This window comes from Oncorhynchus kisutch, linkage group LG15 (assembly GCF_002021735.2).
Source record: "Oncorhynchus kisutch isolate 150728-3 linkage group LG15, Okis_V2, whole genome shotgun sequence".
In the NCBI taxonomy this organism is placed as follows: Eukaryota; Metazoa; Chordata; class Actinopteri; order Salmoniformes; family Salmonidae; genus Oncorhynchus; species Oncorhynchus kisutch.
In genome coordinates, this window is record NC_034188.2 from 63306545 (window position 1) to 63450723 (window position 144179).

A 144179-nucleotide genomic window follows, 5' to 3' on the forward strand; every position below is an offset into this window, starting at 1 on the left:
CCTGCTCAGGGATCAATTGTCTATACTTGTATTAACCATTTTTTCTCTCTACTAGTATATTTTCTCAGCAGTTCTCAGTAGTCCCATCTCCTTGAACAAACACTTTCAACCCTTGGATATAATAAATATAGGAAACATAAATATTAAGTGTCTACTAAGTGTACCTTGATACCAAAAGCAAACAATATTACACCCTATAGCACACAAATATAAACCCCAGAAATCTAAACAATTTTAGCAATAATGCAAAATAAAATAAAAAGCTTCAATCATGAGTGAAATACTTTGTGTAAAGTAAAATGTTTAAATTTAACCCAGCTTTATTGAGACATCGTGAATCTGTTTATCCAACACTGCCTCTCTCAGGCAACACTAAAAACACCAGTCTGTCTCAATTCAGTACCATTTTCCATCTGAAATATTGACTATTATAGGACAAATCGTGCCTAAATGCTTGCTATCGCTCAGGTTTATCCAATGCAATTGGGTAGCTAATAGCCAATACTGCATGAGAAACATGTTGGGAAATTGAGACTAAGGAAATATTGAGACAACAATGGGAATTTACAACCTGCCAAGTTGAATAAATATTTATACAAGGCATTGCACTTACATTTTTATTTTATTTGGTATATTACAATACCGACTAATATTGACAGATATCAACGTATAGAACTAAAATACACTATAGTACTGTACTCGAAATGATATATTCTGCAAACCACCTTAAAAAGAGGCTCCTCCTCAAGGAGAGTGACGTCAAACCAAAGCACCGCCCCTTTGAAAGCTTAACGGGATGTTGGATGCATCCAGTCTGGGTTAGCTAGCTAGCAATGTTCACCTTTTCATTTCACAAGAGTGGATGTTCAAGAGGTAAGAGAGTCGGAAACATGGCAACATATTTGCGGGAGCATCGACATACAGCGCCGAAACTGTGTGCCTCACTTTTCGTCTTCCTCCTTTTTGTTGTTGTCCCCATCACGGCTCTGAGCGTCGGCGAGGCGAGGCTTGTCAGAAGCAACACCGCAGCGAAAGAGGTAGAAGACCATACAAAATACTACAATTATGTGCAAATGACCCGGCTACTGAAGTTCATGGCCTTGAAATACTCTCACATCGCCAACCTGTCCAGTATAGGCCAGTCCGTGCAGGGCAGGGAGTTGTGGGTTATGCGAATCACAAAGGACCCCAACGCTGACGTACCGGGAAAACCCAAATGTAAATACGTGGGGAACATGCACGGGGACGAAACTATCTCGAGGCAAGTATTGGTTTACCTTGTGGAATACCTATTGACGAGGTATGGAGAAGACCCGCGTATCACGGAGTTGGTGACGAGCACGGATATTTACGTTATGCCCAGTATGAACCCAGACGGGTTCGAAAGGTCGAGAGAGGGTGACTGCAGTGGCGACGCAGGGGGTCGTTCCAACGCCAGGAACGTGGACCTCAACCGAAGTTTTCCTGACCAGTTTGACCAAATCAACGTCCAGCAAGAGGATATTCCCGAGGTTACAGCTGTCATTAAATGGATTCTGGAGAAAAAGTAAGTATTTATTTCTCTTTTCTATTTACATAGACCTACATACACCATGGTTTGTTTAGTTTACATTGTTTATAATCAAATTCAAATGGTGAGATGGGGCTCAACTTTATGGGCTACACCAGGGGTAGGCAACCTGTTTCCTGGAGTGGCCCAGGTACTACAGAATTTTGTTCTGACACCTGACCAACTGAGATAATTGATCACTTCACAAATAGCCTAAATTCAACACATCACACACCTGATCCTCCAGGTCAGTTAAATATGAAGTGGCTGCGGCACTCCAGGACCCTGGGCTACACAGACATCCCTTACTGCAAATCAAATTATAACTGTAAAACCAAGGACTTAACTGGCAGCCTGCATCCATCATTGTTCCTATTGTTTTGAAGCACCTCCTCATGGACCCTAAATACCCCCTCCCTCCCCCTTTATTTATTTGATTTGTTATTTAACTAGGCAAGTCAGAAGGACCCCTGAAGGATCTATCCATTCACCTAGGGGCCCACTGTTGCCAGCTAACAGTTGTGAATGCCCTCGATCAACATCAGACTCCAATAGGCCAACATAAGTAATCTGCCATACAACTTTAGTTCGGCCACCTTTGTTTAAGGACCTGTCAAAACAAACTATACCTCCTCTTCCAGCTGTCACTGAACAAACAGCTGTTGAAAAACATCTAATGATGTCATGTTATTGCATATAGCTGATTTTATTAAAGCACATAGGGTTTGTCTATATATGGAAAAATACATGTTTTAAATTGGTCTGAAAAACTGACGACTTTCGGTCGACCAAGATTTTTTTTAGTCGGCGACAGCCCTATTTGTTATAAACCCGTATTGCAGCTCAGCACTTTAGCTTTACAGTCAGGACTATGCTATCTTATGTGTTGGTAATGTTTTTGGCACTACTGCAGGATATGTTGCTGTTACCGTTATAGTCCCATCTGGTGTGTAGAAACTCCTGCGCGGACAGGAAGTAGAACACAATAGACCAACTCAAATTATTTGTCACATGCGCCAATTACAACAGGTGTAGACTTTTTACTGTGAAATGCTTACTTACGAACCCCCAACTATTATTAATAAAATAAAATAAATAAGTTAAATAAAGAAATGTATTCATTATTAATCAAAAAAATATATATGATTTTTTATTTAACTAGGCAAGACAGTTAAGAACAAATTCTTATTTTCAATGACGGCCTAGGAATAGTGGGTTAACTGCCTGTTCAGGAGCAGAACGGCAGATTTTTTCCCCCCTTGTCAGCTTGGGGATTCAATCTTACAACCTTTCTGTTACTAGTCCAACACTCTAACCCCTAGGCTACCTGTCGCCCCATAAGTTAAATAAAGACAAAATAGTAACACAATAGTGAGGTTATATACAAGGGGTACTGGTACTGAGTCAATGTGCAGGGGGTATGGGGTAGTTGAGGTAATATGTACATGTAGGTAGGGGAAAAGTGACTATGCATAGATAATAAACAGAGCGTAGCAGCAACGTGTGTGAAGGAATTCTAATGTGTGTGTGTGTGTTGGAGTGTCAGTGTGAATGTGTGGTTAGAGTCCAGCGAGGAGTGTACATCGAGCCTGTGCAAAAAAAATATAATAAGGGGTCAATGCAATTAGTCTGTGTGGCCATTTGATTAACTGTTCAGCAGTCTTATGGCTTAGGGGTAGAAGCTGTTTAGGAGCCTTTTGGTCCCAGACTTAGCACTCCGGTACCGCTTGCCGTGCGGTAGCAGAGAGAACAGTCTATGACTGGGATGGCTGGAGTCTTTGACAATTTTTAGGGACTTCCTCTGACACCGCCTGGTATAGAGGTCCTAGATGGTGGGGAGATCGGTCCCATTGATGTACTGGGCCGTATACACCACCCTCTGTAGCGCCTAGCGGTCGGATGCCGAGCAGTTTCCATACCAAGTGGTGACGCAACCCATCAGGATGCTCTTGATGGTGCAGCTGTAGAACTTTTTGAGGATTTGAGGACCCATGCCAAATCTTTTCAGCCTCCTGAGGGGGAATAGGCGTTGTCGTGCCCTCTTCACGACTGTCATGGTGTGTTTGGACCTTAGCGATGTGGACACCAAGGAACTTGAAGCTATCAACCTGCTCCACTATAGCCCCCTCGATGTGAATGTGGGCGTGCTTGTGTGTGGACTTCAGCTCAGCCTCGGATAGTTAAAGGTTTCCCCCCTTTCCCTTCCCCCTGCTGCAGACAGTAGATACTAGGTTTGCTATATATCCCCTGCCTCCTGATAACATTGTGTTGTTGTTATGTCCCTCCAGGTTTGTCCTGTCAGGGAACCTGCATGGTGGCACTGTGGTGGCCAGCTACCCGTTTGATGACTCGGCCTCCCATGTAATGCAGGGTTACTACAGCCGCTCTGTGGACGACAACCTGTTTAAACACCTGGCACTGACCTACGCCAAGAACCACCCCGTCATGAGGACCGGGGAGCCCAAGTGCCCAGATACCCCTGACGAGACTTTTGAGGATGGCATCGTCAACGGGGCAAAGTGGTATGATGTACCCGGTAAGACTTTTTCCTCCTCACCTATCAGACCACGGATTTATGCTCTTTGGGGAGCAAAGGTCATGTTCTTTTTCCTTATTAGTTTATTAGTTTGTTGAAAAATAGTTTATCTTTCACACACAAAGTAGCCTAGACCAGCTCCAGTATCTTGACATTTTTTTTGACAAAATATCTTCACCTGCTTTTAAAAAAAGAATTTTTAACCTCATTATCCCACCTCACCTCTCTCAGAACAACAACACATTATTGTTGAAACAGAGAGCGGAGTCCTGCATTGCCATGACGATTAAGTCAATTGGGGGTCTATTTTAAAATGTTCTCTTCTCAGAGACTGATGACATCATGTGGTATATTTACCTTTCAGGCATTCATAATCAGCTGGATATCAGGTTTTACTCAGCTCAGTGTTGTATGAGTTCATGGAGACACCTTGAAATGAATATTCAATGACATGTAGGCCTATAGTAAGGGAATAAAGGATATATGATAACCTGTAAAGTGTGGGCTTTCACTGCCATGGTACAGGCTTACTTTTTGTCATTGGGACAAAGCCCAATGTGTGATGTCTAGGCTATGGGTTGCCATGAAAAGGGGTTAATTAATTAGTGTGGTGGTTTCCTCTGTCTTGGCTACTGTACATTTTCCATGGCCCAATTTTCACTGAATATATTTCCCTCGACTCATTTTGGATCTATTTAAGAACCAAACCAGCAGAGCCACAGCTGTAATTGTCTGTCTAGTCTTGATTTAAAACCCCACTAATTAGGCTATTGAATCAGAGTATGACTTTGAACATACAGGTGTTCCATTGCGCTGACTTCACTATCTTGCAGAGCAGCTGTGGCAGAGGACAACAGACCCAGCTAGCTAGTATTGTATTATTCACCCCTGCAGGACAGACCTGCTCTCTGTTCTCTCTTCACAGAAAGCCTGACTGGTCTCAGGTTATCCTATCCGTCTTTTACGAGCTGTGTGTGTGTGTGTGTCACCACCTGTCCATGCAGCTTGCTGTCCCCCCACTACCCTCCTTCATGTTCAGGAATACCAGTGTCTGTGTTCACCAGGCAGTAACCGGACCCCCAGTCTCTGTTGTGCTGTGTGGCTGCTGTCAGGTCAGGGGTTTGGAAAGAGAGCCAGACGAGGGGTGATGAGATGATACTCTAATCTGAGTCTGAAGGTTTCAGGTGACCGTCAAGGCCTTTCCTGTGTGTATTTCTGTGTAGGGGATGTATATTCTCAGCCATTCCTCAATAATCCCAGAATCTGCTCTAACAGACTGCCTCTGCTTCAGTTGTAAATTATGACTCTGCAGAAGACTAATTCAGTTTTTTTCATTACTCACCTGAATCTAAATTGACCGCCTCTGTGGTTAATGGAGACTGCAGGAGGTCTGTGCATCAGAGGAAATCTGTCTTCTATAAGCACAGCCAAAGGAACAGCAGAGGTGTCATTTAAAGGTGAACTTAGGAGGTGTAAAGTTTAGGTGTCTTAACAAGTAATGAAATATGCCTCAATTCTCTGATGGAATTTGAGAATAGACTTACACAATGCTCAATGAGGAAAAGACAGGAGTGAAATGTACCCAATGATATTGTAGGATCTTATTAGAACATTACAAATGTGAGTTTAGAATCTAGATCATTGTCATTATGACCTTCCAAGAGGTGACTGTTGAGAGAGCGAATGATAGGGGGGAGGGAAAGTTTGAGTCGACTTGGATAATTGCAATAGTGACTGATATCCTTTTGACAAACTTTTTTTTTGTAGACCTATTTTGTAGCTAGTTGATCTTTTTCCTCTATGCCAGAGGTGTCAAATTCATTCCATGAAGGGCCTAGTGCAGCGTTTCCCAAACTCGGGCCTTGGGACCCCAAGGGGTGCACGTTTTGGTTTTTGCCCTAACACTATTCAGCTCATTCAGATGATCAACACTTGATAATTAGTTGATTATTTGAGTAAGCTGTGTAGTACTAGGGCAAAAACCAAATCGTGCACCCCTTTGGGTCCCAAGGCCCAAGTTTGGGAAACCCTGGCCTAGTGTTTGCTGGCGAGGGGAGTTAATCAGTGATAATAATCAGTGACCTTAATTCATCAATCAAGTATAAGGGAGGAGCAAAACCTGCAGACACTTGGCCTTCCGTGGAATGAGTTTGACACATGCTCTATGCTATTGTCTACTGTATTTGACATACCCATAGTTTACACAGGGATATAGGCTTTGATGTCACTTGTTAAGAATTTTAAGCCTTGAGACAATTGAGACATGGATTGTGTGTGTGCCATTCAGATGGAGAATGGGCAAGACAATATTTAAGTGCCTTTGAACAGTGTATGGTAGTAGGTGCCAGGCGCACTGGTTTGTGCCAAGAACTGCAACGCTGCTGTGTTTTTCACACTCAACAGTTTCCTGTCTGTACCAATAATGGTCCACCACCCAAAGGACATCCAGCCAACTTCACACAACAGTGGCAAACATGGGCCAGCATCCCTGTGGAATTCTTTCGACACCTTGTAGAATCCATGCCCCGCAAATTGATGAACTGATAATTCATGCAGTTTATAAACTAACTAGTCTTTTTATAGCCTAAATAATTTGAACTAGCCTAGTCCTTTTACTCACTAGCAATACCCAGTGCTCTGTTTCTGAATGTTCAAACTTGGATGACAACAGTCAGTTCTGTTGTTCTTGGTACCCTGTGGTATCTTTTATGTCCCGGTTTAGTGTTTGTTATTTAACATGAGGCTGAAATGAGAACCACTGGACCTACTATTAGGGATGTAAGGATTCACCTGTACGCATCGGTCACACATTCAAATAGTTAAGATAGGAGTGGATCGGTCCACGGGACCCCAAACCGATCCAAATGTAGATACTCGGTCAGAAAAGCGTTACAAATTATTGGTTCACAAACATTTGCGCATATTACTTTCTTTCTACCTTCTTTCTACCTAATCTTTTATGACAACTGTGTTGATCTACAAGTCATGTTGCATTCCGAACAACCCCAGGCCATATCAGTAGCCTGGTCAAACTTCCCACTGTGCCCTGCTTCATGTGTTGAGCAAAGAGAGGTATGGGGCTTATTCCTGATCTTGCACATCTGCGTAGCACCTTCATCATTCAAATGCCTGTAAAATGGCTTGCGCAATATTAGGCCTTATTATTGATTTGATAAGTTATCAAATGCGCTGTTACCGGAATATAAGTAAGCCACCAGAGAGACAACTCATGTGGCTATAGCCTACCTGCTGAACATGGCTTACATTAGATTTGATTTTGATCAGGTTCACCATCAGCTATAGTTTTGGTAGTTTTGCTTTATACGATCAGTGTATATGGTCATTTTTAGATATCCAGGGTAAAGATGATCATTTCAAAAATGATGATGGCCATCACTATTGCGAGCAAAGCAGCACTGCATGTTCAAAAAAGGGAGGAGCTTACTCCATAACTTCCGAACGGTCAAAACCATTTCAGTTTGAGACTGGGTGAAATCCAAAGTTGTGCTATATATTCATTGGTTATGTCATGGCTAATTGTATAAAGATAAATATTGATACATCACAAGCTCAAACAATTTTAATCTGGAAAAATGAGAAATGGGTGATCAAAACTGGGGTTAAAAACAAACATACATTGCCTCCCTCTAATCTAATAGTGGGGTGGTAGATGCCCACTAGGATCCCTTATGGCTCAGGTGACTACAAACACCATAGACACATCAGACCCCCCCAGTTTTATCATTGGAATGTGATACAAAACGAGGCAACAGTGTGCTTTAGGACCACATGGACGCCTCAGAGTGTCGGGTAGGCTGTTTGTAGTGTTTATCCGACTGGATAAAAAACAAAAGTTATGTCCTCCCTACTTCTAAAACCAAAGTTGCGCCCCTGCATTAGACAGACCAGACAGCAGCGCAGACAGATCCAGCTCAGAGAGGCCCAGCTCATGAGTTCTATCAGCAGCAGATTTAAATTTAGTATACACAAAAATCGCTGAAGTTGGAGACTTTTATCTCCCTCACAAACAAGCAATTAACGACTCCGTACAACAGTGGTGTGCATAACGGCATCTCGGAACGCACAACTTGTCGGTCCTTGTCACAGATGGGCTATTGCAGCAGGTGACCACGTCTGGTTCCACTCCTATCAGCTAAAAACAATAAGAAGCGGCCCCAGTGGGCATGTGATCTCCCACACTGGACATTCGAGGCGTGGAAAAACATTGCATGGTCTGACGAATCCCGGTTCCTGTTGCGTCACGCTGATGGCAGAGTCAGGATTTGGCGTAAGCAGCATGAGCCCATGGCCTCATCCTGCCTGTTGTCAACTGTACAGGCTGGTGGTGTAATGGCGTAGGGAATGATTTTTTTTCCTGACACGCTAGGTCCCTTGATACCAATTGGGCAATGTTTCCATGCCCTGAAGAATTCAGGAAGTTCTGGAGGCAAAAGGGGTCCGATCTGGTACTAGCAATTTATCTACAGATAAATTATGAACATATTAAATCAAGAGGTTGAATACCTACTATTCCTGCAGTGAGGAGTGGTGAGAGAGCCTCATTCTGGTCCAAAATATGATAGAGATGAAAGGTTATAAAAAGGTTATAAAATCTAATGATGCCTAGTATTATTAAAGATATTGATATAGGCCTACTGATTTAATCAACGTGTCAAATGGAGTAGTCAACTGTTGCTTTCTGTATAGCAAAGCCCATGTTTTAACACGTGCTTCATTCTTCAGTCATACCTTCATTCTTCAGTCATACCTTCATTCTTCAGTCATACCTTTGTGCACCCCCACTTTTATACAATCTGATGGGGGGTTTGGGGGTCATCCCACTGAATGTTTGCATTTTTAAAATCCTTTTCTTGCATTTCTATACTGTTTCTCAAACTGTAAATATTACTTTATTCTCAAGAGAAGACAAGTTTAATGTTAAAGATGATCTTACTTAAAAAAATGTCCTGATCTTATAGGGCTAGGCCATATCCAAAACAACTAAATGGTCCTGATCATATAGGGCTAGGCCATATCCAAAACAACTAAATGGTCCTGATCTTATAGGGCTAGGCCATATCCAAAACAACTAAATGGTCCTGATCTTATAGGGCTAGGCCATATCCAAAACAACTAAATGGTCCTGATCTTATAGGGCTAGGCCATATCCAAAACGACTAAATGGTCCTGATCTTATAGGGCTAGGCCATATCCAAAACGACGAAATGGTCCTGATCATATAGGGCTAGGCCATATCCAAAACGACGAAATGGTCCTGATCATATAGGGCTAGGCCATATCCAAAACAACGAAATGGTCCTGATCATATAGGGCTAGGCCATATCCAAACCAACGAAATGGTCCTGATCATATAGGGCTAGGCCATATCCAAAACAACGAAATGGTCCTGATCATATAGGGCTAGGCCATATCCAAAACAACTAAATGGTCCTGATCATATAGGGCTAGGCCATATCCAAAACAACTAAATGGTCCTGATCTTATAGGGCTAGGCCATATCCAAAACAACTAAATGGTCCTGATTATATAGGGCTAGGCCATATCCAAAACAACTAAATGGTCCTGATCTTATAGGGCTAGGCCATATCCAAAACAACTAAATGGTCCTGATCATATAGGGCTAGGCCATATCCAAAACAACTAAATGGTCCTGATCATATAGGGCTAGGCCATATCCAAAACAACTAAATGGTCCTGATCATATAGGGCTAGGCCATATCCAAAACAACTAAATGGTCCTGATCTTATAGGGCTAGGCCATATCCAAAACAACTAACACACTGAATTCATACATTTTAATTTTTATTGTGAAGTCATGTATTTCTACTCCAACTAATTTGACTAATCTGGGAGGTGAAGTCGTTAAAGTATTAAATAATTTGGTCTATTTCTGATGGAATCAAGGCATTAGAATGTACCAGAGGCCACCAAAATAGAGCTCGTTCTGCAAAGTAGCCAGCCAAAACTCCCTGGCTGGCTACTTGTTCTATTTGGCTGGCTACTCCATGTAGTTAGGGAAAAAACACTGGATGAGGGTGTGTCACTCACTGTGTATAGCCTATCCCAGGGGAGAATGACTGCCCCCTCTCATTGAAGCCACAGAAGTTCCAGGCTGACCAGGGTACTGCAGGTATTGTTAGCAGAAAACAGGATCCCCCATTATAGTGAATGGAAAAAGGGCAATCTTCGTGGTTATTTTTGTGTAAATTGAAAAATGTTTAGAAGACAATCATGACATCAATAATAGCTTCTAATACACCAGATGTATGTACTTGAACCAATTTATTTTAAATAGCACACAGTAGAAATAATAAGGATAATTGAGTTACTAATGGAAGCGTACAGTACACAGGTCGGCCTACAACTCAAGTTCTTCAATGAGAGGGGTCAGCCTGCAACTTCATTTCCTGGAGTAGCTCAGACGGCACATGTTATGTCAACATGTGACGTCATCTTAACCAACTTCATTTGGCTTGAATGCGCTATTGAGTCTGCACATAGGAATGAATGGTGTCACATGACGAATAGCTTTGTCCAGTCATACTGTGTGTATATACAGTCATTGGTGTATCCTGCCTGGAGGAAGGATGTGGAGGGTGGGACTGAGGCTAGAGGTCCTGTCATGAGCTCTATCTCTGGAGGATGTTTGCTCTCTGATATTGTCTAATATGACATGTCCTATTATACACACATCACAGGTGCTGCCGGGCAAATCATTAAACACGAAAAAGTATCTGAGATTACTCTTATTTGGAGCATTGTTACAATGCACACTGTACAGTCTTTTTCATGCTAAGGTTATTAGCCAGTGTCCATAGAGGCACTGTCAGAGACAGCCTAGGCCTGTTGCACCCTGCTGGTGTCACCATATGGGACTAAGCCCCTGAGAACCATCCTGAACTAACATCCTTAAAGTACTCTGTAAAACAGGCTCACATAGGGCACTGCCCTGTTGATCTGTTTCACCACAGCTGTCAGCTGCGCACAACTAGACTGGGGCTTACACACACACTGCCATTTAACAGTCATGCTACATGTTTAGTAATGTTTCCACTACCATGACTCAAGCAAAATACTATGAATACTCTATGAAACATAACAGAAATACAGTGGGGCAAAAAAAGTATTTAGTCAGCCACCAATTGTGCAAGTTCTCCCACTTAAAAAGATGAGAGAGGCCTGTAATTTTCATCATAGGTACACTTCAACTATGACAGACAAAATGAGAAAAAAAATCCTGAAAATCACATTGTAGGATTTTTTAAATGAATTTATTTGCAAATTATGGTGGAAAATAAACTTTTGTTATTGACCAAATACTTATCTCAATACTTTGTTATATACCCTTTGTTGGCAATGACAGAGGTCAAAGGTTTTGTGTAAGTCTTCACAAGGTTTTCACACACTGTTGCTGGTATTTTGGCCCATTCCTCCATGCAGATCTCCTCAAGAGCAGTGATGTTTTGGGGCTGTTGCTGGGCAACATGGACTTTCAACTCCCTCCAAAGATTTTCTATGGGGTTGAGATCTGGAGACTGGCTAGGCCACTCCAGGACCTTGAAATGCTTCTTACGAAGCCACTCCTTCGTTGCCCGGGCGGTGTGTTTGGGATCGTTGTCATGCTGAAAGACCCAGCCACATTTCATCTTCAATGCCCTTGCTGATGGAAGGAGGTTTTCACTCAAAATCTCACGATACATGGCCCCATTCATTCTTTCTTTTACACGGATCAGTCATCCTGGTCCCTTTGCAAAAAAACAGCCCCAAAGCATGATGTTTCCACCCCCATGCCTCACAGTAGGTATGGTGTTCTTTGGATGCAACTCAGCATTCTTTGTCCTCCAAACACGACGAGTTGAGTTTTTTCCAAAAAGTTATATTTTGGTTTCATCTGACCATATGACATTCTCCCAATCTTCTTCTGGATCATCCAAATGCTCTCTAGCAAACTTCAGACGGGCCTGGACATGTACTGGCTTAAGCAAGGGGACACGTCTGGCACTGCAGGATTTGAGTCCCTGGCGGCGTAGTGTGTTACTGATGATAGGCTTTGTTACTTTGGTCCCAGCTCTCTGCAGGTCATTCACTAGGTCCCCCCGTGTGGTTCTGGGATTTTTGCTCACCGTTCTTGTGATAATTTTGACCCCACGGGGTGAGATCTTGCGTGGAGCCCCAGATCGAGGGAGATTATCAGTGGTCTTGTATGTCTTCCATTTCCTAATAATTGCTCCCACAGTTGATTTCTTCAAACCAAGCTGCTTACCTATTGCAGATTCAGTCTTCCCAGCCTGGTGCAGGTCTACAATTTTGTTTCTGGTGTCCTTTGACAGCTCTTTGGTCTTGGCCATAGTGGAGTTTGGAGTGGGACTGTTTGAGGTTGTGGACAGGTGTCTTTTATACTGATAACAAGTTCAAACGGGTGCCATTAATACAGGTAACGAGTGGAGGACAGAGGAGCCTCTTAAAGAAGAATTTACAGGTTTGTGAGAGCCAGAAATCTTGCTTGTTTGTAGGTGACCAAATACTTATTTTCCACCATAATTTGCAAATAAATTCATAAAAAAATCCTACAATGTGATTTTCTGGATTTTGTTTTCATTTTGTCTGTCATAGTTGAAGTATTATGAAAATTATCATATTTTTAAGTGGAAGAACTTGCACAATTGGTGGCTGACTAAATACTTTTTTGCCCCACTGTATATGTAATGCTGCTGCCATAAAGCCTGGCATCAAATATATTTAAAATAACCCACCAACTGTCTTGTGGTTTTATATCTAAACTCTTTACCAGTCAACCAAAACCACAACCCAGAATCAATCTGCAGACCAGGCTGTCACAGTGATGCAGCCATTTGAGATGATGTACAACAGCTGCATGTACCACTCTGGCTTGTATTCTGGCTTGTCCTAAGCTTACTCAGTACTGTGTTAGTAAGGGCTTACTCTGTGCTTTCTGATACCTTTCGTCTCTGTGTGAACTGGCCTAGCACGCACACATTCAACAGCCTTACTGCAGATTGCTTTTTTACTGGTGCCTGTTAAGTTAGTCACTCACTGATGATGGATGGAGACTCGCTTCCGTTTCTCCCCCTCCTCTTCATGTCTGTGTCAAATACCTTCTGAAGATTCCTGTACTAGAGCCACGTCCTGTAGTTGGCTAAATCACTACCAGCCACCCTAGCCGTCTCTGCTGTGTGTGTGTCGTTTTGATTATGAAAATTCTGGATCTGCTGTGTTGTCTTTCCCACACATGCTGTCAATCATATGCACAGAACAGCATTTCTAACCTGAGGCTGGTAGGCTCTTTTCAGATGAAAGAGCTGGCCTTGTTGTTTGTCTCGTGGGTGTTTGCATGCGTGCGCGTGGTTATGCACACTAGCATGAATTTGCAAGCTGGATTGTGTCTGTGTAGAGGCGGGAAAGTGACTTGGCCTTGTTTTGTTTGTGTGTCAGGAAGGGGGAAGGAAAAGGAAGAGTTTCCTACTTTTATGGGGTTCCGTTAGCCAATAATAGTCAGCTTTTGGACATTTTTTAAATTTTTTATAAAATGATATATACAGTGCATTCGGAAAGTATTCAGACTCTGAATTTTTTTTCTCATCAATCTACACACAATAACCCATAATGACAAAGTGAAAACAGGATTCCAGGAATTTTTGCAAATCTATTAAAAATAAGACCGAAATACCTTGGTGCATTCAGAAAGTATTCCGATGCATAATACCCCATAATGACCAAGCGAAAACAGGGTTTTTGAAATGTCAGAAAATGTATAAAAAAAGAAAACGTATTTACATAATTATTCAGACCCTTTGCTATCAGAGTCGAAGTTGAGCTCGGGTGCGTCCTGTTTCCATTGATCATCCTTGAGATGTTTATACAACTTCATCGTAGTCCCCTTGGTAAATTAAATTGATTGGCCATGATTTGAAAAGGCAACGATATGTCTATATAAGGTCCCACAGTTGACAGTGCATGTCGGAATAAAAACCAAGCCATGAGGTTGAAGGAATTGTCCTTAGAGCTCTGAGACAGGATTGTGTCGAGGCACAGATCTGGGGAATGATACCAAAAAATGTCTGCGGTATTCAAGGTCCCCAAGAACACAGTGGCCTCCATCATTCTTAAATGGAGGAAGTTTGGAACCAAGACTCTTCCTAGAGCTGGTCGCCCGGCCAAACTGAGCAATCGGGGGAGAAGGGCCTTGGTCAGAGAGGTGATCAAGAACCCGATTGTCAGTCTGACAGAGCTCTACAGTTCCTCTGTGGAGATGGGAAAACCTTCCAGAAGGACAACCATCTCTGCAGATCTCTCCCATCAGGCGTTAATGTTTGTTTCCAGACGGAAGCCACTCTTCAGTAAAAGGCACATGACAGCCCACTTGTTTGCCAAAAGGCACCTGAAGACTCTCAAACCATGAGAAACAAGATTCTTTGGTCTGATGAAACCAAAATGAACTCTTTTGCCTGAATGCCAAGTGTCATGTCTGGAGGAAACATGGCTCCATCCCTACAGTGAAGCATGGCGGTCATGCTGTGGGGATGTTTTTCAGCGGCAGGGACTGGGAGACTAGTCAGGATCGAGGGGAAAGATGAACAGAGAAAAATACAAGAGCGATCCTTGATGAAAACCTGTTCCAGAGCGCTCAGGACCTCAGACTAATGCCAAGGTTCACCTTCCAACAGGACAATGACCCTAAGCACACAGTCAAAACAACAGGAGTGGCTTCGGGACAAGTCTCTGATTCTCTTTTGAGTGGCCCAACTAGAGCCGGACTTGAACCCAATCGAACATCTCTGGAGAGACCTGAAAATAGCTGTGCAACAATGCTCACCATCGTACCTGACAGAGCTTGAGAGAATCTGCAGAGAAGAATGGGAGAAACTCCCCAAATGCAGGTGTGCCAAACTTGTAGCATCATACCCAAGAAGAATCAAGGCTCTAATCGCTGCCAAAGGTGCTTCAACAAAGTATTGAGTAAAGGGTCTGAATACTTATGTAAATGTTTTTGATTTTTAATACATTAGCAAATGTTTTTGCTTTGTCATATGGGGTATTATGTGTCGATTGAGGCATTTTTAGAATAAGGCTGTAACAATGTGTGAAACGAGTCTGAATACTTTCCTTATGCATTGTATGTAAACAATTATTTTTAAATCGAAAAGCCAATTTCAAATAAAATTGGTGCCGGTCAATTGTCTGGGAGAAGACAAAATCACATTGCGAAATAATGCTTTTTAGCTTATTCATTGATTGAAATATCAGTCAATGGAAATACATTTGATGGTCATGCTTATCGGTCTATAGGTTACTTTGCATAATTTTGTGGAATTAAATTGGCACGTGTGTACAGTATATTCGCTATGTACAGTGCATTCGGAAAGTATTCAGACCCCTTGACTTTTTCCACATTTTGTTTTGATACAGCTTTTCTAAAATGTATTAAATTGTTTTTAAAATACATTTTAGAATAAGGCTGTAACAAAATGTGGAAAAAGTCCAGGGGTCTGAATACTTTACAAATGCGCTGTATCTTATTTAGCACACGTGCAAAGCATAGAGAGATACAAAGCCTTTGAGTAGAAAATCTGTCAGATATCGCGAGAGCTGCTTATACAGCATCTCAAACAGCAAAAGCGTAGGAAACGGGAGGCAGGCTTCATCAGCGCGTCACACACCTATGCATTTTGACAACATATTTTTAATTGATTAAAACCTGAAAGTTTACCACATATGAGAGGTATGTTTTACCTTGCTTCAAAGTGAGCTATCCACAATCTGACCATGTCCGTGGAGGCAATTATTCTACATCAACGTTCTTTCGTTGTCCAGTAGCCAAAGGCGCACAACCGTAGTCATATTATTAACACATGCTAACGTTAGTTGTTGCATATTAGATCTCCCCTCTTTCTAAATTTCGAACGGATATTCTCATCTCTGTCACATGAAAGCGCTCACATGTGCGGTTCACTTTTGACAACAGTTTTCCCGCTAATTGCACTATGGTTCGAACATTTTCACTACTGCCTTGTGCGCATTGCTGTGCTTATAATGTGAAGAAATAGTTAAATAGCTAAATGTTCTTATCTGTTGCATCAGACTCCATGCTTTTTAATTGGTTTTTATGTAGCCTATTGTTAGAAATTAGATATGTAGATGGGCGAGCCGGTCAAGGATCGATTCAGACAAGGTGGTAAATTGTATGACAAGCGACAGTTTATTCAGAGTGAAGATATCTAGTACAGCGTAATTACGGCTCCTCCGTTAGTTCGTACGGAACGGCAGGCAAAGAGACCGTTACAATCAGTACACCACTTATATATAGAACAGAAAGTAGGTTGATTCTGGAAGATCGGATCTTTGGATTGGTTCAGCTGGGGTGTAGTCTGTAGTCTTCCGCCATTGGCTCAGTTGTCTGTCCATCATCGTAGAATCCTCTTCGGGCACACAATGTTCAGCTACAAAGGAGATTATGTGTGTGCGCTGGTTTTGGCAGTTAGTGTAATGCGGGAGCTATCCTGTAGGGGACCCCACAGGCTTTACTTTGAGTTGTAGCCCTGTATTAGCAATAGGTTGGTCACCTGCATAAGAAATAGCATTTCTCTACACTATGCGTAAGCATCTTTACTCATCTGGTTGTATGAATTTGCGATCAATTGTCCCAGAGTCTGTTTGGAGTGGGCTATTTTTTTCTCGACAAGCTGACCAGTAGAATATGCCTAGGTACATTTTTCTACGATGGGGATTATGGTAGATTGACAGGCTAATGATTTTGCTGTCTTTACTCATCTTGCTGGCTGAGGAAAAGTCCATGTGGACAGTTATTGTAACATCTTCAAAGTGTGCATCATATTTCAATAAGTTGTACCACACATTGTTGCATCCAGGTCTTGCATGGTCGAGTACATTTCTCAAATGTCAGGTAAATTTCAAAAGCTGCCGGTCAAATTTCCAGCACCACATTTTCCAAATGGAAACCCTTATTGGGTGACAGGAGCCCAGTCATGGCAACCCCCCAGAGGCCTACTGCCTGTAACGCTGCCTGGGCAGCAGGTGGCACTAGGCCTCAGCAAAAACATTCCCTCCACCAGGCAGCCCTGGACTGGAGGAAAGGCTGGTGCTGGCCGCAGCCACTTTGGATGTATCAACACCTTTTAGCCTACTTTTTATGAAACTCTTATTTTACCAGGTTAGTTGACTGAGAACACAGTCTAATTTACAGCAATGACCTGGGGAATAGTTACAGGGGAGAGGGGATGATTAGCTGACCATGATGGTATGAGTGCCAGATTGGGAATTTAGCCAGGACACCAGGGTTAACACCTCTACTCTTACAATAAGTGTCATGAGATCTTTAGTGACCACAGAGAGTCAGGACACCCGTTTAACGTCCCAACCCGAAAGACGGCACCCTACACAGGGCAATGTCCCCAATCACTGCCCTGGGGCATTGGGAAAAATATTTATATTTTTTTTTAGACCAGAGGAAAGGGTGCCTCCTACTGGCTCTCCAACACCACTTCCAGCAGCATCTGGTCTCCTATCCAGGGATTGACCAGGACCAACCCTGCTTCGCTTCAGAAGCAAGCCAGCAATGGGATGCAGGGTGGATTGGTGTAGATTTAAGGACATACCTGATTCAAAGCGTTAGGTCTGTGCTCATGCTATTGCTTTCATGTCCTAAACAGACATTGTTTTGACAGTTTATTTTGTATGCTTGCCCACGTTCTTTAGTTTGTGCTCCCAAACATGATATTGATGTCTTCATGAGTAGTTTTGAAGCAGAGACATTTAAAATGTTTGCAGGAAAAATTATTGAAATAAACTCCAATTTGTAATCCCTGTTCAGGAGGCATGCAGGACTATAACTACCTGAATGGGAACTGCCTGGAGATCACCATGGAACTGAGCTGCTGTAAATTTCCCCCGGCCTCCGAGTTAAAGAAAGAGTGGGACTACAACAGGGAGTCACTCATTGCCTACCTGGAGCAGGTAGGCTTTCACAAGACACAGTGTCACACTCCAACTTTCAAATGATCATACACATAATTTCATTGCACATATGAATATCTGTAGTATTACTCTCTGGTTCTTACTACTGTACTCTATTTATTTTAATTGAAGAGATTTTTCTGTCTTGACATCCGTTTGCAGTAGTTACTTAGTTCTGGGCAGCACTTAGTTATTTGAGATTCTTTTGTTCCCAGCTACTGAGGCAATAGAAACAGCGTTTGAGATCTCTTCTAACGTTATCCTGTTTTCTCCCAGGTTCACATTGGAGTAAGAGGCTATGTGAAGGAAGCTACCAATGGGACAGCTCTGCCTGATGTCAGGATCATGGTGGCAGGCATCAACCATAACCTGACCACGGCCCAGTTTGGTGACTACTACCGTCTGCTGCTCCCTGGGACATACAATGTCTCAGCTATAGCTACGGGGTAAGTACAGCTGGAGGAATGAGCTCTATAGTTTCTACAGTAACTTTGCAGGCACAAGTTACTGTAGTCTTTAACAAAATAAGCATACTCTACTCCTGACTTTAGTTCCTGTCTGTTTTCCTTAGAACTGATTTGGGTATGGTGTTTTCTTACAGGAAGTAAATGTATGACTTCGAGCTTGTTACTGGTACTTAACCATGTTACCTGACACTTCCTGGTGAAATACATTTCAAATCACCTGGATGTAGATACACTGCTGTGCAGAGGGGTTTTACTTTGTTTTTAGCATTACTAAATGTTTATTTTAACTGCAACAAAATAAACATTCAATGTCTGTCTTCATAGGTACATGTCCATGACAGTAGTTGGGGTTCAAGTGGTGGAGGGCAAGGCCACCGAGCTCAATTTCACCCTGGCACCCCTGGGAAATGAACCCACAGGTGGCATAACCGTACCCTTTACCCCCACCACCACCGGCCCTACCACAACCTCTGACCCTGACTCCACCAGCATCGAGACCTCCAGCACCACCTCTGAGATGGTGACCTCTGGGGCCAACGAGAGCTCCACTCCCCAGGAGGCTCGGCCCCCAGCCCAGCCTGAGCACCAGCCCATCCAGCCACAGGACTTCCGCCATCACCATTACAATGACATGGAGCTGTTCCTACGCAGGTACTGTTATGTTTGCTTTATAGCCTTTGCAGTGAAGCATTTAAAATGTTATGCTAGCAAGTATAGGCTACCTGGGGCGGCAGGTAGCCTAGTGGTTAGAGCGTTGGGCCAGTAACCGAAAGGTTGCTAGATCGAATCCCCGAGCTGACAAGGTGAAAATATGTTGTTCTACCCCTGAACAAGGCAGTTAACCCACTGTACCTAGCCCGTCAATGTAAATAAGAATTTGTTCTTAACGGACTTGCCTGTTAAATAAAAAAAGTAATATTAGGATGTTGGAGCTTGAATTAAATGTGAAAAAGCCTTGTTCTTTCAACACAACAGGTACAGCAATGGGTTCCGTTCCATCGCTCATCTCTACTCCATTGGGAAGTCAGCAGAGGACCGTGAGCTATACGTCATGGTGATATCAGACAACCCCACTGTCCATGAGCCAGGTATGGATGTGATTTGGTGTAGCTCCAGAAGAGACTATTGGCTCTAAAGCGAGGCCTTCAATCAATGGCTGTTTGGTTTATGATGATCTAACTTCTTACAGTAACTGGATTGTGTTCATACACTGAAATTCATAGCAGTTCTGCTGTTTTCTTCCTTAAGATGATCCTGATATTATTGCTTCGGCCCAATTATCTAGTAGCTTCATAACAAGATGGCGATGACAGACATGGCAGTTCTGCTTCTAGCTCCTAAGCAACTTTGCAGTATTTTATTTTTTGTGTGTTATTTTCTTACACTATTAGCCCAGAACGATTATTGTGTTATTACATAAAGCTGGAAATAGCTTTTGGATATCAGAGCTGCGGTAACTTACCAGCACTACGACCAGGAATACATCTTTCCCGAATTTGATTATTTGTTCGCAACCCTGAGGACAATTGAACTTCTCCCATAGGCTGCTCCAAGACTCCACCGCCGGAGAAGAGGTATTCGGAGTGGACTTCTAGTCCGACTCAGGAGGCGGGCACACCATCCACCGCTTCCAATTATATTACTCACTAATGTTCGGTCTGTGGAAAATAAAGTAGACAAGCTCAGGACAAAGATCTCCTTCCAGAGAGACATCAGGGACTGTAACATTCTCTGTTTCACGGAATCATGGCTCTCCGGATATACTGTCCCCGTCCATACAGCCAGCTGGGTTCTCAGTACATAGCGCAGACAGGAATAAAGAACTCTCAGGGAAGAAGGTCGGTGGTGTATGTTTCTTGATTAACCACTCATGGTGTGATTGGGATAACGTACAGAAACTCAAGTCCTTCGTTCACCTGCCCTAGAATACCTCACAATCAAATACAGACCGTATTACCTCCCAGAGAATTATCTTCGGTTAGTCACAGCCGTGTATATTCCCCATCAAGCCGATACCAGAACGGCCCTCAAGGAACTACACTGGACATTATGCAAACTGGAAACCACATATCCTGAGGCCGCATTTATTGTGGCTTGGGATTTTAACATAAGATTCAGGAGCATTTTCCTAAAATTTTCTATCAACACATTGACTGTAGTACTCGCTCTGGGAAAATACTCAACCACTGCTATTCTCTCTCCCGGGATGCCTACATGGCCCTCCCGCCCTCCCTTCAGCAAACCAGATCACAACTTTATTTTGCTCTTCCCTTCCTATAGGCAGGAACTCAAACAGGAAGTAACTGTGCTATGGTCTATTCAACACTGGTCTGACCAATCAGAATCCATGCTTCAAGATTGTTTTGATCATACGGACTGGGATATGTTCTGGGTAGCCTTGTATAATAACATTGATGTATATACAGATACAGTTGTTCCCACGGACTATTAAAACCTACCCAAACCATAAACTGTGGATAGATGGCAGCATTCGCGCTAAACTGAAAGCGTGAACCGTCGCATTTAACCATGGCAAGGTGACTGGGAATATAGTCGATACAAACAGTGAAGTTATTCCCTCCATAAGGCAATCAAACAGAGAAAACGCCAGAACAAATACAAAGTGGAGTCGCAATTCAACGGCTCAAACACGACGTGTGGGTCTACAGACAATCACGGATTACAAAGGGAAAACCAGTCACATCTCGCTTTGAGAATAACACAGTGCCATCGACGCGGCCCGCACCTAAGGACTGTGGGCTCTCCTTCTCTGTGGCCGACATGAGTAAGACATTTAAGCGTGTTAACCCTCGCAAGGCTGCCGGCCCAGACGGCATCCCTAGCCTCATCCTCAGAGCATGCGGAGACCAGCTGGCTGGAGTGTTTACGGACGTATTCAATCTCTCCCTATCCCAGTCTGCTGTCTCCACTTGCTTCAAGATGTCCACCATGGTTCCTGTACCCAAGAAAGCAAAGTAACTGAACAAAATGACTATCGCTCCGTAGCACTCGCTTCTGTCATCCTGAAGTGCTTTGAGAGGCTAGTTAAGGATCATATCACCTCTACCTTACCTGACACTCTAGACCCACTATGATTTGCTTACCGCCCCAATAGATCCACAGAGATGTAATCGCCACTACACTGCCCTACAACTCCTGGACAAGAGGAATACCTATGTAAGAATGCTGTTCATTGGCTATAGCTCAGTCTTCAACACCATAGTACCCTCCAAGGTCGTCATCAAGCTTGAAGCCCTGGGTCTGAACCCGCCCTGTGCAAATGGGTCCTGGACTTCCTGACTGGCCACCCCCAGGTGGTGAACGTAGGAAACAACACCTCCACTTCACTGATCCTCAACACAGGGGCCCCACAAGGGTGTGTACTCAGCCCCCTCCTGTACAGCCTGTTCACCCATGACACACGCCTCAACTCCAATCATCAAGTTTGCAGACGACACAACCATAGTAGGCCTGATTTACCAACAATAACAAGACAGCCTACAGGGAGGAGGTGAGGTCCCTGGTGGAGTGGTGCCAGGAAATTAACCTCTCCCTCAACGTTAACAAAACAAAGGAGCTGATCGTGGACTTCAGGAAAAAGCAGTGGGCGCACGCCCTTGTCCACATTGACGGGATCACAGTGGAGAAGGTGGAAAGCTTCAAGTTGATTGGCGTACACAGCACTGAAGATCTGTCTGTGGTGGACCATTTCAGTGTGGTGAAGAAGGTGTAACAGATCCTCTTCAACCTCAGGAGGCTGAAGAAATTTGGCTTGGCCCCTCATACCCTCAAACTTTTACAGATGCACAATTGAGAGCATCCTGTCAGGCTGTATCACCGCTTGGTATGGCAACTGCACCGCCCACAACCACAGGGCTCTCCAGAGGGTGGTGTGGTCTGCCCAACGCATCAACGGGGGCACACTGTCTGCCCCCCAGTACACCTACAGCACCTGATGTCACAGGAAGGCCAAAATGATGATCAAGGACATCAACACCCGCGCCACTGCCTGTTCACCCCGCTACCATCCAGAATGCGAGGTCAGTACAGGTGCATCAAAGCTGGGACTGAGAGACTGAAAAACAAGCCCATCCGACTGTTAAATAGCCACCACTAGTTGGCTGACACCCGGTTGCTCAAGCCTGGACCTTAGAGTTTGCTGCCCTATGTATGTAGACATGGAATCACTGGTCACTTTAATAATGTTTACATACTCCTTAACTCATCTCATATGTACAGTTGAAGTCAGAAGTTTACATACACCTTAGCCAAATACATTTAAACTCAGTTTTTCACAATTCCTGACATTTAATCCTAGTAAAAATTCCCTGTTTTAGGTCAGTTAGGATCACCACTTTATTCTAAGAATGTGAAATGTCAGAATAATAGTAGAGAGAATGATTTATTTCAGCTTTTATTTCTTTCATCACATTCCCAGTGGGTCAGAAGTTTACTTTCACTCAATTAGTATTTGGTAGCATTGCCTTTAAATGGTTTAACTTGGGTCAAATGTTTCGGGTAGCCTTTGACAAGCTTCCCACAATAAGTAGGGTACATTTTGGACCATTCCTCCTGACAGAGCTGGTGTAACGGAGTCAGGTTTGTAGGCCTCCTTTCTCGCACATGCCTTTGCAGTTCTGCCCACAAATTGGCTATAGGATTGAGGTCAGGGTTTTGTGATGGCCACTCCAATACCTTGACTTTTGTTGTCCTTAAGCCATTTTTCCACAACTTTGGAAATATGCTTGGGGTCATTGTTCATTTGGAAGACCCATTTACGACCAAGCTTTAACTTCCTGCCTGACTGATGTCTTGAGATGTTGCTTCAATATATCCGCATAATTATCCTCCCTCATGATGCCATCTATTTTGTGAAGTGCACCAGTCCCTCCTGCAGCAAAGCACCCCCACAACATGATGCTGCCACCCCCGTGCTTCATGGCGGTTTTGGAGCAGTGACTTCTTCCTTGCCGAGCTGCCTTTCAGGTTATGTCGATACTGTGGATATAAATACGTTTTACTGTGGATATAGATACTTTGTACCCGTTTCCTCCAGCATCTTCACAAGGTCTTTTGCTGTTCTGGGATTGATTTGCACATTTTTCCCACCAAAGTACGTTCATCTCTAGGAGACAACGCATCTCCTTCCTGAGTGGTATGACGGCTGCGTGGTCCCATGGTGTTTATACTTGCGTACTATTGTTTGTACAGATGAACGTGGTACCTTCAGGCGTTTGGAAATTGCTCCCAAGGATGAACCATACTTGTGGAGGTCTACAATTTTTTTTTCTGAGGTCTTGGCTGATTTCTTTTGATTTTGCCATGATGTCAAGCAAAGAGGCACTGAGTTTGAAGGTAGGCCTTGAAATGCATCCACAGGTACACCTCCAATTTACTCAAATGATGTCAATTAGCCTTTCAGAAGCTTCTAAAGCCATGACATCCTTTTCTGGAATTTTCCAAGCTGTTTAAAGGCACAGTCAACTTAGTGTATGTAAACTTCTGACCCACTACAATTGTGATAAGTGAAATAATCTGTCTGTAAACAATTGTTGGAAAAATTACTTGTGTCATGCAGAAAGTAGATGTCCTAACCAACTTGCCAAAACAATAGTTTGTTAACAAGAAATGTGTGGATTGGTTGAAAAAGGAGTTTTAATGACGCCAACCTAAGTGTCTGTAAACTTCCAACTTCAACTATATACTGCATTCTATTCTTCAGTATTTTAGTCAATGCCACTCTGACATTTCTTGTCCTAATATTTATATTTTTTCAATTTGATTATTTTACTTTTAGATGTGTGTATTGTTGTGAATTGTTAGATATTACTGCACCAACAATAACATGTGCTAAATATGTGTATGTGACCAATAAAATTTGATTTGATATCCTTTTGAATGTGGTGTACTCACTCATATCAGCAGGCCCTTTAAAGCATTGTGTTTTTTCAATATTTGGTGGCACTGCAAGGATAAGGAGGGTTTTAAAATCATTGGTGTGCTTTAGTTTAATTGAGTGTGAATTTGTTCAGGAGACCTCCGCCCTTATTCTCTCTCAGCCGACTTTGCCCTACTTCTCTTTTAATAGCACTCTAACACTTTTTGTATTGATTTTTCCCGCTCTTTTCTCCCCTCTGCTTCAGGTGAACCAGAGTTCAAGTACATAGCTAACATGCACGGAAATGAGGTGGTGGGACGCGAGCTACTCCTCAACCTTATTGAGTACCTGTGCCATAACTATGGCAGCGACCCTGAGGTCACCCAGTTGGTCAACACGACTCGGATACACATTATGCCTTCCATGAACCCGGATGGTTATGAGATCGCCAGGGAGGGTAAGAGAGGAACGTGTGTGTGTGTGGGGGGGGGGGGTCTATTTGTGAAAATGTTGCCCGTACGCATGCCAGATGAAGAAAAATGCAGTGTCGCTCTAAAAGAAGGTATTTAACATGATCAGCGGTAGCATGAAGTCAGTGGTCCACAAACTGTGCCTCCCCCAAGTTTTATTTTTCTTAAGGAACTCGGTCCGGCTTTCAACTTATTCTTGAGAGTTGTAATAGTAGAATGCACCAGGTGCAATTTTGAGGTTGGGTAGTGCATCATCAGTTCCTCTTGTCATGTCAGTCATTGCATACCTTAGAGAGCCATTTATAACTTGTAATAAATGTCCTGATCAACTAGCGCATATCTGCAAAAACATTTTAGGTAGGTTTTTTACCCCATAGATTTTGTTGCAGTCACTAAAATATCACAGGAATACACATTACACATGGTGAATTTGTATAGAATTTTAAGAACTTTCTGTCTGTGAACAAAAAGTGTTCATACCCAAATAGCTTGAATATGCTAACAGAAACTATCTGTACGTCAAGTGTCAGACTGAGACCTTGAAATACTTCTGAATGGAATTTCTTGCTGCCTAGCTTCCTTATTTGCCCTGTAGATCTTCTCACATTTCCTCTAACATAGGTCTAGTTTTAGCTCAGCTACTTGTGCTGCTGTTTTCCCCAGCACTTTATAAACAGGAAGTTGATCACCGGGGAAATATTTAAGGTGAAACTACCCTATTATTAAAAGAAGCCATGGAAATATTTGTTTTGGTACATGGGTACTTTGACATGAGAATGATCCGTTTCTGTTGTCTCTGTATAATGGATTGAGATATAGGTATCATGTGTTTTGTATTGTTTTCTGTTCATTTTCTCTCGCAGGTGATGTAAGAGGGTACACGGGACGCAACAACAGTAACAACTTTGACCTGAACCGTAACTTTCCTGACCAATTCACTACCATCACTGAACCCAGGCAGCCAGAGACCATCGCTGTGATGAACTGGCTCAAGAGTAATCCCTTTGTGCTCTCAGCCAACCTACATGGAGGTAATCCCTAAGCTCCCCCATTTTTCAATGTTTCTAAAAATTGTATGTTGGCCTGCCACCAACATATTGTCCCACTTTGGAGGACAGCTTTATAATTTTAGTAATATACTGTATTCTCATTGAATATTTACTCTCTGCCCACCACAGGGTCATTGGTGGTCAACTACCCATATGATGATGACAAGCAGGGACGTACGGAGTACAGCAAGTGTCCTGATGACAAGGTCTTTAAACAAGTGGCCAGAGCCTACTCTCAGGTCAGTGGACTTCAACACACAATTTTGGTCCTTATATCAGTCCATTTAATGTAACTTTTTAATTAATACATTTATGCAGTTGTAAACTATTTGAATTCTGTTAATAAAACCACTGGACAGAAGATACGTTTACTGTTTCAATTCTGCTGTTTTTATTGCATTGCATTTGCCCTGTGTGTGTGTGTGTGTGTCCAGGAAAACGCTCTCATGCACAAAGGACACCCTTGTGAGGACCTTTACCGATCAGAGTTCTTTGAGGACGGCATCACCAACGGCGCCAACTGGTACAATGTTCCCGGTACGTGCCCTCTCATTCCAATTCACACACTGTGAGGAACAATTTGTATGTCTGCGCACCTGTGCGTGTGTATCTGACTTCTCTTTGTGTTCTCTCACCAGGTGGGATGCAGGACTGGAACTACCTGAACACTAACTGTTTTGAGGTGACCATAGAGTTGGGCTGTGTGAAGTACCCTAAGGCCCAGCACCTGCCTTTGTACTGGGACCAGAACCACAGAGCCTTACTGCAGTACATCCACCAGGTCAGCATACTTACATGCAGTCCTTCACACTCTCTCTCTCTCAATTTTTATTATTTAAAAAATTGTATGTGTATTTTCTCTCTCTCCCTCTGTCTTACCTACTTATTTTGTCTCAAATGCACCAACTTGTATTTGAGGTATTCATTGTGTGTGTGCCTCTGTAGGTCCACAGAGGCGTGAAGGGCATGGTGATAGACATTAAAGATGGTACAGGCATCCCTAATGCCACCATCACGGTGGAGGAGATCGATCATCAAATCACAACCCACCTAGCTGGAGACTACTGGAGACTTCTGGTCCCTGGAACGTACCACCTCACCGCCTCCGCACAGGGGTGAGAGACAGGACCGTAGTAGTAACTGAGATAAATTTGAGGGTTTGTTTAAAATGTAGACCCAAGACCGGTCCAAAAAACCCTGTTTATCTGCAGGGTAACCACACACTAACCCATAGAAACAGAACAACTAGAATGAACGACCTCTGTGGCCTAACCCTCCCTCCCCGTCTTCTCAGGTATAACTCAGTAAAGATCTATGCCACAGTGCCAGAGGAGGGGGTGGAGCTGGTAGACTTCCGGCTGACACGGATGCGTTCTGATCCCAACGGCCAGGCCCCAATGGACCCCAGGGCCACCCAGGACCCTGCAGAGGAGGTGTTTCAGAGCTTCATTAAGGACCTGTCTCTGGGCCAGGGGCTGGAGCAGCTGGTTCAGAGTACCGTCACAGAGAGCAGCTTCAGATACAGACGCTACAAAGAGCTGTCAGAGTTCCTGAGGGGTTTGACGTTCAACTTCCCCAAGATCACCTCCCTGCATAGGTAAGCCTGAGTTAGGACCTCTAAACCCTAACCTGATAACTAACCTCTAAACGTCTACTTTCCCAAGAGGAACTCCCTGCACAAGTAGACCTGAGTTATGACCACTGACCTCCTAGCTAAACGCATCAAATGTCACCTCCCTGCATAGGTAAACTCTGACCTCTAACCCCTAGTGTAACTGCACTTAATCAAAATAATTTGTCTTGTAAAAATTTAAAATTTTTAAAAAATGTATATGTATTGTCACATGCACTAGATAGGTGCTATGAAATGTATTGTTTTACAGAGTCTGCCATAGTAGTACGGCGCCCATGGAGCAAATTAGTGTTAAGTGCCTTGCTCAAGGGTACAGATTTTTCACTTGTTGGATTGGGTATTCGAACCAGCGACCTTTCGGTTACTAGCCCAAGGCTAGTAACCAGCTCCCCTGTACTTCTAATGGCTAACCCCAAAACCTCTCCAAATGGTTTGAATTATTTATTGAAGAAGAGTCTGCTAGGTGACCATATTCCATATTATCTACAGTGAAACTGATAATAACATGCATTTTTCTGTGTAGTTTGGGCCAGAGTGTGGAGTACAGGACCATCTGGGCCTTGGAGATCTCCAACAAACCAGATGAGCCTGAAACGGCCGAGCCCAAGATCCGCTTGGTGGGAGGTATCCATGGCAATGCCCCCGTGGGCACAGAGCTGCTGCTGGAGTTCGCTGCCTTCCTCTGCATCAACTACGGCAAGAACCCCACCATCACCAGGGTGAGATGTTTTAACTGAGATGGTTTTACTACACCAATCATAGCTAGGTTACCTAGTGAAATTATTCACACCCTTGCACAGTTGTGTTGCCTTGAAATGGCTAAATATTCATCATGTGGATTTCTTGATCTACCACACTTTCTAAAGTTTAGAGATGTTGTAAAATACAAAAGCTCTCATTAAATATCACTGATGTCCTGTTCTACCCATCATTCCTCTTTATCCTTTTCCCTCTTCTCCTCTCCACAGCTGATAAACGAGACGCGGATCGTCATCCTTCCCTCCATCAACCCAGATGGACGAGAGCTGGCCAGAGAGAAACAGTGCACCTCTACTGTGGGCATGACCAACACACACGGGAAAGATCTGGACACTGACTTCTTCGGTCAGTACCTGCTGTTTTTGTATAGACAGATGTTTTGTGTGTGTATACTTGCATGCCCTTACATGTCTAATGGTGTCCTGTCTGTGTGTGCTGCTGTTGTAGGTAATGCCTCCCAGCGCGTGGTGGAGGCTCAGCCAGAGACCAGGGCAGTGATGGACCTGATCTTAGAGAGGGGCTTCACACTCTCTGTAGCCCTGGATGGAGGCTCCCTGTTGGCCACTTACCCCTACGACAAGCCTGTACAGCCAGGTAGGAGCATAGGGCTCCAAATAGAATACTTTAGTGGGAAAACTATTAAATAAATAGTTAACTAATAGTGTACTTTTTTTCAGTTGAAAATGAGGAAACTCTGAAGTACCTGGCCAATGTTTATGCCAGAAACCATCCCAAGATGCACCTGGGGGATACAGGATGTTCAAGCAATGACCAAAGTATGTACCAACAGCACCACAAATAGACCACTGTGACCTATAGACTGTATAGTGAATTAAAAGGAAGTGGTGAATTAAAAAAGAAGATAGCTACTATATATCTATTGTTTCAGCCTCCTCTTCTCCTCCTCTCTACTCAGTGGGTAACATCCCAGATGGAGTACTCAGGGCAGCAGAGAGACAAAGTCACATGGGCAGCATGAAGGTATGTTCCATCAACCCCTGCTTCTTAATGCTATCTAATGCTATACCTGTCTCAGGAGGAGGGTTGTTCTGACACCCTGGGCCCAAAGAGGCATCTGCTGGTTGAGTCCTGGAACGACAGGACTATATTTATTGGTCACCAAAATGCCTCTTCTGATCTGTGTGTGTGTCTGTGTTCCAGGACTTCAGTGTGGACTTTGGCCACTGTCCAGAGATCACGGTGTATACAGGCTGCTGTCTGTTCCCCCCGGCCGTGCAGCTGGCCACGCTGTGGGCTGAGAACAGGAAGGCACTGCTTAGCATGCTGGTGGAGGTCAGTAATACCCTTGACCTCTGACCTGGTGCCATGTGATACAAATGTATTAAATAAGTTCACAAATGTGTTGATAAGAGTTATTGAGTGTGTTTGATAATAATTAATTAAAGCATTTTGGCACTCCGATTTGGTTACTTATCAAACGCATTTGTCAAACGCAGTTAGGGTGGTAGGTAGCTTAGTGGTTAGAGCATTGGGCCAGTAACTGAAAGGTTGCTGGATCGAATCCCCATGCTGACAAGGTAAAAATCTGTCTGTCTTCCTTGCGATAGACTAGCGTCACAGATATTGAGACAGATCTTTGAACCACTATGACTAATTTGTTCCCATTTGAAACGACGGGCTGTGGTCCGTCTTGGTTTACTTATAAAATCTTTGCTAGAGTGTGTGCTTCTGTTCTGTTATAATCTCCACCCGGCACAGCCAGAAGAGGACTGGCCACCCCTCATAGCCTGGTTCCTCTCTAGGTTTCTTCCTAAGTTTTGGCCTTTCTAGGGAGTTTTTCCTAGCCACCGTGCTTCTACACCTGCATTTCTTGCTGTTTGGGGTTTTAGGCTGGGTTTCTGTACAGCACTTTGAGATATCAGCTGATGTAAGAAGGGCTATATAAATACATTTGATTTGTACTTGCACATCAAGCTGTCTTACGCTACAGTAACAGGATATAAGCTCCTGCCCTATCGGCCGTTCTGGCTCGGACATGGCTACTTACTTTCTGTTCTGTGTACTTTACATTCAATCTGTGTTTCCTCTCTCTCCCAGGTCCATAAAGGTGTGCGTGGCGTGGTAAAGGATAAGAGTGGGAAGCCCATCGTGGGGGCCATGATCGTGTTGAACGGGGGTGTGAGGGTGTTCACTGCAGAGGGAGGCTACTTCCATGCTCTTCTGGCACCAGGAAACCACAACATAGAGGCTGTGGCTGATGGCTACCAGCAACAACGGCAGGAGGTGGTTGTGTCGTCATATGAAGCCGCCAGCTCCATCATCATTGAGTTTGACATGGACAACCGCATTTTTGGCCTGCCCCGGGAGTTTGTTGTGGCTACTGCAGGTAAGCATGAGGAGAAATGGGTTTTCGTGGAGATGTTACCTTTATGTAATGTTGCCAGATGATTGCAGACAATTACATTTAAAAAAACATTTTTGTCATTTAGCAGACACTGTTATTATAGGAGCAATTAGGGTAAAGTGCTTTTCTCAACGGCACATCCACAGATTTTTCACCTAGTCGGCCCGGGGACTATTGTAGGGAGTATAACAAGATGAATAAGTTAAATGCTGTAGGTTTTCAGGACACGTTTGTTTTGTGCCATGGTCTGAGAGTCCTTTAGGTGCCTTTTGGCAAACTCCAAGTGGGCTGTCATACTCACTGTCATGAGTATTCAGAGCCTTTGGTATGAGACTCAAACTTGACCTCTGATGCATCCTGTTTCCATTGATCATCCTTGAGATGTTACTACAACTTGATTGGAGTCCACCTGGTAGTAAATTCAATTGATTGGACATGATTTGGAAAGACACATACCTGTATATATAAGTTCCCACAGTTGACAGTGCATGTCAGAGCATAAACTAAGCCTTGAGGTCAAAGGAATAGGCCGTAGAGCTCCGAGACAGGATTGTGTCCAGGTACAGATCTCAGGAAGGGTACCCCAACATTTCTGCAGCATTAAATGTCCCAGCATTAAATGCCCCCAAGAACACAGTGGCCTCCATTCTTAAATGGAAGATGTTTTGAACCAACAAGACTCTTCCTAGAGCTGGTTGCCCGGCCAAACTGAGCAATCGGGGAGAAGGGCCTTGGTCAGGGAGGTGACCAAGAACCTGATGGTCACTCTGACAGAGTTCCTCTGTGGAGATGGGAGAATCTTCCAAAAGGACAACCATCTCTGGAGCACTCCACCAATTAGGCCTTTATGGTAGAATGGCCAGACAGAAGCCACTCCTCAGTAAAAGGCACATGACCGCATGTTTGGAGTTTAGCAAAGGCACCTAAAGACTCTCAGACCATGAGCAACAAGATTCTCTGTTCTGATGATGCCAAGATTGAACTCTTTGGCCTGAATGCTAAGCGTCATGTCTGGAGGAAACCAGGCACCATCCCTACGGTGAAGCATGGTGGTGGCAGCATCATGCGGTGGCGAAGGTTCACCTTCCAATAGGACAACAACCCTAAGCACACAGCCAAGACAACGCAGGAGAGTGGCTACAGGACACGTCTTTGAATGTCCTTGAGTGGCCCGGACTTGAACCCGATCAACATCTCTGGAGAGACCTGAAAATAGTTGTACAGCGACGCTCCCCATCCAACCTAACAGAGCTTGAGAGGTGTGCCAAGCAGGTGTGCCAAGCTTGTAGCATCATACCCAAGAAGATCGAGGCTGTAATCTCTGCCAAATATGATTCAACAAAGTACTGAGTAAAGGGTCTGAATAGTTATGTAAATGTAATATATTTTTTTTCTTCCCTAATACATATTTTTGCTTTGTCATTTTGGGGTATTGTGTGTAGATTGATTATTTTTTATTTTATTTATTTTTTTACCTTTATTTAACTAGGCAAGTCAAGAACAAATTCTTATTTTCAATGACGGCCTAGGAACAGTGGGTTAACTGCCTGTTCAGGGGCAGAACGACAGGGGCAGAACGGTTACTAGTCCAACGCTCTAACCACTAGGCTACCCTGCCGCCCCAAAACAATCATTTTAGAATAAGGCTGTAACGTAACAATGTGGGAAAAGTCACGGGGTCTGAATACTTTCCGAATAAACTTCATGCTCGTCTCTCCTTCCCTACAGCGGCCTCCATGACGGCCCTGGTGGTGACAGCCTGTATCATCTGGTGCGTGTGTTCTGCTAAGTCCAACCAGCAGAAGGATGGTTTCCACCGGCTGCGGCAGCACCGTGACGATTACGAGGATGAGATACGCCTCACGTCCATGGGCTCCAAGAAATCCCTGCTCTCCAATGAGTTCCAGGATGAGAGCGAGAGTGATGAAGATGCACTCTACGCCAACAAACTCTGAGATCCCACATACATACACGGCCAACCTGGTTCGTATTCGTTAGGCAGCAAACAGACGGAAGCAGGGAAGTGACAACAAGAAACGCTTGTTTTTGCTATCTGTTGTTCAAAAACATTTTGCTACGGTGTGCCCTAATGAATACGATCCTGTTAGTACTGGGCAATTCCACATTAACAGAGTGACGCACTACTTATGCACTACTTTTAACAATTTCCATAGAACATTTTACAAAAACACATTTACTTGAAGAACAATGCTGATGCAAAGTTTAGTAACAGAATGATGGTTTGTGCAGTTGGTGCCGTCATTCTGTTACCAAAATTTGCATCTGCACTGTTCATGTAAATGTGTTTTTGTAAAATGTTCAGTGGAAATTGTAATAGTTAAGAGTGAATAGTGTTGTAAGGTTTTTGTTTGACATACATTTTAAACATGAGAAATCGTTAGTCTCAGCATCACTCTGTTACTGTTGAATTGCTCTACTGCCCATCCCTGTGACTGTTGAGTTGGCTGGTATTGTGCTCTGTGGCTCTGCTTTACTGGAGGGAAAGGGAGGAAGAGGTGCAGCAGGGAGGGCTTGTTCTTGTCCTTTCCTATAAGATTCCCCAGGTCCTATTTGCTGTTCTCCTCCAGCCCACCAGAGAGAGGTGTTTCAGAGTCTACAACTGTCCTCTATGGCTGGTGTCCAAGATGACTCGTCCAAATCAGCACCTGCTTGGCTCTGTTCATGGATGCACACTAAAGGCCTAGTGGAGCTGGGAAACCTTTTTTTTCTTTCATGCACTCAACACACACATGCACACTTTTGCAGCTAATCACTCATCAACCTGTCCATATGTATTTGATACTTATACTTTGAACTAGTACCAAGGAATACACTAACTACAGTAATTTGAAATTATTCAAGAAGTGTCCGTTTCTCCTGGTTTTTGTCAATGTTGTCCCAGTCCAGTTAGCCAATCTTTCAGAGGGAGCATCAAACACAGTGCCTTGGATGCTGTAGAGTTAGATACCCCACTCTCTTGTAGGGCTATAGTACAGAAGCGTGGTGGTGTGGGTACTAGAAGCATAGTAAATATACTAGAATCTCGTCCAGATTATGGCCTAGTACAGATTATAATCTGATCCATCAGATACTCGGGTGGTATGGAAGACCTAATAGTCATCCAGGATTCTTGAGTATTTTAAATGATGCACTCTCAGTGCAGAAGCCTTGCAATGGGCCTGGGTTCACAGGCTGCATGTGTTTTCACTTCTATTGCCCTCTGCTTATTCATGTGCCCTCTTGGACATACAGCACAAGGCCCTCTATGCATTGTACTACAAGCACTGTATGTTAAATACAAATACATGATTCCCCATTTAATTGTTCAGGGAAAGCACTTTGAAATAGATGCAAATACTGTAGATTACAAATGGATGGTTTTCTTTAAAAAAAAAGTTTTTTAAAGAATATGTATGCTTTGTTTCTTTCTACGCACAGACCAGCTTGTTTAAAATGTTTCATATCTTAAAATGACCTTTTTAAGATGGCAAATGACTTACCCATGCTTTAATAATCAGCAGCAACATAGATGTATATTTAGTTGTAATTTACTTTTATTTCTCTTTTTGCTGTTAATTTTTTTCATGCATTCATTCATGATTTATTTGTACATCTGATATAATACAATTCTATCAAATCCTTATGGTAGATGGCAGCCCTACATTAGTGAAAAGGTGCAACATGTCTACTCTAGAATCATCCAGCAGTGGCGGGAGTGTTTAGAGAGGAGGGCATCTTCTTCTACAACAGTGGTCACCAACCCTGGTCATGAGGAGTATGAGGTGTGCAGACTTGTTCTAGGCCAACACTGACCCTCCCAATTCTACTCTCATCAATGTCTTATTGAGTAACTGGTTAGTTGAATCAGGTGTGTTAGTGCTGGGCTAGAACAAAACCCTGTACACCATGTAGTTATTCAGGACCAGGGAGGAGGACCACTAGTCTACAGGAGTGACTGACTCCTAGCTTACATCTCTGTTGCACATAATCAATATTGTAGCGAAGCCAGCTAATATTAGGGAAGAAATTAAGTTATTTTTGTTTTACTTTCTGTGTGTGTGTGTGTGTGTGTGTGTGAGAGAAAGATGGAGAGCGTGTGTTTTCTGAATGGATGTTGGTGTTTTGATATAAATGGTTATTTTTGTTTCTTTTTATATGAAACTGAATTGATTGTAGATAATGAACTGTTGCCAAGTGTATTTGAGTGAGAAAAATAAGTGCAATTCAAGTTAACCCTGACAATACAACACACATTTCATAACAAACCAACCTGTTACTTTGTGGTGATTATTTTTATTTTAACCTTTTATTTTACTAGGCAAGTCAGTTAAGAACAAATTCTTATTTACAATGGCAGCCAACCCCGGCCAAACAATAACCTGGACGACGCTGGGCCAATTGTGCGCTACCCTATGGGACTCTCAGTCATGGCCTGTTGTGATACAGCCTGGAATCAAACCAGGGTCTGTAGTGAAGCCCTGAGTTGCATTGCCTTAAACCGCTGCGCCATTCGGGAGCCCCATATGACAGACCATGCTGACATGAACATTCTTCAAGACACATTGATGAAATAAATAATTTTCTTTCAATATGGTTTTATGTCCTAATTTGTTGTATTGGTTTGACTCTACACTAATCTCTTCTCAGAGATGTCATTCAGCAGCAACATTGCAGCAAAATGTTAATGCAGATTCTCCATTTTAGCATCTTCTATTGACCCACTACTGCCACTAGTGGACAGCCAATGAATTAATGTTTTGAATGAAGACAACTTGCATGGTGGCTGCTGTGAAAGGTTAAATGTGTTACTGCATATTTTGTTTAGTCAGTTTAATAGGCTGGATTTTTAGATGTTAATGCAGTTGTTTGTGTAGCAGACTACTAGCATTTACCATTTTATTTCTATGGGGAGGGGAAGAATGTAGAGCAAGAATAGGACCAGTTTCACAACATTCCTCATTGCTTCTGTCGACACAGCTTATGAAAAGAAGTCTATAACGGCAACATTCTCTTCTGCTGGCAGGTGTGGTCTGTAGCTGTCTTTCTCATAAAATCATTCCTCTTTCAATTACTGTTTGAGGCTATACATACACTGCTTTTTTTGTTCCCAAGGTTCTGACCAGTTTGTCAATGGATGCTGCACATGACTAGTTTACAGCGCGGGGAGGCGCTGTTGTAGTGTACAGTTGTAGGAGTTTTCAAGTACAGTCCGTGGGCCGTGCGTCAGCTGATGACGTTGGACAAAAATGGCAGGAGGAAGCAGCAACTACTGGGAAGGTGAGGTGGCAAACTGGCACAACTAGGGTGCGATCAGACAGAGCCATTGGATACATTTACAACGATGTTTGGTAAATTATAACGGGGTTTACAAAAGTGTTGTCAAATTTGGAGCAAATCGTCACTGTTGGTTTGGGTGGCCTGTCTAAGAGCTCAGTTAGCTAGCAAAACAAGCTTTTGCTAGCAAGTGAAACGTTCACCGATGTAATGTTAACTTCGTCAGCTAGCTAGCTAATGTTTGTTAGCATAGCCAGCTAGTTTCACATAGCAAACTTTAGGTTGTAGCTAGCTATTTTAGATTAGTTGTATACAATAGTTAGTATACTAGCTAGGATGCTGTCGAGTTGATTAACTAGCTATGTGATTTCAGTTTCACCTCGCTAGCTAACAGTAGTTATTTAGCTAAATGATAAGCCAACCTAAGCAAAATTGTTTTTGTGCTAGCTAACTAAAGTAGTTGGTTAGCCAGCAAAGTTGTATTGTCAACAGCAGCAGGGTGATTAGAGTGCTGCCTGGTTGTTTTTTTTGTCTCCACTTAGCGAACCTTAGCTACCTACCACTATTATATAGATAACTAACTTTAACATACATTCAGATGTTTAACTTTCGATACGAAAAAGACAGCAAGACATCTGATTTAATGACTGATTTCAGCTATTTGGATTACAATCTTTCTGTAGACGTACGTTGCTGTTGACGCCAACCCTGTTTCTCAATTCCAAACGGTGTGTGTGTGTGTATGTATGTATGTATGTTGCACATCCCAGATTTGCGAAAGCAGGCCAGGCAGCTGGAGAATGAGCTGGATCTGAAGCTGGTGTCCTTCAGTAAACTGTGTACCAGCTACAGCAGCTCCAGAGATGGCCGTCGAGGAGACAGGTAAGACCCGTTCCTTTTTTTATCCCTAACCCCTTCCCCTATGGCCTAGGTCCTACATTACAGGTGAGACTAGTGGTTGCCACTACAACTTTGGGGACAGTTTCCCAGAACCGAGATGAACCCTTCTGGACTAAAAAGTCCTTTCAATGGAGATTCTCCTTTAAACATGCTTCTTCTTGGTGTTTATGGATCTAAAAGAACTGATAGGTGTTATAAATATGGTGATACAGTACCTCCACCAAGCTCACATGTTGCTAGTCCTAATGGTCTTTCTCTCCCTCCTTTTCTTCCTTTCTGCCCTATAGCAACTCGGATACTACTCCCCTCCTCAACAACTCGACACAGGATAGAATGTTTGAGACCATGTCTGTGGAGATTGAACAGCTGCTGGCCAAAGTAAGACTTCCCAGCAAGTAATTATCATTGTATGCAGTTTGTATGAAATTTCAGAATGGATTTTGGTCCTCAAGTAGTATTCAGCATTGTTGTGTGTATGTGTACTGACAGTGCTGTGTCTCTTAGCTCACGGGTGTGAACGACAAGATGGCGGAGTACACCAGCACCCCAGGTGTGACGTCCCTCAACGCAGCCCTGATGCACACGCTCCAGAGACACAGAGACATTCTGCAGGTCCGTCTGTCTTCTCTTACTTTCAATTTTTTTCTCTTTATCCCTCCCTCTCCCGCTCTTTCTTTGTTTCACTCCCCATCTCTCTCGCCTATTCCTCTCTCAGAACTTAGTCCTACCTTGAGCTCTGCATGCATCATTTTCATTTCCATAGTTAATGGTTTTTCATTCCCTTAATTAACTCCTGTTTTTTTTTTTTTGCTATACCCTAGGACTACACTCACGAATCCCACAAAACCAAAGCCAACTTCCTTGCCATCCGGGAGAGAGAAGATTTGCTGGGGTCTGTCCGGAAAGACATTGAGTGAGTATCTCTCCCTCCAGCCAGCCATCCCTCCATAGATCCTGTCTTACCATAAAACTTTGTACTGACTTGAAACAAGTACTAACTTGAAACAACAGATTGTGTCAACTATTTCAACTGTAAAGGGCGATTTGATAAAGCATATGATTATATTGATTATTATGGTTCTATGTAAGAACACACCCTCATGTGCATCTCAAATCCCTGATCATGTAACAGTGAAAAATAAAATACCAGTCATGTACGCTGTTTAGATGTTGAAGTTAAATAAAAAATGTTTTAGTGACAGTTCATCCACTTCGGGCAGGGTGACGAAGGCATATACAATGAAAGGGTAAAACGCTGCATTGAAACTTTCTTTATAGGCACTTTCACACTCGCCACATACGCTGCTGCTACTGTCAATCTATCCTGTTGCCTAGTCACTTTACCCCAACCCATGTACGTAGCTACCTCAATTACCTCGTACCCATGCATACAAATTATGATATCACTGTAGTTTTCACATTTTTGATGGTATTTGATGTTTCTGATTAAAAATGGTTCTAAATAGGCTTAGCGGTAGTGCATGGCAACAAATGTATTCTTAGTCGTTTTAATGAACTTTCTCCATTCTGATTGCTTTATACTGTTCAAATAAACTTCAACCAAAAATAATAGGAATACAAAACTGACAGTGACGTAGTCGGCACGTAGCTAAGTGGTTAGAGCGTTGGACCAGTAATCGAAAGGTTGCTAGATCTAGTCACCAAGCTGACAAGGTAAAACTCTGTCATTCACAGAAGGCAGTTAACCCACTGTTAAAACAGTTAAAAAGTAGGCCGTCATTGTAAATACAAATTGGTTCTTAACTGACTTGTCCAGTTAAATAAAGGTTTAAATATTTGTAAAAAAAAAATATATATATGTGGATAGTCCGATTTGTAGAACATTGCATAGGAATGAAAATCCTCTATTGTAACCTCTCTGGTACTCGACCAATGATTCCCATTTCCATAGTTATTTGCTGAATTCCAGCATTCACTACATTTCTTCATTTCCTGCGCGAATTTGTTGTCACTGTCACTTTTTTTTGTCTTAGTATATGCCTGTATTTCATCAGGTTTCCTTTATGAGAATAATTATTCTCCACATTGACTGTTTTTGGATTCAATTGCAGTTGTTATTTAATAGAAGGTAAAGTAAAAATCCAAACCGGTCCTTGAATGAATAGTTTTTTTTTTTATGGTTTACTGCCCAGCCTACACCCATGGGCCTCCAATGAGAGAGAAGGTGCTCAGTGCTCCACTGATTGGCTTGGTAGTGAATGAGGAGATTTAAATGAGGGCTAGGGAACCAGACCATGACTATTGTCTGTGTTCTAATAGCTTATTGATCTGTGTAAGGATGCATCAGGCCGCACCACAAGATCACTGCAGGATTATTGCGCACACACACCCCCTCCTTTATATAAGCATATAGCCTTATTCATCAGTGCTCTCTGTTGTTCCATACAGTCATGTGTGTTCTCCTTGTGCTCCGCAATAAACCAAACATCATGGTGCCTGGGAATTAACCTTTCACTGTTCTGTTGGCTGTGGACTGAATGTATAATTGTTCTGCTTGAGAAAATAACATTACTGCCCACCCACACAATGTGATGGGAATGTGCGCTTTGTTTTAGTGGTATTCCTATCCTGTCTTAGTCATCACTAAAGTCCCCAAAGGAGCATTTTTATTATTGTATGCATTCTGATCCATGTAGCCTACATATGATGTACTGTAAACATTAACATACACATTGGGAAATGAGATACTACAAAGAGTGCCTCCAGAAAGTATTCAGACCCCTTGACTTATTCCACATTTAAGGTTACAGCCTTATTCTAAAAAATTTAATGAAAATACCCTCAATCTACACACAACCTCTGCAAACAATTACTTTGACTTCATGGCTTGGTTTTTGCTCTGACATGCACTGTCAACTCTGGGACCTTTTTATATAGACAGGTGTGTGTGCCTTTCTAAATCATGTCCAATCCATTGAATTTACCACAGGTGTACTCCAATCAAGTTGTAGAAACAGCTCAAGGATGATCAATGGAAACAGGATGCACCTGAGCTAAATTTAGAGTCTCATAGCAAAGGTTCTGAATACTTATGTAAATAAGGTATTTCTGTTTTTTTATTTTCAATACATTTGCAAACCTTTCTAAACCTGTTTTTGCTCTGTCATGGGGTATTGTGTGTTGATTGCGGAGGACTTAATTGAATACATTTTAGTATAAGGCTGTAACGTAACAAAATGCAGAAAGTCAAGGGTTCTGAATGCTTTCCGAAGGCGCTGTACATGCTGCTCCTCAAGGATTTAGACTGGTGTTGTAGTGCTTTCAAAGCCCACATGCTTGAATCTTCTGGCGTACTAAGGCTGAACTAACACACCAATAGCCAAGCTACTGAAGCTAACGACAGTGCTCATTATCAATACATCAGCACTAAGCTAACAAGAACCCCTATTGTCTTGTACTATCAAGCATTGAGTTGAGAGACACAGGCAGTCATGCAGATGAACATTTCCATGAAACTCCGAGAAATGGGGAAACTGAGAGAGAAAGTGATGGAATGTAGAGGGAGAGGTGGTAGTCTGTCAGGGCACCACTGGGAGGCTTCGCCACTATTCTGTAACAGTTGTCCATTTTGTCAAGTTCCACAAGTTCTAAGGCCATTTCAGTTTTTCTGATACAGCAATACATGATACTATACAGTCATTGTAAAATTGACCTATAGTCATTTTATCTTCTTCTTTGCTACTTGGCTAACTTGGCTAAAAATAATTTGCCATCTGTTCTAGTACAATAACTGTTGTATCCTCTTGTTCTTCCTACCCATTTACTGTACAGTATGTTCAAGCTTCATACAGACCTTGGACTGTATTAGTAAGTCATCTTGTCAACCCGATCTGGCACATTTTCAGCCTTGTCATTCAATGGTGTCCTTTGAGACTTCCCATATATCAATTCATGTTATGTTGATCAATATTATGGCAGCTTGCAACTGTTTGTTTGGTGGCCATCCTAGTTACTTAGCTTATGTCAAACTCCACTGTAATGTTGTTGGGCTTGTTTGAATCAATATAGTATGTTGCGCTGTTTTATAAGTTCACCATGCAATCATGCGGACTCTTATCAATACTGTTTGTTTGTTTATTTTTTAAGTGATGTATTACTTCCTGTAACCAGACAATGCCAAATCCCCCTATACGTATATTTAAAAGATCCCTGCCAACATGACATAACACATTATGCACCATGGATGTTCCCCCTCTAGTAGGCTTGGGCGATATACCTTATACCGATGGTAGGATTTTCAATACAGTGCTACGCCACTGCTTATAACGAAGTTAGTTATAACTATAAGAAATCTAAGATGTGTCAAATTATATCTAGCTCAGGGCTCCAGCTATGCATTTGGTTTTCTAACTTGCTATGTAAAGTGGCTAGATGTCAAAGTCAAGCTTCTTGTTTACAGCAGAGACATTTGATCATAGATATCTTATTCAATTACTATTAGTATTCTGATTCTATGCATTCATCCCCTCCTGGATCTAGGATTCAAACAATGGCGGCCTCTCCTTTCCCCAGGTCAGTGGAGAGGAAGGAGAGCATCAATAAAGTGCTTATGGGCTTACAGCCTGTAGCTAGTCCAGCAGCCACTTCCTATAGCACCCGCTGCAGTGGGAATTGAGAGTAGCGCTAAGGAGCTGTCAATGGGTTTCTCGGTGCTCATATCTACTCTGTGAGTGGCTTAATCAACAGTGTGCTGTTGTGTAGGCTACATGGTGAACAGTATAGACCCCCAAGGTTGTGGTTTATTTATTTATTTCCACTCAAACTTAATGAACCATTATTGAAATGGTTATAGAAACCCTGAAGCATGTGGGGCTGAGTGGTGTCCTTCTTGTGTAGCACACATTCCCCTGTTGCCCACCAGGTGGCAGATCTTCTGCATACCTGACTGGGTGTGTGTGGCTGCTTAAGTAAGCAGTAAAGATGAGGGCTCTTTCTGTTTACAACCATACCACACAAACACATGGCTCCAACCATCTTTAAAGGATTCTTCTGAATTTTGGTATCTACTTCCCCAGAGTCGGATGTACTGGTGGATATCATTTTTATGTCTCTGTGTCCAGTATGAAGGAAGTTGGAGGTAGTTTTGCGAGCCAATGCTAACTAGCGTTAGCACAATGACCAGCAAGCCTTCTAACACTGTTACTGTAGCAATGACCAGCCAATCCCTCTGAGATGTGGACCATTCCATTACTACCTCGTCATCCATTTTCATTGTACTTCTCCCACAACTATGTGGCCCTAGCAGGGTCAACAGATCACCCTGGCCAACACACACACACCAAGCTATGGAGCAGCACTCCGGGCCAGCACCAGTGATGGTGGAAAAAAATCGCTAGTTGCATATCGCAATATTATTTTGGATGATATTATAACAATACTTTGACTCCAAGTATCGATTTGTTTCCAAGTATAGCTGGTTAGCGTCAGCTAGCGCTAGTCTGCTGTACCTGCGCAAAAACGCGAGTATTTTTCATCTAATAGCTTGTTCTCCATCCTTCTTTTACAATAGTAAGCCAACATGTCTTCAGCACTTTTATTTCCATCACGGATTTAAAACTCATTTTCTCACGCTCTCTTGTCTCTCTGCAGCAGACAGAGTATAGTGAGCAATATGTTTGGGACATCATCGTAATAAAATCGCACTATCAAATCTTAATACATATAGAATCGTAATACATATTGTATCGGCACCTCTGTGTTGGGATAATATCATGAGGCCCCTGGCCAGCACAGTAGCGCCCTGTCACCATCCCCACTGCGACAAAAATGTGTACATTTCACAAATCAAATATCTTATTGGTCACATGCACCTAACAAAACAGGTGAAGACCTTACAGTGAAATGTTTACTTACAAGCCCGTAACCAACAATGCTTTAAGAAGTTTCAAGACTATTATGATTATTTTTTACAAATAAGTACTAAGTAAAAAATAGAAAATAAAAGTAACAAATAATTATAACGGCAGTAACGTAACAAGTGAGGCTATATACATGGGGTACCGGTACAATGTGCGGGGCCACCGGTTAGTTGAGGTAATATGTACTTGTAGGTAGAGTTAAACTGACTAAGACATTCTTATCCAGAGTGACTTCTTAGTCAGTGAGTTAATTTTACACGGTGATGTTGACAGCAGGAGAAACCATCCTGTGTTTTCCATTCAGGCCAGGCTGCTTTAAAAGACCTGTACATCTACTGCAGTCCTATAGCTAGCTCTTTAAACCACCTCATCATGGCTGGCTTCCTATTATACATGAACTCCTCCATTTACCAACTGTGCCATCTGCTTGGACTGTAGCTGCATAGACAAACCTTGTTTCAAATGGTCACGTTGATGAATCCATAGATGTTGTGTTTGATACAATCGTGGCTGAATTTGGTAATACCTTAGATTAATCAGGATCAATTTCTCAGTAAATATTCAATATAGTCATAGCAGTGATGTCATCTTGAGTAGTTTGTGTGTCTAATTTATATGCACTGTGTCATATTAATTAAACCCATTTTCTCTTTCTGTCCAACAGGACATACAAGAGCGGTTCAGGAGTAAACAACAGAAGAACAGAACTGTTTCTGAAGGAGCATGAACACCTGAGAAAGTAAGAACGAACACACACACACACACACCGCTCCTGACTTTGTGACTCTAAATGACCAGATTACTTCGCAATATCATCTTGCAATATTCTCCAAGTACCCATACTGTCATCTCACAATTATTCTGTCAAGCTTTTTCTGAAATTCTTACAAGCAAGTTGGCTTTTTGCTTCTGGTAATTCCAAGTACAGTGTCTTTGCTGTTCCCAGAGCAGTTTTCATAGCTGTATCAGTTCTCAGAGGAGCTGCTACTTCCCAGTAACCAGACCAATAGCAGTCTGCCGAGCAGCACAGTGCTGGGATAACTCATGTTGATGGGCCCAGTTAGGCATTTTGAATAACTCTAAAATGATCTCCCTGCTCTTGCTGTTTGCTTGCTAAGCACTGCTTAAACACTTCTTCCCCCAACAAGACAGATGAGAAGCTGTTTGAGTTTTTCATTTTAAAGATAGAGCTCGGGGTAAGGATGTTTTGGTGTATAAATCAGCATGTGTCATCTTGATTCACTGGCATTTCTGGCAATTTTTTTCCCCGTAGACAGCAACTTGGCTGCTTAAGGTAATGATCTGTTTAAATGAAATGTAAGAGAATAAAATAGATTTAGGTAAAGGGTAATTTATGCCTAATAATTCATAAATAAAATTTAAAAATCCTGTATTATTCTTCCATTAAATATCAAGGCGATAACTCCTAAAGGTCAAACTCCACCACACACTCAGTCATAGCACAACTATACATTTGAGTTCAGTAAGGTTATTCTCATTCAGTCAGACCATAAACGCCACACAGTGCAAAACAGCAATAGAACTGTCATTTTATCATTTACCTCAACTTGAATGGACTGGCATGGCGCGCTAATCTTCAAGGGTTAATTTTTGTTCACCTCTGTGTTGGCATGTGGCGCGCAGAGGTGTTAGACAGCCCATTCAACCTCACACAGGGTATTAGCATGGTGTAAAGACAGAGACCTACACATTAACTACATCGTTACATGTGTCATGGCCAGTGTCAGGAGGGAGACATTGCAAACCATGGCTACACTAAAGAATTGGCCCCCAAATAGCAGTTTCTCCAGATACACCCCAAACCTCCATTCATTAGAAGAAACCGTCTGACTGTTCTGTCACAAAATGGCTGTTGTGTCTGTGACTCATTAATGACATGCTATTTTATCAAATCGATTACCTAATGTTTAATTGATTACGTGATTGAATTAAATCATGCAACAATTAACTCATTAATAACCTAGGTCACCATGGAGACGTTTATTTAAGGAGTTCCGTCTTCTGAATGAACTCTTAGCGATCTAAAGATCTCTTACATTTCAGTCATTAATTATTCTTTACCTTCTCATTCTCATCTGAACGTCGTAAAAATCTTTATCTGCATCAACCCTAGTTTCCATTATCAGCAATATACAAATTGGCTTAATTAATTATTTACTAACTAAATAATCACAGAAATGCATAACAAACCAACAGTAGATATTGGTTACTAACAATGATAGAAAAGCCCCTAGTGGGCTAAGCCGATTTGACGTCTTGGTAGACAAAGGAAAGGGGTGGGGACTGAGAGAACGGGAAAGACCAAATGGATTCACGACAAACAGAATAACCTATTCATTGAAATGCTAATCCATTGCACATGAACGGCCGCTCATTCGAGAATAATTTACATGTATATGTTTGTCTTCTCTGTTGGAATCCTTGATCGTCCTGTAGGGTTCATCAGAGTCTCTGGTTCACTTTCCCAGAAGTCACAATGTATTTCGTGGTTGTAGTTGGTACCATTCGGAAATATTCTCATAGATAGATGCTTCCACAGTATTTTCTAGTTGCAGACTAGTAATTATGTCTAAGATTTGCTCTTATTCTGTAGTGATCGATAGTCTGGCTACATGGCTGGAAATGGTTCAACTCAATGTTCCACGTGGTATGGTCTTGTCCTTTGGTAGTGTTGTAGTGCCAACTATTTCAACATGTCGCATCCGCTGCATGTTTTCTAGTCTTAGAAATTCAACCATTTGCAACCTTAGCTAACACCGGGGTTTGCGTGATCTTAACAAATCGAGACGTCTGGCTTACCGTGGGTCTCTCTGGCATGAAATGTACATTTTGTCACGGGTGGTTTTATACACTTCAGAGAAAAGGGCCGGTCCATAACGCTGACGTAATGTATATGCTCTCGTGGGTGTGGTTACTGACTTGGTTAACTTTATATGAAAACCCTTTTTTTCCTCATTTAGAAGGTTAACATCACATGACATATTTTCACAAATGGTTTCATGTTTAATCACATACGTTTCACAATATTTAGATGTAAACCTGATAGCTGGGAAATGTACACATTAAGAGATACTGTTATGTGTGTTTCCTGTCCTTCTTGAGATCACCAAACAAAACACACTCGTCATAACTGTCCTTTGTGTCCACGGACCGTTCCCACATTCTCAGAAGTACAGATGTTTCATTCCCCCATTTTGGGGATTAGTAGTTTGGCCAAGTCTAGTTCTTTGTTCTCTCGCTCTACACACTGCATGTCCAAAGGAATTTACGACCTGTCATTAAACTGTGGCGAGAGAGGAACTTCTGTTAGTGTAATTTTTGTTTTTCACTTTTGTGTATTATCTACTTCACTTTCGTTGGCAATGTTAACATATGTTCCCCATGCCAATAAAGCCCCTTGAAATGAAATGGGGTGGGGGTGCCTATGATACCCCCAGGGCACATCATGACAGCTGAATGGTATTTTTCCAGTCACTGCACTGAATGTGCTCATTCAAGTACAGTACATGACCAAAAGTATGTGGACAATCTCATTCCAAAATCATTGGCATTAATGGAGTTGGTCCCCCCCTTTGCTTCTATAACAGCCACCACTCTTCTGGGAAGGCTTTCCACTAGATGTTGGAACATGAACAGGGACTTGCTTCCATTCACCCTTGCGCATTAGTGAGGTCGGCCACTGGTGTTGGGCGATTAAGCCTGGCTCGCAGTTGGCTTTCCAATTCATCCCAAAGGTGTTCAATGGGGTTGAGGTCAGGGCTCTGTGCAGGCCAGTCAAGTTCTTCCACACCGATCTCGACAAACCATTTCTGTATGGAACTCGCTTTGTGCACGGGGGCATTGCCATGCTGAAACGTGAACAGTTGCCACAAAGTTAGAAGTACAGAATCATCTAGAACAGTGGTCACCAACCTTTTCTGAGTCAAGATCACTTTCTGAGTCAAAATGCATGCCGAGATCTACTGTTCAGATTTGTTTTTATCATGACTTTAAAAACATAAGCCTATGCAACATAAACCAATTAAAAACAGTACTGTAGCAATGAGGTTTGTGCAGTAAGCTATAGGCCCAATATATTATCACCGCATATTGGCTTTGCTTAAATTTACCTGCCAATTCATTGTTTGGGACATTTTTTTTTATTTGATTCTAAAAATTGAGGTAGGCTATATGATCACACCGGTAATAGATCCATTGTACGTGTGAGGCACAGCTGAGTGAGCATACATTTTAAATTAATTAGCTTTTTATTTTACTGGGCTGATGGTGCCTGCATCTGATGGTCAGTTGCAGCAGAGAGAAGAGAGGAGAATGAGGGTCCCCCTCTCAACATCCCTTCACTCTCCCATTCCTCCACTGATACTGACCAAAAAGGACACCATCTTCCAGCTGATGGTGAAATGCGAGTCGCACCGCATTATTTCTGCCTCATGCACAAATTCATTGTTTCTGCTATGAACAGAGAAAGTGAAATATTCCGCGATATTAAGACTCAAGCCACTAATAATAACGCAAGCCTATAGATAGTTTCCTACTCATTCATTACTGCTGCACTGCTTGTTGTAGAGCTGAGTGGAAATAGGAAGAAGGCGCATTTTATGGCGTATAAAAATGTTGACAGTGCTGAGTACGAACTAGAACTCACTCATAAAAACAGCAGCTCTTTTCTGTTATTTGTTGGCAGTCTCTCTCTAATCATGGTTTTAAACATTTTGAAATCTCACAACGTAGCCTTCTTTTATGCCTGCTACGTTACTGCAGACTCGGTCATCTGAGCAATCTGATTGGCCAGCGGTGTCATAGTGCACTTGGATTTCCTCTCCAGGCCCACCGGGAAGGTAGAGTTTGTGCAGAATTGTTTGGCGTCCGCCTAGAAATGCCTTGGAGATCAACAAGTCGATCGCGATCGACCGGTTGGTGACCTCTGGTCTAGAATGTCATTGTATGCTGTAGCTTTAAGATTTCCCTTCACTGGAACTAAGTGACCTAGCCCGAACCATGAAAACAGCCTCAGACCATTATTCCTCCTCCACCAAACTTTACATTTGGCTCTATGCATTCAGGCAGGTAGTGTTCCCCTGGCATCCGTAAAACTCAGATTCGTCCGTCGGACTGCAAGATGGTGAAGCGTGATTCATCACTCCAGAGAACCCATTTACACTGCTCCAGAGTCCAATGGCAGTGAGTTTTACACCACTCCAGCCGACGCTTGGCATTGCGCATGGTGATCTTAGGCTTGTGTGCGGCTGCTCGACCATGGAAACCCATTTCATGCAGCTCCTGACAAACAGTTCTTGTGCTGACGTTGCTTCCAGAGGCAGTTTGGAACTCAGTTGCAACACTCACTACCGAGGTCAGACGAAGTGCTTCAGCAGTTGGCGGTACCGTTCTGTGAGCTTGTGTGGCCTACCACTTCGGGCTGAGCCGTTGTCGCTCCTAGACGTTTCCACTTCACAATAACAGCACTTACAATTGACCGGGGCAGCTCTAGCAGGGCAGAAATTTGACGAACTGACTTGTTAGAAAGATGGCATTCTATGAAGGTGCCACGTTGAAAGTCACTGAGCTCTTCAGTAAGGCATTCTACAATCAATGTTTGACGATGGAGATTGCATTGCTGTTTGCTTGATTTTATACATCTGTCAGCAACGGTTGTGGCTGAAATGGCTGAATCCACTAATTTTGAAGGTGTGTCCACATATTTTTGAATATATCGTGTACCTCTGTGTAATTTCATAGTGAAGTTGGTGTAAGGGGACCCATGGTTTTTGTGTATCTCTCAGCAGTTGCCTCGGACGGTAGGGCCCACTTCTCAGCATTGATATCACCAGCATTACATTCTGTGTGCTGTTTACTTTAGTACCAAAGGAATCCTTACAAAACGCTGTGCTGGTGGAAGACCTGTTTGACTTGGTTTTATTTATTCAGGTGCTGCTGATGCAGGTTTAGGTTCTGTTTGTGAAGCAGTCAATTTCCCCCTCTGTGGATGAAAGTAGAAGGACCATGAAAATAACTGCCGGTGCAGAACATTAAAGCCATACAAAACCCCTACAAACACATTACCCTGTACTAGCAGCCCATTGTAGTGTACATTTAATATGATTTAACAATACAAGACAGTAAGTAGGGCATGGGGACAGCTGCTCAGTATGTGTATTTTTCAATCTCAGGTTAATATTATACGAAAGGCAGAACTGCAGCATTTGAAATGCTATAGATGTGCAATATAATTTATAATATCCATTGTCAATGTCACAGCTGCATAGTGCCTATGTTGTTATTATTGCCCGTAGAGTTGGTCTGGGTCTAGTTCTCAGTATCGCAATGCTTTTGTAGAGGACCTTGGTTGGTTTAGAAACCTCTCCTAGACCAATCCCCAGAACCTGTCTTTTAAGAGAGGAGGCTATCTGTAATCTGAGTCATATCTATGCCAGCTCAGACATGCAATACAATCTAGGAAAGTTTGGTGATATTTGCTGTCGCAGTATGGGTACACAGCCTCAACCACATGACAAGCTGGGAGCAGCACAATATGATGTTAACCACAGGAGATAACAGAGGACTTTCCCCTACTAAACCAATGACTGAGGAGAGGGGAGCTTAGTGGGCTTGATTCTATTACCTTAGATCTATTGTATTAAAGAGAGGGCAGGAAAGGGGGATGGAGGAAAGAAGGGATGAAATGTGTTATTGGCTGCTGTGGTAATGGCCTATAGCGGTTTAGAGACACAAGATGCCAAAGGAAGAAATGCTTCCCATCAAGGTTTGCAGCTCTGCTGCGTAGACCAGTGGAAATGTTTGGGAGGTCGTGGACAGGTGTCTTTTATACTGATAACAATTTCAAACAGGTGCCATTAATACAGGTAACGAGTGGTGGACAGAGGAGCCTCTTAAAGAAGAAGTTACAGGTCTGTGAGAGCCAGAAATCTTGCTTGTTTGTAGGTGACCAAATACTTATTTTCCACCATAATTTGCAAATAAATTCATTAAAAATCCTACAATGTGATTTTCTGGATTTTTTTCCTCATTTTGTCTGTCATAGTTGAAGTGTACCTATGATGAAAATTACAGGCCTCTCTCATCTTTTTAAGTGGGAGAACTTGCACAATTGGTGGCTGACTAAATACCCTGTTTCCTTCCTGAGCGGTATGATGGCAGCGTAGTCACATGGTGTTTATACTTGTGTACTATTGTTTGTACAGATGAATGTGGTACCTTCAGGCATTTGGAAATTGCTCCCAAGGATGAACCAGACTTGTGGAGGTCTACAATTTATTTTCTGAGGTCTTGGCTGATTTATTTTGATTCTCCCATGATGTCAAGCAAAGAGGCACTGAGTTTGATGGTAGGCCTTGAAATACATCCACAGGTACACCTCCAATTGACTCAAATTATGTCAATTAGCCTATCAGAAGCTTCTAAAGCATGACATCAATTTATGGAATTTTCCAAGCTGTTTAAATGCACAGTCAACTTAGTGTATGTAAACTTCTGACCCACTGGAATTGTGATACTGTGAAACAATCTGTCTAAACAATTGTTGGAAAAATGACTTGTGTCATGCAGAAAGTAGATGTCCTAAACGACTTGCCAAAACTATAGTTTGTTAACAAGAAATGTGTGGAGTGGTTGAAAAACAAGTTTTAATGACTCCAACCTAAGTGTCTGTAAACTTCCGACTTCAACTGTACGTTTTTCCAGCAGCAGACAAGTTATATTTGCATGATGTAGCATAAATCATCATTACTGTTTTGTTTCATTCATGTGACAGACCAATACCTCACAAGACTTCTTTTCTCTAAGCTGAGACCTTAAAACTGAGATCTTTTGTTCTCAAAACAAGGTCTGGGCGTACTGATAAGTGAGGATTCATTCAATCAGTCACTTGCATGAACACAGAAATTGGTTATTAGAGCAGCACATGAATAGAACACAGAAATGAGTCATAAGAAAAGCACGTGTAAAATGTCCATCACAATATCACATACATTTATCAAGCATTTCACACAGATACTGACTGTTAGCACTTGGTGGTCTATTGCGACTTCCCACCAGAATGGGCTTTAGGTGAACCAGATGAACCTGTAGCCATATTACTTCAACAGTATTTAAAATGAGATCCTATCTAAGCTTTACAGGAATGTGGTTCTGAATATAAACGTTCACACCTCCACCTTTTGGAATTTCTGTATTTTCTGTAGGTCTAATAACCATGTATTGCTACCACTGTATCATCAAATGTATTATCTAAGTGAGTTTCAGAGATTGTCAGAATATGAATCATCTGATACTAGCAAATAATTGATTTCATGAATCTTATTAACTTGTTTATTTATGTTAGTGCAGGGTGAACTGCAAACAGTGGACTTCCTACTAGGGCATACCGCCTCAGTGCTACCAGTATAACTCTGGTTCATAGGCACATGATTGCTGCATACAATAGCTGTAGGATCAGCAGAGGCATTCAGGGCAGTAAGAGGGACATAAATTAGGTTACTTACATCGTCTTCCAACACCCCTGGGATAATGTACATTTGCTGAAGCATTATGACAACTCAGCAATACAATGGTAGGGATTAACTGAGCTGGGCTTGGGTCATCGATAAGTCATTGTCTCATTGATAAGTCATTGTCTCAAAGCAGCCTTATAATGCTGTGAAAGGATCCAGGAACCTAAATGATTTGGGTGGATCCCATCCTGCTTTATAATATGATCTTTGTTTCCAGAAAGTATCTAAATTGTCAAATGTTAACACCCACAGAGCTGCAATAGTCTTGTAGCCAGTTATGGAAGGATAAAAGTTAAAAAGGACAAACACAATATTTCATTGACGAACAGACGAAATGAATGGGCCCCATATGAAAACACACAGAACATAAAATACTTCCTGGTACCCCTGCTTGGTGTCACTGTGAGAAATATTATTGACAATTCTCCACTGTCCCATTTGAAATCATTAGTATTTGTGAACGGTGAAGAAGCCTAGTTTTGGATATGGATACTCATTAATTGGAAGGGGATCTGAAAACACTATAGGCCTTTATCGAAGGTTGTAGCACATACAACTATGTTAAAATCGGACTACACCACATGTAATAACTATTAAGACACATCCATGTTGTAATCAGATCTGGTTATAAGGTGACTGGCTGTGTGAAGTTTGGAGAGTGGACTTATTCCTGTGTACCAAAATGGCTAGGGGAACTCTTGTGACATGTTTTCTCCTCTGCTATGTTACTCCCTTGTTCCCTTTCTCTCAGGGAGGAGGAGGATGGGGGCGGCAGGAGTGAGGGATAGTCTGTTGTCCCTAAGGAGAACATTTGTTTAATCAGGTTTGGCTGGGGCCTTGGAAGTGTGTTGTTTAGGTCTTTCTGTCTCTCGCCGACACATGCACGCTCTTACTGTCTCACTCATGCGCACTTTCCATTACATCCTTTCTCGCTTTCTCTCTCCCCTTTCCCCTCCCTCTCCGTCTGTAAAGAGAAGGTCATGATTCAATGAGAGGAAAGGAGGAGCTGCAGGACCAATCAGTCCAGAGTGACTGGAACTGATGTTGGTTGTGGTTTTGCTGATTGCAGCTCTCTTTTCGCTTTCTCACTCTGTTCTCCCTCCCTCTACTCCTTTTCTCCTGCTTTCTCACTCTGTTCTCCCTCCCTCCCTCTACTCCTTTTCTCCTGCTTTCTCACTCTGTTCTCCCTCCCTCCCTCTACTCCTTTTCTCCTGCTTTCTCACTCTGTTCTCCCTCCCTCCCTCTACTCCTTTCTCACTCTGTTCTCCCTCCCTCCCTCTACTCCTTTCTCACTCTGTTCTCCCTCCCTCCCTCTACTCCTTTTCTCCTGCTTTCTTTCTCTGCTTTTCTGTTTCCAGCCAGTTAATCATCCATCCCTGGCCATTTCAGTCTAGCATCCAGCAGAATCCTGTACTGCTTGAAGACATAACATGTTCCTATTAGTGATGTGCTGTTTGAGACAGAAAAGAGGCAAAGGATCCAGTCCTCTTTTCTATTGGGATATAACCTTCTCAGGGATGGATAATGTTGAGGTAATTTCCACACTAAATCAGTGTCTCAGTCCGTAGCGGCTGGGGACAGAAGAAGCCAAGGTGGCTGGGGGTAGGGCTGTGGCGGTCTTGAAACTTTGTCAGCCGGTGATCAAGAAAATAACTTAAGCAAATATCTGTGACGGTCTAACTGTAATTGACCTCTAACATAAACACATTTAGCATCACTTGGCCTCCACACAGCCTACAAGCCACTGATGCAGACTTTTGGAACATCTACATTTTAAGTGTAATAAATCCATGTAAAATGGCCTACACCTTCACAATAAATTCATTATTTATTTTACAGGTCTAAAGAAGCATGATATGAAGAAATTGTAGTCTAGTTCAGAAGAAAAGAATAGCCAAATGGCTGTGGGCTACACTAGTTCATTTAACAGATAAGATTTGCTTAGAATTCCTTGGCATTATTTTATAGCATGAACACAGCTGAATAAAATAGAAAGGATATTTTCTCAACGATTTGAGGGAGTGTAGCACATGGTGGCTATTCTGTGTTGAGCGGTTAACAAAGAAACAGGTCCTCCTATATGCTTCATTTAGACTTCATTATGTAACTTTAGTTGTGATACATACATTGGGCTATACTGTGTTAATTTTTTTTAAACTACATTCTAAGGCTGCATGATGTGATTCTAATGATGATTTGAAAAGCCTAATTACAGTGACTAAACGATCATGTGGCATTTGACTGCCGTCATGACTCGTGATGCCTGTGTGGCGGTAATATGGTCACCGTCACAGCCCTAGCTGGGGGCCTATGGGCCAATGACTCAGCACTCAGTTTTTCAATGAAAGTGGAGACTTAGCAATGAGAGATTCTCCTTCCTGCTCTCTTCTTCACTTTCTGTCATTGATGCTCTCTCTCCCACTGGCGAATGAATGTCTGCAGTATCGACGCTAAACGGACGTAAGGCTCAGATGTTTCTCTTCCCCTCCCGTTCTCTCTCTCTCTGTCAACCTATCCCCCATCTCCCATATCTCTCCATCTTTCTCCATTCTCTTCCTCCCTCTCTCTCTGTCAACCTATCCCATCTCCCATATCTCTCCATCTTTCTCCATTCTCTTCCTCCCTCTCTCTCTCTGTCAACCTATCCCATCTCCCATATCTCTCCATCTTTCTCCATTCTCTTCCTCCCTCTCTCTCCGTCAACCTATCCCATCTCTCATCTTTCTCCATTCTCTTCCTCCCTCTCTCTCGCTCAATTTTACCCTCCACGCTTCTATCTCTTTCTGTATCTCCCTCCATTCTCTTGCTCTGCTCTGTTATCCTCTTCTGTCTGCTCCCTCTCCCTCACTCTGTCTGTCTCACTTATACTCTCACACACACGCAAGCTCATACTCAGGTCTCCCACTGGAGCTTTCTTTCCCTTTATATTGCCTCATCCTTCATCTCTCGCTCTCTCAGACCACTGCACTTCCTGTGGCTGTTCTGGTGCACGTTATGCTAGCTCCAGATATGCTAATGTAATCAGCATGAGTGGGGAGAACCCTGGGGAACCAGAGGGAGCGGTAGCTGCTCCTCCTCTGCCTATGAACTGCTCAGGAGTGATTAGAGATGGAGCCAGTCGCACCCTTTACTGGAGGTCTGGCATTAGTAGTAGTGTTCCTCATTATTTGTGTATGTCATGTATCTTTCACTCTTGCACGCTATTCCCTCAACCTCGCTCTCTCCCTCACAGACCATTTCTCCCTTCTCTGTCCTCTCCCTCCTTCCCTCCATCTGTGTCAGTTCTCAGTAGCATGGACATATCTCTCTCACACACACAGTCCCAATGAGAAGCAATTTGAAACAAAAATAAAAACCGATCTCTCTCCAATATCTCTTATTTAGTCCATCAATGAAACGGACATCCTCATAGCAGAGCTGAGGCAGATCACCCCTGTTTAATTAGCTATCTGATTTTCTAATCTGGCATCGATCATCTCACTCACCCCCATTGTCTCAGAAAGGTTATGAAGACAGAAACTACTGTACTATCTGAAAAGTTATGAAGGTTAACCCCAGTAGTTTCTTTCTGATTTAGGAGGCATTGTGGACAGTGTGTGACAGTATGCAGTAGTGTGGATGCCTTCAACAATGCAGTTGTTACGTTACATTAGTTCTTCACTGAGTCATTGATCTCTGCACTTGCGGTAAAGTTATTGCTCCTAGAAAGGTAGATTTCTCGAGGATAAATCACAATACCACATGGAATTAGCTTTGCTCTGATGGCTGATTTTAATGACTGCAAAAACACAGCACTGTGCTAAGAGGCAGGATGGAAAACACCCTAGTTTTTGCTGTGGCTGCCGCAAGGATACACACCTCCCTACCTTGTCCTACCTCCCCTACAACTGAACCATATCGAGTGAGTGAGTGAGTGAGTGAGTGAGTGAGTGAGTGAGTGAGTGAGTGAGTGAGCAACACATAAATCCATCCTCCGTCTCATTGGAACATATTAAAATGCCATGAATTAGCTCCCGCTGCAGCTCAACAGTCATCGTCCCCGTCCCCCCCTTCTGCACCTGATGATTTACTAGCTGAGCAGTCTTCCTTTCTTTCCTCCTTCCATTCCTCCTTTTGCTACCTTGCCTTTTTTATTCATTTACCCAACCTCTCATAACAGCTGTGTCAGGTGGCTGTCAACCCCTCATCCCCTCCTTACCCCTCACCCCCTACCCTCACCCAGCTGTCCTCACCCACTACCCTCACCCCCTACCCTCCTCACCCCCTACCCTCCTCACCCCCTACCCTCCTCACCCCCTTCCCTCCTCACCCCCTTCCCTCCTCACCCCCTACCCTCACCCAGCTGTCCTCCTTACCCCCCTCACCCCTATCCTCACCCAGCTGTCACCATAGTTAATAGACCAATAACAAAGAATTCCAAACCTCTCTGCCAATAACAGCTAGTTTTCAGTTTTCCCCTCCCCACTCAGACCACTCCCAGACAGTCATAGCCAAGGTTTTTTGCTAAAAAGCTATTTCTGCCCATTTTGAATGGAACTCTATTACAGCTGCTGCATTGGACCTTTTTTTAAATGAAACCTTTTCATTGGCTCATTCATTTTACCCATGTTGCACTATTTTTTCAAATCTAGAATCTATGCCAAGGCGTGTTGAAGCTGTTATGGCAGCACGTGGCGGCCCAACGCCCTATTAAGACACTATGTTGATTTTGGCACCTGTATATGGCTTACATCCTATATGTCTTCATCTCTAGCCAAATACTTTCCAAGCTCATGATGTTTGATTTGGGTGATTTAGAGAGAGACAGCAGGTATATTTAGTAGATTTGAGAGTAGTCATCTTTCCAGGAACGCCGTTGAACACCAACTGGAAGGAAGTAATCATCAACTCCCCATACATACACACCATTAGGGCTTGTCAGAGCACAAATATTATACCAGAATGCCCCCATTAACTCTAGCACAGTTTAGATCACTAGTCTTATCTAGAGTTCTGTCAGAAGTGGAGCATTTTGGAAACCTGTGATAGGACATCGAGTCACATGCTCCCCCATTGGTGAATTCAGTGATGTGCAGTATAAGCACTTTGGGACATCTGCTAATGTAAATTGATTTGTAGCTGTCAGATCCTGGACCCACAGAGGAGTAGTAGTACTTGGCGAACACTGTTTCCCTCAAGTCCTCCATGTCCACACTCTACTTCTCCTCAGGGTGAAATGGAAGATGTTTTCCAGCCACTATTCTCCATCTGCGTTGCAAAACCCTCTCTGGTAGTGATCCCATTGCCTGTAGAAGTACCGTCCAGCCTGCTGTCAGTGGCCATGTCACAGCACACTTGCACGCCGGACATTGGGCCAATGGGGTAGACGCTTTAGATGATGCTGGGTTGGGTGTTGACATGGTTGTAGATGTCAGCTCAGTAAAAAGGCAAGGTTTACTAAGACTGGACGGCCACAGGAGCCAGTAGTGCCAGTGTCAACATTACCTTCATTCTACCGGGTGGAGAAAGCTTCTTCACGTTGATTTGTGTCGTCTCGTTTTCTGTCAGATGTTTCTGTGATGTGCCTGTGATGAGCCCAGAATAACGTGATCAACATTACGGCTAATATGGAGTTAACTGTGCAATAGACCTTTTCTGCTGACTGGGTGAAATGTTGTGGCTGTGTGTGTTCAGTGATGTTAAGTTAATAAGGTACCTGGACTGCTTTTTAAAAATGTTGTTGAATTTAACCTTGGAAGCATTTGGTCGTAGCAACTTTTAATGCTACAGTCTGTGATTTGTACATTTTGGGAACTTTTCTGATATATAGCCATTAATTCTTGAATAGGGCTGTTGCGGTGACCGTATTACCGCCACACGGTGACCGTTTAGTCACTGTAATTCGTTTTTCTCCAAGCTCTGATGCTGCTGATGGTCATTAGTAGCCTATCAAACTGCCTGGTACTCGGCGCACTATTGTCCCTGTAATCTCTGACATCAATGCAAATGTAATTGAAAATCTAATCAAACTTCGTGAGAGCCCATGTTGTGCAACATTTCTATAGGCTGTGAAATTGCGTGAGAATACAGAGTGATGGCCTCTTAGAAAGCTGATGGGATCCTCTTTCTATAGGCTAGGCCTACTATATTTATTTCTCAACTTTCCTAATATTAAGCACATTGTTTATATTTACAACAGGTGTATAGCCTACCTGTCTGGCATGAAAATAAACCACATGAAAATAAACCACAGGAAAAGAGTCCTCCATTTGCTATTTAAGTGTAGAGAACACATGTTTTTTTCCTCAGTTTTGAGACGGGTGCATTATAATGGTCCATTCTAAATCCAAATGAATTTCACACATATTATTTAGTATATATAAAGACGAGATTAAATCAAGAATAGTAGGGCAGTGGTGGAAAAAGTACCCAATTGTCATACTTGAGTAAAAGTTTAATAGAATAATGACCTTAATAGAAAATGACTCAAGTGAAAGTTGCCCAGTACAATACTATTTGAGTAAAAGCATTTGGTTTTAAATATAGTTAAGTATCAAAAGTAAATATCATTCCAAATTCCTTATATTAAGCAAACCAGACGGCACCATTTTCTTTTTTTTACGGAGAGATGGGCACGCTGCAACACATATTTACAAACAAAGCATTTGTGTTTAGTGAGTCCGCCAGATCAGAGGCAGTAGGGCTGACCAGGGATGTTCTCTGTTTAGTGAGTCCGCCAGATCAGAGGCGGTAGGGCTGACCAGGGATGTTCTCTTGATAAGTGCGTGAATTTGACCAGTTTTCCTTTCCTGCTAAGCATTCAAAATGTCACTAGTAGTTTTGGGTGTCAAGGAAAATGTATGGAGTAAAAAGTACATTATTTTCTTCAGGAATGTAGTGAAGTAAATCTATATATAAAAAGTAAAGAACAGATACCCCCCAAAAAATACAAGTAGTACTTCAGTATTTTTTTACACCACTGCTGATGGGTGACAATATTAGCTTATCACTTGTGAATTATACAATGCCTTCAGAAAGTATTCAAATCCTTTAACCTTTTCCATATTTTGTTTAGTTACAGCCTTATTCTAAAATGGACACACAATATCCCATAATGACAAAGTGAAAACAGGTTTTTAGAAATGTTTGCAAATGTATTAAAAACATACCTTATTTACATAAGTATTCAGACCCTTTGCTATGAGACTTGAAATTGGGCTCAGGCGCATCCTGTTTCCATTGATCATCCTTGAGATGTTTCTATAACTTGATTGGAGTCCACTTGTGGTAAATTCAATTGATTGGACATGATTTTAGAAAGGCACACATCTGTCTTTATAAGGTCCCACAGTTGACAGTACATGTCAGAGCAAAAACCAAGCCATGTGGTCGAAAAGCATTGCCGTAGCGCTCCAAGACAGGATTGTGTCGAGGCACAGATCTGGGGAAGGGTACCAAAAAATGTCTGTAGCATTTGAAGGTCACCAAGAACACAGTGGCCTCCATTATTAAATGGAAGACGTTTGGAACCACCAAGACTACTCCTAGAGCTGGCTGCTGGGCCATACTGAGCAATTGTGGGAGAAGGGCCTTGGTCAGGGATGTGACCAAGAACCCAATGGTCACTGTGACCAAGCTCTAGAGTTCCTCTGTGGAGATGAGAGAACCTTCCAGAAGGACAACCATCTCTGCAACACTCCACCAATCAGGCCTTTATGGTAGAGTGGCCAGTCGGAAGCCACTCCACAGTAAAAGACACATGACAGCCCTCTTGGAGTTTGCCAAAAGGCACCTGAAAACTCTGACCATGAGAAACAAGATGCTCTTGTCTCATGAAACCAAGATTGAACTCTTTGGCCTGAATGCCAAATGTCATGTCTGGAGGAAACCTGGCACCATCCGTATGGTGAAGCATGGTGGTGGCAACATCATGCTGTGGGGATGTTTTTCAGTGGCAAGGACTGGGAGACTGTCAGGATCAAGGAGAAGTTGAATGGAGCAATGTACAGAGAAATCTTGATGAAAACCTGCTCCAGAGCGCTCAGGAACTCAGACTGGGGTGACGGTTCATCTTCCAACAGAACAACGACCCTAAGTACACAGCCAATACCGATTTATTGGAGGACTCCAAAAAAAAATAATCGGACAATTTGTTTAATTGTATTTATTTGTAATAATGACAATTACAACAATGAATGAATACTTATTTTAACTTAATATAATACATCAATAAAATCAATTTAGCCTCAAATAAATAATGAAACAGGTTCAATTTGGTTTAAATAATGCAAAAACAAAGTGTTGGAGAAGAACGTAAAAGTGTAATATGTGCCATGTACGAAAGCTAACGTTTAAGTTCCTTGCCCAGAAAATGAGAACGTATGAAAGCTGGTGGTTCCTTTTAACATGAGTCTTCAATATTCGCAGGTAATAAGTTTTAGGTTGTAGTTATTATAGGAATTATAGGACTATTTCTCTCTCTACCATTTGTATTTCATTAACCTTTGACTATTGGATGTTCTTATAGGCACTTTAGTATTGCCAGTGTAGCAGTATAGCTTCCGTCCCTCTCCTCGCTCCTGCCTGGGCTCGGACCAGGAACACAACGACAACAGCCACCCTCGAAGCAGCGTTACCCATCGCTCCACAAAAGCCGCAGCCCTTGCAGAGCAAGGGGAACAACCACTCCAAGTCTCAGAGCGAGTGACGTTTGAAACGCTATTAGCGTGCACCCCGCTAACTAGCTAGCCATTTCACATCGGTTACACGAGCCTAATCTCGGGAGTTGATAGGCTTTTGAAGTCATAAACAGCTGCTGGCAAACGCACGAAAGTGCTGTTTGAATGAGTAAGTTACGAGCCTGCTGGTGCCTACCATCGCACAGTCAGACTGCCCTATCGAATCATAGACTTAGTTATAACATGATAATACACAGAAATACGAGCCTTAGGTCATTAATATGGTCGAATCCGGAAACTATCATCTCGAAAACAAGACGTTTATTCTTTCAGTGAAATACGGAACCGTTCCGTATTTTATGTAACGAGTGGCATCCATAAGTCGAAATATTCTTGTTACTTGCACAACCTTCAATGTTAAGTCATAATTACGTAAAATTCTAGCAAATTAGGCAACCCAAACTGTTGCATATACACTGACTCTGCGTGCAATGAACGCAAGAGAAGTGAAACAATTTCACCTATTTAATATTGTCTGCTAACCTGGATTTATTTTAGCAAAATATGCAGATTTAAAAATATACTTCTGTGTATTGATTTTAAGGCATTGATGTTTGGTTAGGTACACATTGGAGCAACGATACGCATCGCATCGATTATATGCAACACAGGACATGCTAGATAAACTAGTAATATCATCAACCACGTGTAGTTAACTAGTGATTATGATTGATTGTTTTTTATAAGAAGTTTAATGCTAGCTAGCAACTTACCTTGATTACTGCATTCGCGTAACAGGCAGTCTCCTCGTGGAGTGCAACGAGAGAGAGGCAAGTCGTTATTGCGTTGGACTAGTTTACTATAAGGTTGCAAGATTGAATTCCCCGAGCTGACAAGGTAAAAATCTGTTGAGGCAGTTAACCCAACGTTCCTAGGCCGTCATTGAAAATAATGTGTTCTTAACTGACTTGCCAAGTTAAATAAAGATTGAATAAAGGTGTAAAAAAAAATACAGATTTCCGATTGTTATGAAAACTTGAAATCGGCCCCAATTAACCGGCCATTCCTATTAATCGGTCGACTCAGGAGAGACCTAAACATCTCAGGAGAGACCTAAAAATAGCTCTGCAGCAACACTCCCCATCCAACCTGACAGAGCTTGAGATGATCTGCAAAGAGGAATGAGAGAAACTCCCCAAATGCTGGTGTGCCAAAACTCAAGGCTGTATTCTCTGACAAATCAAATCAAATGTATTTATATAGCCCTTCGTACATCAGCTGATATCTCAAAGTGCTGTACAGAAACCCAGCCTAAAACCCCAAACAGCAAGCAATGCAGGTGTAGAAGCACGGTGGCTAGGAAAAACTCCCTAGAAAGGCCAATACCTAGGAAGAAACCTAGAGAGGAACCAGGCTATGTGGGGTGGCCAGTCCTCTTCTGGCTGTGCCGGGTGGAGATTATAACAGAACATGGCCAAGATGTTCAAATGTTCATAAATGACCAGCATGGTTGAATAATAATAAGGCAGAACAGTTGAAACTGGAGCAGCAGCATGGCCAGGTGGACTGGGGACAGCAAGGAGTCATCATGTCAGGTAGTCCTGGGACAAAGGTGCTTCAACAAAGCACTCAGTAAACGGTCTAAATACTTATGTAAATGTGATATTTCCGTTGTCATTATGGGGTATTGTGTGTAGATTGATGCAAATAAAAACTCATTTTAAGCATGTAGGAGTGCCTTTTAAATTAAGCATGTAGGAGTGCCTGTTTCTTTGTTAACCATCCAACACTTGTGCTCATTCCCTCAACTTTTGGAGAAAATATCATATTCTTCTAACTATAAAATAACGCCACAGAATTCTAAGAATCTTGTCTGCTAAATGAACTAGTGTAGCCCACAGCCATATAGCATAGCCAGATCAGGACCTAACATAAAACTCAGTATGCTGTTCTTTTCTTCTGAAATAGACTACATTTTCTTCATATTGTGTTTCTTTAGACCTGTCTAAAATAAATAATGAATTTATTGAATGGTATAGACTATCACATGGATTTATTACACTTAAAATGTAGAAGTTCCAAAGGTCTGCATCAGAGGCTTGTAGGCTGTGTGGAAGCCAGGTGATGCTCAATGTGTTTGTTAATTAACGGTCAATTACCGTGAGACAGTTATTTGCTTGACAATATCCGGCTGATTTTAAATTTTGTCATCACCTCGGCCTTTATTCTTGAAGAATATAACTTTTTCCACATGAGCTTAGTTCAACTCTATTACCCAATCAGAACCCTTCAAAATATCCATTAAATAACATGGGCAGTCTTCACATCCATAGCTCTGTCTATTAATGCGAGAGTCTTTCTCCAGCCCCATTCCTCAGGCTTTTACCAAAGTGACAGGCAGACATTTGTTATTATTCAAAGCTTTAAAACATAATTTTTGATCTCCTCTTGGGGCAACATGAATCTATTCTTGACTAAATATTAAAACTGTACCAACAAATGTTAAATACAGTATATAATATGGTTAATACAGTATCCAGACTTAGTACCATGGGCTATGTCTGAGGTACATGTGTGCTGCTTTGGCTATTGTAATAGTGCGAGGTTAGAACAGTTTCTATTTGGAAAGGGTGTGTGTGTGTGTGTGTGTGTGTGTGTGTGTGAGACCCATCTGGTATTCAGAGGTGTGACTGGTCAGGTCCTGTATGAGGACATGGCCTTTTGGCTTTGTATCCCTCCACCAATGACTTTGCTAGAGTAACCCACTATCCGCCTCATATTCCGATTCTCTACCCTTCTCCAGAGGTGTTCACTCCCAATCATGCATTGGATTGGTGCAATGAAAGCATTGGATTGGTGCGAGCATTTCTGGAAGGAGTTTCCACCATATTCCTCACACCAGTTCATTCCTTTTAAATCCATGACGGGAGTGTGTAAGTGCACACTTCAGGAGACGGGTAGAGAATCGGAACGCAGCCAATGTCCCAAAAGAACCCCTTTTTAAAAACGTTATAGTAAACAGGAACACAAATCATACAAACAGGGATCAAGACATCATAATGGTAATGTTGTTTTCTGAATTGATGAAAAGAATGATCCATGTTTAGTTAAACCAGCTCACTAAATGCAGTTGTACCTGTAATGGTTTGATAAGCAGATACAACTGTTTCCTTTGGGAACACAGCTACACACACTTCCTACTGTATTGTCAACACTCACTCTCCACCCTGATTATCAAGCCCTCTTTTAATTCATCATTATTGGCAACCTCCATATTTCTTCCCTGTTGACACTAGCCAGACCAACTTAGAGACCGCAAAGCTCTGCACTCACCCTTTCTCTTTGAGTTGTGCTGCCCCTCCCCCTCAGCTCTTTCTCTCCCTCCTTTGTCCCCCCCCCCCCCCCATCTCCCTCCTCTCCCCTCCTTTGCCTCCCCACTCTCCCTCTCCTTGAGTCATGTGTGTGTGCGCAAAGCTGGAAAAACAGCAAGGTGTAGTACTGTTGTATATGACATGATTCAAATTGGCTTGACTATCACTATCACTGGTACAATATAAAATCATTATTTTTCCAACAATGGAGGTTTGGAAATGATGTTCCAGATTTGTTCACCAATGACCTAGCTATACCCTGGTGTCCTGTTCCCTGGAGGGAGGACTGAACTGACTGCTACTTTGTTTTTGTTTTTCCTCCTTTTCTGAAACATCAGTTTTGATTCTAATTAGGAAATAAGGTGCAGAGACCGTTGTTTTTGACGAGCAACTTGAGCCACAGGGGGGATCGTGACACTAGGAGAGTATGCATGCTGTGATGTTATTAGGCTCTGTGAGACTAGTTGGAGGAGAGTTATTTTCGCCATGTCCTCTCCCTCCAGGGTAGGACAGTATACTCTGGGGACTCCCCCACTCAGGGGAGCAGGATCCTGGATCTCCTGAGCCCAGCTTACCCCTTAGTCATCCAGGGCCTAGAAAACCAAACAAATGATTTACTCAGACAGTAATTATCTCCAGCTTAGATGTTACTGCTTGGGTCCATCAACATCACAACAACACCTCTGGTTTAATTAACCTGTCAACACACACACACACACACACTCTGTCTGTTCAGGAAAATGGTGAGGTGGGGGTGTTCCTTTAAAAGCCACACAGAGCTACAGGTGCAGCAGATTGCCTTGTCTTCAGAATGCGTTCAGTATTTCCATCAGAGCAATATTTAATGTAAGATGCTGCCCAGTGCCCATTAACTGTAACAGTCATCCCATCCCTCCACCATTCCACACCATTAGCTCCGTTCTAATTGGTTAGCATCCATAATGCTGTAATGTACACGACCGGTCAAAAGTTTTAGAACACCTACTCATTCAAGGGATTTTTATTTTTTTAAACTATTTTCTACATTGTAGATTAATAGTGAAGACAACACTATGAAATAACACATATGGAATCATGTAGTAAGCAAAAAGATTATTAAAGAAATCATGAGTCTAGGGTAAGCTAGTAGTAATTTACCAGTTAAAAAAAATAAAATCCATACCATATGGAAAACGGCTCTGCACAGCCATAAGATACTATTGCTAATTGCTATAGGGCAGGAAGAGAGACTGAAGAGGGCCTTGTCAGTGGCAACTGGGGCCATTTTATAACGATTAACAGCACATTGCTAACAGTGCTGATCTCCAGGCCTAATGTTTTCATCAACTGGTTGTCTTCAGGCTGCAGATGAATGAAGGGCCAGGTCTGCCACTGCACTGACACGGTACGAGGTGACACACCAGCTAAACAGCAGGCTATTTATTAGCTGTGTGTAAAGAGACGAGCTCTGAGGTGATTGGTACTGTGTCAGAGTGAAGGGGACTAGAAATGATAGCAAGGCTATTTGTTTGTAGGATAGGTTGGGGCACCTTGGGAAGTAGGAAGTTAGAAGTAGTACTATTTTTGTCTGTGTGTGTTCATATTCAAGTGAGGTATACACTGAGTGTACAAAACATTAGTCTCTTTCCATGACAGACTGACCCGGTGAATCTAGGTGAAAGCCTGACTTGGACTGCCAGTGAAAAAAACACAAGACACAACGGTCAGATTTCAGGTATACATTCAGGTGCATCCTATTTCCATTGATCATCCTTGAGATGTTTCTACAACTTGATTGCAGTCCATCCGTGGTAAATTAAATTGATTGGACATAATTTGGAAAGGCGCGCACACACCTGTCTATATAAGGTCCCACAATTGACAGTACATGTCAGAGCAAAAACCAAGACATGAGGTTGAAGGAATTGTCCATAGAGCTCCGAGACAGGATTGTGTTGGCACAGATCTGGGGGAAGGGTACCAAAACATTTCTGCAGCATTGAAGGTCCACAAGAACACAGTTGCCTCCATCATTCTTAAGTGGAAGAGGTTTGAAACCACCAAGGCTCTTCCTAGAGCTGGCCGCCCAGCCTAACTTAACAATCGAGGTAGAAGGGCCTTGGTCAGGGATGTGACCAAGAATCCGATGGTCACTCTGACAGTGCTCTCGAGTTCCTCTGTGGTGATGGAATAACTTTCCAGAAGGACAACCATCACTGCAGCACTCCACCAATCAGGCTTTAATGTTAGTTGCAAGACGGAAGCCACTCCTCGGCAAAGGCACATGTCAGCCCGCTTGGAGTATGCCAAAAGACACCTAAAGACTCTTTGACCTTGAGAAACAAGATTCTCTGGTCTGATGAAACCATGATTGAACTCTTTGGCCTGAATGCCAATCGTTACATCTGGAGGAAACCTGGCACCAGCCCTACGGTGAAGCATGGTGGTGGCAGCATCATGCTGTGGGGGTGCTTTTCAGCAATCGAAACTGGGAGACTAGTCAGGATCAAGGTGAAGGGCACAAAGTACAGAGATCTTTGATGAAAACCTGCTCCAGAGCACTCAGGACCTCAGACTTGGATAAAGGTTACCTTCCAACAGGACAACGTCCCTAACCACACAGCAAAGACAACACAGGAGTCTCTGATTCTCTTTGAGTGACCCAGCCAGAGCCCATATTTGAACCCGGTTGAACATCTCTGGAAAGACCTGAAAATAGCTGTGCACCAACACTCCCCATATGACCTGAAAGAGCTTGAGGATCTGCAGAGAACAATGGGAGAAACTCCTCTAATGAAAGTGTGCAAAGCTTGTAGCGTCATACCCAAGAAGACTCGAGACTCTAATTGCTGCCAAAGGTGCTTCAACAAAAAGGTCTGAATATTTCTGGAAATGTGATATTTCTGTTCTGTTTTTTATAAATTAGTAAACATTTCTAAACTTTGTGTAGATTGATTGAGGGGGGAAAAACGATTTAATACATTTTAGAATGAGACTGTAACCTAACAACGTGGAAAAATTCAAGGGGTCGAAATACTTACCGAAGGCACTATAGGTGACACAACAGCTGTCATAAACCATCTCATCAAATCATATGGCTTTATGACCCCAACTGTGACCTGGGACGTATTCAGTAGTTCCTCATCCTAACTCAGAATGCACAAAAGCAACTCTGTTTTCTTGTTAATCATAACTTCATACATTGAAGTCAATGGGAAATTGGAATTAAGGCCCACCACATAAATCAAAGTTAAGGATTTCAGCCCATAGGCTCTGTTAGCCGGGGTGCTGCTGGGGATGGATGGATGGAGGGAGGAAGTGGATCCCAGTGCATCCCGCCCAGGGACCCGATCAGGATTCTGGCCAGCTTGGCACCAATTGTTGCCACCCTGACTCCCAGAGATATGTGGAGGAGCTCAAGTCAATCGATCTCCCCCATATCACCACACTGCTGCTGCCTCACCACAGAAACTAACCATCTCTTTCTTCTCTGATTCTCTCTCCCTCTCCTTGCAGCTCAGACCGGCTGATGGATGACACAATAAGGTAAGCCTAATGCAGACAGATGTACTCACTCACTCACTCACTCACTCACTCACTCACTCACTCACTCACTCACTCACTCACTCACTCACTCACTCACTCACTCACTCACTCACTCACTCACTCACTCACTCACTCACTCACTCACTCACTCACTCACTCACTCACTCACACACACACACACACACACACACACACACACACACACAGAGCATATGTTTTACTATTCTTGTGGGCACCTAAAATGTATTTCCATTCAAAATCCTATTTTCCCTAACCTAAGTCTAAAATAGTCTTTGTCATTTTTGTTTTACTATCCTTGTTGGGACTTTAGGGAATCGTTACACACACACTACTGTACTCCCTAGTGTGCACTTTTTTTGTTGTCTTTAAACTGGTAGCTACACTGGACGTTAGACATCTCCATGGGCATGAGGTGAAGTCTCTCTAAAGAGTCCAGTACAGAGACCCTAGTGATCCTGACCGATCAGATGGCGACCTTGGTCTGTGTGGAGCTCCTTGCCTCTGACCCCACCTCTTAACATCCACTCTGTGACACCATTTAGATGAGATTACACCATTAGCCCAGAGATGGAGACAAGAACAGCTTTCAGGCCTAAGTGGGTTGATATGGTCAAGCAAAGTTTGAAGAGAGAGGAAGTGGGCTATGCATCTATCCCTCCCACCATCTCAGCCTCCCTGTTGCCTCTATCCCTCCCACCATCTCAGCCTCCCTGTTGCCTCTATCCCTCCCACCATCTCAGCCTCCCTGTTGCCTCTATCCCTCCCACCATCTCAGCCTCCCTGTTGCCTCTATCCCTCCCACCATCTCAGCCTCCCTGTTGCCTCTATCCCTCACACCATCTCAGCCTCCCTGTTGCACAGGTGCTTCATTAAGTGGATTTGTGGGCCGTGCAGCACCTCTTCCTGTCCAGCTCCTCTTCCTGTCCAGCCCCCCCCCTCACCCACCCGAGTCGCCATCTCTCTTCCCTCTTGTTTTAGCCAAGCAGAAAATTACACTGGATGAGAAAGCCACAATCATTACCGGTTCCCTCCCCGTCTTGAACACGCCTAACAAGACACATCCACGCACACAGCCAGAAGATAATGAAGCGTATTTTTTCTCCTGATTAGTTTTTGTGTGTTATTATGCCCTGTGGGGACGAGGAGGGTTGAGCTATGATTCATTTATGTGAATTAATATGCATTGGGCTTTAAGACCCAGGTTGGAAATAAAAATCGACAATGTTTTGAGAGGAACAGTTGGGACTCCAGTGACCGAAGCAGAAAGAAAAGAGTGCGATTTTCACAGCACAGAAATGCTGTTTTTGGTAGTTAAAGTAACATCCATATTAAGCTCTGTCAAATTGGGGTTAGACTGGAGAGAATTGGTCTCAATAAACCTATCTAGAAACCCCACAGTGACTTTACTTTAGATGCTAACGGTGATGAGCTGAATTAGTTTAGCATTGAGCTGGTTTTCAGACCGGTCGAGTTAGTGTATGTGTGCTTTAGCCTCGCCCCTATCAGATAGCAGCTCGGATTGCCAGCGCGTTAGCGTAGCGCTAACGCTGGCCCAGTGTTAGTCAGCAGCGTTAGGCTTTGGGAAGAGAGGCGACTGGTCTTCCCCTCTGACTCTGGAGAACATGATATATGAGCTAGATCCTCGGCATAGGGACTGATGGTCCCCTCAGCAACACCCTACGAGGTGTTAGGCTGTCAGCAGCTGGCAGCGATGAAGATTAGACAACACACACATACACGCTTATTCAAACATGTACTACAAATGGTAAACTACCACACTTTCTCAAACACCTTCGCTCCCACACACTCAACACACAGTGCACCCACATCCTTACATGGTGAGGAAGTTTCCATATCACAGCTATTTAATCTTCCAATGACAAGGCAGCACTCAGTTGAAGGAGATGGGAGAACTTTAAGTGCTTGATGTCCATGTACACCGAAGAAAACCACAAGATCTGAAATCAGCTAGAGCCCTCAGGCTTTGTTCCAGGCCTCATGCCTTATAAGAAAATAACCACGCTAACAGAAATGTACTATATCTGAACTGAGATGCAAGATCTGAAATTAGCTAGTGTCCTCAGGCTTTGTTCCAGGCTTTACGTTGTTGAAGGAAATGGACTCTAACTGAATGGTACCGTCTCTGACGGTGCATTTAGTCTCTTCAGACTAAATTACAGTTACCATGTGAAAGCTACAATTTTTTTTTTCTCAAATGAGATTGTATATCTGCTGTCTTGAGGTGTCTGGGGAAAACAATATCTAACAGAGGGTTGTTCTCTGAAGCTTTTTTGCTATGAAGTGTGTGTCTGTGTACAGTGCCTTTGGAAAGTACTTTATCCACATTTGGTTAGGCTACAGCCTTTTTCTAAAATTGATTAAATAGGTTTTTCCACTCATCAATCTACACAAAATACCCCATAATGAGAATGAAAAACTTTTTTTTGTAGAACTTGTTACTAATTAATATTTTAGTATTCAGACCCTTTACGCAGTACTTTGTTGAAGCACCTTTGGCAGCGACTACAGCCTCAAGTCTTCTTGGGTATGACGCTACAAGCTTTGCACACCTGTATTTGGGTAGTTTCTCCCATTCTCTGCAGATCCTCTCAAGCTCTAAGCTTTGTCAGGTGGATGGGGAGCGTTGCTGCACCGCTATTTTCAGGTATCTCCAGAGATGTTTCATCGGATTTAAGTCTGGGCTCTGACTGGGCCATACAGACATTCAGAGACTTGTCCCGAAGCCACTCCTGCGTTGTCTTGGCTATGCGCTTAGGGGTGTCATGTCGGAAGGTGAACTTTCATCCCAATCTGATGTCCTGAGAGCTCTGGATCAGGTTTTCATCAAGGATCTCTGTACTTTTCTCCGTTTATCTTTGCTTCAATCCTGACTAGTCTCCCAGTCCCTGTCGCTGAAAACCATCCCCACAGCATGATTCTGCCACCACCTTGCTTTACCTTAGGGATTAGAGGTTGACCGATTAATCGGAATGGCCCATTTAATTAGGGCTGATTTCAAGGGCTGATTTTCATAACAATCGGTCATCAGCATTTTTGGACACCGATTATGGCCGATTACATTGCACTCCACGAGGAGACTGCGTGGCAGGCTGACGACCTGTTACGTGAGTGCAGCAAGGAGCCAAGGTAAGTTAGCATTAATCTTGCCTCCATCATTCTTAAGTGGAAGATGCATTAAACTTATCTTAACATAATCACTAGTTCACTACACATGGTTGATGATATTACTAGTTTATCTAGCTTGTCCTGCGTTGCATATAATCGATGCGGTGCCTGTTAATTTATCATCGAAGTAGTATTTAACAAATGCATTCGTGAAAAAAACACTGTCGTTGCACCAATGTGTACCTAACCATAAACATCAATGTCTTTCTTAAAATCAATACACAAGTATATATTTTTAAACCTGCATATTTGGTTAATATTGCCTGCTAACATCAATTTCTTTTAACTAGGGAAATTGTCACTTCTCTTGCGTTCAGTTCATGCAGAGTCGGGGTATATGCAGAAGTTTTGGCTGCCTAGCTCGTTGCGACCTGTGTGAAGACCATTTCTTCCTAACGAAGACCGTAATTCATTTGCCATAATTGTACATAATTATGACATAACATTGAAGGTTGTGCAATGAAACAGCAATATTTAGACTTAGGGATGCCACCCATTAGATAAATTACGGAACGGTTCCGTATTTCACTGAAAGAATAAACGTTTTGTTTTCGAAATGATAGTTTCCGGATTTGACCATATTAATGACCTACGGCTCGTATTTCTGTGTTATAATTAAGTCTATGATTTGATAGAGCAGTCTGACTGAGCGGTGGTAGGCAGCAGCAGGCTCGTAAGCATTCATTCAAACAGCACTTTCCTGCATTTGCCAGCAGCTCTTCGCTGTGCTTCAAGCATTGCGCTGTTTTTATTTATTTATTTATTTCACCTTTATTTAACCAGGTAGGCAAGTTGAGAACAAGTTCTCATTTACAATTGCGACCTGTCCAAGATAAAGCAAAGCAGTTCGGCACATACAACGACAGAGTTACACATGGAGTAAAACAAACATACAGTATAAACAAGTCTATATACGATGTGAGCAAATAAGCTGAGATAAGCGAGGTAAAGGCAAAAAAAGGCCATGGTGGCAAAGTAAATACAATATAGCAAGTAAAACACTGAAATGGTAGATTTGCAGTGGAAGAATGTGCAAAGTAGAAATAAAAATAATGGGGTGCAAAGGAGCAAAATAAATAAATAATATCAATAGAGTAGGGAAAGAGGTAGTTGTTTGGGCTAAATAATAGGTGGGTTATGTACAGGTGCAGTAATCTGTGAGCTTCTCTGACAGCTGGTGCTTAAAGCTGATGAGGCAGATAAGTGTTTCCAGTTTCAGAGATTTTTGCAGTTTGTTCCAGTCATTGGCAGCAGAGAACTGGAAGGAGAGGCGGCCAAAGAAAGAATTGGTTTTGGGGGTGACCAGAGAGATATACCTGCTGGAGCAGGTGCTACAGGTGGGTGATGCTATGGTGACCAGCGAGCTGAGATAAGGGGGTACTTTACCTAGCAGGGTCTTGTAGATGACATGGAGCCAGTGGGTTTGGCGACAAGTATGAAGCGAGGGCCAGCCAACGAGAGCGTACAGGTCGCAATGGTGACAAAACAGATTGCACTGTGATAGACTGCATCCAGTTTGTTGAGTAGGGAATTGGAGGCTATTTTGTAAATGACATCGCCGAAGTCGAGGATTGGTAGGATGGTCAGTTTTACAAGGGTATGTTTGGCAGCGTGAGTGAAGGATGCTTTGTTGCGAAATAGCAAGCCAATTCTAGATTTCACTTTGGATTGGAGATGTTTGATGTGGGTCTGGAAGGAGAGTTTACAGTCTAACCAGACACCTAGTTATTTGTAGTTGTCTACGTATTCTAAGTCCGAGCCGTCCAGAGTAGTGATGTTGGACAGGCGGGCAGGTGCAGGCAGCGATCGGTTGAAGAGCATGCATTTAGTTTTACTTGTATTTAAGAGCAATTGGAGGCCAAGGAAGGAGAGTTGTATGGCATTGAAGCTTGCCTGGAGGGTTGTTAACACAGTTTCCAAAGAAGGGACAGAAGTATACAGAATGGTGTCGTCTGCGTAGAGGTGGATCAGAGACTCACCAGCAGCAAGAACGACATCATTGATGTATACAGAGAAGCGAGTCGGTACAAGAATTGAACCCTGTGACACCCCCATAGACTGCCAGAGGTCCGGATAGCAGACCCTCCGATTTGACACACTGAACTATATCAGAGAAGTAGTTGGTGAACCAGGCGATGAGGATGTGGTGATTGACAGAGGCGAAAGCCTTGGCCAGATCAATGAATACGGCTGCACAGTAATGTTTCTTATCGATGGCGGTTAAGATATCGTTTAGGACCTTGAGCGTGGCTGAGGTGCACCCATGACCAGCTCTGAAACCAGATTGCATAGCAGAGAGGGTATGGTGAGATTCGAAATGGTCGGTAATCTGTTTGTTGACTTGGCTTTCGAAGACCTTAGAAAGGCAGGGTAGGATAGATATAGGTCTTTAGCAGTTTGGGTCAAGAGTGTCCCCCCCTTTGAAGAGAGGGATGACCGCAGCTGCTTTCCAATCTTTGGGAATCTCAGATGACACAAAAGAGAGGTTGAACAGGCTAGTAATGGGGGTGGCAACAATTTTGGCAGATAATTTTAGAAAGGGTCCAGTTTGTCTAGCCCGGCTGATTTGTAGGGGTCCAGATTTTGCAGCTCTTTCAGAACATCAGCTGACTGGATTTGGGAGAAGGAGAAATGGGGAAGGCTTGGGTGAGTTGCTGTGGGGGGGTGCAGTGCTGTTGACCGGGGTAGGAGTAGCCAGGTGGAAAGCATGGCCAGCCGTAGAAAAATGCTTATTGAAATGTTCAATTATAGTGGATTTATCAGTGGTGACAGTGTTTCCTATCTTGTGGGCAGCTGGGAGGAGGTGTTCTTATTCTCCATGGACTTTATAGTGTCCCAGAACTTAGTGTTGCAAGAAGCAAATTTCTGCTTGAAAAAGCTAGCCTGGGCTTTTCTAACTGCCTGTGTATAATGGTTTCTAGCTTCCCTGAACAGCTGCATATCACGGGGGCTGTTCGATGCTAATGCAGAACGCCATAGGATGTTTTTGTGTTGGTTAAGGGCAGTTAGGTCTGGGGAGAACCAATGGCTATATCTGTTCCTGGTTCTAAATTTCTTGAATGGGGCATGCTTATTTAAGATGGTTAGGAAAAAAAAATAACCAGGCATCCTCCACTGACGGGATGAGATCAATATCCTTCCAGGATACCCCGGGCCAGGTCGATTAGAAAGGCCTGCTCGCTGAAGTGTTTCAGGGAGCGTTTGACAGTGATGAGTGGAGGTCGTTTGGCCGCTGACCCATTACGTATGCAGGCAATGAGGCAGTGATCGCTGAGATCTTGGTTGAAGACAGGAGAGGTGTATTTAGAGGGGTTGGTGGTTACTGTGCCTGTGTTTAAGGCTTTGGGGAGGTACCTGGTAGGTTCATTGATCATTTGTGTGAGATTGAGGGCATCAAGCTTAGATTGTAGGATGGCTGGGGTGTTAAGCATGTTCCAGTTTAGGTCGCCTAGCAGCACGAGCTCTGAAGATAGATGGGGGGCAATCAGTTCACATATGGTGTCCAGAGCACAGCTGGGGGCAGAGGGTGGTCTATAGCAGGCGGCAACGGTGAGAGATTTGTTTTTAGAGAGGTGGATTTTTAAAAGTAGAAGTTCAAATTGTTTGGGCACAGACCTGGATAGTAGGACAGAGCTCTGCAGGCTATCTTTGCAGTAGATTGCAACACCGCCCACTTTGGCAGTTCTATCTTGTTTGAAAATGTTGTAGTTTGGGATGAAAATTTCAGAATTTTTGGTGGTCTTCCTAAGCCAGGATTCAGACACAACTAGAACATCCGGGTTGGCAGAGTGTGCTAAAGCAGTGAATAAAACAAACTTAGGGAGGAGGCTTCTAATGTTAACATGCATGAAACCAAGGCTATTACGGTTACAGAAGTCATCAAAAGAGAGGGCCTGGGGAATAGGAGTAGAGCTAGGCACTGCAGGGCCTGGATTCACCTCTACATCGCCAGAGGAACAGAGGAGGAGTAGGATAAGGGTACGGCTAAAAGCAATAAGAATTGATCGCCTAGAACGTCTGGAACAGAGTAAAAGGAGGTTTCTGGGGGCGATAAAATAGCTTCAAGGTATAATGTACAGACAAAGGTATGGTAGGATGTGAATACAGTGGAGGTAAACCTAGGTGTATTGAGTGATGATATGAGAGATATTGTCTCTAGAAACATCATTGAAACCAGGAGATGTCATCGCATGTGTGGGTGGTGGTACTAATAGGTTGGATAAGGTATAGTGAGCGGGACTAGAGGCTCTACAGTGAAATAAGCCAATAAACACTAACCAGAACAGCAATGGACAAGGCATGCTTAGTCCAGTGATCAAAAGGGTCCAGTGAGTAGTGAGGTTGGTTGGGGTCACGGCGATTTAGACAGCTAGCCGGGCCATTGGTAGCAAGCTAGCATAGGATGGAGGTCTGTTATTAGCCACCTTGTGCGTTTCCGTCGGTAGGATTAGTGGGGTTCCGTGTGGTAGAGGGGATGATAGGTGATTGTAGCCCAGGAATGACTGATGGAACTCTTCAGCTGGCTAGCTCCGGAATAATTGATGTTTGCTCCGGAATCGACGAAAGCCGATAGTCACACGGATAGCAGCTAGCTAGCTACGAGATCCAGGTATAAATGTCCAGAGTTAGCGGTTGAAATCCGGGGACATGGAGAGAAAAATAGGTCCGGTCCGAGCCGCGCCGTACAAAACTGGCGATAGATTTTCGAGCTAAAGGATAGCTGATGACCACAAACCGTGTTTAGCTGAATACTAACGATTAGCCAGTTAATAAGAAGCTAACTAGCTTCAGGCTAGCTTCAGGCTAGCTTCTGGATTAGCTTCTGGTTAGCTTCTATGGAGGATTACAGATTTGAGGTAAATAATACTATCTCTTTTTTTAAATATAAATTGGTGAGGCAGGTTGCAGGAGAGTGTTTTGGGGATGAGTTTATGGAAAATAAAAAATATATATAAAAAGGTATGCGAAGAAAGTTGTAAATATATATACGGGACAAGACGAGGACAAAAGACGTCTGAACTGCTATGCCATCTTGGAGTGTTTTATGTTTGACTATCAACTCCCGAGATTAGGCTGGCAATACTATAGTGCCTATAAGAACATCCAATAGTCAAAGGTTAATTAAATACAAATGGTATAGAGGGAAATAGTCCTATAATTCCTATAATAACTACAACCTAAAACCTCTTACCTGGGACTTAACTTGAACTTAAACGTTTGCTTTTTTACATGGCACATATTGCACTTTTACTCCAACACTGTGTTTTTGCATTATTTAAACCAAATTGACCATGTTTCATTATTTATTTGAGACTAAATTGATTTTATTGATGTATTATATTAAGTTCAAATAAGTTTTCTTTCAGTATTGTTGTAATTGTCATTATTACAAATATATATATATATATATATTAAAATATCAGCCGATTTAAACGGGATAGGCTTTATTTTGGTCCTCCAGACGTGACGCTTGGCCATATGATTTGATGGGATGGCTTATAACAGCTGTTGTCACCTACAGTGCCTTCGGAAAGTATTCAGACCCCTAGACTTTTTCCATCTTTTGTTAGGTTAGTCTCATTCTAAAATGGATTAAATAGTTTTTTCCCCCTCATCAATCTACACACAAAAAGTTTAGAAATGTTTGCTAATTTATAAAACATAACAGAAATATCACATTTACACAAGTATTCAGACCTTTTTGTTGAAGCACCTTTGGCAGCAATTAGAGTCTCGAGTCTTCTTGGGTATGACGCTACAAGCTTTGCACACTTTCATTAGAGGAGTTTCTCCCATTGTTCTCTGCAGATCCTCAAGCTCTTTCAGGTCATATGGGGAGTGTTGGTGCACAGCTATTTTCAGGTCTTTCCAGAGATGTTCAACCGGGTTCAAATATGGGCTCTGGCTGGGTCACTCAAAGAGAATCAGAGACTCCTGTGTTGTCTTTGCTGTGTGCTTAGGGTCGTTGTCCTGTTGGAAGGTAACCTTTATCCAAGTCTGAGGTCCTGAGTGCTCTGGAGCAGGTTTTCATCAAGGATCTCTCTGTACTTAGCGCCCTTTGCCTCGATCCTGACAAGTCTCCCAGTCTCGATTGCTGAAAAGCACCCCCACAGCATGATGCTGCAACCACCGTGCTGTGGGGGTGGTGCCAGGGTTCCTCCAGACTTAACGCTTGGCATTCAGGCCATAGAGTTTGTGACGACCCTCCCACTCTGTCTGCCGTATTCTCTCTTTGTTCTTGTTTTCTTATTTAGGATGCCGGTGGGCGTAGTTGGGAGGGTCGTCAGCTACATGGGAAACACCTGGGCCCGGTGTGTCCCAGGATAAATACACCACTTCCCCATTCATGGAGGAGACTCTCTCCATGCAGACACCTTTATGGATTTTGTTGTGTTTCTTGGTGGCCTTTTGGTTGTTTGCTTTGGCACCTTTCAACACCCTGCATTATCACATTAATGCATGAAAAACACTCACTTACACTACTGATTACTGATTACACACACCATTGTATATTATACTTAGTTACTTATTTAATAAATATATATGTTTTGTTACTCCTCATCTCCACGTTGTCTCCCTTTTGTTACGGGCTTTGAGCCGGTTTGTGACAAGTTCAATCTTGGTTTCATCAGACCAGAGAATCTTGTTTCTCATGGTCTGAGAGTCCTTTAGGTGCCTTTTTGCTAAACTCCAAGAGGGCTGTCATGTGCCTTTACTGAGGAGTGGCTTCCTTCTGGCCACTCTACCATAAAGGCCGGAACTCTAGAGCTCTGTCAGTGACCATCGGGTTCTTGGTCACCTCCCTGACCAAGGCCCTTCTTCTCAGATTGCCCGGTTTGGATGGGCGGCCAGCTCTAGGGAGAGACTTGGCGGTTCCAAACTTCTTCCTTTTAAGAATGATGGAGGCCACTGTGTTCTTGTGGACCTTCAATGCTGCAGATGTCTTTTTTTGGTGCCTTTCCCCAGATCTGTGCCTCGACACAGTCCTGTCTCGGCGCTCTACAGACAATTCCTTCGACCTCATGGCTTGGTTTTTGCTATGACATGCACTGTCAACTGTGGGACCTTATATAGACAGGTGTGTGCCTTTCCAAATCATGTCCAATCAATTGAATTTTCCACCGGTGGACTCCCAAGTTTTAGAAACATCTCAAGGATGATCAATGGAAACAGAATACCATGAGGCTAGAAATTGACCTCTGGTGCAAAGGGTCTGAATACTTATGTAAATAAGGTATTTCTGTTTATTACATCTTTAAATAAAATGTGTTTACATTTCTAAAACCCCCCCACCGCTACACTTGCCACCACTCCTGAAAAAACACTGAAACACTGAAAAAACTCCTGAAACACTGTGTGCTAGCACTACACGCCTCAGTGTATCTCTGCGCTAATATCCACAGGGCCTCAGACTCTGCTCCCCCAGTATTTCTCTCTCTGCATTCTAAATTAATGTGAAAGTTCTCCTCCCCCTCTAATGGGTTTCTCTGCCTCCACCCGCCTTCTGTCTGTCACGGTAGTTGCACTTGGGTTACACCACACACACAATCGTGCCTCATACTTTCTGCTAGAGAAAAGCTGTTTGATAACAAGCCTTACAGGTGTGATATTGTAGTGTTGCCTATACTCTCGATTGGAGAAAAGCTGTTTTATAACAAAGCAGAAGATTTACAGGGGTGATATTGTAGGGTGGGTTACCTCTCCCCTAATTTAACCTGTGTTTGTCACTGTCTTCCTCTTCTCTTCCTGCAGTATTGCCATGGCGACCAAGGAGAACATGACATCCCAGAGAGGGCTGTTGAAGTCCATACACAGCAGGGTCAACACTCTGGCCAGTATCCTTTACAACACCTAGCAAACTTTATGCACATTGGAGATTCTCCATTAAACATCATGTTTAGGACTGGGTTTAAAATGTGTCTGGGAAGCCAACCCTATGTTCATATCTGTTTGAGAAAGAACAAATTCACAAATACCTATTTAGGTATTTAATCCGACAAGAAATTCTAGAGATCCAGGTATGTGTTTTAAACAACTTTTATTTGATCATAATTGTCTTTTAATGCCACGTAGAAGATATTTTTATCCAAAGAAATTTACAGAAGTGAGTTAATGTGAATTGATCCCCACAGGAACTGAACCCACGACCGTGGCGTTGTTAGCGCAACGCTCTTACTCATTAGGTCCTCTATTTACCGTACTATTACCTCCTGTGAGCTGCAACCAGACACAATACAGCTCTAGAGTCCCTTAACCTCTCTAGGGTATGTGGGACTCTAGCGTCCCACCTGGCCAACATCCAGTGAGATTGCAGAGCGCCAAATTCAAATACAGAAATAGTAATTATAAAAATTCAGAAAACAAAACATATTTTACATAGGTTTAAAGATTAACTTCTTGTGAATCCAACCACGGTGTCAGATTTTTTTAATGCTTTACGGCTAAAGCATACCTTACGATTATTTGAGAACATAGCCCAGCAGACAAATCATTACAAAGAGTAGCCAGCCAAGTAGAAGAGTTACACAAGTCAGAAATAGAGAAAATTAATCGCTTACCTTTGATGATCTTCATATAGTTGCACTCAGAAGACATTAATTTACTCAATAAATGTTCCTTTTGTTCGATAGTCTCTTTATATCCAAAAAACTCTTGTTTTGTTCGTGTTTTCTTCAGTAATCCACAGGCTCAAACACAGTCAAAACAGGCAGACAAATAAAATCCTAATTCTATCTGTAAACGTCATAGAAACATATCAAACAATGTTTATATTCAATCCTCAGGCTGGTTTTAGCCTAAATTATCTATAATATTTCAAACGGACAATAACGTCGTCAATATAAAAGGTAAACAAGGCACTCGGGATTGCGCATGAAAAAGCTCTGTGACACATCAGGGTCCACTCATTGACTGGTCTTACTCCCTCATTTATCAGAATACAAGCCTGAAACCATTTCTAAAGACTTGACATCTAGTGGAAGGCATAGGAACTGCAATTTGAGTCCTAAGTCAATGGATACTGTAATGGCATTGAATAGAAAACTACAAACAAAACAAAAAAACGACTTCCTGAATGGATATTTCTCAGGTTTTCGCCTGCCAAATCAGTTCTGTTATACTCAAGACACTATTTTAACAGTTTTTGAAACTTTAGAGTGTTTTCTATCCAAATCTACCAGTTATATGCATATCATATCTTCTGGGCCCGAGTAGCAGGCCGTTTCATCTGGGCATGCTTTTCATCCAAAATTCTGAATGCTGCCCCCTACCCTAGAGAAGTTAAACAATTAATGTCAGAGTGACTGTCGGTTTACGTTACGAATCTTAACTGTTTAATAGGGTGGCAGCAGGTAAGCCTAGTGGTTAGAGGGCATTAAGCGAGTAACCGAAAGGTTGCTGGATCGAATCCCCGAGCTGACAAGGTAAAAATCTGTCATTCTGCCCTTGAAAAAGGCAGGTAACCCACTGTTCCCCGGTTGGCCGTCATTGTAAATAAGAATTCATTCTTAACTGACTTGCCTAGTAAAATAAAGGATAAATTATATATATATATATATATATATATATATATATATAGGCCCAATGAGCATGCTATAAGATTAGTTTGTATTGTTATCAAACACATCTACTCCTGCAAGATTTAAAGAACTCCTCCAGTGGTTTTTGAACTTTTCCTGTTGAAAAGTGATATCGCAAGTATAAATGTAGTGAAGTACAAGTCACTAAATAGGTGGTTGTCAGGTCTTCCAACCGGGCGATACAATATATTCCTCACACGGGGCACCAACACCAGCCTCTTCAGGGGAGAAATTCCTATTGATTCTAAGGAAATATCTGAGCATGCGGAGCAGTTTGATCCATTCTGGTACATTTAACTGACTGGGGGGGGATTGAGGGCTTAAATTGCTCCATTCCTCACTCCTGCTAGGGTTCTATGAACAACATATTGGATCATATCTCACTTTGCTCTCAAAAGAAAAGATCAGTTGCCTGTTTCATAAATACAATTTCAGAACAGACCAAAAATATTAGCAATGACATCAGAAAAGCAGGCAATTCGACTTTTTTAGATTCTAATTAACGATTAAGGCCAGAGGGGGTGTGGTATATGGCCAATATACTGTATGACACAACGCAGATACAGCCCTTAGCCGAGGTATATTGGCCATATACCACAAACTCCAAAGGTGCCTTATTGCTATTAGAAACTGGTTACCAAAGTAATTAGAGTAGTACAAATAAATGTTTTGTCATAAACTGTCTTATATTATGGATTTCAGCATTCAGGTCTCAAACTACCCAGTTTATAATTCCAATGTAATGATTTTCTGAACATACTTGTAATAAGAGGTGGTTGGCACTTGGTTCTGTTTCCCTTAACTTCCTCTTCCAGATCGTTTCCCAGCCATCAACAACCTCATCCAGCGAATCAACCTGCGGAAGAGGCGGGACTCCCTAATCCTGGGTGCAGTCATCGGCGTCTGCACCATCCTCCTGCTGCTCTACGCCTTCCACTGATGACGGACAGACCGGTCGAACAATCGTTACTCTGCGTTTGTAACATCGGAATCAGGACTCTGGAGAATGGGCTTGAGTGATTGGAGGCTACTGAGCAGACTGACAGATAGACCGACAACCTCTTGGCCCAATCGGTTAACAGGATTGATCAAAGCCATCATGGACTACCTGATTTGTATTTAGCAGTGAGGGAAGGAGGAGATGGGGAGATGGAGCAGCATCTTTTTGTTTAGTTTTTCTATCAAAAGTGAATGTGCTGTTCAACTCTGGTTAAGGGAACGGAGACCAAATTTACTAATATGACTAGATTTTAAAGAATTATATATAAAGAACACTTGCTTCATTGAGGAGTTAAAGGCTCTGAAGACAGATTGCGGACACGAAAGAGGGGGACTGTTTTGCTGTTAATTTCTGAGGTGGATGGATTTTTAGTTGAATGGTCGTTTTTTAGTGGCGGGAGATTCAGGAGGTTTATCATCATGGGCTGTACAATGTGCATTATTAATAAATTATTAATATACAGTATGTGATACTAGGCACTTAACATTTAATTTTTCAATATATTTTTGGGAACTTTGACATGTATTGAGAAATTATATTTTTCATTGAAGGCTATTGATTCAACTCTAGTGCTGCAAATACCATTATTCTGTTGTGCTGCATGGATGACTTCATAATCACTGTAGTACTTTAAACAATGGCCCACATACAGGTGTATGGTTAAACCATAACTCTGACTTCTTTCATTACGTGTTTCCCTCAACTTACTTATTATGCCGCTTAGCAGACACCTATCCAAAGTAACTTGCTCTACAGTGAGTGCATTTTTATAATCGAATCCACGACCTTGGCTGGTGCCACGCTCTCACCAACTGAGCCACACAAGTTTACTTGAAATCCAGAGATCTGTAAGATTGATCAGCATTCAGCCCTCTGTGATTCTTCATTATCAAGGACCTACTAAGTCCTACCTTGAGAAAAGTCAACAAACCTTAACTCAATGTCAACTGGAAATCTGTGTTCAAACTTTTGTTCCAAACTGATTTTGAAAGTTATGATTCTGTTCTACCCTATATGCCCATTATCTTACAGAGCCTCAAACCTCTGTCTATCTCTCCTGCCTCATCCTGTTCTGCCTCCTGAAGAAGTTCTGGGCTGATTCATTTGTTATTTGACTAACATTTAACATCCCTAATATGAACGTTGATTTGAAAGATGCTACAGTTGGAAGGAGATTTTCATTTATTTTTTACTTGAAATTGTCAATGGCATTTGAAGTGGTTTTACAGTGGAAGAGGCTGCAGATGTTAAAGTGAACAAGGCAGCAGAATCTAGATGACTGTTTAATGGGGTACTCTGACAATCCGATGCAAGTCACCGCCACACTCCCTCAGACCTCTGTTTTGTAAAAAATATGCTTGCGTCTGCCTGCTTGTGAACGTGCGTACCTACGTACGTAAGTGCGCGTGTGTGCTGTGACAGCCACACTGCACAGGAGCTGTAACTGCAGTCTGCAGGGCTTCCCACCAGGACTCTACAGGAACCTGTCATCACTCCCATGTCACCTCGATAGCCACCTACCAGGTTTTAAATTAATTACCTTGTCAGGTGTGACAGACAGAAAGACATCTCACCATTTATCATCTGGTAACTAGACAAGGAAGTTTTAGTCACAAAGTTGATTACATTTTGAAGTTTGCTTTATTAGTATAGCTACATGAAGTGGAAATATCTAAAACCTTTCCAAGTACACCCATTTCCCCTTTTTGCATAGATGTCACTGCCCACTTCATTCCTTTCATCCTTTATCTCTATTTTCAGGTTACTCTTCTCTGAGGGCAAATGGGGGACTGCATTTTGTAATCTGAGTGCAGTACTTCTATTGGTCTATAACTGGTTCAACAAACATCCATACATTTAACACAGCTAGCCTACTCTGGTGCTACTGTGTATAGCTCCTGAATATTTCAAATCGTTTTGTCTGGTTTGAAGATCACTGGAGTAGAACTAAGTGTTGTGTACTTTCGCTGTGACTCATGTTTTTCCCAGAGGTAAAAATTCTGCTGATTCTAGCACAACACACAGGACGGAGTCCATAATAAAATTTGATTTGACTTGACACGTGCCGAATACAGCTGGTGTAGACCTTACAGTGAAATGCTTACTTATGAGCCCCTAACCAACAATGCAGTTTACAAAAAATATGAGTAAGAATAAGAAATTAAAGGCAACAAGTAATTAAAGAGCAGCAATAAAATGACAATAGCGAGACTATGTACAGCGGGATACCGGTGAAGAGTCAAAGTGCGGGGGCACCGGTTTGTTGAGGTAATGGGTACATGTAGGTAGAATTATTGAAGTGACTAAGTATAGATGATAACAGCAGAGAGTAGCAGCAGTGTAAAAGTGTGTGTGGGGAAGGGGGGGCAATGCAAATAGTCTGGGTAGCCATTTGATTAGATGTTCAGCAGTCTTATGGTTTGGGGGTAGAAGCTGTTTAGAAGCCTCTTGGACCTAGACTTGGCGCTCTGGTACCGCTTGCCGTGCGGTAGCAGAGAGAACAGTCCATGACTAGGGTGGCTGGAGTCTTTGACAATTTTTAGAGCCTTCCTCTGACACTGCCTGGTATAGAGGTCCTGAATGGCAGAAAGCTTGGCCCCAGTGATGTACTGGGCCGTACGCACTATCCTCTAGTGCCTTGAGGTCGGAGGCCGAGCAGTTGCCGCTGTAGAACTTTTTGATGATATGAGGACCCATGCCAAATCTTTTCAGTCTCCTGAGGGGGAATAGGTTTTGTCTTGGGCACGACTGTCTTGGTGTGCTTGGACCATGTTAGTTTGTTGGGGATGTGGACACCAAGGAACTTTAAGCTCTCAACCTGCTCCACTACAGCCCCGTTGATGAGAATTGGGCGTGCTCAGTCCTTTTTCCTGTAGTCCAAAATCATCTCCTTTGTCTTGATCACATTGAGGGAGAGGATATTGTCCTGGAATGGCCAGGTCTCTGACCTTCCTATAGGCTGTCTCATCGTTGTCGGTGATCAGGCCTACCATTGTTGTGTCATCGGCAAACTTAATGATGGTGTTGGAGTCGTGCCTGGCCGTGCTGTCATGAGTGAACAGGGAGTACAGGAGGGGACTGGGCACGCACCCCTGAGGGGCCCCTGTGTTGAGGATCAGTGTGGCAGATGTTGTTACCTACCCTTACCACCTGGGGGCAGCCCGTCAGTAAGTCAGGATCCAGTTGCAGATGGAGGTGTTTAGTCCCAGGGTCCTTAGCTTATTGATGAGCTTTGAGGACACTATGGTGTTGAACGCTGAGCTGTAGTCAATGAATAGCATTCTCACATAGGTGTTGCAGGTGGGAAAGGGCAGTGTGGAGTGCAATAGAGATTGCATCTGTGGATCTGTTAGGGCGGTATGCAAATTGGAATGGGTCTAGGGTTTCTGGGATAATGGTGTTGATGTGAGCCATGACCAGCCTTTCAAGGCAGTTCATGGCTACAGACTTGAGAGTGCTACAGGTCGGTCGTCATTTAGGCAGGTTACCTTAGTGTTCTTGGGCACAGGGACTGGTGGTCTGCTTAAAACATGTATTACAGGGAGAGGTTGAAAATGTCACTGGAAACACTTGCCAGTTGGTCAGCGCATACCAGTACACGTCCTGGTAATCTGTCTGGCTTTGTGAATGTTGACCTGTTTTAAGGTCTTACTCGCATCGGCTGTGAAGAGCGGGATCACAGTCTTACGCATGCATGTTTCAGTGTTATTTGCCTCGAAGCGAGCATAGAAGTAGTTTAGCTCGTCTGGTAGGTTCGTGTCACTGGTCAGCTCTCGGCTGTGCTTCTCTTTGTAGTCTGTAATGGTTGGCCAGCCTTGCCACATCCTTCGAGCGTCAAAGCCGGTGTAGTACAATTCGATCTTAGTCCTGTATTGACGCTTTGCCTGTTTGATGATTCATCGGAGGGCATCGTGGGATTTCTTATCTTTCGGGTTAGAGTCCCACAACTTGAAACTTGAAATTTTGCGTGTAATCCATGGCTTCTGATTGGGGTGTGTACGTACAGTCACTGTGGGGACGACGTCATCGATGCACTTATTGATGAAGCCATTGACTGATGTGGTGTACTTCTCAATGCCATCGGGGGAATCGCGGAACATATTCTAATCTGTGCTAGCAAAACAGTCCTGTAGCTTAGCATCTGCTTCATCTGACCACTTTTTTAAATTGATAGTCACTGGTGCTTCCTACTTATTATTTAATTATGGTCAGATTTGCCAAATAGAGGACGACGGAGAGCTTTGTACGCGTCTCTGTGTGTGGAATAAAGGTGGTCCAGAGTAAAGGTGCCCCCCCCCTCTGGTTGTACATTTATCATGCTGATAAATTTGGTAAGACAGATTTAAGTTTCCCTGCATTAAAGTCCCCGGCCACTAGGAGTGCCGCCTCTGGGTGAGCATTTTCCTGTTTGCTAATGGCAGAATACAGCTCATTCAGTGCGGTATTAGTGCCAGCATCAGTGTGTGGTGGTATGTAGACAGCTACGAAAAATACAGATGATAAACTCTCTAGGTAGATAGTGTCATCTACAGCTTATCATGAGATACTCTACCTCAGGCGAGCAAAACCTCGAGACTTCCTTAGATATCGTGCACCAGCTGTTATTTACAAAAACACATAGTCCGCCTACCCTTGTCTTACCAGACGCCGCTGTTCTGTCCTGCTGATACAGCGTATAACCAGCCAGCTGTATGTTGTCGTCGTTCACCCACAACTCCGTGAAGCACAAGATATTACAGTTTTAAATGTCCCATTGGTAGTTTAATCTTCCACGTAGGTCATCAATTTTTTTTTCTCCCAACGATTGCAAGTTTGCTAGCAGAATGAAAGTAGGGGTTTATTCGATCGCCTACGAATTCTGCGAAGGCAGCCCGCCCTCTGGACCCTTTTTCTCCATCTTCTCTTCACAAACGATGATGATCTGGGCCTGTTCCCCGGGAAGCAGTACATCATTCTCGTCGGACTCGCTATAGGAAAAAAAGGATTCTGCCAGTCCGTGGTGAGTAATCGCAGTTCTGATACGCAGAAGTTATTTTTGGTCAGAAGACAGTAGCAGCAACTATGTACAAAATAAGTCAAAGATGTTACAAACAATGCAAAGAAACTAACAAAAAAGCCAATTGGTTAGGGATACGTAAAACACCAGCCTTGTTCTCCGGGTCCATTTTGGCAGAATGGCGTATAGAACCACAAAGAAGTAATTGTGGCATCACAAAAACAATGGCTTTTTGAGAGAAAAAAGCTAACATTTTGTATACCTTTTAAGTACACATGACTTGCGAGGCTCAGTGTATTTATTCATCCCCGTCTGAAGTTTTTCAGTGCATCAGGACATACCAAGGGGCTTCTGCTGTAGGTAAAGAGACCCGGTCTTATTGTTTAATAAAAAGTTTATTCTGTGCAGTCGTTTGTTTGTGCTGACTGCGTTTTTGGATTTGAGAGTACTGGAGGTGTCTGTGTCGGTGCATGTTTGTAAGCCCGGTGTTGTGAGTGTTTGAGTATTCTGTTATCTTGTGTGTGTGTGAGAGAAAAAAGGAGTGCGGTAGTGAAAGGGTGTGTGTGTTAGCATGAAGGTTTAGCTCTACACCTTTCTCTGTTCCAGACAGGGACATGGACTTTGATCATTATGTCAGTGGAGCTGCTGCTGCAGCTTTACCCCAGATGCCACTTCAAAGGCAGTCTGACCCCTTACTCTCCTTCTCACACTACTCAGCAGTTTTTCCCTTAGACCATTCCTCTGTCATACACTGTCCTTCAACACACAAACAAGCACACACGCATCCATCAAAGCCAAACCAACCAACATAAATCAGTCCAACTCATCGTAGACCATGCATGGTAACGTTTATTCCAGACATGCAGAAAGTTCACAAGAGATGGAAACCAGCATATGCTATCCAAAAGGGGCAAAAATCTGGACATTAAAAAAATAGACATGATTTTGAAAGTCACTGTTTTACTGACAGAACAGGACGTATGCATCTCGCAGCAGAAAGACGGTCAGAGAATGTGATAGAACAGTGCGGAAGGTGAGTGGGAACTATTTCATGTGATAGACAAATTACCATAAAAATGTGTCTTATTAAGCTGAATTTGTGTCTTCAATGGCAGACTGAGTCACTGAATTTCCCCTGCTGGATCGGGGTCTCTCTCGCTCGCTCTCTGCCATTTGCACTTACTGTATGACATAGAGCAGCCATCTACTTTCTCCCCAAAGTCAGGTTTCTAAAAGCACTTTAGGAGTGTGTGAGAAGTTTCCAGACTGAGGTGTGCCTGTTGCCCAAAGACGAGCATTAGAGCTCTTTAGACAGGGATGTCTCTTCAGCCCATCTGTCTAGTGAAGCACGCTGTCGCTACAGTAGCTTCCAACTGTGCAATGTGACTTGTATAACCAAAAGGGCAGCAAGTTTTATCATACCCATAGATGTACTGTAGTTCAGTGCCTTTAAACATCATGACCATGTTGAGTCATTCAACAGCTGTGGTCCTATTTCTATTTGTTTCTAGAAATACAGTACAGATGCCAAAATGTTTTACATATTGTCGGGGGGGGGGTTCAGCAAGGAATGAACCAATAGGTGTTCATAGTTTGAATCCTCTAAAGGAGATCTCAAATGTTATGATGACCTATTTCACCAATTACAGGTTCTTTATCAATCATTTTAGATCTCTTTGAATATTGTAAATTCAGGCCAAATAAATGCAATCAAATCATTATCATATAATTCTCTCTTTGGTCTCATTTGTGCAGCTAACACCTACATAAGCTCTTGATAATACAAGCAGTGGAATCAAGAACCATTGGCCAACTTAAAGTATTGAAATCTAATTGGAGTTCAGGAGAATGTTATGAGTAGTACTAAAAACATTAATATAAGTCCAAACAAGGGTGTTATGAAGGTTTTATAAGAGGTGTCATAACCTTGTAGTAAACATCTGAAGTGTGTCAATGTAACAGTCCTTTGTGTTACTGTAGTTGAATCTGAACACTGACTTATTCCAGATGGCATAGTGGCACATTTGAATACAGACAGATTGGTGTGTTACAGTACATGTACAGAGAGAACTGCTGCTAATCAATCAAACCTCAAAACAATGTTCCTTTAACATTAGAGCAGGTCCTTACAGTGGCATCCAAAAACCTGGGTACTGTTTAGTCCTAAGCATGCCTATATAATATTGCATATATATATTCTTATAAATACATGTCATACTGATACAGCAGGGTGGCAATAGGTTAAGGATTTATGTTGGTCTCTGTCGTACTACAAAATGCATTCAGTCAAACAAGCTATGTTAACAGTCCCAGGTAATGAGACAAGGTACTGGAGTAGGGTGGGTTGTATTTTGGAGGGGAGCTAGGGGGTCAGTGGGTAAGGGGGAGAGTGATTGATTGTTCTGACAAATTGCATATCCTCAGACTTATGCCCATGCTCTGGCATGGATGTTTGGAGAGGGGTTGGAGGGTAGGCATGCACATTGATATAGTCAGACCCCTCCCATAGCAAGGCAGGGGGGGGGGGGGATTCTGTTTCTGTGGAGTCCACAGTCAACCCACACGGGGCTGAAACACACATGATGTACAACTCACTCAAGTCTCTAAGCACCTGGCATGTTTGATCCCAAAGTAAAAACACAGGACAAACAAATATTAACTCACAAACTAAATGAAAAAGGTTGACTATCTACAGTCAAGTGGTCTCTTTTTTGTTGTTGTAAAAAATCTACAAAATAAACAACATAAATTCAAAAACATCTCTGAATTGTGTTCCTTGGTCAAATATTACATTCGTCGGCAACCTATACCAGGAGGCAGCCATCTTAACTCACAGCTCAGCCCAACATACATTTTATAAAAGTTGTGTAAATGGATATATTCATCTATATATATCTGTATAGTTGTATATGCTTTCAATCCAGGAGGTCAGGTCAACCAAGTATATTTTCAGATTATTATTCAACTGTCTTGATGTTTGTAGTCCAAAGCTTGGAGTTCATTTTCAAGGTCTCCTTCCATTCTTGATACAGAAAAGCTTATCACTTCATTCCTCTGTTCATCCCTCTCTCCTTAATTTTAAGAGTATTTATTTTACTCCACAGAGAGTCGAATGAGAGTAGTGAGTTCCTCAAACCATAAATCAACCGTCCCATGTTCTTTTAAAATACACTTTTTATATGAAGGATTTTATTTTTCTTCATCAAGCAAATGTTAGTGGAATCTAATTGCATGCATATCTGGATCTTTTGTGTTGCATTCATTTGCTACTGTATTTCCTATTCTTTAAACTTCTTAATTGTTTGCCTTATTTTTAATCTCCGAATCAACGGAATTGATTTTTTCCCCATGCAGCATCCTCTGCTTGGCTTGCAGCAGTGCTCTTGTTTCATGGTCTATACACTGGTCACTTGGTTACTGTTAGGGAAGAGAGAGGGGGGAAGGGGAGAGAGAAAGGTTAAGGGTCCAGTCATTCCTACAGTATGGCAGACTGGTCTGTAGCTGAAACAGCAGGAGGGTTACTCTCCTTGCCACACAGCCAGCCTACACAGCCAGCCTGCTATAGTCTTTAATCACTCCACACAGAGCTCAGAATTTTGCTGAGCTGACACACACACACTATCCAGTCATCAATGTGATTGATGACAGACTGGTTTATGTATGTTAAAATATTACCTTGGAATTGTTATGCGTGTATGTGCATGTGCTTATGCACTGCAGCGGTGTGTGTGTGTGCATGTGCTTATGCACTGCAGCGGTGTGTGTGTGTGTGCATGTGCTTATGCACTGCAGCGGTGTGTGTGTGTGTGTGCATGTGGTTATGCACTGCAGCGGTGTGTGTGCATTACTTACCAGAGACCGTTACACAGACGACTATGGTGAGTATACCCAGGATTATGGAAACGACACTGAGGAGGCGAGCCAGTTTACCCAGTCTCTTAGCTCCGTCCATGTCACCCGACTGCAGGCTGTTTCTGGACTAGAGAGGAGAGGAGACACAACACCAGGTGTATTTACACCCTCACAGAGACAGTCATGACACAATTTGAGTTCTTACATTTTGGTCATTTAGCAGACAATCCTATTCAGAGCGACTTACAGTCAGAATTATAATCAAGTTGTGAACTTGAACTATGTCATTCGTCTCATGTATCTTGTAGTCTGATGTCTTATTTCCTGTCTGTATGACTTCTGCTCTTGTAGGACAAATGAATCTTACAACAACTGAAACACTTAAATCCATACAGGGATTCACTGGAACATGGTTTAACTGCAATTTACAGCTTTAAACTTTTTCTGAAACATACTTGGACATGATTGAATTTGGACGTTTCTCTCAGTCTCTAAGTGTTTCACTGTGAAATTTATCACCTGCTAGTCCATCAATCCACAGAGAAATTGCTTTAAAAGCTATTTAACACGAACACTAACTGAGAGATTTCCTACAGCTCGACAGAATTTGGGACCATATCATTGCAGACCTGTAATTTATTTACCCTTTTGCCAGGTACTTTATTGAACATTTTACGATAACGACTTGACCAAGAGATTATTCTTGATGTACAAAGTATTTCCAATATTTAAAAATGACAGTTAGGCCTATTCATTGATTGACAAACTTTGATAAAGGTTCAATGAAATAAAAACTGTGAAGTCTGCAGAGCCTATAGGTTGTTATTGGTTGAAGTTGATGAATGTGAAGTCTGCAGAGCCTATAGGTTGTTATTGGTTGAAGTTGATGAATGTGAAGTCTGCAGAGCCTATAGGTTGTTATTGGTTGAAGTTGATGAATGTGAAGTCTGCAGAGCCTATAGGTTGTTATTGGTTGAAGTTGATGAATGTGAAGTCTGCAGAGCCTATAGGTTGTTATTGGTTGAAGTTGATGAATGTGAAGTCTGCAGAGCCTATAGGTTGTTATTGGTTGAAGTTGATGAATGTGAAGTCTGCAGAGCCTATAGGTTGTTATTGGTTGAAGTTGATGAATGTGAAGTCTGCAGAGCCTATAGGTTGTTATTGGTTGAAGTTGATGAATGTGAAGTCTGCAGAGCCTATAGGTTGTTATTGGTTGAAGTTGATGAATGTGAAGTCTGCAGAGCCTATAGGTTGTTATTGGTTGAAGTTGATGAATGTGAAGTCTGCAGAGCCTATAGGTTGTTATTGGTTGAAGTTGATGAATGTGAAGTCTGCAGAGCCTATAGGTTGTTATTGGTTGAAGTTGATGAATGTGAAGTCTGCAGAGCCTATAGGTTGTTATTGGTTGAAGTTGATGAATGTGAAGTCTGCAGAGCCTATAGGTTGTTATTGGTTGAAGTTGATGAATGTGAAGTCTGCAGAGCCTATAGGTTGTTATTGGTTGAAGTTGATGAATGTGAAGTCTGCAGAGCCTATAGGTTGTTATTGGTTGAAGTTGATGAATGTGAAGTCTGCAGAGCCTATAGGTTGTTATTGGTTGAAGTTGATGAATGTGAAGTCTGCAGAGCCTATAGGTTGTTATTGGTTGAAGTTGATGAATGTGAAGTCTGCAGAGCCTATAGGTTGTTATTGGTTGAAGTTGATGAATGTGAAGTCTGCAGAGCCTATAGGTTGTTATTGGTTGAAGTTGATGAATGTGAAGTCTGCAGAGCCTATAGGTTGTTATTGGTTGAAGTTGATGAATGTGAAGTCTGCAGAGCCTATAGGTTGTTATTGGTTGAAGTTGATGAATGTGAAGTCTGCAGAGCCTATAGGTTGTTATTGGTTGAAGTTGATGAATGTGAAGTCTGCAGAGCCTATAGGTTGTTATTGGTTGAAGTTGATGAATGTGAAGTCTGCAGAGCCTATAGGTTGTTATTGGTTGAAGTTGATGAATGTGAAGTCTGCAGAGCCTATAGGTTGTTATTGGTTGAAGTTGATGAATGTGAAGTCTGCAGAGCCTATAGGTTGTTATTGGTTGAAGTTGATGAATGTGAAGTCTGCAGAGCCTATAGGTTGTTATTGGTTGAAGTTGATGAATGTGAAGTCTGCAGCGCCTATAGGTTGTTATTGGTTGAAGTTGATGAATGTGAAGTCTGCAGCGCCTATAGGTTGTTATTGGTTGAAGTTGATGAATGTGAAGTCTGCAGATCCTATAGGTTGTTATTGGTTGAAGTTGATGAATGTGAAGTCTGCAGAGCCTATAGGTTGTTATTGGTTGAAGTTGATGAATGTGAAGTCTGCAGAGCCTATAGGTTGTTATTGGTTGAAGTTGATGAATGTGAAGTCTGCAGAGCCTATAGGTTGTTATTGGTTGAAGTTGATGAATGTGAAGTCTGCAGAGCCTATAGGTTGTTATTGGTTGAAGTTGATGAATAGTATAGTGTGGGCCTTACTGTAAATCACACAAGGCAGCTTTATACGGTACTATACAGTGCATTCGGAAAGTTACATTACAGCCTTGTTCTAAAATTGATTAAATTGTTTGATTTTAAAAAACTATCTACACGCAATACCCCATAATGACGACGTAAAAACAGATTTTTGAGAAGGTTAAAAAAATATCTTAAATATCACATTTACTTAAGTATTCAGCACCTTTGGCATCGATTACAGCCTTGAGTCTTCTTGGGTACGATGCTACAAGCTTGGCACACCTGTATTTGGGGAGTTTCTTCCATTATTCTCTGCAGATCCTCTCAAGCTATGTCAGGTTGGATGGGGAGCGTTGCTGCACAGCTATTTCTAAGTCTCTCTAGAGATGTTTGAATGGGTTCAAATCCGGGCTCTGGCTGGATCACTTAAAGAGAATCAGAGACTTGTCCCGAAACCACTCCTGCGTTGTCTTGGCTGTGTGTTTAGGGTCGTTGTCCTGTTGGAAGGTGAACCTTCGCCCCAGTCGGAGGACCTGAGTGCTCTGGAGCAGGTTTTCATCAAGGATCTCTCTGTACTTTACTCCGTTCATCTTTCCCTTGATCCTGACTCCCAATCCCTGCAGCTGAAAAACATTCCCACAGCATGATGCTGCCACCACCATGATTCACCGTAGGGATGGTGCCAGGTTTCCTCCAGATGTGACGCTTGGCATTCAGGACAAAGAGTTCAATTTTGGTTCCGTCAGACCAGAGAATCTTGTTTCTCATGGCCTGAGAGTCCTTTAGTAGGTGCCTTTTGGCAAACTCCAAGCGGGCTGTCATGTGTCTTTTACTGAGGAGTGGCTTCTGTCTGACCACTCTACCATAAAGGCCTGATTGGTGGAGTGCTGCAGAGATGGTTGTCCTTCTGGAAGGTTCTCCCATCTCCACAGTGGAATTCTGGAGCTCTGTCAGTGTGACCATCGGGTTCTTGGTCACCTCCCTGACCAAGGCCTTTCTCCACCGACTGCTCAGTTTGTCCGGGCTCAGTTTTGATACCCTTCCCAAGATCTGTGCCTCGACACAATCCTGTCTCGTAGCTCTGAGGACAATTCCTTCGACCTCATGGCTTGGTTATTGCTCTGACATGCACTGTCAACTGTGGGACCTTATATAGACAGGTGTGTGCCTTTCCAGATCATGTCCAATCAATTTAATTTATCACAGGTGGAGTTCAATAAACTTGTAGAAACATCTCAAGGATGATCAATGGAAACAGGATGCACATGAGCAAAATATTTTGTCTCATAGCAAAGGGTCTGAAAGCTTCAGTAAGTCATTTCTGTTTATTTTGAATACATTTGCAAACATGACTAAACTTATTTTAGCTTTGTCATTGTGGCGTATTATGTGTAGATGAATACATTTTTAAATACATTAAAGTACCCAGGCTTCCCTAGAACTTCCCCATCTATCTAAACACTTTCTTCCCCATCTCCTTGATAACAGTTGTTAATTTTTCTCTTTGGATGATCGTGACTAGTAGAAATCCCATAGTTGAGACCTGATTCGCTGCCCTCCTGACTGACCAAGAGACACAAAAGACAACTAACCTCTGATGATGTCACCAGGTTGCAATTACCCAGGTTTCCCTAGTACACCACATTTTCCCATTAACCCCTCACTGTTTCCACGGATGCAACGCACACACACACACAACCCCCACTCCACTATACTGCATTATGAAGATCAATAGTTACAAACAGATCTCTACTCAACAGGCATCTCCTCGACACTCAGTGGCCAACCTCAGCCTCTTAGACTGGGTTAGAGTGGTGTATTATCTGCTTCTGTCATCACCACATCCAACAGCTTATAAATCTAACCAATCATCTCAAAAATGATATAGGAAAACAACAAAATGCTAACTGCAGGTATACTATTTGAGCATGAAACAAATGTACTTCAAGAAGCATGTGGTTGCTGTCCATGGTGCTGGACTGGCCTCTATGAGGGCCTATGTTTTCATTTATATTAAAGTCAGATCGGTTTAACCACATAATGGAGGAATGAAAGGACACCGTTTCAAAGTATTCTAACTGGGGGGAAATTACATAGCTGAATTCAATTAGTTTTTATTAAACCATGATGTCTGAGTAGATGACTGGGGGCTCTGCTACAATGGTGATCTCACTTCTAGACTCTTTCTTCCCCATCTCCTTGATAATACTGATAATGCTTGATGTTAGAGCAGCGACTAGCTATGCTTAATGCTGTGTGCGTAGCGGCAGCCTCATTAAAATTCAGAACTCGGGGTGATAGCTATGTTTAAGAGCGGGCAGGGAGGAATGAAAATCATAATCTTAAACAGAACACTGTCGAACACTGTCGTTATTTGATCCTCTGATGCTGTATGTCTTCATCAGGACTGATCCGGCACAGAACCCTTCAAATGAACCCATTCTTTCTGCTTCGCCCAGTGATACTATATTTACTGGTACAGTAACAGTAACAGAGTCTACTGTTTCAATATGCTCTGTGGTATGAGTAACAAAACTGCAATGGTTGACTAATACATCAAAAAGGCATATACACAACAGTATATGTGCAAATCGCACAGCCCAAATATCAATGTATAATATATAGGTAACTGCCAAAATAAATGAAACACAAACAAAAACTTTCTTAATAGGGCATTGGGTCACCAGGATCTGCCAGAACAGCTTCAATGCTCCTTGGCATACAACTGGAACTTTATTGGAGGGATGCAACACCATTCTTCCACAAGAAATTCCATAATTTGGTGTTTTGTAGATGGTGATGGAAAATGCTGTCTCAGGCACCATTCCAGAATCACCCAAAAGTGTTAATTGGGTTAAGATCTGGTCTCTCTCACACACACACGTTAAACCCCCTGGGGCCCAGCGGTTAGAGAGTTGGACTTGTAACCGAAAGGTTGCAAGATCGAATCCCTGAGCTGACCAGGTAAAAATCTGTTGTTCTGCCCCTGAACAAGGCAGTTAACCCACTGTGCCTAGGCCGTCATTGAAAACAGGAATTAGTTCTTAACTGATTTGCCTAGTTAAATAAAGGTCAAATAAAAAAGACCCATGCTCCTTTGAGACCCCTCTTTCAAAGTCACAAACCTCTTCTTCTAGTCATTGTAGCCAAAATAATGGACAACAACATGGGATGTTAAATGCTTAATTAACTCTGGAACCACACCTGTGTGGAAGCACCTGCTTTTTATCCCTCATTTACTCAAGTGTTTCCTTTATTTTGGCAGTTTCCTGTAGATATTCTCATTTAAAGCCTGTGTAACATGAATCAATTTGGACACACTTTTTGTTGCAGTTGCAGGTTGAAAACGAAATCATCTCAAGCAATTTTGCTGATACACGAAGCGACTCAAACACCATTGAGTCAGTACAATAGAGCATATTCATGAAGCTGGAGCCTTTGACATAAACATGACATGTTCAGATTTTAGCTCTCAGGTAGAACATCATTGTAGTTCAGTGGTACTGTAGAGCATTGTGTGAGCGAGCCATTGTTTCTGTGAAATAGTTTTGAACCATTGTGTTTCCCTGGTTATCCCCTGTTATGTGTGTGTAGGAAGAGCTCCCAGGATGACAGGTTTGTATGCTCAGGGTTGGGAGGAGGGACAGGGAGGGAGACAGGAGGGGGAGGGATGGAGCACTGGGAGAGACTCCGTCCATGGGGGATGGATGAGATTATACTTTTATCACTGCAGGAAGCAACACTCCTACCCTTCCCCCTCCCTCTTTCTCTCCCTCTCATCCCTCATTTCCTCTGTGCCATTCATTCCTCCCCCTCCTCCCCTTTCCTGTCCTTCCTCCCTCCCCTTCTCCCTCTACCCATGAGTCTCCACGCTGCCTCTGTCTCTGCAGTGGGAACTCACACAGTGCACTGGCAGTCAGAACAGCCTGGGTCAGAGACCACCAACCAATCGGCTGTATTCTCAGAAAGAGAAATTAGCTTAAGTTCTGGTGTGTGTGTGTTAGTAGCTGGGGGTAGGTGGGAAGGAGCCTTCAGTCGAGGTGACGGTTGTATTGATTTACAGGGAGAGGGAGACCTAGGGCTGTTGCGGTGACCGTATTACCGCTACACCGGCAGTCATGAAGGCAGTCAAATTCCACATGACCGTTTAGTCATGGTAATTAGGCTTCTCCAAGCTCTGATGCTGCTGATGGTCGTTACCAAACATGCTAACTGCCTGGTACTCAGCACTCTATTGTCCCCTAATCACGCTACCATCAATGCTAATGTTTTCAAAAATCTAATCAAACACTTCATGAGAGCCCATGAGCTCATGTTGCGCAACATTTCTATAGGCTATAAAATTTAGTGAGAAAACAGAGTGATGGCTGCTAATAAAAAGAGGAGGATCCCCTCAGCTTTCTGTAGGCTAGGCCTACTATATTTATTTCTCAACTTTCCTAATATTAAGCACATTGCTTATATTTACAACACGAGTATAGCCTACTTGTCTGGCATGAAAATGAACCACGGGAAAAGCGTCCTCCATTTGCTATTTAAGTGCATAGATGGCATATTTCCCACTGCCCCTGTTTCAATGCAGGTGCATGATAATGGTCCATTCTAAATCAAAACAAATGTCACACATACACTAAATAAGGTATGTAAAGACCAGATTAAATCAAGAAAAGTCACTTGTCAATAATGGCCAGCGTAAGAAACAATGCCTTTTTTTGTGACTTTTCTAATCATAGTCACACACGTCATGTAGACTAGCCCATAGGCCTATATGTTTTAAATATGTTTATCACAACTAAAGTGGCTAACTTCTTAAAATTAAGCACATTAATCCATTGGCATATATAAGCGGTGTGTGAGTTTGGGGAAGATCATTTTCACCATAAAATGCATCGTTATAATAAAAGCATTATCTGCATAATTGTATTTGTGGTCACTTTTGATAATTGTGTTTTCCGCTAATGGAACGCTTATAGCCTACTATCATGTGCGCATTGCTGCATTTATAATGTGAAGAAATAGCCTAATAGTTCTTTCAATATGCACCTCGGAATTGGATAAGGACCCGCGCAGTTGGGTCTATTATAGCCACAAAGGGGATGCCGCCGTGAAATTCGAAGCATTATCAGGTGCTTGTCAAATTCTGAATGAGAGACTATTTGAGTGTGTACAGCCTTTTTCAAATCACCATTCGAGTCTCATCATGCAGCCTTACAATGTATTATAAATCTAAACATATAGCCCATCGTTTGTAGAACAACTAAAGTTACGTTAATAAGTCTAAATTAAGCATATAAGCGTACCTATTTCTTGGTTAACTGCTCAACACAGAATAGCCGCACGTGCGCACACCCTCAAATCGTTTGGAGAAAATATGTATATTTTATTCAGCTTTGTTCTATTGTATTCTTTATACTACAAAATAATATAAAATAATGCCACAGAATTATGAGCAAATCTTGTCTGCTAAATGAACTAGTGTATCCCACAGCCATTTGGCATGGCCACATCAGGACCTCACATCAGGACAACTCAGAGTATACTATTATTTTCTTCTGAAATAGACTACATTTTCTTAATATCATGTTTCTTTAGACCTATCTAAATTAAATCATGAATTTATTGTGACGGTGTAGGCTATATTACATGGACTTATTAGACAAGGCTTGTGTGGAAGCCAGGAGATGTTAAATGTTAAATAGTTAACGGTCAATTACCGTAAGATCAACAGTTATTTGCGTGACAATCACCTGCTGACGAAATGACGTGACCGCCCCAGCCCTAGGAAGTCTTGTTCAAATTTTCCTGATGAATGTGAAATTCAGCAAACACCTGGCCTCTTGTCCCACATATGTGATTGTTGTTCTGCAGCACAACCCGGTAAGCCCACATGATAAACAAACACACACACACACACACACACATCCCCTCCACAGCTCTGCAGTTGTTCCCACTGCAGTTGAGGCTGGAGAGCGAGAGAGCGATGAAGGAAGAGAAAGAAAGAGGGAGGAGGTGGAGAGCTGTGAGTCTCTAAAAAAGTGCTCTCCCTCCCTCCAGCCTGCTGCTGTCATTATTAATGAGGAGTGTGGTTGCAGGGATGGGATTAGCCTGGAGGAGAGGAGATCTACTGTACTGTAGGGAGGGCCTGCCAGGACAGTGTGTGTTCGTGCGTGCGTGCGTGCATGCATGCGTGCATCAGGGTTGGGCTCAATTCGTATTGAAGGCAGTCAATTCAAGAAGTAAACTAAAATTACAATTAAATAATCGAAGAAAAGGCATTTATTTTCAATGACTTTTCAATAAACCGAAAAGTAGAAGCAATTTTTTATTCAAATCACTTCCTGAATTTAATGCCTTCAATTCAAATTGAGCCCAACCCTGGTGTGTGTGCATGCGTATTCAGATAACTCTAAAATGTTTCCTTTCCTCCCCTCCCTCCTTGAAGTAATCCCTGATCTAACATGATCTGATAGGCGAGACAGAGTTCCACTACGACCTAATTTCTACCAATCTAGTCACATCAGATTAGTGACCACTTTAAGGGAGGAAGAACAGTACGATACATTTCCACAGTATTGGAACAGAGCCCAAGGTCAGGGCAGGGGTAGGAAACCCTGGTGTGTAAGAGTTCACTGAAACACCTGATTCAACAACTGTAGTTGTATGTTACGTCCCTGAAAATATCACTGATGTTAACCACATTCTATTGGTCAGTATACAGTTGAAGTAGGAAGTTTACGTACACCTTAGCCAAATACATTTAAACTCAGTCTTTCACAATTCCTGACATTTAATCCAAGTAAAAATTCCATGTCTTAGGTCAGTTAGGATCACCACTTAATTTTAAGAATGTGAAATGTCTAAATAATAGTGGAGAGAATGACTTATTTCAGCTTTCATTTCATTCACCACATTCCCATTGGGTCAGAAGTTTAAATACACTTAGGTAGCCTTCCACAAGCTTCCCACAATAAATTGGGTGAATTTTGGCCCATTCCTCCTGACAGAGCTGGTGTATCTGAGTCATGTTTGTAGGCCTCCTTGCTCGCACATGCTTTTTCAGTTCTATAGGATTGAGGTCAGGGCTTTGTGTTGGCCACTCTAATACCTTGAGTTTGTTGTTCTTAAGCCATTTTGCCTCAATTTTGGAAGTATGCTTGGGGTCATTGTCCATTTGGAAGACCCATTTGAGACCAGTCTTTAACTCCCCGACTGTCTTGAGATGTTGCTTCAATATATAATTTTCCATCCTCATGATGCCATCTATTTTGTGACGTGCACCAGTCCCTCCTGCAGCAAAGCACCACCACAACATGATGCTGCCACCCCCGTGCTACATGGTTGGGATGGTGTTCTTCGGCTTGCAAGCCTCCCCTTTTTTCCTCCAAACATAACAATGGTCATTATGGCCAAACAGTTCTGTTTTTGTTTCATCAGACTGGAGGACATTTCTCCAAAAAGTACCATCTTTGTGCAGTTGCAAACCGTAGTCTGGCTTTTTTATGGCGGTTTTGGAGCAGTGGCTTCTTCCTTGCTGAGCGGCCTTTCAGGTTATGTTGATATAGAGGACTCGTTTTACTGTGATGTAGATACTTTTGTACCTGTTTCCTCCAGCATCTTCACAAGGTCCTTTGCTGTTGTTCTGGGATTGATTTGCACTTCTCGCACCAAAGTTTGTTCATCTCTAGGAGACAGAACACATCTCTTTCCTGAGCGGTATGACGGCTGCGTGGGCCCATGGTGTTAATACTTGCGTACACCAAACGAACGTTTGGAAATTGCTCCCAAGGATGAGCCAGACATGTAGAGGTCTACCATTTTTTTCTGAGGTCTTGGCTGATTTATTTTGATGTCCAGCAAAGAGGCGCTGAGTTTGAAGGTAGGCCTTGAAATACATCCACAGGTACACCTCCAATTGACTCAAATGATGTCAATTAGCCTATCAGAAGCTTCTAAAGCCATGACATCATTTTCTGGAATCTTCCAAGCTGTTTAAAGGCACAATCAACTTTGTGTATGTAAACTTCTGACCCACTGGAAGTGTGATACAGTGAATTATACGTGAAATAATCTGTCTGTAAACAATTGTTGGAAAAATTACTTGCACAAAGTAGATGTCCTAACCGAGTTGCGAAAACTATAGTTTGTTAACAAGAAATGTGTGGAGTGGTTGAAAAATGAGTTTTAATGACTCCAACCTAAGTGTCTTACTTCAACTGTCTAAAAACATTTGGTTTGATTTTTGCAATTAATTTACCATTCGCATAATTGTTGTGATTGGTACCTGAACTTATAGGACGCCATGTTAAGAGATCACTGATCTGACCAAGTAAGACTGGTGAAAACAATGTTTCTACCCTTCTGTTTCCAAAGGACAGATTAAGCCTACTGTAGTTCAGGACTAAAAAGCAAGCTCAATGGAAAATTGCCATTTAAAATGTCCAGGTTAAATGTTGTTGATCAATTGTCATTGAAAATGCCCAGATTAAAGGTTAAATTTTGTTCAAAAATGTAGTACGGTGTAATAGTGTGGAGTACTCTTTCAGTAGGCCTACTTCGCAATGGCTAAATTTCTGCTACATCGCTGGAGCATGTTATGAGTCTATCTATACAAAATGATCTAATACCTTAGTCCTGTAACTGCGGTCAAGCTTTGCCTAAGCACTGAATACCCATTTTCCTGTATCTGCACTGTCATTGCTCTACATTCAGTATCACACCCCTTCTGTTAACATCAGGTGTCCTTTCCAAGCTTTCAGCGGGAACGCTGACTTCAAATCTACCCAACGTAGCAGCTGCACAAGATGACTAATTAGCCGTTTAGAAACACACAAACACACACGGCTCCCCCTTCCAACACCTAAACAGAAAGAGAGAAAGATCCATTGGGCTGAAGACTGAAGCCCATACCAGTGAACGTGCCGAGCGTGCAGTAGCAGTTTGGGCCTAGCAGTCAGTCCCATTAGCTGGAAAGGCCTGCACAGCCAATAAAAGCATATAGCTGTCTCTCTCTGCCTCTCCACTCCACATAATTGACTCCACGTCTTCTGTGTCTGCCAGCCGCAACCTCAATACCATTGGCCATCCGTACAGCTGTCTTGCATCTGTTAAGCCTACCTTGCTTTTCTACCTGCAGATCAGCATGAGTTGCCCATTGGTGGTCATACAAGACGCAGAGCATTTCCCTTTTGCACATTTTTTTTACGTTACAACCTTATTCTAAAATGAATTAAATAAAAATTGTTCTCATCAATCTACACACAATACCCCATAATGACAAAATGAAAACAGGCTTTTAGAAATGTTTGTAAATGTATTACAAATAAAAACTGAAATACATTTTATTTAAATATTCAGACCCTTTCCAATGAGACTTGAAATTGAGCTCAGGTGCATCCTGTTTCCATTGATCATCCTTGAAATGTTTCAACAAGTTGATTGAAGTCCATCTGTGCTAAATGCAATTGATTGGACATGATTGGGAAAGGCACACACCTGTCTATATAAGGTCCCACAGTTAACAGTGCATGTCAGAGCAAAAACCAAGCCATGAGCTCGAAGGAATTTTCCATAGAGCTCCGAGACAGTATAGTGTCAAGGCACAGATCTGGGAAAGGGCACAAAACAATGTCTGCAGCATTGAAGGTCCCCAAGAACACAATGGCCCCTATCATTCTTAAATGGAAGAAAGTGGAACCACCAAGACTCTTCCTAGAGCTGTCTGCCTGGCCAAACTGAGCAATCAGGGAAGAATGGCCTTGGTCAGGGAAATGACCAAGAACCCGATGGTCATTCTAACTGAGCTCCAGAGTTCCTCTGTGGAGATGGGAGAACCTTCCAGAAGGACAACCATCTTTGCAGCACTCAAATGATCAGGCCTTTATGGTAGTGGCCAGAAGGATACTACTCCTCAGTAAAATACACATGTCAGCCTGCTTGGAGTTTGCCAAAAGGCACCTAAAGACTCTCAGACCATGAGAAACAAAATACTTGGTCTGATGAAGCCAAGATTAAACTCTTTGTCCTGAATGCCAAGAGTGTGGAAAGCTGATGTCTTTCTCCCCTCAGGACTGAGAGGATGTTTATCAGAGCTGCGTAGCTGGCTAACTGCTGAAATTTGCCCTCTGCAGAAAGGCTCAATTGACTTCTCTCACCTGCTATTGAGTTAGTGGCCATCTCTGGTTTCTGCCCCTTCCCTTCCCTCTCTTCTCTTCCCTCTCTTTCTCCCCCCCCCCTCTGCCTCACTGGGAGTGTCTTTGGTGAGACTGAGGAACAGTTGTTAATGTCAAAGACTTCAGTTCGGATGCTGGGTCTATTGGAGAGAACTGTTGTCAGAACTGCCATGTTCTGTAAACATTTTTGTTAATTATTCTGTGCTGTCCATGTCATTGAGTCAGAAGTCGTTCAGGGTTCAATGAAATGTATTCTACTTGTCTGCAAGTCCAAAGATAGAAGACACCTGAGCCAAATATGGTTCTTCACACCTGGCTACAGCCACTTTTACCTGGACCAAACGTGTCTTATTAGAACACTAGCATAGAAAATGTATCCTGCTGTAAGTACAGACATGTCGGTCAGTGCAGATAATTTGTTTTGATAGCTGAAGGAATTATTGGATTTCCTTACCCAAATATGACCACTGGGTAATTTATACGGTCATAAAACCCTGTATGAATATGGTTTAGTTTGTTTACCAAAATAATTGATTACTTTCTGCAAGTTATTCACCTCTAAAACTAAGTTTGGGACAACACTAGATAGCCAGATAAGCTAGCTAGCTCAAAAACTAGCTTGTACATGGAAACATGGAAACTTCCACGACCAGAACCAAAAGGAAAGAAATAGAGATATTGTCATATGGACAATTCACCACAAAATATGGTATGATTTTGGGTACTCCTCTTCAGAATGTGACTGTGGGGGGAAATACTGCAAATGTGGTGAGCATGGACAACAATGCTCACAACTTGCGCCCCTCTAGTCCCCAGCTCAGGCCGTTACCTTACAACCCCAGCACTCCAGTCAAGCCCCCAGAGGGAAAGATGAGAGGCCAAGAGGGTAATGTCACTTCTTGAGATGCAAAACAATATTGTAATGCTTTTTACAGCAAAGACAGATGAAAGGGCAAATGGCTTGGAGGACATGGTTAGGGAGAATACGATGAAAATTGAGGACATTAAAAAGTCTGTTGACTTCATCTTTGGAGAAGTGAAAACCCTCAAAAGTGACATGAAGAAAGTAGAAGTTATCTGCCAGGAAAATTAAAAGAAGGCTGGCTGAACTCGAGCAAAAGGTGAATGAGGCGGAGAGATACCAGCGCAGGTGGAACCTGAGGCTCCATGGAATTCCAGATCAGGCGGGTGAGGACATCAAATGCAGAGTTGTTGACATCTGTGGAGCTGTCACTACCGAATCAAAAGCCAAGCTTCAGGAAAATGTAGACATCGTCCATTGTTTGGGACTCAAGGGTCAAGACGAGACCGAGGACAACCATCATCCGGTTCACCAACAGATCTACACGGGACCTTCTCTGGAGGCAAATTGTGAATTCCTCATCAAGCAAAAATTGAGGTTCACTGAGGATCTGACCTCAGCAGACAAAGTGACGAGAGAAACTGTGGCCGATGGTGGCTGCAGCTCGAAAGGCACGGAAAACTGCATTTCTTTATCGGTACAAGAGTGATCATCGATGGGAAAGAAATGCGGCCAAATCAGAAGATTTGAGAGAGAGACAGAATCTAACTCGGACAGAACTGGCATTCCAAAATACTGATTGCCAGGTGAAAAGCTGCCTTTTATTTAAAAAAATGTACACAAACACTTGAATGATAAAAGGCTGACCTGAGAACTGGTAAACTAAACACTAACTATAGGTGAATAACTTCTTATTGTAGTCTACACAATGTCTCCCCCTTGTGGGAGTAAGAATACTTTGGTAACATTACGACCAATATATATATATATTTTTTTCTTCTGAGAGATTAATATTGGGATGGAAGAGGCCTCCCGGGTGGCGCAGTGGTTAAGGTGACTCTGGGTTCACGCCCAGGCTCTGTCGTAACCGGCCGCGACCGAGAGGTCCGTGGGGCGACGCATAATTGGCCTAGCGTCGTCCGGGTTAGGGAGGGTTTGGCTGGTAGGGATATCTTTGTTTCATCGTGCATTAGCGACTCCTGTGGCGGGCCGGGCGCAGTGCGCGCTAACCAAGGTTGCCAGGTGCACAGTGTTTCCTCCGACACATTGGTGCTTCCGGGTTGGATGCGCGCAGTGCGGCTTGGTTGGGTTGTGTATCGGAGGACGCATGACTTTCAACCTTCGTCTCTCCCGAGCCCGTACGGGAGTTGTAGCAATGAGACAAGATAGTAGCTACTAACAATTGGATACTACGAAATTGGGGAGAAACAGGGGTAAACATTTTTTTTAAATAAATAAAAATAATGGGATGGAATTCCTTTTGAGTTACATATCCTTAGCAAAAGCTTATATTAGCATAACAAGGTTGTTGGTTGAAGTTAATGTCTTTATCTTTTTGTTCAATTAATGTCAGGGGTATTGTAATTTACTGAAACATAACACGGAACACAAACTGGCTGCGTGTGCGCCATCGTGCATACATTCATTTTGTCCCCCTACACCAAACGCAATCACGACACGCAGGTTAAAATACCAAAACAAACTCTGAACCAATGACATTAATTTGGGGACAGGTCCAAAGCATTAAACATGTCTGGCAATTTAGCTAGTTAGCTTGCACTTGCTAGCTAATTTGTCATATTTAGCTAGCTTGCTGTTGCTAGCTAAATTACTCCACACATAAAACGGCCAACCGAATCGTTCCTGGTCATCTCTCCTCCTTCCAGGCTTTTTCATCTTTTAACTTATATGGTGATTGGCATCTACACTTTCATAGTATTACCACGACAACCGACAAAACATTTCGTCTTTCAATCACCCACGTGAGTATAACCAATGAGGAGATGGCACGTGGGAGAGAAAAAAATCGATGGGGTAATGATATCTGGTTATCATAGGGCATCAATCACTCTGCAAGTGTAGCAGTTTTAAGAAGTGCATTTAAAGGTCATCAGTTGTAAGACTCACCACTCTGGACGTTGGTTAATTTTAACAGTTAATATCAACAGTGAAATGTTTTTTAGGGAATATTTATGCATCCAACAACAAACAAAACAACAGGATATTATTTCAAGAATTTGAAGAAGAGATTAATACAGTTATAGGTGTATTTCAGGATATCCAAATTATTTTAGGTGGAGATTTTAATTCTTTATCTAATGTAATGATTGACAGATATCCCCCTCCTAACAGATCCAGCATTGTTAATCTTGAGATTAATAAACTATGTCTTGGATTAGTCGATATCTGGAGATGTAAATATCCTGATAAAAAGGACTTCACTTGGAGTAACAACAACATGTCCAGACAGTCAAGAATTGACTTCTGGTTGATTTCTAATTCATTAGATAATTCTGTAGTCAAGGTATCAATTGAACCATCAATTCTTACTGATCATAAAGTTATATTCTTATCTTTAAATATTAATGGATCTGAAGTTAAACCGAATCTGAGTTATTGGAAACTCAATAGTAGACTGTTGGAAGATGATCATTTCAAGATGGATGCCAAAGATATTATACAAGACAATTGGAGGAAAGCCACACTATTTAAGTCTTATGAGAAATATTGGGAATTAATGAAGTATGAAATAAGACAAACAGCCATGAAGAGAGGTAAAGAAATTGCTGAACTTAAAAGATTGAGGGAAGATAAACTTGTTAAGGAAATGCGTTTCTCTAATCTCTATGGACCTTGATGAAGGAAAGGCTCAGTTATTCTCTTTACAACTAGAAATGGACTGAATGTATGAGTGTACCTATGATAAAAAATTACAGACCTCTACATGGTTTGTAAGTAGGAAAACCTGCAAAATTGGCAGTGTATCAAATACTTGTTCTCCCCACTGTATGTAATAATATTTGACTAGTATTGGACTTGATAGACTACAATGAGCACATTATGGAAGATATCTTTATTTTATTTGTAGACTTTTACAAGGCATTTGATACAGTTGAACATTATTTTGTTTTTGAGACTCTTCAATTTTGGGGTTTTAGTCAATATTTTCAAAGTGTAATTAAGACACTTTACAATAATAGTAACAGCTCTGTTAAATTATCCCATGGAACTTCAGACATTTGACATTAGATGTGGATTTAAACAAGGATTCCCAATTTCTCCTTTCTTATTTTTATTGGTCACACAAGGTATGGCACTTCATGTAAATAGGGATAGTTTTAGGGGTATTCAGATACAAGGCAAAGAGATAAAATGTTCATAATTGGTTGATGACACCATCATATCTTTTGAAAGATCATAATGAAGTCACGAAAGCTATTGAGTGTATTAATGCCTTGTATCAGGTTTATCTCTCAATATTAGGAAATGTGAATTATTTGCATTGAAAAGATGTGACTTAAACTCAGTATGTAATATCCCTATTAAATAGTATTAAATTTAGCAAAGATCAGAAAGAAAGGGCCAACTTAAATGTATCTCCTATTGTAGAGACAATTGGACAGAGATTTAACTCCTGTTTATTAAGAGATCTTCATCTGGACGTGTACTATTATCAATCTGAAGGTCCAGATGAGTTTATACCTCCCTTGCCTTGGATGTTCCTCTGTCAGTAACTAAAATGGTTGATACTAAATGATTTAACTTCATATGGAGGAGTAAACCTCATTACTTAAGAAAAGCAGTAATATGTAGCACCCAAGGTGAGGGAGGGTTGAACGCTCTGGATTTTAAAACCTCTAATATAATATTTAAGATGAAATGGATATAAAACTATTTAAGAAATAAGGATTGCATTTGGAATATTATTCCTAATTTAATATTCCAACAAATTGATGGTCTAGAATTCTTACTCAAATGCAACGTTGATGTGGGTAAAATCCCTATTAAGCTGCAAACTTTCATAAACAAGTACTTCTAACTTGGAACCTCATGTGTACAAACACAATTTTTCCCCTCATAGGTATACAATCTGGAATAATAAAGACATAACATTTTTACCAGAACTGGTTCGACAACAACATTATTTGGGTAAAACAATTATTGAATAGTGATGGACACACAATGTTACATTCATTCCTGAGGAGTATCAAATTGTTGTTAGAGCTGTCCCTAAAGGTGCTGTTAGAGCTGTCCCTAAAGGTGCTGTAGAGCTGTCCCTAAAGGTGCTGTTAGAGCTGTCCCTAAAGGTGCTGTTAGAGCTGTCCCTAAAGGTGCTGTTAGAGCTGTCCCTAAAGGTGTTGTTAGAGCTGTCCCTAAAGGTGTTGTTAGAGCTGTCCCTAAAGGTGCTGTTAGAGCTGTCCCTAAAGGTGCTGTTAGAGCTGTCCCTAAAGGTGCTGTTAGAGCTGTCCCTAAAGGTGCTGTTAGAGCTGTCCCTAAAGGTGCTGTTAGAGCTGTCCCTAAAGGTGCTGTTAGAGCTGTCCCTAAAGGTGCTGATAGAGCTGTCCCTAAAGGTGCTGTTAGAGCTGTCCCTAAAGGTGCTGTTAGAGCTGTCCCTAAAGGTGCTGTTAGAGCTGTCCCTAAAGGTGCTGTTAGAGCTGTCCCTAAAGGTGCTGTTAGAGCTGTCCCTAAAGGTGCTGTTAGAGCTGTCCCTAAAGGTGCTATCCCTTTTTTAGGAGAATATAACAATACTCCAAGTGCAGCTGTTGAGGATGTTGTAGCCTCAATACAATTAGAAGGAATTGACATTTTAAACTATAAATGTAATAACATGTATATAAGGAAACTATGTCAATATGTTACTATTCCCTCTGCTAAAATGTACTGGAATGCAGCCCTAGGACAAGTGAACTGGAACAAAGTCTCATTGTTGTCTGGTAAATATTGTATATCTAATAAGGTGATTGAAGTATCATACAAACTCATTCATAGAATCTACCCTGTAAAGACCTTTATTATACACAGATTTAAAATAGCTATTGACAACAAATGTGCATTTTGTGGTTGTGACCCAGAAACTCTTGACCATTCATTTTGGGACTGTTCTTATGTCAGAAGATTTTGGAGTGAGTTAGAAGATTTTATTTTAAAAGAAACGACTATTAATGTTCATCTGAGAGACTCTGATGTTATGTTTTATTTTGAACCAAATGATATGGACCCTGATTTAATTTTCATTGTTAAAATCATGGAAGATTCTTTCATGGAAGATTCTTTATCCATAAAATGAAGTGGGCAGAGAACAAATCCCTTTTCACATTATTTAAAATAGAATTGAAATACTATTTTGAAATTATCCGTAAATGTAAAAGCAAAAAAGCAATATGCACCATAAAGTGTAACGGGAGCTATAAAAACCCCTGTAACATCTCTGTAGTTTCAACACAACCCTCTCCAAAACTTCTCTAGTTACTACACTTCTTCTGTTTGTCCCTATAGCAGGGGAACCCTTTTTGGTGCTAGGTAGAACCCTTTGCAGAGGGTTCTTCCTAGAACTATCAATGTAGGGTGATTTGTAAATGATTCTACCTAGTAAATGATTCTACCTAGATCCATCTATGAAGGTTTCTTACCAATACCCCTTTCATCATCTAGGTTCTACCAAGAACCCTCTATGAAAGATTCTACCAAGAACCCTTTTATCTTTGAAGGGTTCTTCCTAGAACACTCTATGAACGGTTACACCAGCTCTATTAGCCTTTAAAACTCATTATGACAATATAAAGCACATTTCATATGGCCTTTTATGAAGGGCTTAGTTTACTCTATGTCAGTGGTGTTAAGAAACTCCTGGTTTGCAGGGCCTGCACGTCACATTATGCTGGTTTGCAGGGCCTGCACGTCACATTATGCTGGTTTGCAGGGCCTGCACGTCACATTATGCTGGTTTGCAGGGCCTGCACGTCACATTATGCTGGTTTGCAGGGCCTGCACGTCACATTATGCTGGTTTGCAGGGCCTGCACGTCACATTATGCTGGTTTGCAGGGCCTGCAAGTCACATTATGCTGGCTTGCAAAGTGATGTTCAATTCCTATTGGAATCCAGCCAGAGTTAGGATATCCAACTATTTGAACTTTTAATCAGCCGCAAACCTGCATTCAGAATGACTGCCAAGGTACGGAAGATAGACTGAGAAGACTACCTATGTCCTCTAAACTGGAGCAACCAACTCCGCAACGGGTGCAATAAGTCCAACTACTAACAGATTGGATTAGTTTAGAAACATGTATGTTATTTATCTTTGTGTGGTGTAAGATTAATCAACCAATCCATATAAACACACAGATATTGAACCAAACCATTTAGAAAATCAACCTGCAATAGAGAATGCTGAGAAATATGATGATGATCAAATCAAATGTATTTGTCACATACACATGGTTAGCAGATGTTAATGCGAGTGTAGCGAAATGCTTGTCTAGGAACGCGAAGCGAGGTGGCCATCTCTGTCGGCGCCGGAAGTAGTCACATTATGGCTGTGGTTTTGCTCGTTTTACTCTACACAGTAAAAAAGGACACAATCACACTCAACTCTGGTTATTAGAACCAACACTGGGGTCATTTTATAGCACCACTGATTGATACGTTAATTTAACTGCTGAATCAACACTAGAAATGTTATACTGAAAAGATCAACACTAGATAAAATTGGCCAATTTGCTTTTCTTTTTTTTTACTTAGCAGATTACTTATACTCCTGATGTTACTAATGCTCAGGCAGGATTTTTTATAAGAAAAAAAAACACAATGAAAAAGCTTATTCAGATTCAGAATGTAGAATTCTATGTAGAATCCTTATTGCTTTCAAATAATCAAAGAACCCTTTCTTCCAAAAATGTTTTTTAGGATAATAAATGTTTTAGGGATACCTTTACCCTTACCTTCGGACCCCAGGAAGAGTAGCTGCTTCTTCTGCAAAAGCTAATGGGGATGTAAATGGTTCCTGGTAGAACCCTATCCGTCCACAAATAAACATTTTGGAACCCTTTTTCCTAAGAGTGTACATGACCATCCAAAAGTCTCTACAACATCAATGCCTCTAAAGAAACAGCACCTACAGCCTTTGATTTTGTTCGTCATTGTGTTTGAGTGGCAACAGCAAACCTAAAATCCCTTAAAGCCGGGGAGAAGTGGAGGCTCCAGAGCACTGAGCCGTGGCCTTACTGCAGTGAGGAGAGAGATGGAGAGGACAACAGGGCTAGACATGAACCAGAAGCCTGGTGGTAAGACTATGGTTGCTCCCCAAATGGAAACCTATTCCCTACATAGCGCACTACTTTTGACCAGGGCCCTATGGGCCTTATATAAGGAATAGGGTGTCATTTGGGACTCAATCTGACTGACTGGCTCTGGCTGGAAAACAGTGGAGGCTGCTGAGGGGGAACGGAGCATGTGGAATGGCATCAAACACATGGTTACCAGGTATTTGATACCATTCCACTGATTCCGCTCCAGTCATTACCACGAAGCCGTCCTCCCCAATTAAGGTGCCACCAACCTCCTGTGCTGGAAAACCAGTTAGATGCTAGTTGCTTCGACTGCACTACATTCAGCTCAGTACAGGATGACACACACCCACTAGACATGATGTACAGGCTTTGTTCTTCAAAATATGTTTTATATAGCATACATGGAGATACACACATGCACTAACGTTCAAATGTAGACATTGACATAAAGCACCAACATATACCACTGATAAGAAACAGCTACTGTAAGGACATGAGCACTTACACATTGCTGTAACCCTTATTCAATGAGCTGTATGAACCACATTGTACATCTTCCCATTACAGACGAATTCTCTCGGTCCAGCAGATGTCAGATGACCATGGCTGGATATAAAGATGTCACTGATAGGCGCTGCATTTATCCAACCTATCCAACCATCACAAGCGGAACAATTGGAAATAGGAAGGTGTCTTTCTCCTGAGTCCTGAGTTGAGAAAGAAAGAAACGTATCCTTTGTAGTTTCTACTGTAGCCTATGTTGCCACGCCCAAAAGATGTAACATCTTGCCTGAATCTCTGATGTTGTAGTTATTAAGCGTTGCTTTAAGCCTCATCTTGATTCAACAACTCATTCCCATTCTCTTTTTTTGGGGTAAGATATCCACTACCGTTCAAAAGTTTGGGGTCACTTGGAAATGTCCTTGTTTTTTAAAGAAAAGCACATTTTTTGTCCATTAAAATAACATCAAATTTATCAGAAATACAGTGTAGACATGGTTAATGATGTAAATGACTATTGTAGCTGGAAACTGCAGATTTTTTTATGGAATATCTACATAGGCGAAAACTGTTGTCCTGATTAGAGAAGCAATACAACTGGCCTTCTTATCTGGAGCATCAGCATGTGTGGGTTCGATTACAGGCTCAAAATGGCTGGAAATAAATAGTTTCTTCTGAAACCCGTCAGTCTATTCTTGTTCTGAGAAATGAAGGATATTCCATGCGAGAAATTTCCAAGAAACTGAAGATCTCGTACAACTCTGTGTACTACTCCCTTCACAGAACAGGGCAAACTGGCCCTAACCAGAATAGAGAGAGGAGTGGGAGGCCCCGGTGCACAACTGAGAAAGAGGACAAGTACATTAGAGTGTCTAGTTTGAGAAACTATATTGTAGCTTCATTAAATAGTACCCGCAAAACACCGGTCTCAAAGTCAACAGTGAAGAGGCGACACCGGGATGCTGGCCTTCTAGGCAGAGTTGCAAAGTAAAAGCCATATCTCAGACTGGCCAATAAAAATAAAAGATTAAGATGGGAAAAAGAACACAGACACTGGACAGAGGAACTCTGCCTAGAAGGCCAGCATCCCAAAGCTGCCAGTTGAGAACTGATGGTTGGGATGTGGAATATATATATACACACACAAGTTCTCAACTGGCAGCTTCGGGATATTTTTACAATACAAAACATACACATACAAACGACAGCATACAGACTCACACAAACATCAACGACATCACAACTGCCCAGACCCACCTGCTCACACTCCCATCTCCAGCGCCCGCATCACTCTCCGTCACATGGCCTCAAACTGCATCCGTTTGTTTATCTCTGTCGCCCACACATTTTCAACATAATGAAGCATTTGACCTTTCCGTTGTGTTAACGATGGAGGATTGGTTGATTTCCAGTTTTCAGGTATATGTTTTATCAAGATGATTGATGAGAAAAGTATCTTCCAAATAATCAGGTATCTCGCTGCACCCTCATATGCCATGTCTTAAACTATGCAGACAGTCGGATTAAAAGTACATTTACATTGTAATGCTTCTGACAGCCAACTTTCTTACTCCGCCCATAACTTTTGGACTTTATAGCATTCCAGATTGATTATTGAGTCATTGTTAGTTTTACACTTCAGACATGACTCTGCCGTGCTGTAGAATTTGTGAATTTTGTCTCTTGTATAATAAATTCTATACCTTTGTGTAACCGATGTGAAATGGCTAGCTAGTTAGCGGGGTGCACGCTAATAGCGTTTCAATCGGTGATGTCACTCGCTCTGAGACCTTGAAGTTGTTGTTCCCCTTCTCCTCGTACCCAATTTGTTTCATTTGTATTTATGGTTTTGGAGTTATGTTCTGTTTTATTAAATTACTCTATTTTACCAAGTTTAATTATCCTGCGCCTGACTTCCCTGCCACCTATACACACAATTGTGACATGTACAAACGCTTGCAAAGCATCAGCCTCAGGCAAATATTGTTATTAGATGTAAAAACACTGCCCTTCATTGTCATTCAAACATAATAAAAAGTATGTTTTACTTTGACTTTTAAAAAAAACGTATCTTTGACCATCATTCTATCTCCCGCACAGCAACTCCACTCCCACTTGTCTCCAATTCCACATCCCAACCATCAGCTTCCCTCAGCCCATCCCATCTATCTCTGCTGGCCACCCACTTCGAGTTTCTACACAACACATATCTTTCAACTATGCTGTGATGTTTAACATACAATTTCAATCTATAAAATCAAATAGAATCCACAGATTGCGAGTTGAAGGTCAATACTTTTACTAAGAGTATTAGTATATTAGTAATTGACTGACCCGGTCTCTCCAGATCTCCTAACAGTACTATTTCTAGGGTCAATTTTCGATCAATGCTATGCATTTTCAGCCATTCCCGAACCTGAGACCAGAAACAGGCCACCTGAGGGCAATACCAAAATAAATGGTCTATTGATTCTGTATCCTCACAACAAACATCTGCAGAGTTAGGGAAAGGGTTTACTAACATGCTAAGTAGTTGCAAAGTAGCTCAAAAGTAATTAGTGAAAATGCTAACGTTATCCATAATGAGAATCGAACACACAACATTTGGGTTGCTAGACGTTCGCGTTATACACCTACCCATCCTCCCCCCGCCCAACCTCCCTCTAATCATTTGCGTTAGACGCCCACCCATCCTCCCCGACCAACCTCCTTCCAGTCCTTTCTGTCTTATATAACCTGTAATACTGGGTTGGATCACAGTGAGGTGAGTTTTAAAAGCACGTACTGTTTTGATGATAAGTATTTGATGTTATTTTCGATTGCACTTGCATTGATGTCAGAGTGGTTAGAGAGACAATAGTTACCTGATAATCATTAGCGAGTCGGGTACTAACACAGGGGCAGAGTGCATATTATCATAACTCAACGGTCACATAGAATTTTACTGCGGTCATGACTGCTGGTGTGGCAGTAATACGTTCACTGGAACAGCCCTAGCCTCTCTCCATGTGCTATTTAATTAATTGTACAAAAAAATCCTCAGTTGTCATATTTGCGACCCACTTTGGAATGTAATTAATTGGAGGGTGATGGATATGTCAGGTGATGCCAATTTTTGCAATCCCTCAGAATTTAAGCAGACTGAATGCGCTTATTGTTGTGCTTGCGTTACAACACCAAATTATGTTGTCTATTTACAGTACCAGTCAAAAGCGTAGACACGCCTACTCATTCAAGGGTTTCTCTTTATTTTTACTATTTTCTACATTGTAGAATAATAGTGAAGACATCAAAACTATGAAATAACACATGGAATCATGTAGTAACCAAAAAAGTGTTAAACAAATCAAAATATATTTTGTATTTTAGATTCTTCAAAGTAGCCACTCTTTCTCAAAGTAGCCACTCTTTATCCATTGTCCCACTAAACGTAAACCAGATGGGATGGCGTATCACTGCAGAATACTGTAGTAGCCATGCTGGTTAAGTGTGCCTTGAATTCTAAATAAATCACAGACAGTGTCACCAGCAAAGTATCCCCACACCATCACACCTCCTCCTCCATGCTTCACGGTGGGAACCACACATGCAGAGATCATCCGTTCACCTGCTCTGCATCTCACAAAGACACGGTGGTTGGAACAAAAATCTAATATTTGGAATCAGACCAAAGGACAGATTTCTACCGGTAAAATGTCCATTGCTCCTGTTTCTTGGCCCAAGCAAGTCTCTTCCTCTAATTGGTGTCCTTTAGCAGCAGACCATAAAGGCCTGATTCATGCAGTCTCCTCTGAACAGTTAATGTTGAGATGTGTCTGTTACTTGAACTCTAATGAATTTATCCTCTGCAGCAGAAGTAACTGGGCCTTCTTTTCCTGTGTTGATCCTCATGAGAGCCAGTTTCATCATAGCACTTGATGGTTTTTGCGACTGCACTTGAAGAAACTTTCAGAATTCTTGAAATGTTCCATATTGACTGACCTTCATCTCTTAAAGCAATGATGGACTGTCATTTCTGTTTACTTATTTGAGCTGTTCGTTCTTGCCATAAAATATGGACTTGGTTTTTTACCAAATAGGGCTATCTTCTGTATACCACCCCTACCTTGTCACAACACAACTGATTGGCTCAAATGCATTACAAAGGAAAGAAATTCCACAAATGTACTTTTAACAAGGCACACCTGTTAATTGAAATGCATCCCAGGTACCTTATGAAGCTGGTTGAGAGAATGCCAAGTGTGCAAAGCTGTCATCAAGACAAAGGGTGGCTACTTTGAAGAATCTCAAATATAAAATATATTTTGATTTGTTTAACACTTTTTTGGTTACTACATGGTTCCATATGTGTTATTTCATAGTTCTGATGTCTTCACTATTATAGAAAAACTAAAGAGAAAACCTTGAATGAGTAGGTGTGTCCAAACTTTTGACTGGTACTGTATGTTGCTACAGAATATATTGTACTTGGATATCAATTGAGGTAAGAATATTGCTCTTTTTTCTTTACGACCACTTTTCTGTGATCTCGTTTTAATCTTTCCAATATTCGCAAAGTCAGGGCTTAACCGGCCTTTTACGCTGCTCAAGGAGAATTCGCCCCACTCACGCTAGCCTCACCCTCATGTGGGTGCTAACAAGATAGAAAGAAAGCTTGGTAGTGCTACGTATCAACAGCCATTGTCAGATAATCCAGTAGGGGTTGGAAGCAGTGGTGAGCTTCGATTAGTCACACTGGTCACGATATCTCGCTTTGCTTCCATTGAAAGCAAATGGCTTCTGATGTTTCACCGCAGGATGCAACTTCCTAGTGTAAATGGCCTGTAAATCGGCCCCTTTATGCATAGATTGAAACCAGAAACACTGTTGCTTAAAAATAACATCATTCTGGACAGCATACTCATTGATAGATCTGCTGCAACAAAGGCTACATCAATGTGCCAACACAGGCCATATGATTGTCTATCTGGGACATCATGGCACCCTGTACAGGAAGTGCAGCTATGCTGCAGATATTTTCTGAATGAAGCAGCAGGGAGGGCTGTAACCTACCACAAGGTAGGCTAAAGACAGTTCCTGGGAACAGGAATGTGTTTGATATACTATCCTTTTCCCTCTATCACAAACATCTTTTGTTGAACAGTGTTTTAGATGTAGGACTCTATTCAATCCATATCGTGGAAATTCAGCGTTACATTTTAAGGCAATGTTTCCGTGTTAACGGAGACCGCTTTCAAGGTAAACACTGCATATGTTGGCAACATCGGAAATTACCTTTACATTTCTAGCAGGTAATCTGGGCTATAGGGCTACGATGTAGTGGCAAAATGTCGTAGACCAAATTATGATTCCCTTATCCCCCAATGTTCTCTATATAAATACAACATGGACAATGATGAACAGTGAATTGACAAGAAACGACAGGTGTTTTTAGACCCCACTTTCCTAGACAGACGATGGACATCCACTTACCATAATTGAATATGCCAAAGCAACAATGCTGACGGGCCAGAAAGGGCAGAAACAGGACAATATGACCAGTATGAGATAGTCTTTGGGCTTTTGCGCCTCTTGGACCGCGGCGTTCCCGATGGAAGAGGTGCGACTGCGACTCAAACTGACCCGGGACGGGGAGGGGGGGGCAGCGGTCAGGTGCCCCGCAGAGCCCGACCTAAAGGGTACACTGTGACCGTTCTGGTCCGCATCCAGGTTATTTTCGCTCCCCACGTTGATGGTAAAGGAGGAGGACATTTTCATACCGTTGCCGCCAGCAGGCTCCGTGGTTACGAGGTTGAGAAGTTTCTCCGTCTCCTGAGACTCGTTGGCGGGCGCGCCGCCGCTCTTTCCCAGGTTAGATTTCTCGAATTCAGTGTCTGTGTTGATTGCCATTTCTTAAAAATTCCAAATATTTAAATTAGTTTCCAATAGAGGAAAAATAAATGCCTAATCGTGTAAAGTACTAAAACTGGTTAGAGTGGTGCTAAATTCCCATTATTTGACCTGATACATTTGATTTATTTTAATCGTGCCAAGATTAATTCTCCAATTTCTTTCGATGTTACAATAAACTGTAAGACTAAGACTACCCAATTTAACCAATTGCGTGGCAAATTGATATGTATACTAATGCACCGTTTAGGTAGGCTATGTCATCCACATGCGTTATAAATCAACCCCTTTCAATTAGAGATAAAACAATTAGTGGTATTTTCCCGTTGGATTTGTGTATCATTCTTCATCTAGAATCAAGAATAATACCTTCCGTCTCAATTCCGCAGTTCCATTCAATCCACACTCGCTAACAGAAAGCGATCTCTGAAATGTGCACTCCCTCTCTCTATATATAACGCCAGAGCCAAGGAACAAATCACTCAGTGAAACGCCTGTCGCCTGCCTTTTTAACCCCACCGCAATGCTCTATTATTACCAGCTTTATATATCGCGCAAATAAACGTTTTCTTTTTCATTCAAAATAATAAAGATGGACGGAAAACAGATTACTTTCTCTCAAATATACGCCCAGAATCAGAGAAAGTGAGTTTGTGTCCTGTGTGTTGTTCCGCAACGGGCCGTGTCTCAAGGCTGTTTCTCACGCTGCACCGACAGAGCCACTGGGTTGAACTTGTAGCAGAGCAGCGTGGCGCCCCCTCCCCACCCCACCCCACCCCTCTCCTCCCCTTCTTTCTCTCCTTCCGTGTTTCCCAACATCAGCACCACTATGGAAGCGCGCCAGGGGAAGTAGAGACAGGGCGTAATCTCTCTGGCGCTTTGATCCCCGCGTGGGACGTATCAACACTTCTTCTAGTATAGGCTAATATAGGCCACTTTTACTATTTTACTATTGTCGAAATAGCACTGATGATCTTAGGTTTGATTGTGTAGATTTATTCAATGTCCCGAGGTCACGCGTGGTTGAGCATGTGTACACGGTGTGGTATAAATGTTAACTGTCTTCCACTAGGCTCCCTTTATCAGGAACCTGATATAGCCTACTGGTCAATTGATACCAAATCAATAACCTACCACGGGTGCTGGTTTAATTTGAGGATAATGACATAGAAACGTTGTAGTTCAAACTTGAATTTAGGCTTCCATCCACATTCTGTATCGACTGATTATAAACAGTGGGTACATTTTTTCCGGATACAGCATTTAAAGTTCTAACTAGATTGATAATACGTACTGTATAGAAAGCCGTAAAGTGCTACATGTAATGATAAGGGAAAGGGGGATACCTAGTCAGTTGTCCAACTGAATGTATTCAACTGAAATATGTCTTCCCGCATTTAAATGGTTGATAGCGCTATGTTTTCTGCTGCTATGGTCCAAAATGAGGACCTATGAGAAGTGAGGTTCTTGAAGGGCAGGTTGGTGTTGTCTGTTTTTGTGTCCTACACTCTTTGAAAAAAAGGTTCCTTATAGAACACAAAAGGGTTCTATCGCTTGCTTCATATATGGATCAGAACCCTAGAGGTTCTTCTTCACTGAACCAAAATGGTTCCATACAGAACCCTGCATGGTGCCATTTATGAATTATGGCTACTACTATTAAATAGTCATATTTTTAGCTAACAATATAATTGAATAAAAAATTAAGTAATGGACAATAGAATACCAGGATATTTTCTAGAATGTATTGTCATTATATGCAAACATATTTTTGAAATATGCACTGGTGGGCAGGAAGGCATGTCTTTGTTTGAATGATGGCCCAAGCCAACTCTGGCTGACTTCTTTACAATACAATGCAATACAACTTTGTCAAATAGTTACAGTGAACAACAAAAATGTGTCTTCTGCTCCGTTCTCAACCCTCCAAACAGCAGACCTCACACATACAGTTGAGACGAGCACTTGTTCAAGCTGCAGTGCAGCGCCCCTGGATGGAGATTTGAGGATGTGAACCCAACAGCCCTCCAGTTGTCAGATCAACTCAGCCCGTTTTTTTTTCTCCAGTGCCCGGCCCCAGGATTCGAACTGGCCTCCTTTCGGACACAGGTCCAACTCCTTAGCCACTGGGATACCTACCGCCAATACAGTATGTGTTTTTGGGTGACTGGTTGCAGAGAATAATAAAATGAGCAAAAACATAAAATTAAGACAAAATGCTATGCAGACACCGGTGGAGTCTCCTCAGAGGAGGAAGGAAAGGACCCTCCTCAGTGAATTTAATAAAAATAAAAATTGTGAAACATTAAAACGTTATCCTTTTAAGATAAAACTATACTAAATATATTCACGTCACCAAATAATTGATTAAAACACACTGTTTTGCAATGAAGGTCTACAGTAGCTTCAACAGCACTGTAGGGTAGCAACATGGTGTAGCCGGAGGACAGCTATTTTCCGTTCTCCTCTGGGTACACTGACTTCACTACAAAACCTAGGAGGCACGTGGTTCTCATCCCCTTCCATAGACTTACACAGTTTGCGTGTGATCAGGGGTGTATTCATTCTGCCGATTCTGTTGAAAAAAAAGTTTCTTATACGGAAGCAAATGGAATGAAACGGGGAAAACATACCTGAATTTGTCCAATAGAAACTCTCATTTGCAACTGTTGGACTAATGATTACAATCTAGATCAGCTAGATGCAGGCACGGTTGTTCAAGGTGGTATTGAATGTGTAAATGTCTGTCACCTTGATTAATCAAATTTCTTTCAACCTGTGCACCTAGGTTGTAAACTTTCACTCATAAAAAACATAAATACCTTATTTACATAAGTATTCGTACCCTTTACTATGAGACACAAAATTGAGCTCAGGTGCATCCTGTTTCCATTGATCATCCTTGAGATGTTTCTACAACTTGATTGGAGTCCACCTGTGGTAAAATTCAATTTATTGGACATGATATGGAAAGGTACATAGCGGTCTATATAAGGTCCCACAGTTGACAGTGCATGTCAGAGCAAAAACCAAGCCATGAGGTCGAAGGAATTGTCCATAGAGCTCAGAGACAGGATTGTTTCGAGGCACAGATCAGGGGAAGGGTACCAAAGAAATGTCTGCAGCATTGAAGGTCCCCAAGAACACAGTGGACCCCATCATTCTTAAATGGAAGAAGTTTGGAACCACCAAGTCTCTTCCTAGAGCTGGCTGCCAGGGCCAAACTGAGCAATCTGGGTAGAAGGGCCTTGGCCGTGCTTCTACACCTGCACTGCTTGCTGTTTGGGGTTTTAGGCTGTGTTTCTGTACAGCACTTTGTGACATCAGCTGATGTAAGAAGAGCTTTATAAATACAGTTGATTGATTTATTGATTGATTGGTCAGGGATGTGACCAAGAACCCGATGGTCAGTCTGACAGAGCTCTAGAGTTCCTCTGTGGAAATGGGAGAACCTACCAGAAGGACAACCATCTCTGCAGCACTCCACCAATCAGGCTTTACGGTAGAGTGGCCAGACGGAAGCTACTCCTCAGTAAAAGGCACATGACAGCCCGCTTGGAGTTTGCCAAAAGTCACCTGAAGGCTCTCAGACCAGGAGAAACAAGATTCTCTGGTCTGATGAAACCAAGATTGAACTCTTTGGTCTGAATGCCATGCATAATGTCTGGAGGAAACCTGGCACCATCTCTACGGTGAAGCATGGCAGTGGCAGCTTCATGCTGTGGGGTTGTTTTTCAGTGGCAGGGACTGGGAGGCTAGTCAGGATCAGGGCAAAGATGAAGGGAGCAAAGTACAGAGAGATCCTTGATGAAAACCTGTTCCCGAGCGCTCAGGATCACAGACTGGGGTAAAGGTTCACCTTCCAACAGGACAATGACACCAAGCACACAGCCAAGACAACGCAGAAGGATCTGCAGAAAAGAAAGGGACAAACTCTCTGTATACAGGTGTGCCAAACTTGTAGCGTCATACCCAAGAAGACTCGAGGTTGTAATCGCTGCCAAAGATGCTTCAACAAAGTACTGAGTAAAGGGTCTGAATACTTATGCAAATGTGATATTTCCATTTTTTATTTTAAAATACATTTGCTAAATTATCTAAAAACGTGTATTTCCTTTGTCTTTATGGGTTATTGTGCGTCGAATGATCAATTTAATACATTTTAGAATAAGGCTGTAAAAAAGGTAAAGTGGTCTAAATACTTTCCGAAGGCACTGTAACCTTTTTAGTAAAGGGTTCTTGAATCTCCTCAAAAAAATCTAAAGGTTCTATAAAGAACACCAAATAACTCTTTTTTCTGATTGTACAGAGAAAAGGACATGACGGATAGGGGATTCCCTGAATGAAAGTGAGCTCTCTGTATGCCATCGACCTGATACTGTATACACACGCACACACACACACACACACAGTCTTGTACAGCTAACCTTGTGGGGACACACAATTCAGTCCCATTCAAAATTATATTTTCCCTAACCCCTAACCCTAAAATTTAATCCGTACTCTTACCCCTTAACCCTAACCTTAACCCCTTAGAAGTAGCATTTGACCTCGTGGGGACTAACAAAATGTCCCTAGTTTGTCAAATGTTTGTTTGTTTGCTATGCAATCTACCTTCAGCTGTTTCCTAAACCCCAGGGGCATTACTCATCCTGAGCACTTTGTATTACTCACACACAAACAAATAAACAAATAAACAAACAAACAAACAAACAAACACACACACACACACACACACACACACACACACACACACACACACCTCTCAGACATTTACCCAATTCTATTATTGTACGTAGGTGGGTGGGTGTGCTGTCTGTCATGTTACTGTGGGAGTGTTTCCATCACTAACCTGCATGTGGCCCCTATCACTCAGACACTTCAATCACCTATAATTTCTTTCACAGAAAAGTGATCCTTCATGTTAACATGCAGGCCATCAGAAAGCATATCAGGTCAACACATTAACTTAGAGCAGGGTTCTCCAAATCTAAAGCAGAGTTCCCCAACTATGCTCCTGGTGAGCAACTGCGTGGACAGGCTTTTGTCCCAGCCCAGCACTAACACCCCCTGTTTCCAATAATCAACTAATCAAAGCCTTCAGTCTGGACCGTGATTAGTGTAATCAGGTATGTTAGTGCTGGGCTGGAATAAACGCTAGAAGCCTCTGTTTTAGAAAGCCATCTGTTGGAGAAAGTCCTGCCATTGTGCCATACTGGTGAATTAATTATCCTCTTTGTTACTTTGTTATTGGAGTAGTTGTTGATATATCAGAAGTAGACTTTGATAGTACAGTATTTAGCCCTGAGGTCTTTGCTATTGAAATAATGCCATCTAGTGGAATGTAATGGTGGCAACAAGATACAGAGAAATGACTACACTTCTTTTTTTGAACCTTTATTTAACTAGGCAAGTCAGATAAGAACAAATTCTTATTTACAATGACAGCCTAGGAACAGTGGGTTAACTGCCTTGTTCAGGGGTAGAACAACATATTTTTACCTTGTCAGCTCAGGGATTTGATCTGGCAACCTTTCAGTTACTAGTCCAACACTATAACCACTAGGCTACCTGCCACCCCATGGAGTGTAGAAACCCATTATTGAGGGTAGAAACTTTGTAATTGTGTGAAAATCCATGGATTAAAGGAAAGAATAAAATGCTATATTCATTCAAAACCTGATAAGTACATAATCTACAACCAAGTTTGACGATTGATACCCTCAATCTCACACAAATGATCAATGAACCTACCAGGTACAACCCCAAATCCATAAACACGGGCACCCTCATAGATATCGTCCTAACCAACCTGCCCTCCAAATACACCTCTGCTGTCTTCAACCAGGATCTCATTGCCTGCGTCTGTAATGGGTCTGCGGTCAAACGACCACCCATCATCACTGTCAAATGCTCCCTTAAACACTTCTGCGAGCAGGCATTTCTAATCGACCTTGCCCGGGTATCGTAGAAGGATATTGACCTCATTCCGTCAGTAGAAGATGCCTGGTTATTCTTTAAAAGTGCTTTCCTCACCATCTTAAATAAGCATGACCCATTCAAAAAAAATTGAACCAGGAACAGATATAGCCCTTGGTTCACTCCAGACCTGACTGCCCTTGACCAGCACAAAATCATCCTGTGGCGTACTGCATTAGCATCGAATAGCCCCCGCGATATGCAACTTGTCAGGGAAGTTAGGAACCAATATACATAGGCAGTTAGGAAAGAAAAGGCTAGCTTTTTCAAACAGAACTTTGCATCCTGTAGCACAAACTCCAAAAAGTTCTGGGACACTGTAAAGTCCATGGAGAATAAGAACACCTCATCCCAGCTGCCCACTGCACTGAGGCAAGGAAACACTGTCACCACCGATAAATCCACGATAATTGAGATTTTCAATAAGCATTTTTCTACGGCTGGCCATGCTTTCCAACTGGCTACCCCTACCCCAGTCAACAGCTCTGCACCCCCAACAGCAACTTGCCCAAGCCTCCCCATTTCTCCTTCACCCAAATCCAGATAGCTGATGTTCTCAAAGAGCTGCAAAATCTGGACCCCTTCAAATCAGCCGGGCTAGACAATCTGGACCCTCCCTAAAATTATCCACCGTAATTGTTGCAACCCCTATTACTAGCCTGTTCAACCTCTCTTTCGTATCGTCTGAGATCCCCAAAGATTGGAAAGCTGCCGCGGTCATCCCCCTCTTCAAAGGGGGAGACACTCTAGACCCAAACTACTACAGACCAATATCTATCCTACCCTGCCTTTCTAAGGTCTTCAATAGCCAAGTTAACAAACAGATCACCAACCTTTTCGAATACCACCATACCTTCTCCGCTATGCAATCTGGTTTCCGAGCTGGTCATGGGTGCACCTCAGCCACGCTCAAGGTCCTAAACGATATCATAACCGCCATCGATAAGAGACAATACTGTGCAGCTGTATTCATCGACCTGGCCAAGGCTTTCGACTCTGTCAATCACCACATTCTTATCGGCAGACTCGACAGCCTTGGTTTCTCAAATGATTGCCTCGCCTGGTTCACCAACTACTTCTCAGACAGAGTTCAGTCTGTCAAATCGGAGTGCCTGTTGCCTGAACCTCTGGCACTCTCTATGGGGGTTCCTCAGGGTTAAATCCTCTGGCCGACTCTTTTCTCTGTATACATCAATTATGTCGCTCTTGCTGCTGGTGATTCTCTGATCCAACTCTACGCAGACGACACCATTCTGTATACTTCTGGCCCTTCTTTGGACACTGTGTTAACTAACCTCCAGACGAGCTTCAATGCCATAGAACTCTCCTTCCGTAGCCTCCAACTGCTCTTAAATGCAAGTAAAACCAAATGCATGCTCTTCAACCGATCGCTGCCTGCACCTGCCCGCCCGTCCAGTATCACTACTCTGGACGGTCCATATGTGGACAACTACAAATACCTAGGTGTCTGGTTAGACTGTAAACTCTCCTTCCAGACTCACATTAAGCATCTCCAATCCAAATTAAATCTAGAATTGGCTTCCTAATTCGCAAACCAAGCATCTTTCACTCATGCTGCCAAACATACCCTCGTAAAACTGACTATCCTGCCGATCCTTGACTTCGGCGATGTAATTTAAAAAATAGCCTCCAACACTCTACTCAGCAAATTGGATGCAGTCTATCACAGTGCCATCCGTTTTGTCACAAAAGGCCCATATACTACCCACCACTGCGACCTGTATGCTCTCGTTGGCTGGCCCTTGCTTCATATTCGTCGCCATACCCACTGGCTCCAGGTCATCTATAAGTCTTTGCTAGGTAAAGCCCCGCCTTATCTCAGCTCACTGTTCACCATAGCAGCACCCACCCGTAGCACACACTCCAGCAGGTATATTTCACTGGTCACCCCCAAAGCCAATTCTTCCTTTCACTGCCTTTCCTTCCAGTTCTCTGCTGCCAATGACTGGAATGAATTGCAAAAAAATCACTGAAGCTGGAGACTCATATCTCCCTCACTAGCTTTAAGCACCAGCTGTCAGAGCAGCTCACAGATCACTGCACCTGTACATAGCCCATCTGTAAATAGCCCATCCAACTACCTCATCCCCATACTGTTATTTATTTATTTTATTTTATTTTTTGGTCCTTTGCACCCCAGTATCTCTGCTTGCACCTGCATCTTCTGCACATCTATTACTTCAGTGTTTAATTGCTAAATTGGCCTATTTATTGCCTTACCTCCCTTATCTTACCTGATTTGCACACACTGTACATATACTTTTTCTATTGTATTATTGACTGTATGTTTGTTTATTCCATGTGTAACTCGGTGTTGTTGTTTGTGTCGCACTGCTTTGCTTTATCTTGGCCAGGTCGCAGTTGTAAATGAGAACTTGTTCTCAACTAGCCCACCTGGTTAAATATAACCAGGTGGGCCACCCCAAATAGGTGGGGGAAAAATATATATATATATTTGCCCTTTATGACTAGATACAGTACTTGTTGCGTTTGAACCATTCAAGTCAGACATAATGGATATATGTTCTACCCAAATGGATTGATCACCAAACAAACTTAGATAAATAAGTAACAATGACGTAGGATTTGTTACTGCCCGTCCCTCCCCTCTTCCTCCACAAGCCCCATCTCTGCTGTCCACTTTAACATTGACCCTCCCCCTCCATATGTGCATATCTCCTGGGCCATGTCAGAACAGGCCCTCGATCCACACCTTCATGTTCCCCTGGCCGTGGAGCAAGGGCACAGCCTTCAGCCTCTCCTCATCATTCAGAGCCCACGACTGACAGTGTCATACTCACTGGGCCGGTGCACCTGGGATACACAGACAGGCAGTCAGGCACGCACACACACATACACACACACACACGCACATTTGTTTTACTATCCCTGTGGGGACCAAACAATTTATTCATATTTTCCATAACCCTAACCTTAACCCATAACCCTAAACCTAAACCTAACCCCTAACTCTAATTCTAACCCTAACCCTAATTGTAACCATAACCCTAAACCTTAAGCTTAAAATATAATTTTCCTTGACTTCTGGTCCCCACAAGGATAGTAAAACCAAACACACCCAATATTTGTGTATTTATGTGTCTGTACGTGTGTACAATATCTGTGTCTCTGTGTATGTCTCCATTCCAGTGTTTCCCTCTAACCCTGACCAGTTCCAGTACAAAGTAGAGAGGCTGAGGCTTCTTCTGTAGCTGGTCCAGGTCATCATAGCCCAGGGTGTGGTTGGCAAACATGTTGACCATGCCACACGAATGGATGTGCCAGTCCACAGGGTCATTGCCCTCCGCAATGCGTGTGTGTGGCCACCAGAGGGTAGAGGCCAGTGTGCTGGGGAGAGAGAGTCAGAAAGACGGGGCAAGCTAAGTTAATCAGAGCCAGTGGCGATTTTACCATGTAAATCCTGGTGGGGCAAACTCCCAAACATTTTTTAGATACATGCCAGCAAAGCCACTACATAACACTAAACAATAAACGAATTGCACTATAATGCAATGTTACGGCCTACACAAAGCTGTCCCAACAGCAGAGCTTTCTTTTCAGCACTGCCACACCCGGCTATCATCGGAGCCTTGTCAGTCAATATAACTGTTTGTTCAGCACTTTTGAAATGTACAGCGACAGAATTCAGAACATGGGCCGTTCTTACAGTATTCTCCCTGTACACCAAGTCAGAACCGTTGATAAATAAAGGGGGCATATAAGCAGACAATGAAAGCTCTTACAATATGCAATGATTACGTTTCTCTTAAACAGGCTATAGGCTACATGTGCACCACCAAGTAAAAACGGTAAGCTAAGTTATGAAGGGGGAACAAATTATTAGGGTGAGGCACATGGGCTACTAACAGCTTACTACACAACATACACTTAGTATTACTTTCTTAGCTACAGTATACATTTCTCCCTGGCATATTACATCATTTATGCAGCAGCATACAATACATTTTTCAACTCACCTTGTTGTGATGTGCGCACTTGAACATGAAGGTGGCGCGGAGGTCCTTCTTATGGGCACATTTTGTCATGAAACTTCGTCATCAAAGTCTGGCATTCTCTGGATTTATGGTGCTTGTGGGATTTGTGGGAACTCTGAAAAAAATTTGCTCCGACTGGGAAAATACATTACGAATGGTCATCCAACTCGGAACTCCAAGTCAGGAACTCTGTCTCTTTCTAGAACTCCAACTGACGTCATGATTCAACCTCATTTTTTTCAGAGTTCCCAGTTGTCTTGAACGCACTGAAGTCTGAGATTTCCCAGTTGTTTTGAACATGGCAGAAGTCATGCTGGATTGACAGCATGGCCAATGTATTCAACCTTTTGAATGTATTCAACCTGACCCATCTTGTTGAATGTTTATCCTTTTAAGCTTGAAAAAGAGACACTTAAACCCAGACTTGGACCACACACCCACTCCACTGAATAGCAGGCTAGTGATTGTTTTGCATTGTTTGCAGTTAGCCACTAATTTCTTCCAAACCACTCATTGTTGAATTTGCGATTTCCAACTTGTTGTGTAATGTTTATGTCCAATGGCCGATGAGTACCAATACGTTTTATATATAATTTCTCGAAAAGGATTTGCCATTAGATTGTCGACGTGATTCATGGTGGTTACTGCTTGTCTAGCTTTCTAGCTAAGATTTTGAAAGTATGATGTTGACATGATCAGTCCAATCAAGGCTACGGTAGATATAACGGGATTTGACGTCATTTTATCTAAGGCCAATGACCTTGAGCCTTCTTGGATGGGCATTTCTAATGTAACTCTATGGCAGCACCCATGGGGCTTGAATTTTAGAGCTGTTCCTGTAGATTTTGTGGTGACGTAGTGTCTCCATGAGGGACAGAACACAGCCTATGACGGCGCAACTAGAGAACCAACCCCCACGCTCTGTATTTTCCGCTGGCTGCCCCACCACCACAGAAAGCATTGAGCTAGGCTGAAACACTTTTGGAGCTGCCTTACTCAAGAAAGCAAATAAGAGAAATGTTTGTATGTGGCTTTATTAACTACTTTTTTTCTCCATTGTTTGCAAACTGATATGTGACACGTATTGATGCCAAAATAACATGCAAACAGGCAAAAAAGAAAAGACTGGTCACAACTAACCAAAGCTATATGATATAAGATTTTGTTTAAGTGGGGTTTCCCCTTTTCTACTGTTTTGAATGGATTGGAATGGGTGGAGTACGACACTGCTCATTGTCTGTCATACTTGGTATATCAATTAAACCAGAAAGGACCCTGGTGTATTTGTGAATACACAAGTTATTGTGAAACTCTGCCAATTCTCGTCCTCAACTGAACTATGTCTCCTATGTAACAATATCGCCCTCCGCTGGTAGGGATGAGTAAACACTTCATTTTACCCTCAACACAAGTAGGGTTGCAGAATGTAGCCTACTGTAAAGCACCCAGGTTGTCGCTACTAGATAAGGAATGAATGGCTATGCCCCAGCTGGTTTAAAGCCCGTCCCAGGTTGTGTTCATGGTGAGTAAGCAGTAATCACAGGCGATTAGGGAAAGTTGAAGCTGCTGCATATTAATCACACTCTCTAAGCTCTCCTTCTGTTTGTCTCCTCCATCAACATACACATACAAATGCATGCACGTATAAACACACACACGCATACGGAAGTTTGCACACATATATGCACTTATACACACACAGCCAGACTCTAGTAGACACAAATAACTGGGGGGAAAAGAAGTCAAAGATGAAAATAGAACACACAACCTTAGGTTACCCTCACTAGCAGGTGTTGTAGATACAGTAGCAACCTTAGGTTACCATCACTAGCAGGTGTTGTAGATACAGTAGCAACCTTAGGTTACCATCACTAGCAGGTGTTGTAGATACAGTAGCAACCTTAGGTTACCATCACTAGCAGGTGTTGTAGATACAGTAGCAACCTTAGGTTACCCTCACAGGCAGGTGTTGTAGATACAGTAGCAACCTTAGGTTACCCTCACTAGCAGGTGTTGAAGATACAGTAGCAACCTTAGGTTACCCTCACTAGCAGGTGTTGTAGATACAGTAGCAACCTTAGGTTACCATCACTAGCAGGTGTTGTAGATACAGTAGCAACCTTAGGTTACCCTCATTAGCAGGTGTTGTAGATACAGTAGCAACCTTAGGTTACCCTCATTAGCAGGTGTTGTAGATACAGTAGCAACCTTAGGTTACCATCACTAGCAGGTGTTGTAGATACAGTAGCAACCTTAGGTTACCATCACTAGCAGGTGTTGTAGATCGCAAACTTAGGTTACCCTCACTAGCAGGTGTTGTAGATACAGTAGAAACTTTAGGTTACCCTCACTAGCAGGTGTTGTAGATACAGTAGAAACTTTAGGTTACCCTCACTAGCAGGTGTTGTAGATACAGTAGAAACCTTAGGTTACCCTCACTAGCAGGTGTTGTAGATACAGTAGAAACTTTAGGTTACCCTCACTAGCAGGTGTTGTAGATACAGTAGAAACGTTAGGTTACCCTCACCAGCAGGTGTTGTAGATACAGTAGAAACTTTAGGTTACCCTCACTAGCAGGTTTTGTTGATAGAACAAATGAACACTGAGTGTACAAAACATTATGAACACCTGTTCTTCCATGACATAGACTGGCCAGGTGAATCCAGGTGATCCCTTATTGATAAACTTGTTAAATCCTCTTCAATCAGTGTAGATGTAGTGTAGATCAGTGTAGATCAGTGTAGGGGCTCCCGAGTGGCTCAGCGGTCTAAGGTACTGCATCTCAGTGCTTGAGGCATCACTACAGACACTCTGGTTCGGATCCAGGCTGTATCACAACCGGCTGTGATTGTCAGTCCCATAGGGCGCTGCACAATTGGCCCAGCGTCGTCCAGGTTTGGCCGGTGTAGGCCATCGTTGTAAATAAGAATTAGCTCTTAACTGACTTTCCTAGTTAAATAAAAGAGGAGGAGACATGTTAAAGAAGGATTTCTAAGCATCGAGACCATTGAGACATGAATTGTGTATGTGTGCCATTCAGAGGGTGAATGGGCAAGACAAAATATAAGTGCCTTTGAAAGGGGTATGGTAGTAAGTGCCAGGTGCACCGGTTTGTGTCACAAACTGCAACGCAGCTGGGTTGTTCATGCTCAATGGGGGGGATGGGGGGGGGGGGGTGCAACTCAATACTAGGAAGGTGTTCTTAATGTTTTGTGCACTCAGTGTAAGTTCGCACTTTATTTGGATAGTCCAGATAGTCCATCTATAGATACTCTTCAGATGGTCATGCTATCAACAAAATATCTGTTGATAAGCAGCTGCTTGCTAAGGTTACAGTAAGGTTTAGGATAAGCGTTAGGGTAAGGGTTAGGTTTAGGTTTAGAATAAGGGTTAGGGTAAGGGTTAGGGTTAGGTTTAGAATAAGGGTTAGGGTAAGGGTTAGGGTTAGGTTTAGAGGTAGGGTTAGGTTAAGGGTTAGGGTTAGAGGTAGGGTTAGGTTAAGTAAGGGTTAGGATAAGCGTTAGGGTTAGGGTTAGGTTTAGAATAAGGGTTAGGGTTAGAGGTAGGGTTAGGTTAAGTAAGGGTTAGGATAAGCGTTAGGGTAAGGGTTAGGGTTAGGTTTAGAATAAGGGTTTGGGTAAGGGTTAGGGTTAGAGGTAGGGTTAGGGTTAGGTTAGGATTCAAGCTAGAGTTATGGTTAGTAGATAGTTCATTGAAATGTTTCTGTAGATAGTCTGTAGAGCATCTACAGATGGACTATAAAGTGTTACCAAATATAAATGTATAACCAAACCCCTGGAAAGCCTACAATTGCAGACATTATACGTTGAAGAGCACAGATAAAACAGACAACTGAAGGTAGGGCCTACATTTTCGACAAATGTGTGCTTTTCATAGCTTACTAGAGATGTGTTGAATTGTCTGAGAAGGGACAAATAGCAAAAAAGGGGACCTGACAGAAATGCCTGGATCCTCTTCAATAGTGGGTTGAGATTAGCATTGACACGACACAAGAGCTAATCTGTTTGTTTTTACCTGTCCCTAATGTTGTTTCTGATGATCATCATTATGACACAACACTGGCGATGAACACACACAGGACCACAAAGCACCTGTATTAGGTGTATGATATTCCAGTGTGTTTGTATTGTGTCTCATGCTACTGAGAGAGTTATGGAGATATTTAAGTGTTTACTCGGTATGCTTTTGTGTTTTTGACAGTACTGTAATAATGGGTGGGGTCTCTTTTAGTTCCTTGTAAGATGTCGGCCGACCTTCATGAGAGAGACTTTATTCTGATGTGATTGATACCTTTTGTGAAACGTCTCCCTAGGTAAAATAGTTGTTCACTTAGGACAAACCTTTTTTTCATTGAGATAGTCAGTTGACTTCTGGAGAGGTGTTTAGAATCTGGAAACATGCTACCGTGGCACTGCATTGTGGGAGAATGAGTCCTACTCACAGTGACATCGCACCAGAACTCGGCCACATCTCTACGATCTTCATGGAGGTGAGCAGGGTCTCCCAGATCTCCAGCTTGAACATGTTTCCAATCATGGGCACGCCCAGCCCCTTACTGTCGTCTATCACCTTACAATCATCACACAGCTGGGTACAGAAAGGGAAGGCTACCTGTGGAGGAGGGAAGGAGGTGGTGGTGGGGGGGTAAAAGGAGGTTAGGGATAATGGAGGAGGATGTACAGTATGAAAGAGGTGGAGGAGAGAAAAGAAGAGAGGGAGGGGTGGTTTAGAGAAAAGTCGGATCAGAGTCATTTTCCTCCAGATTCTCCAGTTTCACCAAATGTCACCCCTTTATGCACTGACCATACTGTTGTGGGTATGTGGTCCCTGTTGACAGGCAGGATGCAGCATGATAATATATTGTACCATGTCATTACTAATGGAATGAATAGTGTCATATGACTCCATAAGTAAGACCATTTTATTTGTCCTGATTTGAGTGAAACATTATTTTTTATTTTCAGAATCTACACAATGTTCTAGAATCTATTGCAACCATCTTCTTCACAGTAATCAGATTCGTTTGGAATTGGAGACAAAGCACTGGACGAGTAACTGTCTGTGGCCTGGAGAAAACCTCCACTATTTGAGAAAGAGGATAGAAAAGTCGATAGATGGAGTTATGTAAAAATAGATAGATCGAGAGATTCATATTGAGAGAAATAGAAAGAGAGAAAGACTGAGGATTATAAATGAAATAGATAGAGAGATGGAAATGGATGAATTTGGATAGCGATAAAAAGGTTGACGCAGAGGAATAGGTAGAGATGGAGAGATTGAGGCCTACCTTGGTCCCAGTAATGAACCGGGGCATCTCAGCTGTCCCTCCATACAGGATGGTTTTCTTAATGCCTTCCACACCAGGAGCACGGTCCCATCCATATCTGAAGACATCTTCCTATATGTCTGTCTGTGTACAGTAAATACTGTAAATAGCTGTGTGTGTGTGTGTCTGTATGTATGCGTTTCTGCTAAGGTAGCCTATAGAAGGTGTGAGAGTTATGAACACACATGAATGTTACTCCTCGATGATTAGGAAAGAAAGAATGAGATTAAGAATCCCTCCTCCACTCATCTCCTTCTCCCCTTCCCCCATTCATCCATCCCTCAATCAGCTCTTCTCAACGTTTCTCCTGATGACAATCTATCATCTGCTGGAAACATCCAGAACGGGATAAAAAAAAACACTACTTCAAGCCCACAGTTACAAATCATTGTGATATGGGCATAATGTGAAGCACTTAGAACGTGGACATCCTTATGATGGCTTGCTACTTTCACCCAGTAAGGATTCTGAGACAGTATCAGACATTTTGAGGCTGTTGTTGATATATTGCTATCTGAAATACATGCTTATAACTCGTAATAATGGTTTATTACTGGTTTATTATTAAGTGTTGCTAAAGCTTCTAGTTTCTATTCAGTCATGATCAAAGGGAAGAGAAGAAGACCGTCGTCCATCTCATAAAGGTCTGTCCGACTCCTTCCCTTTTAATATCCTGTGTTGCTGAGGTAGAAGCGAATATAATAGAATGTATTAGATATTTTAGAGTAGAACATGGTTTCCATTCCACAGGAAATTTCCTGGATTTACCAATATCAGGATGAATAGATAGACATTTCTCAGTGCTCTTTAAGACTCCTATGTCAGGGTAGGCAATTATCCAGCACTGGTACTGTGGACTCTGTGACCCCAGCTTCATACATCACATCTGCATCCCATATGTGCTGCTGAGTGGTGTGTATGTGTGGTGTGTGTGTGCGTCCATGCGTGCCTGTGTGAGTGAGTGAGTGAGTGAGTGAGTGAGTGTGTGTGTGTGTGTGAGCGCACGCATGTGTATTCATGCAGACGTGTGTATGTTTTAAATCCAAAGCTCCTGTGGTGGTGTGTGTTGCAGCCAAATCCAGTAAATAGTGGAGCAGCATTTCTACTCAAGTAAAGAGAACATCAGGGTGTGTGAGTTTCTTTTCTGGAAATTCAAACTCTTTTCAGGGAACTCTAATAGGCTACTCTAATATACGAATAAGAACCAAAACAGCCTTCAGGTAACTGCCAACATAATGGAAACACTTGAGTAAATGAAGGATACAAAGTATATAAAAATAGGATGCTTCCACACAGGTGTGGGTCCTGAGTTAATGAAGCAGTTATCATCCCATCATGCATAGGGTCATGTATACCTATGCGGGTATACCATGGATATGTCCGCATAGGATGACAATGTCCCCAACCACAGGGCACAAGTGGACACTGAATGATTTGATGAGGATGAAAACAATGTAAACAATATGCTATGGCCATCACAGTCACCAGATCTCAACCCAATTGAACACTTATGGGAGATTCTGGAGTGGTGCCTGAGATAGCGTTTTCCACTACCATTAACAAAACACCAAATTTCTTGTGGAAGAATGGTGTCGGATCTTTTCAATAGAGCTCCAGACACTTGTAGAATCAATGCCAAGGTGCATTGATGCTGTTCTGGACCGTGGTGGCCCAACGCACTATTAAGACACTTTATGTTGGTGTTTCCTTTATTTTGGCAGTTACCTGTATTTTTATTGGCTTTATAGTGCATTATGAATCTATAATGTGGTCATTAAAGGTCAGATGTACAGTAGGTGGAACACTGGACCCTATAAGACAACAAGCTGATCTCAGGTTTGTATTCCACCAATCATGTGGTAATCAGGATTGTGCAACAGCGCCTTATGTACCTGGACCATGGCCAGGCTAGTAACAGGATGATTTGTCGCCCTCATGTGGCTGCGTCAGGTATAAACACACTTAAATGAGCAGGTTTTACTGAAATTAGTAGGTCATAGGAGCAGCAGTTTAATGAATAATTTAATGAATGAACAGACAATATTCATAGTCCTTCAAGACTGAAGTCTTAGTGAATGAAATTACCTCATATATTGTCTTCAAAGATGAGATTATAATGTGATAGAGCACTCTCTAGTCACCCCCAAAACCAATTCTTTCTTTGGCCGCCTCTCCTTCCAGTTCTCTGCTGCCAATGACTGGAACGAACTACAAAAATCTCTGAAACTGGAAACACTTATCTCCCTCACTAGCTGTAAGCACCAACTGTCAGAGCAGCTCACAGATTACTGCACCTGTACATAGCCCACCTATAATTTAGCCCAAACAACTACCTCTTTCCCAACTGTATTTAATTTTTATTTATTTATTTATTTTGCTCCTTTGCACCCCATAATTTCTATTTCTACTTTGCACATTCTTCCATTGCAAAACTACCATTCCAGTGTTTTACTTGCTATATTGTATTTACTTTGCCACCTTGGCCTTTTTTGCCTTTACCTCTTTTCTCACCTCATTTGCTCACATTGTATATAGACTTGTTTTATACTGTATTATTGACTGTATGTTTGTTTTACTCCATGTGTAACTCTGTGTCGTTGTATGTGTCGAACTGCTTTGCTTTATCTTGGCCAGGTCGCAATTGTAAATGAGAACTTGTTCTCAACTTGCCTACCTGGTTAAATAAAGGTAAAATAAAATAAATAAGTTCAGTTGTATGGAAAACATATCATTGCTGTCTGAATAGGAAAAACTATTTTGACCTAACCCTGTGTCTTATGTATAACACATACTGTATGTTAATATATTTACAACGCACGCACGCACGCACGCACACACACACACACACACACACACACACACACACACACACACACACACACACACACACACACACACACAGTGAGAGAGAGAGAGCATCAGAGAACGGCGGGGGTGGGGTGACGCAGGCTTTATGAGTGAGTCACTCTGACACAAAGACTGACTTACAGCACCATAATCACCCAGTTACATCTTCAACAGGTGTAGAGATAAACAGCAATGCAGCCATTTTTGTCTCAACATCAAATCATTTCTGGGTAACAATTAAGTACCTTACTGTGATTGTTTTCAATTAAAATGAAAAAATAAATAATTAACAGCTTCTTAGCAAAGAGCAGTTTCTCAAGCAAGCATTTGGCTATGACTGTCTGGGAGTGGTCTGAGTGGAGAGGGGAAAACGGAAAACTAGCTGTTATTGGCAGAGAGGTTTGGAACTCTTTCTAATTTACTAATTAACCAGACAGGCCAAAATTCCATCCCACCAAATCAGGCTGTAATTTCAGGCGGTATTTTCCAACAGCTCTCACACTAAAACGGCATTATCATCATTTTCACAATTTCACAGAACCTCATAGTATGGAAATATACATAAAACATACACGACATGGCCAAAAGTATGTGGACTGCTCGTCGAACATCTCATTCCAAAATCCTGGGCATTAATATGGAGTTGGTCCCCTCTTTGCTGCTATAACAGCCTCCACTCTTCTGGGAAGGCTTTTCACTAGATATTGGAACATTGCTGTGGGGACTTGCTTCCATTTAGCCACAAGAGCATTAGTGAGGTCGGCACTGATGTTGGGTGATTAGTCCTGGCTCGCAGTCGGCTTTCCAATTCATCCCAAAGGTGTTTGATGGGGTTGACGTCAGGGCTGGCCAGTGCAGGTCAGTCAAGTTCTTCCACACCAATCTTGACAAACCATTTCTGTATGGACCTTGCTTTGTGCACTAGGGCATGTGTCATGCTGAAACTGGAAAGGCCCTTCCCCAAACTGTTGTAACAAAGGTGGAAGTGTAACAGTATAGCTTTCGACCCTCTGCACACATCAACAACTGCCTCCCACGAAGTATCGTTACCCATCGCTCAAGGGGAACAACTACTTCAAGGTGTCAGAGCGAGTGACGTCACCGATTGAAACGCGGCAGGGTAGCCTAGTGGTTAGAGTGTTGGACTAGTAATCGGAAGGTTGCAAGTTCAAACCCCCGAGCTGACAAGGTACAAATCTGTCGTTCTGCCCCTGAACAGGCAGTTAACCCACTGTTCCTAGGCCGTCATTGAAAATAAGAATTTGTTCTTAACTGACTTGCCTGGTTAAATAAAGGTTAAATAAAAAAATAAAAAATTAGTGCGCACCCCGCTAACTAGCATTGGTTACAGAAGCACAGAATCGTCTAGAATGTCGTTGTATACTGTGGCGTTAGTTCCAGTGAAGGGAAATCTTAAGGAGCCTGAACCGTGAAAACAGCCACAGACCATTATTCCTCCTCCACCAAACTTTACATTTGGCACTATGCATTTGGGCAGGTAGCGTTCTCCTGGCATCTGCCAAACACAGATTTGTACATCGGACTGCCAGATGGTGAAGCGTGATTCATTACTCATTGCGCATGGTGATCTTAGGCTTGTGTGTGGCTGTTCAGCCATGGAAACCCATTTCATGAAGCTCCCAACGAACAGTTTGTGTGCTAAAGTTGCTTCCAGAGGAGGTTTGGAACTCATTAGTGAGTCTTGCAACCGAGGACAGACGATTTTTACGCTCTATGCGCTTCAGCACTCGGCGGTCCCATTCTGTGAGCTTGTGTGGCCTACCACTTCACGACTGAGCCGTTGTTACTCCTACACATTTCCACTTCACAATAACAGCACTTACAGTTGACCACGGCCGGTCTAGCAGGGCAGAAATTTGACTAACTGACTTGTTGGAAAGGTGGCATCCTATGACGGTGTCACGTTGAAAGTCAGTGAGCACTTTAGTAAGGCCATTCTACTGCCGGTGTTTGTCTATGGAGATTGCATGGCTGTATGCTCGATTTTATACAGCAGTCAGCAAAGGGTGTGGCTGAAATAGCCCAATCCACAAATTTTAAGGGGTGTCCGCCTAGTGTTGGACAGTCACGTTTTTGAGTGCACTGGGCCTTTACTAATCTGTGCTTCCTCTATGTTCGCACGCATGGGGTTCACCCTGTGACTGTACTCCTATTTAGCCACCATGGAAACACAGCTCTGATGCATTAGTTCCCTTTGATGACGTCATAAGCTATTTGTGTTCATGTCATCTAGCTGCTGGTATTGAAGCATATTGAAAGGCCATTCATTCATAAATAGAACTGAGTCTGATGCTTCAGTGATGGAAAGAGACACACACAGGTGCTCTGACGTGTGTGCCACTTTTCTTTCTATGGCTTCAGAGGGAGAGAGAATGTGTGTGTGTGTGTGTATGTTCGCTCTACTTATGCTTCAGTAACACGTTAGGTTTTGTAGCATGTGTGTGTGTGCTCCTTCCTTACCTTGACATTCAGCGCTGAGCCAGCAGAAGGGCAACCACCAGCAGGGGTACAGGAGAACATACCCTGGCCAGACATCTCCTCTTACCTGCCTCATCCTCTCACTGTGACAGACATGCACACACACACAGGCACATCTCAAACACACAAGAAATCAAGTACGCACACACATGCACAGAGTACATAGTGATTTCCAAGTAACCATGATATTGTATCATCCTATTAACATTGGACCATTTGATCATTGTTGAGGATGATATTGGCGATGATGATGGTGATTATGATGGTGGTAATGATGATGGTGATTATGATGATGGTGATGATGATGGTTGTTCCTGCTGGGCCTGGTGACTGGCAGCTGGTGGTGGGAAACATGTGCGGGCATGTCCCCACACCCCACATGTTGAGAGGCTCTGGAAGTGCAGGGGTGGTGAATCATGCCCCAGAGATATGTCAAACAAGGGGGCAATGACCAGCCTCGTGCTTCAGAGCTTTGTGTGTGTGTTGCATGCACGTTTGCGTTTGTGTGTTTCACATGCTTGTTTCTGCTTGAACCTGTCTGTCTGTCCATCCACCCGTCTGACTACAGTACATGGACTACTAACCTTCAGGGAGGTAAGATCTTAAACCTATATTATAATATAATAAACATATGTAACAGTGAGTGACATGACATAAAAGCCACACCTATTATAAGCCTTTTTGATATCCCTGGTAGAACCTTTTTTGGCTTCAGGTAGAACCCTTTTGGGTTCCATGTACACCCTGGGTGGAAAGGGTTCTACATGGAACCCAAAAGGGTTCTACTTGGAACCAAAAATGGTTTATCCGTTTTTTTTTGTGTACCCCAGCCACAGTCCCATGTACCAGCCCCATGTAACCCAAACACCAGTCCCATGTAACCCCAACACCAGCCCCAACACCAGTCCCATGTAACCCCAGAACCAGCCCCATGTAACCCCAACACCAGTCCCATGTAACCCAAACACCAGCCCCATGTAACCCCAACACCAGCCCCATGTAACCCCAACACCAGCCCCATGTAACCCAAACACCAGTCCCATGTAACCCCAACACCATCCCCAACACCAGTCCCATGTAACCCCAGAACCAGCCCCATGTAACCCCAACACCAGTCCCATGTAACCCAAACACCAGCCCCATGTAACCCCAACAACAGCCCCATGTAACCCCAACACCAGCCCCATGTAACCCCAGCACCATCCCCATGTAAACCCAGCCCCATGTAACCCCAACACTAGCCACATGTAACCCCAACGCTAGCCACATATAACCCCAACAACAGCACCATGTAACCCCAACACCAGCCCCATGTAACCCCAGCACCATCCCCATGTAACTCCAACACTAGCCACATGTAACCCCAACGCTAGCCCCATGTAACCCCAACAACAGCACCATGTAACCCCAACACCAGCCCCATGTAACCCCAGCACCATCCCCATGTAACTCCAACACTAGCCACATGTAACCCCAACGCTAGCCACATATAACCCCAACAACAGCACCATGTAACCCCAACACCAGCCCCATGTAACCCCAGCACCATCCCCATGTAACTCCAACACTAGCCACATGTAACCCCAACGCTAGCCCCATGTAACCCCAGCACCAGCCCCATGTAACCCCAGCCCCATGTAACCCCAACACCAGCCCCATGTAACCCCAATGCTAGCCCCATGTAACCCCAGCACCAGCCCCATGTAACCCCAACACCAGTCCCTTGTAACCCCAACACCAGCCCCATGTAACCCCAACACCAGCCCCATGTAACACCAGCCCCATGTAAACCCAACACCAGCCCCATGTAATCCCAACAACAGCCCCATGTAACCCCAACACCAGCCCCATGTAACACCAGCCCCATGTAACACCAGCCCCTTGTAACCCCAACACCAGCCCCATGTAACCCCAACACCAGCCCCATGTAACACCAGCCCCATGTAAACCCAACACCAGCCCCATGTAACCCCATCACCAGCCCCATGTAACCCCAACAACAGCACCATGTAACCCCAACACCAGCCCCATGTAACCCCAGCACCATCCCCATGTAACTCCAACACTAGCCACATGTAACCCCAACGCTAGCCACATATAACCCCAACAACAGCACCATGTAACCCCAACACCAGCCCCATGTAACCCCAGCACCATCCCCATGTAACTCCAACACTAGCCACATGTAACCCCAACGCTAGCCCCATGTAACCCCAGCACCAGCCCCATGTAACCCCAGCCCCATGTAACCCCAACACCAGCCCCATGTAACCCCAATGCTAGCCCCATGTAACCCCAGCACCAGCCCCATGTAACCCCAACACCAGTCCCTTGTAACCCCAACACCAGCCCCATGTAACCCCAACACCAGCCCCATGTAACACCAGCCCCATGTAAACCCATCACCAGCCCCATGTAATCCCAACAACAGCCCCATGTAACCCCAACACCAGCCCCATGTAACACCAGCCCCATGTAACACCAGCCCCATGTAACCCCAACACCAGCTCCATGTAACACCAGCCCCATGTAACCCCAACACCAGCCCCATGTAACACCAGCCCCATGTAACCCCAACACCAGCCCCATGTAAACCCAACACCAGCCCTGTGGAACACCAGCCCCATGTAACACCAGCCCCATGTAACCCCATCACCAGCCCCATGTAACCCCATCACCAGCCCCATGTAACCCCAACACCAGCCCCATGTAAAACCAACACCAGCCCCATGTAACCCCAATACCAGCCCCATGTAACCCTGACACCAGCCCCATGTAACCCCGACACCAGCCCCATGTAACCCCTTCACCAGCCCCATGTAACCCCATCACCAGCCCCATGTAACCCCAACACCAGCCCCATGTAACACCAACACCAGCCCCATGTAACCCCAATACCAGCCCCATGTAACCCTGACACCAGCCCCATGTAACCCCAGAACCAGCCCCATGTAACCCCAATACCAGCCCCATGTAACCCTGACACCAGCCCCATGTAACCCCAGAACCAGCCCCATGTAACCCTGACACCAGCCCCATGTAACCCCAGAACCAGCCCCATGTAACCCCAATACCAGCCCCATGTAACCCTGACACCAGCCCCATGTAACCCCAGAACCAGCCCCATGTAACCCTGACACCAGCCCCATGTAACCCCTACACCAGCCCCATGTAACCCCAACACCAGCCCCATGTAACCCTGACACCAGCCGCATGTAACCCTGACACCAGCCCCATGTAACCCTGACACCAGCCTCATGTAACCACAATACCAGCCCCATGTAATCTCAACACCAACACCAGCCCCATGTAATCTCAACACCCAACACCAGCCCCATGTAATCTCAACACCAACACCAGCCCCATGTAACCCCAGCCCAGTTGGCCATTACCTCCTCATCTCTGGGCTTGTCCTAGTCACAGCTCTCCCTGACAGAGCCTCATTCTCCTGCCCCGACCTTTAGCTACATACCTCTGCACATAGCAGCCAGTACAAAGAGCACATGCACACAGCAGTCACACACACTCACTGTGTACCGACTACACACACACACACACACGCACACACACACACACACACACACACACACACACACACACACACACACACACACACACACACACACACACACACACACACACACACACACACACACACACACACACACACACACACACACACACACACACACACACACTGCTGACACAGTCACATGGGCCTGGGGCTATTATTTAAGCTGGATAACCCTGGGAGACCAGCTGAGTATTGTGGGGTGGAGGTGAGATCCCACTCACAGTGTTCGGAGCCTGACTTCAGACATCTTCTTGGACACACAGCGAGAGGATGAAACAGAGCTAGAGAAAAGCAGAACAACATCTCTGACATACACTCACACACACTTCCCATGCGTTCCAATGTGCTGAGGGAACATTTCCCCTACTGTGCTGTATATTTCTCATGCATCGTCTATGGGACCCTGTGACCTAGTCAGGTTGAGGAGTAAATAAATCGTCAGTGGTTCTTCCGATTCAGTGAACCAAGCTCAGACTTGCGTTAGCTCCTCCAACCTAATGCCTACACTTTGGCTTTAGCTCAGTGGCTTACACAGTCTTGTGGCAGCCAGTCAGTCACTTAAACAGGAGCTCCTTCCCAGTGGTAGTGAGTGGTATGAGGACGGGGGCATGTAGGGAACACCTACTGCGAACTCATTCAGCTCATGTATGGAGTCAATACAGCTAATCCCACTGTTTACTTAAAACAAGAGCTTTGACAGCCCACACACCATAAAACCTACACAAACACACAAAACACACACACACACACACAGAAATACGTCATTTGGTTTAAAAGTAGCCTGGGAACGCACATAATAACATGCAATACAATATACAATACATTACACACACAGTTAATAATACATCCCGATAAAGAAAGTAAACAAATAAAACAATTCCAAATCTCTAAGCAGATTCATTTCAATATCTCTGCTCTTCATCAGGATCAAATTAAGTGATGATATAATGACGGTGACCTTTACTGCAAGCCTTACTGGGATGTGAGAGGGAGGAGGGAAGTTATTGAGTGTGATTTAAATGAGAAATATCTGGGCCTCCCGAGTGGGCCTGCTTTAGTGACTCCTTGTGGTGGGCCGGGCGCTTGCAGGCTGACCTTAGTCGTCAGTTGAACTGTGTTTTCTCTGACACATTGGTGTGGCTGGCTTCCAAGTTAAGAGGGCGTGTGTTAAGGAGCGGGGTTAGCAGGGTCATGTATCGGAGGACGCATGACTCCGCCTTCGCCCCCTGAGCTTGTTGGGGAGTTGCAGCGATGAGACAAGATCAAAAACGGGGAGAAAAAGGGGGTTAAATACAAAAAAAAGGAAATGACCAATATCTTCAATCCTAATCTGGGGTCATCCCAGGTCTGTGGATTAGAGGGGGAGAGGAGGGCATACTGTAGAATACATGTCTGATCTCAATACATTTAACTTTAAACCAGTGGGCCTCGACAACGCCTGGGTTACGTTCAGTATGAGCAAACAGGACAAAATGTTTTGAAACCTGAAACAAAAATCTGCATTGTTATTGGGTAAATTTGAGTGGGTTCCCCTGTTCAAATGTTCTCCTACCATTTCATGCGTACCTATAACCTCAACTTGTTAAATCAGGCCACACACTAAACTCACTGAACTCTATCAGCCCTGAGGAGGGGGTGGCTTTTAAAACAGCGTAATTTCCGACCCTATAAGGAAACCCATTGAAATGCTCAGACGTTTGTACCAAGAAGCCGGCAGCGTGCTCTGGTCTCTGGTAGGAGATTGCTCTGTCTGCTCTAATGTCTTCCATGTGGCCTGCCAGGAGACAGCGAGGCTGCGTTCAGGAGTGGCATGCAGTGTTTCTCTCTCTAACCAGCTATTGACAATTTCCTCAAGTATGTGCGAGGCACACACACACGCACACACACACACAATGTGTGCAGCACACACGCATATGCGCATTACACACACCCGCTACACGCTTCTTCCCATCCCAATGAGGCCCAGGGCCAGCCTGTTCTCACGTGGGCCCTGCATGTGGGACACACACATGCACTCACACAGACTTAAAACACAATGGTAGTGTCAGGGGAATGAGGAACATTATCGTCCATAGTCAATAGGGACTTGTTTGTCCATGTCCAGAAGTTTCAGTAAATCAGTGTGTTTGTGTTTATATATGTATATACAATACAATACAATTGCATTGCATTGCGTATACAGTACATATACCCAAACACACTGATTTACTGTGTGGACAATCACAAGGGTAAAAGTACTGGATGTGGACAAACAAGTTCCTAGTGACTGATAATGTTCCTTATTCCACTGACAATAGCATTGTAACCTGTTTTCATTTATGTAACATTGTATGTATTTCTCCATTACTCCTGCTCTTTCTGTCACTCTAGGCCTCTCATTTGACATTTTAATAATTTAGTAGACACTTATCCAGAGTGACTTACAGCACTGAGTGCATACATTTTCATACTGATCCCCCATTGGAATTGAACCGGCAACTTTGGCAACTTTGGCATGCGCTACCAACGGTTTGTTGCCGTGTCCTAATTACAGTACATGTTGTTCTGTACTTTGTCCTGGGCTGGCCGGCCGCAGCACAGAAACAGGAATCACACAATATCCCTACCACATGGGCTTGACTGCAGGAGAGCACAGATCACGTTTCACATAAAGTACACTGTGTATTTGTGTGTGTGTGTCCGTGTGTGTGTGTCTGCCTGTCTGTCTGTGTTTCTGTCTGTCTGTTTGTATATATTGGCGAGCTATAGGTACAGAAGCAGTTAAAAGTGTGTCTGTGAAAGTGTTGTCTCTTGTCTTCTTTTTAAAATAGACTTTTGTTTATTTTTTGTATTTTTTGTCAAGTGTAAATCAAATGTGACTTGACTTGTGAGAGCTACACCCTGTGTTTGGTATTAAGAGCCAAGTGTGAATATAAGCAACAGTGGCTGAGACATAAACACATAAGCACTTGCTATCTCTCTCTCTCTTTATCTCTATCTATCTTTTACGCAGGATTAAGTTGTCAGGTTCCATTGAACTCTCAGCATCCTCCACCACACAAAACCACACAAAACCTTCTTAAGGTACTGTACAGTTATTTATAACTAAGTGTTGGGTAACCCTCTACTTTCAATGTACCTAACCACCCATAGATAGCACCTGAGTGGACTCACTGTCATGGTTACTTGGACACAGCAGAGGTGGTGTGTGTGTGTCTGGCTGTCATGTTCTTTTAACAAGATTGTCTGGTCGGTCTACCCTGGTCAGACTTTTCTTTCCGAGGAATTACGCAACAAGCGTTCTGTGGACCTAAGAGGGAAATTGT

At 42.7% G+C, this 144179-nt stretch overlaps 3 protein-coding genes and 1 pseudogene across 4 annotated transcripts; 2 read left to right on the forward strand and 2 right to left on the reverse strand.

Annotated features, from left to right (window-relative positions):
- The first annotated feature begins 311 nt into the window (after nt 1-311).
- LOC109905656 (carboxypeptidase D-like) lies at nt 312-35308 on the forward strand. The gene is made up of 21 exons (XM_020503164.2): nt 312-1546; nt 3838-4085; nt 17956-18098; nt 18375-18544; nt 18890-19216; nt 19541-19653; nt 24709-24900; nt 25777-25944; nt 26092-26201; nt 26397-26499; nt 26601-26743; nt 26908-27077; nt 27257-27559; nt 28119-28314; nt 28564-28699; nt 28802-28948; nt 29032-29130; nt 29271-29335; nt 29516-29647; nt 30413-30701; nt 32448-35308. The coding sequence occupies exons 1-21, from the start codon at nt 834-836 to the stop codon at nt 32672-32674; spliced, it is 4194 nt and encodes a 1397-aa protein (XP_020358753.1). The 5' UTR covers nt 312-833; the 3' UTR covers nt 32675-35308.
- Nucleotides 35309-35680: 372 nt separating this feature from the next.
- Nucleotides 35681-82700, forward strand: LOC109905657 (Golgi SNAP receptor complex member 1-like). Of its 2 annotated transcripts, none has more exons than XM_020503165.2 (9): nt 35681-35996; nt 36764-36875; nt 37181-37271; nt 37398-37505; nt 37715-37806; nt 43437-43511; nt 66827-66856; nt 77816-77898; nt 80457-82700. In XM_020503165.2, exons 1-9 carry the CDS (start codon nt 35966-35968, stop codon nt 80579-80581), a joined length of 747 nt encoding a protein of 248 aa, XP_020358754.1. In that variant the 5' UTR covers nt 35681-35965; the 3' UTR covers nt 80582-82700. The 2 variants fall into 2 exon arrangements, with proteins under 2 accessions (XP_020358754.1, XP_020358755.1); XM_020503166.2 differs by having other exon boundaries at nt 35952-36067; nt 80457-81106.
- Nucleotides 82701-86468: 3768 nt separating this feature from the next.
- Nucleotides 86469-117347, reverse strand: LOC109905658 (trafficking regulator of GLUT4 1-like). The gene is made up of 3 exons (XM_020503167.2): nt 116196-117347; nt 89490-89616; nt 86469-89054 (listed from the first exon to the last, which is right to left on the reverse strand). Exons 1-3 carry the CDS (start codon nt 116610-116612, stop codon nt 89044-89046), a joined length of 555 nt encoding a protein of 184 aa, XP_020358756.1. The 5' UTR covers nt 116613-117347; the 3' UTR covers nt 86469-89043.
- A 7954-nt stretch (nt 117348-125301) lies between these two features.
- On the reverse strand, nt 125302-137357 carry LOC109904834 (aryl-hydrocarbon-interacting protein-like 1; annotated as a pseudogene).
- Between the last annotated feature and the right edge of the window lie 6822 nt (nt 137358-144179).

Bases quoted from the DNA above. Each gene is read 5' to 3' on its own strand.
- LOC109905657 (XM_020503165.2), top strand. From the start codon at position 35,966: ATGGCAGGAGGAAGCAGCAACTACTGGGAAG. The intron at 36,876-37,180 runs GTAAGACCCGTT...TCTGCCCTATAG, and splicing joins GATGGCCGTCGAGGAGACAG to CAACTCGGATACTACTCCCC. The intron at 43,512-66,826 runs GTAAGAACGAAC...CTCTCCTTGCAG, and splicing joins GAGCATGAACACCTGAGAAA to CTCAGACCGGCTGATGGATG.
- LOC109905658 (XM_020503167.2), bottom strand. From the start codon at position 116,612: ATGGCAATCAACACAGACACTGAATTCGAGAAATCTAACCTGGGAAAG. The intron at 89,617-116,195 runs GTAAGTGGATGT...TCTCCTCTCTAG, and splicing joins CTTTGGCATATTCAATTATG to TCCAGAAACAGCCTGCAGTC.
- LOC109905656 (XM_020503164.2), top strand. From the start codon at position 834: ATGTTCACCTTTTCATTTCACAAGAGTGGATGTTCAAGAGGTAAGAGA. The intron at 18,545-18,889 runs GTAAGTACAGCT...CTGTCTTCATAG, and splicing joins GTCTCAGCTATAGCTACGGG to GTACATGTCCATGACAGTAG. The intron at 26,500-26,600 runs GTACGTGCCCTC...TTCTCTCACCAG, and splicing joins CAACTGGTACAATGTTCCCG to GTGGGATGCAGGACTGGAAC.